We start from the raw sequence: 144,179 nt of genomic DNA, 5'->3' as shown, positions 1-144,179 counted from the left end.
CCCACGAAAGAGCCTCATGGATGGTTAAACGCAGAAGAAGGTCACTCATGGCAGAAGCATACTTGAAGGTCCAGAAGTATGAGAGCTCACAGGATGTGGGCTACCTGCACACAGTTTGACGTGTGGAGATGGCAGGAAATGAAGCTAGGAAGAGGTTGAGATCAGATGATCTGTAGAAACACTAACCCACAAGTGAAGTAAAATATCCAGGCCTATCAAGAGCTACTTGACAAGGATGTTTTTATTGTAGGTTTTAAAAAATATCCTTGAATGTGTGTCATATAGGGTATTACAAGGAAGGAAAAGGAATACATCTCAAGTTAATGATGGGTGCCTATAAGGAGCATTAGTTTTCTTCATTCTCTCTTATTGCAGGGAGTTTGATGAGGAAATGTATCCATTAAGAATCAGAGGACTGAACTGCTGTGTGCACTTCACCACTTACCAACTGTGGCTCAATGTCCCCATCTGTAAACGCACATTACAGTAGTACAAGCTTCATAGAATTAATGTGAGGATCATTTGAGATATTTCATGCAAAGAAGTTAGTATATTGCCTGGCACTTTAGCAGGCACTCAATAATTGTTACCTATTATTGTTATCAATAAGCGTTAATAAATAACAATTTCAACATGATCACAACTTTATTGAAATTGCAAGGAACTGAAAACAGTGAAAGGAAAGCACTTCTCTAGAAAACTGCTGGTCTGCAGTTTTAGTCCAGAAGAATATCCCCATGCTCAAAATGAACTCATTTGCCTTTTCTGCTGCCAAACCCTAAATGACACTTGTGTTCTACATAAAGCCACATTGCTGGTTGACAGGGTCACAGCTGTGGGATCTGTCAGCTCATCCCCAATACATGTCCTCCTGTCTAACCAGTTATACCCAGGAGGCTGAATGATGGCAGGAAGTGTTTTACTGACTTTAAACAAATACCTTAAAAACTCAGAACGTTTGTTTTGTCCAGGGAAAAACAATGATCTAAAAACCAGGAGACCTAATTTTTTGTTTAAAAAAATACTTCAACTTTCCCTTCTGCTGAGAATGCCCACAAAGGGGTGACATTTACAAAATAGAAGAAACAAATCAAACAAGCACTGGTTTTAAAAAATGTCATGAACAGTGTACTGGCAGTAGGATCCTAATTCGCTATCACAAAAGCCATGAAAACAAGGATGTCAAAGGTGTAAAATTTATCATTCTAGATTGAAACTCAAATGTACTTAACCTGAACAAAATATCAGACTGGTAGAACTATAGAGAGACAATCAAACAAGCTAGATTAGAGACACTTGTATCTAACTTTTCCTAACTCACTATACTCCCTTTTTAACATCTGTTTTCTGGCATTTATGCTCAGTCATATTCATCTATAAATTTCCTTCCCCATAATTACAGTGATGATTCTTGTTTTCCAAACCAAAAATTAGAGCACATGTTTTGATAACATCAAATACTCTCACAGGACCAAGGGAGAGGGTTATCTTCAAAGAATGTTTTTTCCCTAAATTCTGGAAATCTGGTAGTACCCATGTGACACTTATAGATACATCTTTCTTCTCTTCATTCTAATCTTCTTTCCCTTAAAATGGTTAGTATTAAGCTTTGAATTCAAAATACTTTGAAAGTGTGAGTTCTATGAAAGGAGAAGAAAAAATAAACTGGGGGAAGACAAAAAATGTAGAACGGCAAAAACAGACCACACTGTAAATAGGAGGGAAAAGAGGGAGATAGAATCCCGTATCATGGAGTTTTTAAGACCATTTTATCCAAAGTTTAAAATGAGGTTAGATTAAATAAAACTCTCTGAAATTCAGAGGGTAAATAGTATTATTACTTAAGTGGAAATAAAAATTTGTTTGTTTTTGATTCCACAATGAATAAAAGGGCCCCAGATGAATAATGTTTATAGTTATTATTACTCTCTTTCAGCATATCGCCTTCATCTTCTATTAATGAATCTTCAGGAAGAAAAAGAGACCCCCTGCTTTTTGTAGCAGAGCTATAACATTTCTTAGTACTTTCATAATCCTAAATATTCACAATCATGTTGGGAAAAAATCATTTCTCAGAAAATAGATGATAATAACATCAAACATTTCTCTAATGTTTCATTGAGATCTAAACACATTATGCAGACTCAAAGAAATATTGGTGGACCTGGCTGGCCATAGATCAAAGAATTCAAAGTTTTAATGACTTTGGGTGTTTTTGAGAAGATAACATAATTACAAGATGCTGCAAAATCATAGGCAATTGTCACATCTTCTCAACATCCAACACAGCTTTGAACTCTGATTATAGAATCCAGGAGACCATTCTTTTCTTCCTCAATGTAGTACCTAGCTCTTTCCACCTTAGAAAAAAGAAAAAGAGAATATTTCTGATCTGTGAACTTTAAAAACTGTAACATAATCAATAGCCTATTTATTGCTTTGGTTCAAGTGAAATTTCATATGTTTATATTTGCAGGGGTGGGTGGGTAGAGATTTCTAACTCTTACCTCTTAGTAATGGTAACTGAGTTTTAGCTAGGTACATGATAGCTCAGTTTAAAAACTAGATCTCCTGGCCTCCCTTGGTAAGTTGTGGTCATGTAGCACAGTTCAATGGGATGTTAGCATAAGTGATGTGTTCAAAGTCCAGTTTATGCCCTTAAAAGAAAGGATTTGTCTTCCACTACTTTCCACTCTTTTCCACTGGCTATCATATGAATATAATGGAATGAGCTGGAACAGCTTTTTTTTTTTTTTTTTGCGGTACGTGGGCCTCTCACTGTTGTGGCCTCTTCCGTTTTGGAGCGCAGGCTCAGCGGCCATGGCTCACGGGCCTAGCCGCTCCGCGGCACGTGGGATCTTCCCAGACCGGTGTATGGACCTGTGTGCACTGCATTGGCAGGCAGACTCTCAACCACTGTGCCACCAGGGAAGCTCTGGAACAGCTATTTTAAACCACAAGATGAAAGTTGCATGTAGAAAATTTCAGAGCACAAAGACGGTAGGAGGCTGAGTACCAGATACCACAGAACTACCATATCAGCCGTGTCATAGTTACACTCACTCTGAAACATGAGAGAGAAGAAGCCTTCTATTTTATCTTCTTTTTATGTTTATAGTTACATTGAGGTATAATCAACATAAAACAAATTGCACATATTTGTGTATACAATTTGATAACTAGGGGCATATGTATACACACATGAAACCATACAATCAGGAAACAGAACACATACTTCCGTCACAAAAGTTTCTTTGTGCCCCTTTGTAACATATCCCTCCATGACTACCACCAACCCCAATCAACCAGCAATCTTCTTTTTGTCACTGTAGATTGTATTTTCTAGAATTTTGTACAAATATTATTATGAAGTATGCATTTTTTGCCTGGCTGTTTCATTTGTAATTATTTTGAGACTTATCCATGCTTTTCCATATATCAATAGTTTGTTTCTTTTTATTAGTAGTATTCTATTGTATGTATATGCCACAGTTTGCTTTGCTTATCCATTATGGACTTGTGAATTGTTTCCAGTTTAGCTTTGGGCTATTACAAACAAAGCTGCTATGAAGATTTGTGTACAAGTCTTGGGTCGAGACATGCTTTTATTTATCTTGGGTAAATAACTAGAAGTAGAATAGCTGGTCATATGGTGTGTGTTATGTTTAACATTTTAAGACACTGCCAAACTGTTTTCCAAAGTGGTTGTCCTAATTTCCATTTCCATCAATAGTGAAAGAGAGAGTTCTAGTTGCTTCACATCCTCAGCAACATACAGTATGATCAGTCTTCATTTCAGCTGTTCTAGTGGGTGTGTAGTTAATTTTCATTTCCCTAATGACTAATAAGGTTGTACATCTTTTCAGGTGCTTATTTTCCATTCATAGAACTTCTTAGGTGAAGTTTTTTTTCAAAATTTTTGCCATTGTTTATTAGAATGTTAGTCTTCTTACTGAGTTGTAAGAGTTTTTTGTATATTATAGACCCAAACACTTTGTCAGTTATATGTTCACATATCTTTTCTCACATGCTGTGACTTACCTTTTTATTTATCAGAGTCTTTGGAAAAGTGAAAGATATTAATTTTGGTAAGGTGCAATTTTTAAAATTTAATAGCATGAACTTTTTGGGTGCTATTTTTAAAAAACCTTTGCCAAACCCAGAGTGACCAAGATGTTATGCTATGTTTTCTCCTAGAGTTTTATAGTTTTAACTCTTAAATACTTAAGTCTATGACCCATTTTGAGCTAATTTTTATAAATGGTATGAGGTAAGAGTGGAGAGTTTTCATTTATTTTTGTTTTATTTTGTTTTGCATATGGGTATTTAATTGTTCCAGCATCATTGTTGAAAAGATTATTTTCACCATTGAACTGCTTTGGCACCTTTGTAAAAATCAATCAACTGATTATATATGTGTAGGACCATTTCTGAATTCCTATTCTGTTCCATTGATCTATGTTTTTCCTTATGTCAATATCATACTCTGATTACTTTAGCTTTATAATAAGTTTTGAAATTAGGTAGTATAAATTCTCCAATTTTGCTTCTTTTTCAAAGTTTTTCTGGCTATTCTTGGCATTTTCTTACAAATTTTATGATCAGTTTAACATTTTATAGAAACTACCTGCTGAAATTTTGATTGGAATTGCCTTGAAAATATACGTAAATTTGGAAAGGATTGCCATCTTAACAATATTGAGTCTTCTGTTAACACAATATATCTCTCCATTTGTTTAGGTCTTTTAAAATTTCTCTCAACAATGTTTTAGAGTTTTCAGCGTACAAATTTGTGCATATTTTATCAACTTTATCCCTATTTCATATTTTTGGTGATATTGTAAGTTGTATTGTCTTTTAATTTCCTTTTTTTTTTTTTTTTTGCGGTACGCGGGACTCTCACTGTTGCGGCCTCTCCTGTTGCGGAGCACAGGCTCCGGACGCGCAGGCTCAGCGGCCATGGCTCACGGGCCTAGCCACTCCGCAGCATGTGGGATCCTCCCGGACCGAGGCACGAATCCGTGTCCCCTGCATCGGCAGGCGGACTCTCAACCACTGCGCTACCAGGGAAGCCCTAATTTCCATTTTTGATTGTTCATCGCTAGTGTACAGAAATGTTATTTATTTTCAAAATTTAACATTGTATCCCATAATCTTGCTAAACTCACTGGTTAGTTTCAATAGCTTATTAAAAATTCTTTAGGATTTTCTACATAGACAATGAAGTCATCTATGAATAAAGAAAGTTTTATTTCTTTTTTTTAATTTTTAAAAAAAATTAAAAAAAATTTTTTTTGGCGGGAAGAGAATTTGATTTATTCAACTCGAAAGTTTTATTTCTTTATTTCTGATCCATATTTCTTTTATTTCTTGTTCTTGCCTTATTTCCCTGGCTGGGTCTCCAGTACAATGTGAAATACAGAGCAGACGTCTTTGTCTCATTCTCTATCTTGGGAGGAAAGCGTTCAGTATTTAAATACTAAGTATGATATTAAGCTACAGAATTTCATTGATGCCATTTATCAGATTAAGGAAGTTACATTTAACCTCAGGTTTGCTGAGAAATTTAATCAGGATTGAATGTTAGTTTTTTTTCAAATGCTTTTTCTGCATGAATTGAGATAATCATATGGTTATTCTTCTTTAGTCCTTTGATATGAACTATATTGATCTTTGAATGTTAAGCCACCTGTTTTTTCTAGGACAACTGTACTTAGTCATGATGTGTTATGATTTTTTATGTCATTGGATTTGATTGACTAACACTTGTAAAATAATTTTTGTGTCTGTGTTCCTTAGAACATTCTTGTAATGTCTTTTTCTGGTTTTGGTGTCAGAATAATGCCAGCTTCATAGAATGAATGGGGAAGTATTCCATGGTGTTCAATATTTTGTTTAAGCAGCTGCTGGTTTGCCCTTTGTTACAGGTGATACACTTGTACTTTATCTAATATTATGTGTGTGTGGAAAGAGAAATAGATGAATGTGGCTGTAAGTAAGAGAGAGAAAAACACAATCTTTTAAGAATAACTTGTACTTATTGAATATTTGGATTTAATTAAAGACAATGTACCTCCATTACCTGCAAACTGGAATTGATATTATCAATGTCATGGAATTGTTAGGATTTGTTTAAGATAACATGTACAAATCATTTGGCACATTGCTGGAACGTAGTTGGGTCTAAATAAGTGGTACCCATTTTTCTTTTTATTATTCACTTCATTATTGTCATAATTGACATCATCATAGCCCTAGTTTTATAATGTCCATCATTTAATGATGAAAAATATGGGCATTTCAGAAACAAATATAGTCATTTGTCATTAGAAAATGTCACATCTCTGGCTCTGCACTATTCTCATAAACTTGCCACAGAATTCCCAAGGCTGGCATTCTGCAAGGGAGCAGTTTGATCACCTCTCTGATGTGATCTGATGGACCCTCTGATAAAAATTAGCTACTCAACTGAGGTGCAATACCTAGAGAAACAGTCATCTTCTGCCTCATCTGATACCATTGTTAAGTTTGTTAATATATGGGCAGCAGCTTCAGAAGCATTAATTAATTGGAATGCTTTATCTCAAGTAGATGGGACTCAAGGTAGATGAGAACCATTGTTCTGAAGAGCAAAGAGAGGGAATGGTCACAGCTGACACTGAATATGGATCCAACAGAATAAATGCTGGTCTCAAGATTTGGACACTTGAGTTTAAAGCTCAGTTTCATATTAACTGGCTATGTTCAGTCTTTCAGTCAAAAAGTATTTATTGAGCTCCCTGTGTATGCCAGGAACTTGTGCACAAGTCACAGGGGGAACAGGACAGATATGGACTCAGATTTACTGATAACATTTTAACATCTTTGGGACCTCTGTTTATTCTGCCTACCTCACAAGCTTAGTGTAAGAAGCATTTACATAAAAGCACATTGTAATCTACCTTACTAGAGAAAATCACAGAACTGTGCAGGTGATTTTCATGTGTATATCAACTTCAATCTCAGATCTTTGAATAGTCATTTTCTGTTACAATCTATGTTCCCCTTCCCGGGCTACGAACTCTGAGAAGAGAAACTGTCTTATACATCTTTGTGTCCTGGCATGTGATAATGTCTATGTGCATGTTGAATAAATGATTTAATGAGCAAATGGATGAATGGAGAGTTTGGAAAGGAAGTATACTGGTTAAGAATTACAAAAACCTTAAAAGAGATGATTATTCCTATAAAATAACCAAGAAGGAAGTGATGAGGATACAAATCTAGTATACTGGTTAAAAACAGAGAATATGGGGTCAAATTGTATCCATTTAAATAGTTTGGAGAGCCTAATTATCTTCTGCCAACTTGTTAACAATCTCTGAAAGTCAGAACAAACTTAACAGTTATTGAGTCCCCAAATGTGTTAGCAATTATTAAGAACCTCTAATATAATTGTTCATCTCACCAATTTCTGTCAGAATTCAAATTTGGAAGCTGTTCACTTTGTTCCCAAACAAAAATTTACCTTTTCTCTAGAGCATCTCGAGTACTTTGATTAAGCAATGATCACTCTGTATCTGAGCCATAGGAACTAGGCATCAGAAGTCTCAACCCCAGAGCTGGTCATACTTAAAGTCTAGATATAGTTTTGGGCAAGTCCCTTCAAAACTCTGGGCCTCTCTCTTCTCATCAAGAACAGGAAACCATTAGAATAAACTATTCCATGGCTTCTGACAGCACTAGCATGCTGATTCTATGGTTGGGTTTTGAACATGAACAAATAGGCTTCCAATTTGTGTTATACTTCATATTGAAGTTCCCACAGCAAATGATGATAGCTAATATGTAGGTAGAACTCCCTACATACCACATGCATGGGATACAAATGCCCAAGCAAAATGAAGCAAAGAATTAAAACAATTTGCAATTACATTTAAGCCTAAAATATCCATATTGGTGAAATAGGCATAGTTTCTTAGACACTTATTCAGAGGTACAAACTGAAGCTCTGGTTTTCAGTAAGAAGTAGAATCACAAACAGCACAGAGCCAGGGACAGTGCCCTGAGCTCATGTGGAATGACACTGCATTCTGTTCAAGCAGGCCATCTGTAAAGCCTGGGTTCTACATCCTTCTTCCCGTTCCCGGACTCCTGCTAGAGCCATAGAAATTTATTTCTCTGATGGTCTGACCCAGAGATTCAACTCTGCCCTGCAATTTGTCTGCAGGGAACTAATCCAAACCAAAGAGGTCCTGAATTCTGAAATGGCGACAAAGAAGTAATTTTGCCAGATGATTCTTCCCTTTACTAAAAGGAAATTTTACTAGTCAGTACATTTAGGTGATGGTCTTTTGGCTCGTGTGATCAAGAGTCCATTCCTTGATTTTTTTTCTAATTCTCAGAACCCATCACGAAATATCTTCCGCTTCCAGTAACCTGAGAGGAGCTGAGAAATCTGGGAACACAGCTGGTCAGTAAACAAAGAGAGTGGAAAACATATCTTCCAGAGCATATTTACCCAGGTAGAATGCATTTAGATTTCAAACACCTCTCTGGTATGTCTGATTGTACGTATTTAAATGGCTAGATATCATTTTAATTAAGGCAGCAAACCATTCAGCCAGCATATCATTCACGGGGACTAAAATTCAGGCTGTTAAATAGGCATTTTAAATTTCTGCTTCTATTGAAAAATGCCTTTATTTATTTATTTATTTTTCATTTCGAGTTTTACTATATCTGGGGTACAAAAGAAAATGAACATAGGCTATGGCTATTGCCTACTGAACCTGCGTTTATTGGAAATACTATTTTATACTCTGTACAGTAGAGAGGAAAATAATTAGAAGCCAGGGAAATTTCCATCTATAGTGTCCAAGAAAAAGAGTCATAGAGGATTAGGGTGAACTCCCATTGATCACAGGCACAGAGTCATCATTAAACATCTTACCAAGTTTTATGTCCCACCAGCCTAAGGTGATAAGTGTCTTCACAAAAGAGGAAGGAGCCATAGGTCTTACTGGGGCAGGGCTGGCTCACAGTGACTTCCTTGCCCTCTACAGAGGCTCTATCGATTGCGGCAAATTCTGGGGCTAAGAGTTGGGAGCCTGATTAATCTTGACAACTGTTTCGATTTCTCTATTGTCTGTAGAAACTACTGTGAGTTTTTCAAAAGAATATGAGTGACAATGCAAAGTGAATGTTCAGGAAACAGATTAAGAGTCTCTGGAGAAATTTTAGAGGTTGAGGATCCATTTTTCTACTCCACACCAAGCTCGTCATCCATGCCTTTCCAGCCTTTTGGTTAATTTCATGTTTTGAGTGACAGTCTTCTCAGTGGGCTTAAGAAAATGGGGGACTGGCAGATTCCTACCCTTTCTGTAATTTAGCTGCTCAGACTGCATTTCAAAGTCTCACTGTGACTGGGCATGGCTTCAAAATAATTTTGACCAGGCTTTCGCTTTCTTAGGGTCTACATGCTAAAAGAAATCTCATAGAAACAAAATTGAACCAAGGTGTTAATGATTAATTATGGTTTACTTTGTTTCTCCCCCAGATTATGTTTGCACATGGACATATAATAGCGATGTCCATAGCCCAAAATATAAGTAATATGGGAATTTTAGATATAGATACAAAACCAAGGATTGTTCTTGGTTAAGAAAGCATTTTTCAACAACCCTAGTCAAGAGGGGAAGACACATATATGACAAAATAATTATATAGGAAAAGAAAAAAAATGCTGCTTCTGTGTCTAAATAGAAGCATGAATTTAGTTTCTTCATAGATATAAAATAGGGATAATAGCACCATTTCAGATAGTTATTTTAAGAATTAAATGAAATAGGGCTTCCCTGGTGGCGCAGTGGTTGAGAGTCTACCTGTCGTTGCAGGGGACACTGGTTCGTGCCCCGGTCTGAGAAGATCCCACATGCCGTGGAGAGGCTGGGCCCGTGAGCCATGGCCGCTGAGCCTGCGCGTCCAGAGCCTGTGCTCCGCAACGGGAGAGGCCACAACAGTGAGAGGCCCGCATACGGCAAAAAAAAAAAAAAAAAAAAAAAAAAAAAAATTAAATGAAATAACTTGTGAAAGAATGTAGCACATCCTAGTAACAAAGTAAATGTTAGCTTCTGTTCTCCCTTTTGAAGCAGGAATACTGACTTTGGCAGCTGTTGGTCGTATTTTATTACTGACCGTCAAATGGGCCAGATGTTGAAGGACAAGAGGCACTAAAGGAAAAATCAAGAATCCTGACAACTTGTGTATATTGTTGATGCTACACATATTCTGTATAACCTGACTCTTATGAATAAACTGGCTATAGATAAGACTCTTCACGAACCTGGTAAAGTTTAGTTACATACATTGCTATGATTATTAAAGTCCTCCATTTATTTTTTTATTCATACACTCATTCACTTTTTCATTTAAATTGTAAATAAACATGATAAATGCTCAATATTTCTTTGAATAATGAGCAAAAGAGATTTACTAGGAACATATTATGTCCTAAGTACTATTCTAAGTACCAGCAATTAACAAAATAGAAAGTCTTTGCCCTCAGGGAGCTTACGGTCTTGTAGCAGATAGGAATATACCCAGAAAAACATGGAAGCATCTCCGAATGTACAAAGGAGGAGGTGTCATGAGTATGTGTCTACACAGGCACTCAGTGTGCTGCCCACCCACAGAGCATTATTTCCTTGCTAACAAATCTGGGTCATCATTTATTCCAACTAGTATCTTACTAACAACCAGTATCTGTGCAGACCAAGCAATAGAATCAGCCTAGTTTTTAAGTTCAAGTTATTGTCCAAATGTCTAGATTCTTCCCCAGCCAAGTAAATCTTTGGACATAGAAGGGTTTTCCTTGAGGTAGTTTCTGGGTCTCTGATGAACAACCCATGACTTTCTAAAAGCACATTCATTAACTAGAGGGCCCAGTACAGCTTGTACCCCAATGTGAAGAAAGAAGGGGGGCTGTAAAGCTAGAAATTCCAACGGAACAAACTCACACCCAGTATCCCTGTAGTGCATATGTAATGCATAGTTTCTCATTGGCAGAATATTTTTCTACCTAAAACAAGGGCTGATTTGCCCATAACGTGTAGTTTGCTTTGGCATAGCAGTAAAATGTCAGGAGTTAAAACTACCTGCTGACTCCTTGTGCATGTGAGAAAGGCATGACTAATTTCATCCTGTTTCTGTTCTCCTGCAAAGCTGTAGTCAGCAGTGATTTCACGACATGGGGGCACACATATAAATAAGCTTGTCCATGCTTGAAAGCTTGCTGTGTTAGGGCCAACCATGTTATTATGACTACTTCATTGCCTTTGGTGTCCTCCATCAGCTTTGTTGAGCTGCTGCAGGTACTAACAATTGGTAACGATGCCCTGTAAATCTACCCTCTTCTTCCAAATTGCTCTCCAGTGCTGACACCTTGAGAAAGCTTTGGAAAGGAAGGCTGTAACCTCCTTATCTCTACCAGAGTCCTCTCAAGCCATCCCAAATAAATTAAGAAGTAATAATGTGTTTGCTATGTAAATACAAATTCAGAAAACAAAACACAGCAAAAAAAAAAAAAAAAAAAACCCAGCTGATCTCCTAGCCTCTCATCCCTATGGGTAGGATTGTCTCACCTCATTTCTTACTGTGCTGGCATTCTGGAGTAACCGCTATTGTGGCAGTATGGGAATGAGGCTAAGAGCATAGTGTATGGAGTGAAAAACAATGCCTATCTCATGGGATAACTGTGAAGATTAAGTTAATCAGCCATGCATTAATGTAGTTATTGGCACATATTAAGTGTTCAGTAAATATTATCTATTATTATTGTTATAAAAGTTATTATTGATATTCTTATTGTCAACATCATAGTACTTGCCTAGTTAAATGTTTCTGTGATACCCATTAGCTCAATACAATAAGTCAAATCCCAAGTCCTTTATATTCCGGTTCTAACTTACCCTTCTTTCTGGCTTTATCTCCTGCTACGTGCTGCCCCACATCCTGTATTTCTTCCACGATGACTAACTTATTATTTCCCAGATAGCATGTGTTTTACCTCCTTTGTCTTTGGTCTTGCTCTTTCCTTCTTTGTATGTCCTTCAACACAGCATCTACCTAGAAATCTCAATCATCTTTTAACATATTAGACTTCAATGGTATCTCTTTTGTGAGGTTTTCTCTGATCTTCTTCCCAGGGAAAAAGTAGTCACTACTGTGTTACTGTCATTTATAGATTTTTGTATCTCCTGTACAAGATTTCAAGACCCTCCAACTGCTGACTATATAATTCATATTCTTTGTGTGTGTGTGTGTGTGTGTGTGTGTGTGTGTGTGTGTGTGTGTACAGAACAATGTATGTGCTAAGTAGTAAATAAATATATGTTGAATGGAAAAGTGTTAAAAACTATAAAATGTTCTCACATAGATTACCTCATTTGATTCTTTTAAAACCCTGGTAAAGAAACTAGATAAGTGACTTGTAACTTGTGTCTTAGGACCTGGAGGAAGTTGTATAATCTCTCTGATCCTCATTTACTCCTTCTGTAAAATGGGGTAACATTTATGCTTATTATTAAGTGAGATGATTCATGGAAAGTGCATATAACTCTGCCTGACACATGCTAATAAGCAATAGCTCTTTTAAATTATTATACGGATTGTCAAAGAAATTGAGCGATGTGTGTAAAATCACAAATAACAGAACCGAGACAAATATTGGTCTGTCTGATTCCTAGCCCAGTTATCTTTCTGTTCTAACATAACCTTCTTCTTCTAGGAATATTGATAAAGAGAACATAAGTTAGAGGCTGAAGAGAATTTTCCACTACTCTGCTACGGTGCTAGCACATCTAAGGTGAAGATAAAGAGCAAATAGAGTGTTGGCTTTCTTGATTAATTCTAAACTAAAACACACATTTTGATATTCAGGCTACAGAACACCATAGATCAAATTCTATCATAAAGCACTAGTGCTTAAATTTATATAATGCTTTTTTCCCAGAGTATACAGGATTTTCCTGTGATACTTCATTTCTCAGCTATATAAAATAGCATTCCTACCATTTACCTTAGTTCATTCATTCAATAAATATTTAAATTTGTGCTTACCATATGCTACCACTGCCAGGTACCAGAGATACAAAAATGAGTGAGACTAGAATTCTGACTAGAAGTCTGCCCTTGACCATTAAGTCTAGGTGAGGAGATGGACAAGAAATAAACAACAGCTACTCAACCTGATAAATACTATTATGGTGATACATGCAATGGAAGCTTGTAGCAGCAAGAGCCTAACAGACTTATTTTGGAAAAATGGAAATGAAAGAGGGAATTTGGAGCTAGGTGTGAGAGTTTTTATTCTATAAACCAGTGCATTTTTGATCACATACTCTTATTCAGAATAAAAAATGTTTTGGGCACTCACTCTTAATATATCTTTAATACATTTAAAAATAAAGTATATGCCTGTATAACTGCTAATATATTATGTTTTAGACATTTGCCTATTCTATAATACAACAATTCCACTGCCAAGTATATCCCTGAAAGTTTTACATGTGCACCCAGAGAATATACAATATTATGGACTTGTCCATATTAGCTAAACTTGGAAAGAATCCAAATATCCATCAATATATATATGAATAAATGAATATAAAGAGAAGTCCCAATATTTTCTTCCTGAACCTAACTGTAGCCCCTGGGGTTACACAGAGACTACAAAATTAGGCAATGGAAGTCACTGATATTTTTCAAGTAGAGGAATTAAATGTTCATATTCCTGACTTTTTTTAAAGCTTTTTTTTTAATGGGTGGATTGTATTTATTTATTTATTTTTAATGTGTATTTATTTAATAATTTTTTGGCCATGCCATGCAGCATGTGGGATCTTCGTTCTCCCCACAGGGATCAAACCCTCACTCGCTGCATTGGAAGCACAGAGTCTCAACCACTGAACCTCCAGGGAAGTCCTCTGATTGTTTTAAAAAAAGATATTTTATCAGCATTGCAGAGGATGGACAATTCATGTGAGAGATCTTGAGGTTCTGGCTCAACACAGTGGCTTTGGAAACAAATTTTATGAGGTTGGTTTGAGAGCTATTTAACAGGTAGAACTAACAAGAATTGGTGATACGTAAAGGATATGACAATCATTTAAAATGAGTCAGTTTCCTAGATTCAACAACCAATGTCATAAACAAAGATAGAGAAAAGAGAAAAAAAAACCCCACATAATTATGGAGAATTATGACAGAAAATATAGCATTATATACCTGAGAGTTTGAAACATCTAAATAACATAAAAATGGGGTTCTCTGGCAACAGTTAGAAATCCTTTCTGGAACTCAGGAGGATGGTGAGATTTGGAAATAAGGATCCAGAAGCTACCAACACACCAGTAACTAAGACCACAAAAGTAGGTAAGATCATGTAAAAAAGAGCATGTCAAATAAAAAGGTGAAGAGAGCTATCCTGGATTCCTAGAGATCATCCCCCACAAAGGACACTGAGGAGAAATTTTCTGGGGTGTAGAGGAGAACCAGGAAAGAATGGGAAAGCCAAGTGGCCGATGATGTCAAGTGCCTCCAGATAAGTCAAGTGAAATAGAAATTGCTACTGAAACACAGAGAGGCTATGCAAAACTCAAACCTGTAAAGCAGATATCTTACTACTTTGTGGGAGCCCTATCCACTAAGCTAATGATTTTCAAATTGTGCACCAGAGAATGCTATAGCCACTTGAAATGTTTAGAGAAATATTATTCTTCATTCCACAAATACCGGGCAACTTTATATCTCCCAGGCACTATATAAGGTTCTGCTGTTACAGTGCTTAAGAATATTTTCTGTTGATAGTAAAGAAACTCATTCATCTATATTTGTACCTTTATCTGTATATATATTACATAATACGGACTACAAATAGTTCCTATTATGTCACAAGACTGATAATAATAGAATGATAGTTAACTCACTCTGCCTCAAGGAACCTACAGCATTAAACCCCCCAAAAAATCCCTCAAGAATTTGTTATGAATCTAGTTTATGGGATAAAAATGACTTCCCAGGGGAAGTGACATTTAAGCTGAGATCAACCTTTAAGCATGCAAGTACCCTAATTTTCACGAAAGATTTAATTTGGAAAAAAAGAACTGTTTGCTGTAAAAATGATTGAAAACCACTGCATTATATAGAAATTCCAAGTTGTAGATCATGTTGGCCATGTTAAAAATATCTAACTTTGATTCCTAATGTATAAGATGTGTCTTAAAAGATATGGAGGAACATATACAAGACACTTGTGGTTTTAAGGAAGGAAGGAAGGGAAGCAGGAGAAACTATAATATTTATCCTCATATGCTTCTGTATTGCTTGGCTTGCTAATATTAGAACGAACTTGTATTAATTATCATGAAAAAACAGCTACTCAGTAGAAAAGTTTAGAAATTCATATTACTTCATTGGCCTGTTGTTTTATCTTAGGAATTTATAGATACTGTATTTTTTTTAACACACACAGTGACAACCTAGAAACTAGGGAGTTCAATTCTAAGATTTGATTTAAGCAAAATTCCTGCTAGTTGCTTTGAACTGAGAAAGTCCCCAGAACACAGATTTTTCAGAACTCCGTTCCTCAGTAAAGCTACAGACTGGAGCTTTGTAAATTGGCCTTGTGTATAATGTTCTGTTCTGTTGTAGAAAACATATGACTCCTTTGACATTTTTAATGACTAACCCGAATTTATGAAATAAAGTGAAATAAAGTAGCAGTAAAGGCTAACAGACACAGTAGTGCTTTGATCCCATACTTTTCATGAAATCCACTCTCAGAGGCATTTTTCCCATTTATCTCCAAACTGTAAAAGCTGTGTAGTTCTTGTCTATCATCCTGCTGTCACATCCTGATGTGGGTTTTTAAAAAAAGCATGATGCTTTTTCTGAAGATTTTCTTTCTTTCGGCAAACAACATGATTTTATAAAATGAGGTCAGCTGTAGGTTTCTGATAAAATATGATTTTATGTGTAGATATGTAGATGTTTTACATAACATCAGATGGAGAATAGCGGGAAAAGTAATTAAAAGTAAAGTGGGTAATAACTGAAAAACCTAGTAAAATATTGACCAAATAATTAACTTTGTCTTTGGCTACCCTAGTTAATCAAATACTTTGTGACACACATCACTCTGTACAAAATGACATTGCTTTCACCCTAAACCAAGTTTCTCTGAGTGGTGTTTATATCAGAGTGGTGAACTGGGAAATAGGTGGAAAGATAATCCTTTACTAAATTCCCAGAAGTTCACAAGGAAAGGCTCTTATCTCTGTTGCTCAAGTTACTGGTAACTCTATGGAGAAATAAATAATACTTTCAACTTGCAGTTGCCTCCAAGGCTTTATTTGATGTTCAAAAACTCCAGTAGAAAAAGAAGAATTAAAAGTGCTTGCAATAGGGCTTCCCTGGTGGCTCAGTGGTTGAGAGTCCGCCTGCCGATGCAGGGCACACGGGTTCGTGCCCCGGTCCGGGAAGATACCATATGCCGCGGAGCGGCTGGGCCCGTGAGCCATGGCCGCTGAGCCTGCGCGTCCGGAGCCTGTGCTCCGCAACGGGAGAGGCCACAACAGTGAGAGGCCTGCATACGGCAAAAAAAAAGGGCTTGCAATAATACTTCTACCAGTAGGGGAGATTAGTGAACTGAATGAATAAATGAAATATGGAGATGTTAATGTTCCAAGAACAAAGGAAGTAAAGATTCTAAGCGATTCAAGGTGGAAGAAACCACTCCTGAACTATTACTCGAAGAATAAAAAATCTCTTATCAGTTTAAAAAAATGTATGCACCTATACAAGACTGTTTTATGTCTCTTGATTTTCAGACCTAAATTACAACATCTGTATCCAAAGATGAAGCTAAGAATTCCAAACTAAGTAAAGTGTTATTTCATGTTCCCAAAGATTTTCAAATAATACTAATAGGTTCTGATTTCATGGCTCCTGAATTTGAGGGTATATATTTCAACGTAGCTGGCTGGGAGTGGGTGAGGGGTGGCAGAGGTGAACTAGATGCATCGGGTTGACCCAGACCCCTCCATGGCAGGCTCAGACTCCCAGCAGCCATCTCAGTGACTCCTTGTGCTTAGAACAAAGCTTTCTATGATCTGGCCCTTACCCGAGCTTTAGCTTCTTCTCCGTCATGTCTACATCATAATTCACACGCTCATTCCCACTCCCAGATCTCATTCCCCATCTCCTTACACTATACTCCTGACACTCCTTTATTTGCAGTTTCCTAAGAATATTCAGTTTCCTTCCTTCTTCACTTGGAATGCTCCTGTGTCTCCAACCCACTGGGCAGCTTTCTGAAGTTCTCTTCTTCAAGACTTAGCTCAAATGTCTTCTCTAGGAAGATTTTCCTGATTTCCCTTCCATACACAAATACACACATACACACACACACAGACACACACAGACACATGATTGAAGACCCAAGATAGAATCAGGAATTCCTTCAGAAATTACATTACATTATGTTATATTATATTATATCAGTATGACATAATATATTAATTGTATTTTAATATTATAAATCTGTTATAGTCTAATCACGTTTTACATGTCTGTCTCTTCCATGACTAGACTGTTAGCTCCTGAAGGGCAAAGCTATAGCTTCTCTGTATCTCAGATACTTGCCATAGTGTCTGATGCTTAGAAATGGTTTGATAAATAAACTGAATGGTTTGACAAATGCTTGATAGATGAGTGAATAAATTTATTCTCATCTCTCAAGACCCACATCAGTTTCAAAGGAACTGTGAAGCCTTGCAGATTCATCTAAGATAGGAATAAATTCTGTCTTCTCTGAGTTCACATCACACTTTATTAATTCTTTGCTTGTGGCTGTTATCACTAACTTTCCTGGATTTTAACTGCATCTACCCTGTCATCTAGCCTGTCAGAAAAAAATCATGCCTTCTTCAATTATCTTTTTCCCCACATAGTACTGTGTTTTGGAAAACAGTTTCTCCTTGATGTTTGCCAATATAAATTTACATATTTGCAGTTTTTCCCCAAATATACATTATCAAACAATGCAATATATTTTGGGTTTTTTGCAGGGCAAAGATGATCTCAGACTCATTTTTATTTGCCAGGACCCAGCACATAGCAGGTGCCAAATAAACAGGTGCTGGGAACATGAAAGAAGAGAATGATAACTGGAGAAGCAAAGACCCTTTACTTGGTTCATCTGTGGGCAATGATCTGGTCCTTGAGCAAACAATGGGAGTGAGAACAGTTACAATCATACAGTTTTAATAGCTAAATTCACTGTACTCTTTTACTTCCAGTGCTTAGGTATCGCTGGAAATAATGACTTTGGAAGGGGTAATGGTAGTTTTTTAACTCAGAAGTTAGGGAAGCATTAACTTTTTGATTTACTGCCATATCCCCACAGATGGTGACCACACTGCAAGCAGTCTTGAGATAGTCTCTTTCATGGTAGTTGACTGAGAAGTTAAAGGATGCTCTAAGCACTGAAATCAATAACCACATGGAAGAAGAGAATGGATCTAGTTACTGAGAATAAAATCTTCAAAGATCTCATCATTCTTACAATGATAATAATAGCTCAATTTATTGAAAACTTTGGCATGCCATCCTGGTGTTAATCTCTTCACCTATATTCTCACGTAATTCTCTTGACATCCTACAGACCAAGTAGCATTACCACCTTACTACCGAGGAGAAAACTGAGGCTCAGAAATATTTATAAATTTACTCAACATTATGTAGCTATACTACTTTATCACAGGATATAATTCACTTCAGACTGAAAATTAGGGTGGAAAAAAATCTTTATTGGCTCTCTTTCAGGGTCTTATTATGTTTAGTAAGTGCCCCATACTTGTCTCTGTGACTTAAGAACAGAATTTTATTACCCTAGTTCATCAGAAGGACAGATAAAAATTAGAAACTTTAATTCTTAATTATCTGGAAAGGGGGACACATTAAACCACACACAAACCTATCCACAAGACAAAATCATCTCAACCAACAACTTCAGCTGAGACTTTTACCGAAGTTAACCAATAAATTGACCTATTAAATTCTATTCCTTTTATTTCACAGTCGTGTGTCTCTGAGCATACACAAGAGTAATATACATCACTGTGAAGATGTTGTACCATAAATATAACACTTATCTCAAAGTGAATGGTTCCACTTCAGGAATTCAGCTACTTCTGCTGAGTAAATTTAGTTTGCCAAAGCTGAACTTCTTTTAACCTTCTACATCCTTTAACTCTGTAGCTTCACATTAACTGCATTTATGTTTGGGAAAGTCAGTCTCTCCCTGTTTGGTTTTCATATCAGCAAAAGTGGCCTGCCCACACAAGCATAGCTTTAGGAATACTGAACTTCAAAAAAGCTCATGAATCAATGGTAAGGAAAATTAGAGGTCTCCACTGATATGTTAGTAAAGGCAATATACGCAATATTACAAAGTCCAGAGAATTTGCCTACATCAATGTGAAGATATAAATGTCATAGTTATATAAGATACTTTATCATTTGAGTTATCACAAGCATGCTTTCTAAAACACTCTCCAGATCTCTTTTCGTGACAGAAGCAGCTATAACAGCAGAAACAAAACTTCCACAAGAAACAGTTGGTCAATTTTATTAGAAGCCGTAATGTCAGCTGTCAAAATGATTCCTTCCTCAAATGGACCTCCTCTAACCTAGCAGCTCTAAACTTTCTCTTCTTGACTCTTTAAGGTACATTTTGATCACCAGATCTAAACGTAACCATCCTGTACAAAATATCATTGAGGTTACAGGTGGTTTATATTTTAAACCAAAAATAAAGGGAGAAGTTCATGTCCAAAGTGAGCCCACCAAAATGGCTTGATCCTGAAGTCACGTGTAATAAAGCATCCAAGAGATTTGAGGAAAAGAATCAAATCTTTGGGAGGAAGCACATTAAAGGCGGAAATGGTTAATAAGAGGTCATGGGAACTAATTTCAGAAATTTCTCACTTTAGATGATGTTAGAGATGCTTTATTTTTTGGCACACAGTTATAATATACCAGCAAATCTAAATATTTCCTCACTTCCTCCTCTAATTTTCATCTAGGTAGTTTATTTTAGACTAAGTGGAGATATTTCTCATTTCTTCTTACCTAGTCTTTCTGCTCAGTACTTAGAAACAAAAATAAATATATCATTCTGTTATTTGGCATGCTTTTAGTCTAAATTGTTTTCTTTTTACTGACATATAGTTGATTTACAATATTGTGTTAGTTTCAGGTGTACAGCAAAGTGATCCAGTTTTATATATATATACATTTTTTTCAGATTATTTTCCATTATAGGCTATTACAAGATATTGAATATAGCTTCCTGTGTTATATAGTAAGTCCTTGTTGCTTTTCTATTTTATGTATAGTAGTTTGTATCTGTTAATCCCATGCTCCTAATTTATCCCTCTCTCCCTCCCTTTCTCCACTGGTAACCATAAGGTTGTGTTCTGTCTGTGAGTCTGTTTCTGTTTTGTATATAAATTCATTTGTTTTATTTTTTTAGATTCCACATACAAGTGATATCATATAACATTTGCTTTCTCTGACTTACTTCACTTAGTATGATAATCTCTATGTTCATCCATGTTGCTGCAAATGGCAATATTTCATTCATTTTTATGGCTGAGTAACATTCCATTATGTATATATATATATATATATATATATATATATATATACCACATCTTAAACCAATCATCTGTTGATGAGCACTCAGGATGTTCCCATGTCTTCAGCCTACATTATTAATAGAATCTGGAATTTTGCCTTAATAAGAGGGTCCACCTAGATTACTAACTGATTTTTCAATATTGAACATGGCAATTCAGTGGGGAAGTTATATCTATAGCACATTCCTTTTTGCTGTTGTTGTTTGGTTGTTATTTTATTGATTGTGTTTGCTTTTATATCACAATTATTTTACCAAAAATTGGTACTCTTTCAAAAAATGCCTTTAGTGAGGTATTGTGCTTGGTACTAGGGATTACACTATAAATATGATCTGCTTCCAGTCTCTTAGGAGTTCAGAATAAACATATACAGATACTTTCAATGGTATTGATTAAGTTCAGTGATCCATGAGAGCAAAGAATTGGGGTACAAGTGGTAATTACCAAGAAATTCAAAGAAGACTTTACAAAAGAGGAGACACTAGAACTAGGTCTCAGAGTTTACCAAGTTGAAAAGGATTAAAGGTAAGCTAGGGAAAGGAAATAACATGAAGTCACAATGATTCATGGTCTTTTCAAGGAGAAGTGAGAAGTTCAGCATGGTTGGGGTTAGGATGTGAAAGCATCAAGTTATTGGATAACAGACTCATGTGTGATAAGTTTCTAAAAGTATAAAAAACTGAAGAAAAGGACTTATAAGTGGTAGAGAACAATACAGATTCAAATCATAGGAGAGAACATCACCCCCGCCCCCCCAAAAATGTGAGATACAAGGTATGTCTCAGAAGTTACCTGAGCTCTAGGTAAGTGTTCTCAAAGTGTGGTCCCCAGACCAGTGTCATTCATATCTCTGGAGAACTTGTTCGACATGCAGGTTCTTGGGTCCCACCTTGGAACTCTGGAGTGAAGACAAGAAATCTTTGTTTTGACAAGCTCTCAGGTGATTCTAGTGCACACAACAACCACTGATGTAGAAGAAGAAAGTGTGCATGCTAGGTGCAAGATTAGCACAGGCAAAGGTGTAGAGGTTGAAGTAAGAATAGTGGAATCTAGAGAACAGGCACAACAATGTTTCATTCAGTAATGGTTTCATTTATTGATTCATTATTTAATCAGAAAATTTAACAAATATAGCATACCAAAGCTAGATGGTACTCCTACACTAGGAATTTTATTTTGTAATATAATACCAGAATTCAAGACATCTAAAGTCTGGAAGAAAAATTGACTGCGAAGGTAAAATCAGATTGAGGATCTGACAGAGGGATATTTAATTTTAATAGCCTGCTAAATGGAAGAGCATTTGTAGGTTCTTTGGATGGCAGCATAAATAAACCAAGATTTAAGGAACTTGGAGCTCTTTTGTTGAAGTAACGAAAGAGAACAGAGGTTGTTTACATTCTTTTTAAGTGTTCTTTACTGGAAAGGCATGCTTGTTTGTGGCAAGACCTGCATTATTTAAAAGTGTCAGGAAAGACCCCACCTCCCAAGTATATCTACTTTATGCTTGGTTTTCTATCACCAATCCTCTGGGACAATAAATACTTTATCAATTAAAATCTAGGAAAAGAGGAAATGGACAGCTGGCTGAAAGGAATGTTACAGTCAGAGGGGAAGGAGCAGTAGCAACAAAAATACTCAAAAGGGGGAGGAGTTCCTGCCCAAGACACATTTTTCCCCATTTTGCCCATTTAAGAGAGCTCCTTTGGCCCAAAACAAGATGGATGTTATTTAAAAACAAAAGAAAATTAGTATTAGAGACTGCAGCTGGTCTCAGAGTAAGATACGAATGTTATGAACATAAACATGGTGAGTTTGGGGTGAGGAAATACAGCAGATAAAAATCATTTGTGGCCATTGGAAATTCAGAACAGGACTTGATGTAAGCTGATGTAGTTTTTATTTAGTGCCACCAAACATGCCTATAACTCTGTGTTTTTGATCGACCATGTAACATTTCTCAATAAACTATTAAAAGAACATCACTTATTTGGTGTGAAGTATATTGTAAGGTACCTGACTCCAGTAACTTAAGTTAGTGCTTGTAGCGCAACATGTATCTTCTCTCAGCATAATAGATTTTTTAAGCAATAGAGCACAGCTAATAAATGTTCTGTGTGTAATGGCCATACCCTGATTCCTTTACTGCTCATGGGTTTAGGACAGTATGATTTGTGCCATTATATTTCAGACAAGCTCAGACTAGGTCATCAGAGTATAGAAAGCACAGGCCATGCTTTACTTCCAGACACTCCTAAATGCACATTGAAAACCCAAAGAAAAACCAACAACTCGTTCTGATGTGAGAGCTGGCTTCTACGCATCATTGCACATTTCTTCTACTCTGGGTACTCAGGAGAACACTGCTGTTGTTTTTCCAGACACTGGCACTGAAAAGAACCAGACGAAGCCTTTCCTTTTTTCCTCTATTTTCTCAAACTTCCTAGGTGTCAGATTCTCCAGTTGCTTCCTCCCTCCAGCAATTTTCTAATAGTCACACTATTTGCTACAATGTAAAAAACTAAATGTATTGATCCCTATCTTAGTTTGTCCCAGTTATTGTTTCTATTTAAAGTCCACTTATTCCTAATTTATTTAAAGGTGATAATTTGAATTGTAAGAAAGTAGGACTGGAAGAAGCTGAGTTTTTAAGGAATCCAGGTATTTATTCCTTCATATCAATCTTAAACAAAAGGTTTTAAGATTTAAACCAGTTTCCTCACCTCCTTCCAGAGGTATGTATTTCTGCACCTCCTACTAAAAGTGTATATATTTGTTTATTCATTTATCTATACATTTATTTATTTTTACCAAAATGAATGCTCCCCTTATGTCAAAAATTTAGGTACTAATTACAAACGATAAGAGAATCCTTTCTGAGATAAGATGATGTTTGCAGGTAATAATCAAATGTAAACACCTGTCACATCTATGTAAGGAGGATCTAATAGGTATCCATTGATTTAATCAACCAATATTAACTGAGTGCCTACTTTATTTCAGGGTCTGTGCTAGACACTGAGGAGACATGGGTTTAAAAAAAAAGAATAGTCTCTGCCATCAAAGAGGACTTCAAGAAACTTGCAATCTATGAAGAAAGAGAGGAAATTTGATATGATGAGTGGAATGCTGGAGTAAGATCAGGGTGCTGAAGAAATACACAAGAAGAACATAAAATCCAACCTCGACTGGTCAGAAAAAAATTCACCAGGGAAGTAAAATCAAAGCTAAGTCTTGAAAAAGAGTATGAGATAAAGCAACCAGGTTGGGGGCGTTGAGAGGGGGAAGTTAGAATTTGAGGTGAGGAAAAACTTCTTCCAAGTCCAAGATGCTGTAGACGAGCCTGGTACATTTAAGGAACTAAACAAAGAATAGTAGTTTAAAGGGCCCCAATTATTAAGGAACATATATGTGGTGCTAAAAAGTTTGGAATTTATTCTGGGAGAAATGAGAAACTCTTAAAACTTCTGATCAACAAAGTGCCAAGGTTATATTTATGCTTTAGAAATATCTCTCTGGCTGCCGCACAGAGAATTGATGTGGAAGAGAGGTCCTTTGGCTACACAGTGAATAGATTTTGGTGAGGGAAACTGAGGATTGGGTGAGGGCAACAAGAAAGCATTTGTGTAAGCAGTAACACAGGCAACTTGAACTAATTTAGCTGCAGTGGGGAAAGAGACAAATGGACAGATTCAGGTATGAAAGAGACAGAATTGGCACATATATGGATATAACGACAGGAGGGAATAGAGGTCATTCAGGTTGATTCTAGGGATGGTGGCCAGGGCACGGGAGTCCTGGGGAAGGAGCAGGCTTTGGGAAGCAGGTTTTGAGTGGCGTTAAGTTGAATGTGATGTCCAGCCAGCCATTAGTTATACAGGTGGGAGATCCGAATAGGAGAGAGATGGGAGCCATTAGCATGTGGATGTGAATTTAAGCTACACAATCCACGAAGAGTATGCTATCCAAAGAGAATCAGTTAAATCTCTGGGGAGCAGATATTTAGAATATTTAGGTGAATTTAGGAATATTTAGGTGAAGAGCACCCTGCAAATGTAGATATACCTGAGACCGCTTTTTAGGTATCTTCAATCCAATTTGAAGTTGGTCTCTCCCCAAAAAACCTATTTAGATAGCCTCAGACTGTCTATGCCCATTAAAGAAATCCATGATACTTCTTTTATCATTTTACATGGTGAATTAAATATAAAACATGAAAATGAAGGTTACTTTTAAGAACATAAAAATTAATCATATTTTATTATATTTATGCATCATTTAAATCAATTGGTTAGTTTTGCTTTCAAGTATATTTCACTTTTATATTATCCCAGAGAATAGGAAGTTTGTTCTATAATTTCATACTCATCAAATTGGGTAAGAGTTAACTCTTATTCAACCTTTAACTTTGAAATAAAAGATGGCACTTAGGAGGCAAACTCAAATCCTATAGCTAAACCACTGCAGTATGGATTACAGATATCTATTTAAAAATACTATTTATATCCTTTTTTTAAAAAAGAAGGTGAAGATCATACTGCATTTTAGCAGAAGACTTCTTTAAAATACTTTGTGACATAGAAATAAAAATAGAAATTGGAACTCAAAAGAGGATGAAAATGTAAGAAATCAAATATAAATCAGAGCCCAAACATCACACTTAGCCTGAGCACCACGTTAGACAGGCAAAAATCAGATCACTGTAGAGTTTTTCAGTGCAATTAACTCAAATATATTTTGTAAGTGACCTTATTAAAATTATAATGATGATTTATAAAATTTATCATAATTTCCTAATTGAAAGGAAATAGTATTTGGGGAAGTATTCCATGATGGTGTCATATTTCAAAAACATTTTACATTTTTATTTTCTGAATTTAGTAGCATCATCTGAAGAAATTTCAAGCATTTTTCTAACATCTGGATATTATTTAGTTGTTTATTTGGCATTTTTTATCACCGAATAGGAACTTTCACTGGAGTCTTTGATTCATGTTTCTAATTCAGTGATCACATGATCATCTTTAATCTAGTAGTAATTACACTGGGCCTATCCTTAAATGAACAGGTTAATGAAAATATAAATGTAAGTGACTCAGGGTTTTCATAAAGGGGCTGGTTATTTGCCAGGAAGATGGATGGAAAAATAAACTGGCCACCTCTTGCTTTATGAACATACTTGACGGATATTTGCAAGAGAATAGGGTTATGGATTAAATATATATAATGGCAATACTCAGGCGTAAAGACTTGTCAAGTTCAGAAAATCTCTCTTAATTGAAACAATTTTCTGTTTCATGATAATTATCTTCTTTAAGTATTTGAATCTCTGATATTTGGTGAGAATTTTTTGTTTTCGTTTTGCTGTTAAATACTTATGAAACAGCTAATCACTGCTTTCATAATCTGGCATTATTTAAATTTTCCCCTTTTACTTAAATCTTTCTTGGGGGTTTAAAAAGGAAATTGGAAATCAACATTTTTCTGTCATTACATAAATCTATGATCACTGTGGATGACCTCATCCACATGTGATTTCAATTACCTCTTACCATTATTGTAATAATTATAAAATCAATTTTTAAGCTTCATCTTCTCTCTTGAAAATATAATTCACATATACAACAACCCATTGGATACTGCCATTTGGATAGCCCACAAAAGTCTCAAACTCAGTACATTTCAAAATGAGACTTTCTTTCAACCTGTTCCCCCTCATTTAATGTTACCAAAATCTCATCATTCACCCAAGCCAGAAATCACTACACATCTAGAATTCTCCTCTTCCTCTTTCTTCATACGAAATCAGTCAGGAGTCATGATGAGTATATTTCTGAAATATCACTGGAATCTGTTTCATCTTCTCCTCACCTACCAGCACTGCTTTAATTCAGAACCACCTGCCAGAATTTCCAAAACAACCTCAATGTTATATCTTTGCTTCTAGTATTGCCCCACAAATTCTTTCTTTTATTTTAAAATTAAAATTTAATCATGTCATTCTTGCTTTAAAATCCCCAGAGTTATGCTCTCTTTCTCAGTATAAAAGTCTAAATTCTTTTGTATGACTTACAAGACTGATGGAGACAGCTCCTATGTACAAAATGCTTTCCATAATAGAATTACATCCATGAAAGGTTTATTCAGCTAACCCCTCTTATGATATAACATCCATAACCAGGCAATCAGGGGATATCATATGACTAGTTCTCACCAAGGACACATAGCAGGAGTGAGGTGTGCCACTTGCTGGTTCAGACCTTAAAGAGAAAGTGCTGGACATAGCAACCCAAACTTGACCACAGAGATGAGAGCCTTAACATGAAGGAAATCTGGTCCCTGAATCACTGTGTGGAAGAGAGCTCCTGGTGAATCAGTAACACTCACCCTGGACTGTTATTTGAGGGAAGAAAAAAAACTGTTGTGTTTGATCTATTAATTTTTTTTTTTTTTTTTTTTTTTTGCGGTACGCAGGCCTCTCACTGTTGTGCCCTCTCCCGTTGCGGAGCAACAGGCTCCGGATGCGCAGGCTCAGCGGCCAGGGCCCACGGGCCCAGCCTCTCCGCAGCATGTGGGATCCTCCTGGACCAGGGCACAAACCCGTGTCCCCCTGCATCGGCAGGCGGACTCTCAACCACTGCGCCACCAGGGAAGCCCTGATCTATTACATTTTGAAGCATATTTGTTACCATGGTTTAGCCCACCCCAATACCAAACCTTTTATAATTCAATCCCTAGTTACCTCTCCAATTCATCTTTTACCAAATTCCAACCTGTTATAATTCAATCCCTAATTACCTCTCTAACTTTATCTTTTACCAAATTCCAACCTCTCATATGTATCCTATGTTTCAGCCATACCAAACTACTTGAGATTCCATAGATAAGTCATGCTGCTCACTCTTGCTTTTACGTCTTTGTTCCTGCAAGGTTAGACCCTCTCCTGCCTTATCATGTAAGGCTGAGTCAGGTATCACCCTTCTGGAAAATTTCTCTCTCTCTTTGGTAAGGGCTGAACTGTATCCCCTCTCCCCCAAATTAACACATTGAAGCCCTACCCCCCAGTACCTTAGAATGTGACTGTATTTGGAGATACAGACTTTAAAGACGTGATTAAGGATAAATGAGGTCTTTAGGGTGGGCCTTAATCCAATCCAACTAGTGTCATTATAGGAAGAGGAAATTTGGGCACCTAGAGAGGCATCAGGGTTCCCCTCACACAGAGAAAAGACCATGTGAGGACCAAGCAAGAAGACAGCCATCTGCAAGCCAAGGAGAGAGGCCACAGAAGACACCAAACTTGCCAACACCTTGATCTTAGACTTCTGGCCTCAAAAACTGTGAAAAAATAAATTTCTGTTAAGTCACCCAGTCTGTGGTATTTTGTTATGGCAGACCTAGCAAACTGATACACTCCTTGAGACAGGATGTTTGCTCCTCTGAAATCCAGTAGCATTCTGAGCATGTGCTATTTTAGCACATATCATAGCTACTTTCCAATCATCAGTTTAGTTGTCTGTCTCCCTAACTAGTCCATAAACCTTTGAGGCAAATCATTCTGTCTTATTCATCTGTTTCATTAACCTCTGACAATTCGTTTGAAAATTTGTAAGAAATGAATAAATGTTCTTTAGAATGAATTAATTTCTTGTTCACAACTTGCCAATAGGTAAGTAAGCAAGTGGTGTGTTTTCCCTTGTTGTTTAGCCTCCTGACATATCTGACCAGGGTGCTAAACATGCAGTATTGATTTTGATATTGGATTTCATTGTTAAGAGGCTCTGCCTTGAATTTTTTATATTGTTGTATGGGCATTACTTAAAAATGAAGTTTCTGTATCTTTGTACATTTACTAAGGTCCAGAAGATGATGATGGGGTTTCATAGCAAGGACAAGGTCTTCTTTCACAGTTGGTGTGGTTGTCATAAGTGGACTATTTTTGGTATTTTATCCACATTATAATAGCCTCCTTTTTCCAAGAGCTACCCCCTTACGCAGGAGTGGGTTTAACATAGTCTGCATGCCACACTTGGTTGGAACAAAGTGGTCCCTAGATCCATGTTTGACTAATAAGATGCTATCTCCTAAATTTTGAATTGAGAGTGAGAGAAGGTAATCTTGGTCTCTTTCAAGTGGCTGAGATGGGGGAGGTATAAACTCCAGAATTGTGGGACAGTCTTGTGCCTTGAGAAACAGAGACAGGACATATCCAAAATACAGAAGATTTGCAAAGAAAAAGACTTCACATAGCTATAAAGATAAAGAGAGAGAGAGGCAGCGGTAATGCTAATAATTTTCATTTCCTCATTTCAGTTCCTTGTAAGGTCCTCTTGCACTTCCTGTTCTTGGATTCCATGAGATTCTGATAACAAATTCCATTTTGGTTTAAGCTAGTTTGAATTAATTTCTGCTATTTGTAGCAAAAAGTGTCCTTGCTTGAATCAATTTGATAGTATAGTTGACATCTGTAATTTTTGATCACTCAGTACATTCTCCCTTGGAGATCAGCTTGGGGTTTTGTGACCACCTAGAGGGGTGGGATAGGGAGGATGGGAGGGAGACGCAAGAGGGAGGAGATATGGGGATATATGTATATGTAAAGCTGATTCATTTTGTTATAAAGCAGAAACTAACACACCATTGTAAAGCAATTATACTCCAATAAAGATGTTTAAAAAAATACATTCTCCCTTGTTCTTGAAATAACACTTTGATCAACCTTTTTGGAGCCATTTTCCTTTATTCTAGTTCATGAGGTTCATTAGGGCCAACCCCAGGCCATAGTAACTAGTTCAAGAAGGGAAATATGATCCACATTAGGCTAATATCTCCATCAGCAATATTTGCTGGAACTATTAAGTTATGAGAAGTTGGAGCATTTTTTCCTACTGAGGTTGCTTAGCTAGTAGGATGACAGCCTGGAGCTGCTGCTGGTCATCTTGCCATCATGAAAATAGAACCTTTCTGAGAATGAAGCCAATGCAGAGTGATGCTGGACAAAAGACATAAAAATCCAGATTTTTCATACATCATTTGAGTACCAAGATTCATGTTTCTAAAGCCCTATACTCTTCAGTTATTTCATCAATAAAAGTCCTTTTTGAATGCCAATTTGGGGGTGGGTTTTTTGTTGTTATTGTTATTTACAACCAAAAAGCCGAGATAAGCACCAATATCATTTCTCTGTACACCTTTCAGTTGGTAAAGTTTTATTATGTATATCTACCTAATGCCTAGCATTGACTCTGAAATAGTAGATACTTGAGGAATATCTGCTAGTACTGAGTGAAGTCAAATGCTGCCTAGTATGTCATTTTGGGGTATGTCTTTTTACAGCCTTACCTCTTCATTAGAATATTCTGCCAAATCAGTGCTTTATCATGAGTGGTTTTTAGTCAGAGGGATTAGATGAAAAGAGTTATTATTTAAGTCCTTACTATTCCTCGCCACCATAGCCAATCAGTTACAACATCTGTCCTCCAAATGCCAAGTCCTAAGTAGTTTTTCCTTCTCGATCTCACTACTACCGTCTTAAAGAGAACTTCCCATCTGAACGTTTGATAGCCTCTTGATGGATTCCCGTGGCTCTAGACCTTTTCTTCTCCAACCAGTTTAACACAATGTAATGAGAGACTTCTATCTAACCATGGTTTCTGGCTGTGGTTGTCATACAAATTACAGATGATGTATGTAAGGGAACTAACACTATGCACGGCATGTCAATTAATATTAAAATCTCCACAACTATGAAGATAGCACAGGAATGTTAATGGGGACTTTTTAAAAAAGTACTGACTACATATTTGGTGCTTTACTCTAGCTAATTTACCTTTACATTAACTCTTTGAGGAACTATTACAGGTGAAGAACCCAAAGCTCCGAGAGTTTAAATAACTTGACTATAGTCATGTAATTAGCTATTTGCTGAGTTTATATTCAAACCCAGGGTTCCTGACTTCAAAATCTTTGCTTAATTTCCCTGCTATTATCTATTGCATTTGTCTATAATTCTTTTTTTAATTAAAAATACTTTATTGCTGAAAAATGCTAACCGTCATCTGAGGCTTCAGTGCATCATAGTAGTAACACTAAAGATTGCTGATCACAGATCACCATACAAATATAATAATGATGAAAATGTTTGAAATACTGTAAGAATTACCAAAAGATGACACAGAGAAAGGAAATGAGGAAATGCTGTTGGAAAAATAGTGCTGATAGACTTGCTAAAAACAGGGTTGCCACAAAATTTTTATTTGTAAAAAAATATAGTATCCGTGAAGCACTATAAAGCTAATAAGCACAATAAAACTAGAAATGCCTGTATTAAGTTACATGATTAAAAAAACTACTTTAGGGGCTTCCCTGGAGGCGCGGTGGTTGGGAGTCCGCCTGCCGATACAGGGGACGCGGGTTCGTGCCCCGGTCCGGGAGGATCCCACATGCCGCGGAGCAGCTGGGCCTGTGAGCCATGGCCGCTGAGCCTGCGCGTCTGGAGCCTGTGCTCCGCAGCGGAAGAGGCCACAACAGTGAGAGGCCCGCGTATAGAAAAACAAACAAACAAACAAAAAAAAAAACTACTTTAATTTACTTATTAAATAAATCAAATGGAGATGAGCATTCTATTGCTTGACATTGAAAAATTATTAACTAATGGAAGAAGGCTATTATTTGTAATTCCTCACAGTCATTCTTCCAAACTATCCTTTCTGGTGATAGAATACCTCATTTCATTTTGGAAACTCTTCCTTCTCCCTGTGGTCTTGTGAATTTTGCGCCACCTCCTTCACAATCAGAGCACTTTTAGAAGTCCTAGATGAGGACTGAAGGTGAGAGGGTCATCCTGGAACTAACTAGCAGGGAAGACAATGGAAGACTGAAACTTCTCTATGGTCCTCTTCTCACTACAAAAAGAGAATCTAATAATCATTTAGTTGAAAAGATGAAAACAGCATCGAGTGTAGAAGAACAAGGTCTTGATGGCATTACTTAGAAAAAAATACCCAATTATTTCTGAAGCTGGATCCACTCCCTTGCAATTCCCAGCTATGAGAACCAATAAATTTCCTTTATTGGCTCAAACTGGCTTGAATTGGATTCCCAACATTTGTAACTTGAACGGTGCTAATGGGGACATTGAATCTCTCATAGACACTTGAAGCTCTCTTGATGATTCTTGCCTCAGTGCCCTTGCATATGTTATTTCTACCCTCTAGCAGGTGATGTTTTATTATTAAGTTTTTGCTACATAACAACCCCTTCCAAAATTTTTCAGCTTGAAACAGCACTCATTTATTTGCTTCATGATTCTATGTGGTAGAAATTTGGAACGAGCTAACTTGGATGGCTCTCTGGTCTCGGCTGGGATCATTGATGCAGTTCTGCAGCTAGGCTCTCTGCTTCTGGAGGTGGATGGCTATTATCTGGAGCGGTTGAGCTACATGTCTTTTATCATCCAGCAGACAAGCTTACACTTGTTTGTACGGTTGTCTCAGGATTCCAAAGAGAGAGTGGAAGCATGTAAGTCCTCTTGAGGTTGAAACTTAGAACTGATACAACATTACTTCTCCTGTAGTCGCTTGGCCAAAGCAAGATCAGGTGGCCATCCCAGATCCATGGAGGGAAGAACAAGGTAGGAAAAAATGTAGACTTTACTTCTTCATGAGAAGAGATACAGAATTCATTTCAAACAGTCTCAGATACAAAGAAAGGAACAACTGCAGACATCTTCGCCAATTATCTACCACAGAGTCCAACTAGTAAAGTTCTATTCACCCTTTAAAACACTGCTCACTTGCACTTCTGTCTTCAAAATCTTTCCTGATCCCACATCTGGGCAAAACATCATTTTGTTTGACACATAGTTAGCCCTCATGAAATATTAATGAATGAATAAATGAATGAATGAATGAATTTCTCCTCTGTGAATCCTTATTCATACTATTGTTGTACACGTTATCTTCGACTGCAGTCTTCCTTTTAGAATGGAGAGCTTTTTTTTTTCAAATTAATTAATTTATTTTTGGCTGCGTTGCATCTTCATTGATGCATGCGGGCTTTTTCTAGTTGCAGTGAGTGGGAGTTACTCTTCATTGCAGTGCACAGGCTTCTCATGTTGGTGCCTTCTCTTGTTGTGGAGCACAGGCTCTGGGCACGTGAGCTTCAGTAGTTGTGGTGCAGGGGCTCAGTAGTTGTAGCTCACAGGCTCTACAACACAGGCTCAGTAGTTATAGCACATGGGCTTAGTTGCTCCACAGCATGTGGGATCTTCCCGGACCAGGGATCAAACCCATGTCCCCTACACTGGCAGGCGGGTTCTTAACTACTGCACCACCAGGGAAGTCCATAGAATGGGGACCTTTTTAATGGAAAAGGCCATATCTTTCTCATATTTCTATCCCTGGTACTGCTATGTGCAGAGTAGGCCTACAAGTGTGCCTGGAGCACCTTCCTTATCAAAAATGACCTGTTGGGGGCTTCCCTGGTGGCGCAGTGGTTGAGAGTCTGCCTGCCGATGCAGGGGACGTGGGTTTGTGCCCCGGTCTAGGAGGATCCCACATGCCGCGGAGCGGCTGGGCCCGTGGGCCATGGCCGCTGATCCTGTGTGTCCGGAGCCTGTGCTCTGTGATGGGAGAGGCCACAACAGTGAGAGGCCAGCGTACCACAAAAAAAAAAAAAAAAAAAGACCTGTTGATGTGGCTAGAGACTCTGTTCACTGACAAACTGGATTATAGTGGTCCAGAACCACAAAAAGTACAAAACTCAGCTAACCATAAATAAATTAGTGCAGTGAGTCTCCATCTAAATCAAAACAAATATCCGTTTTGTAGGCTTATGAACAGACACAGTCATTCTTGCAACACAAAGAGAGCTAGGGAGAATGCAAGTGCCAGAGTGGATGTGAAAGGGCTGATGTATCACTTTTTTTTTTTAACATCTTTATTGGAGTATAATTGCTTTACAATGGTGTGTTAGTTTCTGCTGTATAACAAAGTGAATCAGCTATACATATACATATATCTCCATATCTCCTCCATCTTGCATCTCCCTCCCATCCTCACTATCTCACCCCTGTAGGTGGTCACAAAGCACCGAACTGATCTCCCTGTGCTATTTGGCTGCCTCCCACTAGCTATTTTACATCTGGAAGTGTATATATGTCCATACCACTCTCTCACTTTGTCCCAGCTTACCCTTCCCCCCCCCCATGTCCTCAAGTCAATTCTCTATGTCTACATCTTTATTCCTTTCCTGACCCTAGGTTCTTCAGAACCATTTTTATTTTAGATTCCATATATATGTGTTAGCATACGGTATTTGTTTTTCTCTTTCTGACATAATTCACTCTGTATGACAGACTCTAGGCCCATCCACTTCACTACAAATAACTCAATTTCATTTCTTTTTAGGGCTCAGTAATATTTCATTGTATATATGTGCCACATCTTCTTTATCCATTCATCTGTTGATGGACAATTGGGTTGCTTCTATGTTCTGGCTATTGTAATTAGAGCTGCAATGAACATTGTGGTACATGACTCTTTTTGAATTATGGTTTTCTCAGGGTATATGCCCAGTAGTGGGATTGCTGGGTCGTATGGTAGTTCTAGTTTTGGTTTTTTAAGGAACCTCCATACTGTTCTCCACAGTGGCTGTATCAATTTACATTCACACCAACAGTGCAAGAGGGTTCCCTTTTCTCTACACCCTCTCCAGCATTTACTGTTTGTAGATTTTTTAATGATGGCCATTCTGACTGGTGTGAGGTGATAACTCATTGTAGATTTGATTTGCGTTTCTCTAATTATTAGTGATGTTGAGCATCCTTTCATGTGTTTGATGGCAATCTGTGCATCTTCTTTGGAGAAAAATCTATTTAGGTCTTCTGCCCATTTTTGAATTGGGTTGTTTGTTTTTCTGATATTGAGCTGCATGAGCTGCTTGTAAATTTTGGAGATTAATCCTTTGTCACTTGCTTCATTTGCAAATATTTTCTCCCATTCTGAGGGTTGTCTTTTCGTCTTGTTTATCGTTTCCTTGGCTGTGTAAAAACTTTTAAGTTTCATTAGGTCCCATTTGTTTATTTATGTTTTTATTTCCATTTATCTAGGAGGTGGGTCAAAAAGGATCTTGCTGTGATTTATGTCATAGAGTGTTATGCCTATGTTTTCCTCTAAGAGTTTGATAGTGTCTGGCCTTACATTTAGATCTTTAATCCATTTTGAGCTTATTTTTGTGTATGGTGTTAGGGAGTGTTCTAATTTCATTCTTTTACATGTAGCTGTCTAGTTTGCCCAGCACTACTTACTGAAGAGGCTGTCTTTTCTCCATTGTATATTCTTACATCCTTTATCAAAGATAAGGTGACTATATTTGCGTGCGTTTATCTCTGGGCTTTCTATCCTGTTCCATTAATCTATATTTCTGTTTTTGTGCCAGTACCATACTGTCTTGATTACTGTAGCTTTGGAGTATAGTCTAAAGTCCAGGAGCCTGATTCCTCCAGCTCTGTTTTTCTTTCCCAAGATTGCTTTGGCTATTTGGGGTCTTTTGTGTTTCCATACAAAATGTGAATTTTCTTGTTCTAGTTCTGTGAAAAATGTCATTGGTAGTTTGATAGGTATTGCATTGAATCTGTAGATTGCTTTGGGTAGTATAGTCATTTTCACAATGTTGATTCTTCCAATCCAAGAACATGGTATATCTCTCCATCTGTTTGTACCATCTTTAATATCTTTCATCAGTGTCTTATAGTTTTCTGCATACAGGTCTTTTGTCTCCTTAGGTGGTTTATTCCTAGGTATTTTATTCTTTTTGTTGCAATGGTAAATGGGAGTGTTTCCTTAATTTCTCTTTCAGATTTTTCATCCTTAATGTGTAAGAATGCCAGAGATTTCTGTGGATTAATTTTGTATCCTGCTACTTTACCAAGTTCACTGATTAGCCCTAGTAGTTTTCTGGTAGCATCTTTAGGATTCTCTATGTATAGTATCATGTCATCTGCAAACAGTGACAGCGTTACTTCTTTTCCGATTTGGATTCCTTTTATTTCTTTTTCTTCTCTGATGGTTGTGGCTTAAACTTCCAAAACTATATTGAATAATAGTGGTGAAAGTGGACAACCTTATCTTCTCATGATCTTAGAGGAAATGGTTTCAGTTTTTAAACATCGAGAACGATGTTGGCTGTGCATTTGTCATATATGGCCTTTATTATGTTGAGGAAAGTTACCTCTATGCCTACTTTCTGGAGGGTTTTTATCATAAATGGGTGTTGAAGTTTGTCAGAAGCTTTTTCTGCATCTATTGAGATGATCATATGGTTTTTCTCCTTCAGTTTGTTAGGATGGTGTATCACATTGATTGATTTGCATATATTGAAGAATCCTTGCATTCCTGAGATAAACCCCACTTGATCATGTTATAATGTCCTTTTAATCTGTTGTTGAATTCTGTTTGCTAGTATTTTGTTGAGGATTTTTGTATCTATGTTCATCAGTGATATTGGCCTGTGGTTTTCTTTCTTTGTGACATCCTTTTCTGGTTTTTGTATCAGGGTAATGGTGGTCTCGTAGAATGAGTTCGGGAGTATTCCTCCCTCTGCTCTATTTTGGAAGAGTTTGAGAAGGATAGATGTTAGGTCTTCTCTAAATGTTTGATAGAATTCGCCATCTGGTCCTGGGCTTTTTTTTCTTTTTGGAAGATTTTTAATCACAGTCTCAATGTCAGTGCTTGTGATTGGTCTGTTTATATTTTCTATTTCTTCCTGGCTCAGTCTCAGAAGGTTGTGCTTTTCTAAGAATTTGTCCATTTCTGGCAGGTTGTCCATTTTACTGGCATAGAGGTGCTTGTAGTAATCTCTCATGATCCTTTGTATTTCTGCAGTGTCAATTGTTACTTCTCCTGTTTCATTTCTAATTCTGTTGATCTGAGTCTTCTCTCTTTTTTTCTTGATGAGTCTGGCTAATGGTTTATCAATTTTGTTTATCTTCTCAAAGAAGCAGCTTTTAGTTTTATTGATCTTTGCTATTGTTTCCTTCATTTCTTTTTCATTTATTTCTGATCTGCTCTTTATGATTTCTTTCCTTCTGCTAACTTTGGTTTTTTTTCTGTTCTTCTTTCTCTAATTGCTTTAGGTGTAAAGTTAGGTTTTTTATTTGAGCTTTTTCTTATTTCTTGAGGTAGGATTGTATTGCTATAAACTTCCTTCTTAGAACTGCTTTTGCTGCATCCCATATGTTTTGAGTCGTCGTGTTTTCATTGTCATTTGTTTCTAGGTATATTTTGATTTCCTCTTGATTTCTTCAGTGATCTCTTTGTTATTTAGTAACGTATTGTTTAGCCTCCATGTGTTTGTAGTTTTTACAGATTTTTTCCTGTAATTGATTTCTAGTCTCATAGTGTTGTGGGCAGAAAAGATAGTTGATATAATTTCAATTTTCTTATATTTACCAAGGCTTGGTTTGCGATCCAAGATATGATCTATCCTGGAAAATATTCCATGAACACTTGAGAAGAAAGTGTATTCTGTTATTTTTGGATGGAATGTCCTATATATATCAATTAAGTCCATCTTGTTTAATGTGTCATTTAAAGCTTGTGTTTCCTTATTTATTTTCATTTTCGATGATCTGTCCATTGGTGAAAGTGGGGTGTTAAAGTCCCCTACTATGATTGTGCTACTGTCTATTTCTCCTTTTATGGCTGTTAGCGTTTGCCTTATGTAAATGTACCTTATGAGGTGCTCCTATGTTGGGTGCATAAATATTTACAATTGTTATACCTTCTTCTTGGATTGATCCCTTGATCATTATGTAGTGTCCTTCTTTGTCTCTTATAATAGTCTTTATTTTAAAGTCTATTTTTTTTGATATGAGAACTGCTACTCTAGCTTTCTTTTCATTTCCATTTGCATGGAATATCTTTTTCCATTCCCTCACTCTCAGTCTGTATGTGTCCCTAGGTCTGAAGTGCGTCTCTTGTAGACAGCCTATATAGGGGTCTTGTTTTTGTATCCATTCAGCCAGTCTATGTATTTTGGTTGTAGCATTTAATCCATTTACATTTAAGGTACTTATCGATATGTATGTTCCTATTCCCATTTTCTTAATTGTTTTGGGTTTGTTATTGTAGGTCTTTTCCTTCTCTTGTGTTTCCTGCCTAGAGAATTTCCTTTAGCATTTGTTACAAAGCTGGTTTGGTGGTGCTGAATTCTCTTAGCTTTTGCTTGTCTGTAAAGGTTTTGATTTCTTCATCAAATCTGAATGAGATCCTTTCTTGCTAAAGTAATCTTGGCTGTACATTTTTCCCTTTCACCACTTTAATTATTTCCTGCCACTCCCTTCTGGATTGCAGAGTTTCTGCTGAAACATCAGCTGGTAACCTTATGGGGATTCCCTTGTGTGTTTATTTTTGTTTTTCCCTTGCTGCTTTTAATATTTTCCCTTTGTATTTAATTTTCTTTAGTTTCATTAATATGTGTCTTGGCGTGTTTCTCCTTGGATTTATCCTCTATGGGACTCTGCACTTCCTGGACTTGATTGACTATTCCCTTTCCCATATTAAAGACATTTTCAACTATAATCTCTTCAAATATTTTCTCAATCCCTTTCTTTTTCTCTTTTTCTTCTGGTACCCCTATAATTCGAATGTTAGTGCATTTAATGTTGTCCCAGATGTCTTTGAGATTATCCTCAATTTTTTTCTTTTTCTTTTTCTTTATTCTGCTCTGTGGTAGTTATTTCCACTATTTTATCTTCCAGGTCACTTATTCATTCTTTTGCCTCAGTTATTCTGCTATTGATTCCTTCTAGAGAATTTTTAATTTCAATTATTTTGCTGTTTATCATTGTTTGTTTGCTCTTTAGTTCTTCTAGGTCTTTGTTAAACATTTCTTGTGTTTTCTCCATTCTATTTCCCAGATTTTGGATCATCTTCATCTTTACTATCATTACTCTGAATTCTTTTTCAGGTAGACTGCCTATTTCCTCTTCATTTGTTTGGTCTGGTGGGTTTTTACGTTGCTCCTTCATCTGCTGTGTGTTTCTCTGACTTCTCATTTTGCTTAACTTAGTGTGTTTGGGGTCTCCTTTTCACAGGCTGCAGGTTCGTAGTTCCTGTTGTTTTTATTGTCTGTCCCCAGTGGCTATGGTTGGTTCCGTGGGTTGGGTAGGCTTCCTGGTGGAGGGGACTGGTGCCTGTGTTTTGGTAGATGAGTCTGGAGCTTGTCTTTCTGGTAGGCAGGACCGTGTCCAGTGGTGTGCTGTGGGGTGTCTGTGACCTTATGATTTTAGGCAGCCTGTCTGCTAATGGGTGGGGTTGTGTTCCTGTCTTGCTAGTTGTTTGGCATAGGGTGTCCAGCACTGTAGCTTGCTCATCGTTGAGTGGAGCTGGGTCTAAGTGTTGAGATGAAGGTCTCTGTGAGAGCTTACACCATTGATATTACGTGGAGCTGGGAGGTGTCTTGTGGACTAATGTCCTGAACTTGGCTCTCCCACCTCAGAGGCACAGGCCTGGCACCTGGCTGGAGCACCAAGACCCTGTCAGTCACATGGCTCAGAAGGAAAGGGAGAAAAGAAGAAAAAAATAAAATAAAATAGTTATTAAAATAAAAAATTATAAAAAATTAAAAAGTAATTAAAAAAAACAGACAGACAGAACCCTAGGACAAATGGTAAAAGCAAAGCTATCAGACAAAATCACACAAAGAAGCATACACATACACACTCACAAAAAGAGAAAAAGAAAAATATATATATATATATATATAAAAGGAAGAGAGCAACCAAATCAATAAATAAATCTACCAATGAAAATAAACTCTAAATAGTAAACTAAGATAAACATAAAACCAGAAACAAGTTAGATGCAGAAAGCAAACCCCAAGTCTATATCTGGTCTCAAAGTCTACTGCCTCAATTTTGGGATGATTCGTTGTCTATTGAGGTATTCCACCTATGCAGGGTACATCAAGCTGATTGAGGAGATTTTATCCACTGCTCCTGAGGCTGCTGGGAGAAATTTCCCTTTCTCTTCTTTGTTCGCACAGATCCCGGGGTTCAGCTTTGGATTTTGGCCTCGCCTCTGCGTGTAGGTCGCCTGAGGGCGTCTGTTCTTCGCTCAGACAGGACAGGGTTAAAGGAGCAGCTGATTCGGGGGCTCTGGCTCCCTCAGGCCGGGGGGAGGGAGGGGCACGGAGTGCGGGGCGAGCCTGCGGCAGCAAAGCCAGCATGATGTTGCGCCAGCCTGAGGTGCGCCGTGTGTTCTCCCGGGGAAGCTGTCCCTGGATCACGGGACCCTGGGAGTGGCGGGCTGCACAGGCTCCCGGAAGGGGGGTGTGGATAGTGACCTGTGCTCGCACACAGGCTTCTTGGTGGTGGCAGCAGCAGCCTTCGCGTCCCATGCCCGTCTCTGGGGTCCGCACTGATAGTTGCGGCTCACGCCCGTCTCTAGAGCTCATTTAGGCGGTGCTCTGAATCCCCTCTCCTCGCGCACCACAAAACAATGGTCTCTTGCCTCTTCGGCAGCTCCAGACCTTTTCCCAGACCCCCTCCCGGCTAGCCGTGGTGCACTAACCCCTTCAGGCTGTGTTCATGCAGCCAACCCCAGTCCTCTCCCTGCGCTCTGACCGAAGCCCGAGTCTCAGCTCCCGGCTCCCGCCCCCGCGGCGGGTGAGCAGACAAACCTCTCGGGCTGGTGAGTGCTGGTAGGCATCGATCCTCTGTGCGGGAATCTCTCCGCTTTGCCCTCCGCACCCCTGTTGCTGTGCTCTCCTCCATGGCTCTGAAGCTTCCCTCTCGCCACCCCTCGTCTCCACCTGCGAAGGGGCTTCCTAATGTGTGGAAACTTTTCCTCCTTCACAGCTCCCTCCCACTGGTGCAGGTCCCGTCCCTATTCTTTTGTCCCTGTTTTTCCTTTTTTCTTTTTCCCTATCCAGGTACGTGGGGAGTTTCTTGCCTTTTGGGAGGTCTGAGGTCTTCTGCCAGCATTCAGTAGGTGTTCTGTAGGAGTTGTTCCACGTGTAGATGTATTTCTGGTGTATCTGTGGGGAGGAAGGTGATCTCCACGTTTTACTCCTCCGCCATCTTGAAAGTCCTCTCTGTAATTCTTATATTTTCTGAGCTGGTAAACAAACTAAACATGGCCCCTTCTAACTTAGAGAAACTGACAACAGGGAGACACAAAATCTGGTCCAAGAAAATGTACCCCAACACCCTACTGCAGACCCTTCACTTAATGTTGTCCTTATAGCTTTGCAGTTTTGTGAAAAGCGACACATGAGAGATTTTGCTATCACTTAGAGCTGTGGGACATGGTCTTTATTACAAAATGCTTGCTCTCAAATTCAGACTGTGTCTCTGCCTACCAGGTGTGTGTCTATGCATATGAAATCCAGAGAAAAGGACTCCAATAGAGTAAATTGGGATGTTGTCCAAGGACTTGGAGTCATAGGACAATAGATCTTATACAACCTAATCTGACTTGATTTGGCATAGGTGCGAATGTTTTTTTACCAAAAGTTTACATTCTCATGTAGTGCTGAGACTGTACAAATGTAGCTATGTATTGCTATTGTTTGCTTCATGTCAAATTAACAAGAAAATATTCACAAAACAGCAATTCCTTCCTCACAGAAAAAGCTATATTTATCTTTAAAATACATGATTCATAGAAGTGCATGAAAAAAAACACCTAACGGCCCTTTGAAAATCTCATTGCATGATGTAAACGTCTGGCATATTTCTTATCGTGGAGAAGGAATTATTGGTGTACACAGACTCAGTAAGATTCTTTATATTTTGCCATGAAACCTCTCTCCAGAGTCCACCATTGTGGACTCAGAAGGTAGAGAGTACTAAATATTGTTGAATTTAGATGAGATGGATTCAGTAAGGCAAAGTTAAATACCTCAAGTGTACATTCAACACCAGAAAGCGTCTTAGGTAAAGGAGATTTTGAAATGACTTTCAGATATGTCATGATTTCCATAGAGATGGTAGCCAATATGGGATGAGAGAGAAATGAGAAGTAATCTTAGGATCGTGCTGGCATCTGCTTTCCCTAGACCCCTCACGGGTGAAGTTGCTGAGGTCCCACATTCGCATGAGCAGACACCGCTGTCTGAGTGTACCCATCAGAACCCATACTTTGATACCATGGACTATGACCTGGGCTCTGGGCTCATGCCATCTGGACTTGAGTCGCTGCTCCACCACAAATTACTTTTATGAATTTATGCAAGTTACTCAGTCCCCTCCTTTATTTACCAAACACTTGTCTAGCAATTACACTGAGCCCGGCACTATTTGAGGCTTTTTAGACTCTTAACCCAAAAAGGTGAGCACCGTTATGAGTCCTAGTTTACAAATGAAGAAACTAGGTAACAGAAAAAGTAAGTTTCCCCAGCTAGAGAGTACAGGCCAGTTAAGAGCCAGAAATCAGACCCAGGCAGTTTGGTTCCAGAGTCCATGCTCTTTACCTCTACTCAACTGGCCAGGGTAAACTGTGGCAAATAATTTTTCTTCTTCATGGTTGTGGTGAGGTTTAATTAAGATAATCCACACAAAACATCATACAATAGCAGGCATAGATCCACAGTCAGTCTGTGGGTTCTGAAACTAGCCTGTTGCTATAAAGCTGGTATGTCTGGAAGGCCCTGACTGTTCATGAGCTCTCCCCAACAGCCCACCCTGCTTGCACAGTCTGCATACCTGGACTTCTGCTGTAGTTTTCCTGTTTGACATTCCTGTTTGCAATGTGACTGTGGCCCAAATCTGACCCCCAGATCGTTTGGCTGGGGTCCTGACTAGTTTTGCTCCAGGAATCATGTGTGCCTGGTCACAGCTCTTATGTTTCACGTACTGCTACACTTTACTTTCCCTTGTTTATTTGGTCCTGTATGTCCTTGGGCAGGTTTATATCATTCCAGGTATAACTATGTAAGAAGGTTTTTGGTGACGTGAAGTAGCATGATAAATTAGAACAGGAATAAACTCGAGGGGCTCAGACCTGGGTTTAAATCTTAGCCTCAGTGGCATGTTCTTGAGAAGTCAGTTATCTGCTGAGTGACTTAGTTCTCACTGGTAAAATAGGGATACGAATTTGTACAGTTAGGGTGATTGTTAGAATTAAGCATGGTATCATATGTGAATATATCTAGCACCATGTTTAGGCTAAAGCAGGTGCTCAACAAACTTACTTTCTCTCAGCTTCCAAAAGTAAAGGGGAGCTCCATATGTCTAGAAAATTAACACAAGTTAACTTTTGCATCAGACCACACACAAACTCAGGTTCTCACACTGCTGTAGACTGGGATTATCAAGCTTCAGTTTGCATTGCTGGGACTTACCAAAGCTGACGGGATCACACATGGCTTCATTAGTGTTGAGTACTTGCACCTCAAATTAGCAGCATAATATCATTTAGAAACAGTCACACTCCATACACTTTTGTTTAATTATCTGTGTATAAGGGTTCTAAAAATTTATACTTTTACATGCTGTGGTTTGTCTTGTTTTGATAGGATGCATGATTGTTTGTGCTTGGGAATCCTAAGAGAACCAAATTATATATTTTTTAATGTCCATAGTAATCAAAACATAATCTAAGTACCAGAGAACACAATCATGGGTTTCATTGGGACTAAAGATGTAGTGAGTGTAATGGAACAGTAGAGTTTTCCTGTAATGCCTGAGAAAGAGCCTGATGACCCCTCACTGCTGGGGGGAACAAGTAAATGCTATCATACAAAACCAACACTCCCTGCAAAACAGAACATGAACCTTTGAGCTTTACATGTTGCCATTAATCTGAAAATAGCTGCATACTAATTTACACTCGTTTTTGTAACATTTAAAGAAAGTGGAGGGACACGATCTAATCACAGAGACTGGAGACCGGCACAGTTCCACATGCAATTAGTTTAGCAAGTGTGTCTGATTATTCTTTTATATACTTCATTTCTTGAACAAGATATTTTTTAATTATATAGAAACAGATAAGCATGCTTTTCTGAAATGGGCCTTGCATGAACCGAGAAAAAAAAATGATCAGCTGCATTTAACTTGAATTGTAAAGAATTTCTCAAGTCGATCCACCTGCTTGGCTTAATCAAGATTATGAGTTCCTGGTCCAAGTGCCTGAAAATTGAGGTGAATATTCTGATCTTGGTCAAATTGGGATCCTTTGAATGGGATTTGTAAAATCTTTGTTATAGTCACTGCATTTTCAGGATGATATTGCAACTACAGATGTGTTATAAAATCTAAGTTTTCTCTCCATTTTCTTACCAACCTGAGACATGCACATCAGGTTCAGTTCTCAATTCTTGAGTAAAAATGTCTTGTATGTTTGTCACAAAGTAAACACATTTCCTGCAGAGACCTTTCCTGCAGAGACCTTTGTCCTCAGTCTCTGTACCTCAAAGATGGAGACAGGGTGACCAGGGAAAGCCAATGAAGAAGCAGTTTGGGTGAGGTGCCAGCTCATGTTTAATATCCACACAAATATATTAGTACTAATCTATTTTATTATTTTTTTAAGTGTAAGGATGGACTTTATTTTTTTATAAAAGTATTTTAAGGACTACAAATTACAAAGTAAAAGCAGATCACTATGTAGAAACCTAGTGAATACATTTTGTCTGTGCATGAAAGTTTTATCAAAGTCATTCATTTAACAATTTCACCCCCTTCACAACGGTATCAGTTATAATGCTCTTCCTCATAAGGTTATTATACCTTTATTTCAAACTATATTACATGTTATTCCCTCAAGATAAACTTTTAAATGCCTAATTTTTAGCTCCTAAGAATGGCACCTCTGAAAGGGGCAATTCCCACTCGGTCTCTGGCAGCAGCATTATTCCAAGCTCATTTCTTTCACCAATCAAAAAAGCTTTCAAAATGTTCACTTTTAACATGAAATCTTTCCACCAAAAAGTGTGGCCACATTTTGTTTTCTAATGACTACATATAAAGCTGGGTAGCAGCAAGAAAATTAAGATGGAAATTAAAAGGCAGCCATTAAAATAAATGGATCAACTGTACAGAAGAGAGATTTGGCTCATGGCAATTTAAAATATTGGCAACTGGGGTAAATTAACAGGCAGATGCTTGAGTCATGTATGAATCTGTGAAGAGGATGAAGCTGGCCCAGTATGACCAAGTAGGATAATCATTATCACTGCACTTCATTCTTTGCAACAAATACTCTAAGCCAACAGGAAATCTGAGTTATATTTAGAATCCCAATTAGAACATGCTAACCACTTTTCTTTCAACAATTTTCTGGGTTTAGTACAGTCATTTGCTTTACTTATACTGTTTTATGAGTCCTTTCTTACCAATCTAAGTGTATGACAACTGTAAAATACTTTAAATGACAAGGTTTTTCCAAAGTATGTTTGAAAATGGCGGTATGAAAAGAATATTCATTTGTTTTGTCTAGAAAGAAACAAACTGAATGCAGAGGTTTCTCATTGGGTAAAAGCTCAACTTTTTTCTTCCCATCACCGCCACATACAATTTCCCAAACACCTCACTTTCAAGTTTGTTCTCCATGGCTTCATTTTAAGGAATGAAAATCAGAGAGCCAACAATTGAGCTCAAGTACATCTGAGGTTAAAAAGGCAAGAAAATATCGACATGCAAGCAGTGGTCCAAATACTCGAGATTCATGTTAATGAATCTAATTATTGTATATGAGATTTTCTTTGATGAGCAGGGCTTTGGGCATACCAAATCATCACACAAATCACTGCCTTCTGAGACTCTGGATACTTTTACAGTTTAATTTGCAAACAGAATTTTTATAACAAATTATTTTTAACCAAATCATATCTTGAAAACTCTTTATATAGAAAACCCAGGGAAAAAGTGAACTGTTCATTGTGGAAGGCCTTAAATTACATTATTACAGTAGAAAATACAGGAGGTAGAAGATAACTGAAAAGACTAATGCAACATTAGATTCAAATCTATAGCTCCTGTAGCTACTTAAAACATGGTTTTAGAAACTAAATCCAACATTTCCAGTAACCATAGATACAGTTAAAATAAAATTTGCCATGAAAGCCCTTATATCATGCTTGATATAGGGAGGTAGGAAGATGTAAGATCCAGGACACATGAGACATGACATTTTATCTACAATTCCTGTTTGCTTTACTGAGGGTGTAGTTTCAAATTCAGTCACCTTCTTCAGCTTCAGACTCAGATTCTTCTTCAGCATTTTTGAGCCACTCTACAAAATTTTTCATTTGCTCAAGGAAGACACTTTTCCCCTTGGCAACATGTGTATCTTTATACCACTTCAGAATGGGTTCTTCACTCAGAACTTCAGCTTTATAAAAAAGCACCACTATTTTCTGGAAGGCTTTCATGAAATGAATGTTGTCATAGCAATACTCCTGAATCTTCAGTAACAGAGTCATCTCAGACTGACCTTGAGTTGTAAAGGCAGCAAGTAGAGGGCTGTATTGCTTCAAGTGCTCGATGGCTTGCTCTGCTACAAGCTCCTCTTTTTTGTTCCATTCCACAGTGCTCATTGCACTGGACCATACTATTCCGATGACAACTGGTTCTGGGATGTTTTTTTTTATCTCCTCCTTGACATACAAAATTATATCCTTAAATGGATCACCACGGGACATCTGTTCTTGAAGTTCTTTCTGGAGTTCCTTACGAGTTCCTATGGTTTGCTGATTCCGAACATACTGTGAAAACTCTTTCAAGCCTGCCTCAGTAAAATACTTTGTGAAGCGTTCAACACTTTGTTTATTGGCAGGAAACAGTTCCATCAGTCTGTTATCCATGCTCACTTTCCAAAGACTTGAAGCTACTGCATTGATATCTTTTTCTTTTACCCATGATTTAAAGAGCTTTACAGCAAAAGCTGCTGAAACCCCTTCTTTAACCAAATTCTCATTATAAAGGCTATTAAGAATGGATGCGTTAAGTGTTCCATTAGCCAGAAGAACACCAGTCAACATAGCCAGCTTGTTCCTCTCCGACTCTGAAAAACCCTTTAAGAACAGCAGCAGCTTTTTAACTTCATCTTCAAAACCCTTCTCCAGGTATTTGTAGTGCCTGATTAACTTGTTAAAAACCTGAGCAAATGATTGCATGGTCTCTAGGTCTTCTTGTGCTGCGAACACACAGACATCTGTACGCATCATGTCATCTGCCAGTGTACCACCTGGGGCCAGCATTCCACCGGCCACCAGAATGTCAAAGAGTGTTTCTGCATATCAGCGGTAATCAAGTTTTGCTCCAGAAGCATCAGGAAACTTTGCTACTGCTTCCAAATCAGTACCAGTTTCAGTTAAGCCTTGAATAATGCAGTCTTGAAACTGAGTAGGGTCAAACCTTTCTTTTTCATCTCTTTTTCTGGTTTTAAAATGCTGGCCTGATAGCGTTGGCCTTTGCTGCTTTTGATTATTCATAAAAGACACACGAATTTAAGGCGAAGAGAAAAGAGCCAGAAATCCCGGAGGTGGCGGCAACTGCAGCGGTGTCTCCTCTGCCAGTACTAATCTATTTAAGATTACTAATCAGAAAGTATCTTCGGTGGGGGTATTACAACTCTCTGCATCCTTTGCTACAATTTAACCTCATCTTTAAATGTTGCTAACTAGAAAGAGGTCAGGTGTGAATTAAAGGAAGAACCAGAGCCCAGATGGGAGCTGAGCTACTCCTGAGAATTCTGCTCTTGTTGTGGATGGTTCTCCTGCTGAAACGTTTTCTCTATCTGTAGCTATCGTAAAGAAAAAAAAAAAAAGATGAATTACAGCGTGTTTCTCAAAGGCTCTGCCAGTATTAGAATACGCTCTTAGAGTTAAATAAATATTGGAATAGATTCAGACATAATTTATACCTTATCCATAGAACTCCACATGTCTCTTCATGTGTGGAGTAAAGGGTTTGAGAGAAAAGTTTTTAGTGATGGGGAGGGAGTCACACACACGCACACATACACATAAACACATGTACACGCATGGACATGCCTACAGATATAAAGACACAAAATGTTTGTTTCTGTGCAAAACGCTTAGAACAGTTTAAGTCCCTAGAGTTAAGATATTTTCCCTTAAGAAGTTTAGTATTTCATCATTTTCTATGTGTGAAATACAGTTCCATTTTCTCCCTAAGCCCTAAATCGCTTTCTGATGTTTAATGAAATGAATAGTCAAGCAACATCAAATTAACCCCACATCTCTAAACTGTCCAGAGAGATGGAGGACCTCCTCTTCAGGTGTCCCACAACACCAGAGTATACTTGAGATACTGAGTGGGAACGGAAGAACAGTCCGAACAAAAGGAATGACATGTTTAAAATTGGAGTCAAGGATTGAAAAGTAGTTCAGAAGAGTACACTTTAAGGGAAGGAGGGATGGTAAAGTTAGACAAATGGTAAAGGTCAGGATGGATTTTGTAAGCTTTGTGAAAGAGTTTGGAAAGCAGTGATATGCATCATTAACTGAAAAGAGAAAAATGTCAAGGACATTTGTACTGAGATTTAGCTTGCTAAGAGTTGTGTGGTCACTGATGCATTCCAGTCGGGGCTGCTCACATTTTGGTCAGGTTGTCATATGTTAAGAGACACACATGGCACAGATAAGTGAAGCTCTGTGTACTCCAGAGCAGCTCTGTTCAGTATAGATTTCTGTACCTTTTAGACACAATACCTGATAATAAATTCTAGCAGTTCACAAATCCATTGAGAACTTGAAATGAGGCTACTGCAATGAGGATGGTAATTTCAGTGAAGGAAAAATGGGCTTTTTGGGGATCAAATGCTAGGAAATATGGGCATAATTCCAAAACCCATTCTGCATATCCAGAGTAATATTAAGAACATGGCCAATTTTGGTGACTGCAGGACAAGCCAAATCTAGAGAGTGAATGAATCACAGTCAAGAGGCAGATTCCCACAGAATCTGGCAAAAGTTAGGGAGCACAGCAGGTTTGTAGGAAAGTCACAAACATTCTTCTAGACCTGATTCATTGAAGAAGAATTGTTTTAGAAACACAAGGTGTGGTCCCCACAGGTTGACCTTCATCAATCTTAAAGGAGAACAGATGGAAGTAAACATCCTATTGCCTATGAAGCGATCAACCAAGAAGAAAACAAGTGAAGAAGATACCTTGATGGTCTTTCGTTTTGTGCATCTAGAAGAGTTGGTTGTACACTGGTAAATATTTCCCACTCCAAAATGGGCACCATTTTTTTTTTACATCTTTATTGGAGTATAATTGCTTTACAATGGTGTGTTAGTTTCTGCTTTATAACAAAGTGAATCAGTTAAACATATACATATATTCCCATATCTCTTTCCTCTTGTGTCTCCCTCCCTCCCACCCTCCCTATCCCACCCCTCTAGGTGGTCACGAAGCACCGAGCTGATCTCCCTGTGCTATGCAGCTTCTTCCCACTAGCTAGCTATTTTACGTTTGGTAGTGTATACATGTCCATGCCACTCTCTCACTTTGTCCCAGATTACCCTTCCCCCTCCCCATATCTTCAAGTCCATTCTCTAGTAGATCTGTGTCTTTATTCCCATCTTACCCCTAGGTTCTTCATGACATTTTTGTTTTTTTCTCTTAGATTCCATATATATGTGTTAGCATATGGTATTTGTCTTTCTCTTTCTGACTTACTTCACTCTGTATGACAGACTCTAGGTCCAACCACCTCACTACAAATAACTCAATTTCGTTTATTTTTATGGCTGAGTAATATTCCACTGTATATATGTGCCACATCTTCTTTATCCATTCATCCAATGATGGACACTTAGGTTGCTTCCATCTCCTGGCTATTGTAAATAGAGTTGCAATGAACATTTTGGTACATGACTCTTTTCGAATTATGGTTTTCTCAGGGTATATGCCCAGTAGTGTGATTGCTGGGTCATATGGTAGTTCTATTTATAGTTTTTAAGGAACCTCCATACTGTTCTCAATAGTGGCTGTACCAATTCACATTCCCACCAGCAGTGCAAGAGGGTTCCCTTTTCTCCACACCCTCTCCAACATTTATTGTTTCTAGATTTTTTGATGATGGCCATTCTGACCGGTGTGAGATGATATCTCATTGTAGTTTTGATTTGCATTTCTCTAATGATTAGTGATGTTGAGTATTCTTTCATGTGTTTGTTGGCCATCTGTATATCTTCTTTGGAGAAATGTCTATTTAGATCTTCTGCCCATTTTTGGATTGGGCTGTTTGTTTTTTTGTTATTGAGCTGCATGAGCTGCTTGTAAATTTTGGAGATTAATCTTTTGTCAGTTGCTTCATTTGCAAATATTTTCTCCCATTCTGAGGGTTGTCTTTTGGTCTTGTTTATGGTTTCCTTTGCTGTACATGGACACCATTTATAAATGAATATTAGTCCAGAACTATGAGGAGTTTCTTTTAAATAAATACTGGTCTCTCTACCTGCAGAACTCGACTCTAAAGTAATTCAGGCAACTGATCAAGAAGAATTAAGACAGGCCTGTAGGACTAATTCCTTCACCTTACTGAGTCATAAATTCCTCATAAGTAAACTGAGGGAGTGGGTTCGTCCATCTTTCAGGGAGAAAAAGGAGCACACTCCATTAGCAAACTACTACTTTCAGACAAAACCAGACTAAAAACATAAACTACAGCCAAACAGGCAAGAAGTGTATTTTAGAGTGAGATTCTGTTCCACACAGAGCTAAACTGATGTAAATTTCATAATTATGCCTCACCTTTCAGACATAATATCTGAAAATAAATTCTAGCATTTCATGTTGTTCTTTAAATTTATTCTTTTCCTTTTAAAATGCAGTATTAATCATTTTAATTTCAATGTGTCCAATAAAATCTAAATGTTAACCATTATGTTTAATTATTTTCACCTTTGTCCTTTTTTCACCTTTGTCTTAATTGTATTCTTACCCTGACTTTTTAATCAGTAGTTTATGCATGTTTATATTTTCATTTCCACTTTTAAATAAGAGAAAATGGCAACAAAAGATTCAAATAATTTTGCCTTACCATTGATCAAGACAAATTTAGGGATACTGTAGCACCTATAGGAAGACATAGTAAGAAATAAATGTTTGCTAGCTGATTACTAATCTCCAAATTTGGTATAGAAAAGGTCATGTAAGGATGTAAGTGCATAATTCACAAAAACACAGATGTATTTAAAGACAAATGTATCAAAGCCAAGAGTAACCTTTTCTGTTCTCTGTACTTCAGTATCATTTGCATTCAGTTAGAGTTCTAGGACATTCATAGGTGATGGGGAGACATGCTAGTGTAACTTCAGCAGGGAAATGTATAGGTTAGAAAAGGTGGAGATTGATCGGACAGCACTAGTAAAGAAAAGGGAGGGAATACCAATATTTACTGAGCGCCACCTAGGTACTTAATTATGCACTTAATTATCTCACTTACTCTTCACAACAGCCCCTTATATCATTGCACGTATATTTCTTGAACACCTGCAATGTGGCAGGCACTGTGCTTGGTAGAGACAAGGCTGAACAAGAATAAGCTAGTCTCTGCCCTTGTGAAACTCACATTCTAGTACAGAAAACAAGGAAGTAAACAGACAAACAAAAACAAATGACAAATTAGGATGGGCACACCATGAAGGAAGCAAATGAGCAGAAGTAACAAGTAATAAGAGGAAACAACAACAGATAGGAAAATCAAGAAAGACTGCTTTAAGAAAGGATTTAATTGTTAATCAAAGGAAGAAATAGAGCTGTCCAGATAGGAAATAGCAAAAAGAGTGGGGTAGCATGTGCAAAGGCCCTGGGATAAGAAAGATTCTTATGTCTACTGAGTTGGAGGCAAAAGCAGAAACGGAAAGATCATTAGGAGGCTATTGGTGGTGATTTAGCTGAGAGATGAGTTTCTCCTGAATTAGGAGTATTAAAGATGAAAAGAAGTGGACAGTATCAAGATGTATTTTGGAGGTAGAGATATATTTTGTGGTAGTACTTGCCACGTTTATTTATTAATATCCTCCACATAACAGATGATAAATAGCCTAAAAGAATAGGAGATTAACTAAACTCTTATAGTAACTTCAGGATGGGGTTATGAACCCTACTTTCTTTAAAGCCCTTTCCACTACATCACACTTCTTTGCTTTATTAATTCAAGGTCAATGTAGGTTTTATAGAGTCCTAAAAGTAGAAGCATTTGCCAGTCAAATGATTTTGAATTAGAATATTCTTTAATTACCTGGACAGTTTACAGATTTTCAGTTTGCAAATCCAAAACTTCATTTCATCTGAAAGGGGCACCACATTCTATGAGCACTCCAATATATATTTTCTGTACAAAATGTGAAAATACTCTTGCATTTCTTCCAAGGATGTGCTGAGTTATCCCCATACATGTGGAAAATTTTCTATTGACTAAAGCAGCAATCTGTAGCAATTCTGAACCATATGGTGTTCTTACCATAAGTCTTAATTGGGTAATTTGAGTGACCAAACTGTTTTTTCAGCTTTGCTAAAAATAGGCCTGTCTCTGCCCATATTTAAAATGACTGGTTGCTGATAATCTCTCACGTCGCCAAGTAAATCAACACGTGAATAAGGTTTGAAATAAGCAGGTTTGGTTTCAAAAGCTAAGCTGGAAAGGACCTTGCTCTCATAAGCTCAGTACTTCTGCAGTTTTGTTTTTTATTATTATTCTATCTTCACTGTTGAGATTCTGCTCACCAGTACTTCCATTTCTTCTTTTTCTCTGTGCATGATAGGCTTGTACTTCCTCATCCTCTTGGGTTGGCATGACGTAGTCCTTGCTCTGGAAGTAGTTAGGAGCTGCTATACAGTTCTCCCCTCCCTCACTGCAGGGTCTAGTGATGTTCAGAGCCTTTGTTAGCCCGAGTCCCTGATGAGGATGACCTGCAGAGAGTCTCCCCAACTAACCCTCAACAGACATATTGTATGAGGGCAAAAGAACTTTGCTGTTTTAAGACACTAAGATTTAGAGGTGTACTGTTGTTGTTGCTGCTGCTACATAATCTCATCTCTTTGACTGCTATAGGTTTCCTCACATTCTTGACATGAAGGAAAATACAAATTTCCAAATTAGAGAAGCATGACAGACAGTTCAGTTGGCAGAAAATGAGGAGGTTTGGATTGAAATGGACCTGGTTTTAATCCAGTTTCTGTACCTTACTTGCTCTTTGAGACTTCTTTTTCTCAGCTGTAAAAAAGAGATAATAGCATAGTTGTGCTATGACAACTTAGTATGTCAAGTGCCTAGCAGGTTGCCAAACCATAGATGATGTTCAATGAAAATAGCTATTTTTGGGAGGAGTAATGGTAAATAGACTAACGGTCTAGAAGGATATATCCATGTAGGCAGGACTGAATCTGAAGAGACTGCAGAAATGGGGGGAAAATTGCCATTTATCCCCTCGCTTCCCCTTTCTTCTCCCCCTGCAAGTTTCTTCCTAGTCATGAGCATGCCTTTCTCTCCCTCTGTGTACCCTGATGCTTTCTTTGCCCTCTTCCAACTCTGCTGTTACACACTGCTCCCAGGAAGGCATGTATCACTCATTAAATCATTCATTAAAATAGCTGCATTTTAACAGGAAATAACTTGAGTTAATAAACTAAAGCTCCAACACGGTATTCTTCTCATGGTATTCAGGTGAAAAGCAGTGGAGTACTACCTTTCACCCAAACCCAGGATGGCAAAGAGGATTCCCCAAACTGTTAGATCCACTAAGCCAGGTAGGTCTCCTGGGTAGTCTTTAGAGAAGACTTTGATAAGGCTTCCATTTATAAGTCTGTCTAGAACCTGCTGGAAAAAGTACCATGATAGTTTGGCAGTGTCTTCCATGGTCTCAGGAGTGAGACTGGCAGGACTAGTACTGTGTATTTGCATGACTTGAAAATTCACAGTGACTTTACACACTATCTCCACATTAAGCCTCATTGCAGATGATAGAACTAAAGCTTAAAGCTTTTCAATCATTTACCAAATTCACATAGATGGGAAGCAGAGGAGTATATATCCAAAACCAGTACCTCTGATTTCAATTCTAACACACTTTCTTCTTTTTACTATCACAGTTTTTTTTTCTGTCCCTGGAGGAGCAAATTTGATAATGTCTCTTGACTTTAAGAGCACATGCTATTATAAAATGAAGATCTTTCTTTTTAGTCATATATTTGGGAATGTGAAATTATGCTTTCTACATTTAGAAAGTAACTGAAAGAAGATACATCAGGGTTAAAAAAAACTATAAACATGCTCTTGAAAATAAAATTAAAGTGAGGTATCCTGTATAGCAATTTGTTCTGGCTGAGAATAATACCCATAGTTTCAGAGAATTTTCATCTCTTCCTACATTAATGAAAAGAGAAGGAAATGAGGAAAGATGCAAAATTTTTAAGTCCTGTCATTTCTTTAAGAAACTATAGGGACTTCCCTGCTGGTGCAGGGGTTAAAAATCATCTGCCAATGCAAGGGATATGGGTTCAGCCCCTGGTCAGGGAAGATCCCACATGCAGTGGAGCAACTAAGCCTGTGTGCCACAACTACTGAGCCTGCACTCTAGAGCCCGTGCTCTGCAACAAGGAAGCCAATGCAGTGAGAAGCCCGCACACCACAATGAAGAGTAGCCCCCGCTCACCCCAACTAGAGAAAGCCTGTGTACAGCAACAAAGACCCAATGCAGCCAAAAATAAATAAATAAAATCAATAAATTTATATTAATAAAAGAAACTATAATTATTTTCTTGTGGCTGATATAATTTCTAATATTCTATCTCTTCCCAATCAATTTTAAACACTGGAAACATCTTGAAAGATACAATGAAAATACAAGATTTGTAGCCAGGCAAGCCTGGGTTTGAACACTGGTTTGATCATCTAATATGTTGGGAAAGCAAGGTAATTAAATCCTAATTTAGAGATGGGCCTCAAGTTTTTCATCTTTAAAATGGAAGTTTACATTAACATTCTCATAGGACGGTAGTGAGTATTGTATGAAATAGTGAAGAGAAAGCATTTTGTATATTTTAGAAAATGTTACTTCTCTTTTCCCTTTGCATCATATAGATTCACATTGTTCTCTGATTCCTATTCCGAAGTAACACACAGTCAAGATTTTATTAACTTAATAAATATAGGAAGGAAAGAGGAAGGGAGGGAGAGAGGGAGGGAATGAAAGAAAAATCCCTATTAAGAAAAACAATTCAAAAATAGGGTAGAGATACTTTTCCTTCTCTGAATGACCTGATATTTTTCTATCAGCAGAGATTGGAAGACCCTGGAGTTATTCTGCCCTTGGCCTCTTTCCCCAGGAGAGACATAAGAGATATATAACCTCTTTATAACATTTCTGACAATATCACTAGAAACTGGTCATTTGTTCCAAAAGCAGAACCTCCTTCTTGAAAGACTTTTAGCCCTGTTTGATTTTGTCATTTATTAATGGATTAAATTTTCTCAGAAATATATTTTAGGGCTGCTAATCTCATCACTATACACAATTATACATTTGTCTTTCAGACAACTGACCAGATACCTAACGTAAACCTATGAGACAGAGGAATTTCCCAGTACCCAGTCTAGGACTGGTCTTAGCTGAAATTTTGCTGTTTATGCCACCTCAGGTAGCTATTTCCATCTTCACCTAATAGGAGAACTTCTATGGGTTTGGGCAGTTATTGCCACCATAAAGAAGGCTTAGTTTCTCATACAGTTTCAGAGTCTGAAATGTGAAATGTGAAATAGTTAAGTACGTGGTGAGTGTTGTCAAATGGATCATATCAATGTGTTCCCTCTATTTCCAACAATCATTGGTATATAGACAGATACCCTAGGTAATTACAGGCATTTACAATTAGGTTTTACTGGGGAACCATTTCAAGAAAATGATTTGTTCAGCTGTGTACTAGATTAGTAACACAGTTGGGTGTTGGCAGAATCTTCCACTGTGACTGTGAAAACACAGCAAGAAGTGTTGATACAAAAAAGAACTTTAGAAATATGCTGAAAGTTTCATTATTTTTCCAAAAACTATTGCATCACTTCCCAGAAACATAAGTCTACATCTTTTCAATCACTATTTTTCTTTTTTTAGACTATTTGGGGCGTACATAAATACAGCGATGAAATGAAAAAGTACAGCCAATGGAATTTTACTGGAACAACCTGTAAATCAGGATTAGATTAACACTGAACAATGTTCTGTGTGATCATGAATAGCTTTTAGACACCTCCAGAGCACCCACATGACCTGGTGTCAACAGTCAGACCTACACATCAAAAAGACTAGGACAGGCACTTGACCGTCTACCCAAGATGAGACTTCAATTAGCAGATAAAACAGAGGTACCACTGCTTGTGATGCTCTTTTGAAGGTTTATCTCTGCACAGGCATGAAATCATAAATAAAAATCTCCAATAAGCAAGCTGACTCAAGAAGGCAGTAGCTGGACCACCATTACCCTCTGGGCTCAGTAATAATATCATATACCTGTTTGAATGCCCACTTGTTCAAATGACTTTGTAAATCCTTAATTATCCTCTTTTAAATGAGTAGCATTTGGTTTCCCTTCAAACTTCAACCTCTAGATAAGTATATTGCTCTGATTTGGAACTTACCAGAGTAAAAATGTGACTATTCTAAGCAGTGGAATCAATCTGAGTTGATAACATAAGTGCAGGAATTCTTACAAGCTCCCACTCTTCCCAAAATAAATAGAGCAATTTGACTTTCATCTAATTTGTTCATTTAAAACCTGGTACAAACACAAATATCTTTCCCACCACTTGTTTTATGAGCTTTTTACTGGTTTTTTAAATTTATATCTGGAAAAACTTCCAGATATTTCAGTGTCAGAAATATGATCACGTTTGAATTGTCTTTCCTAATTGGATCCAGGGCTGGCATGTGTCATTGAGATATTTATTCCTAACCCATTAAATCCCCAAAGCATCATGATTTAGGTCTTGTGATCTTGGAGTTTAGATTTGGCTTCCTCCCTGAATCAACCAACCATTCTGTTATGGTTGAATTGTTCCCCTGCCCCAATCAAATCCATATGTTGAAGTCCTAACCCCCAGCACCTCACAATGTGACCTTATTTGAAAATGGGGTCATTGCAGATGCAATTAGTTAAGATGAGGTCCTGCTAGAGTAGAACGGGCCCCTAATCCAATATGACTGGTGTTCTTATAAAAAAGGGAAATTTGGACATGAGACACACACACAAGGAGAATGCTATGTGGGGCGATATGTCTACAAGCCAAGAGATTCAAAGATTGCCAGCAAACCACCAGAAACTAGGAGAGTAACATGGAACAGAATCTCCCTCACAGTCCATGGAGGGAACCAACACTGCCAACTCCTTGATCTTGGGCTATGAGCCTCCAGAACTGTGAGAAATAAATCCTGTTGTTTAAGCCTTCCAGTCTGTGGTACTTTGTTATGGCAACCCTAGCAAACTAATACACATTTTTCACTGCTGCGGCAGCAAATAGTCTCCTTGACTGATTAGTGATTCTCTTTTTATCTCTGTTCCTACACATTAAATGAGAATATTTTGCACATTAGTGGTGTTCTCAGTTAGCCTTCAAAATGATGGACATGTTTGAAAAAAGGACATTGTCTTTCAGCATTGCCTTGGCCTTCCATAAGGTGAAAAAAGATGAGACTTAGAAGAGAGAAGGAGACAGTTTTTTATCTGCTTACACCCTCCTCCAAAAAAATATCGTAGCCCCTGGCTGGGTACATACTAACACTGAAAAGCATTTTGATAGAAGTGTGAGCCTCAGTCATAAATAGTTAGAGCCAACTGGGCATTCAGCCAGTGTCTTTAAGGGGGGAGCTAAGCAACAGGAGGATTTCAAGTAGGAAAATAAATAACAAAGTATATTTGTAATCAGGAAAGAGAGAGGAGCACTACCCTGATCATTTGGAAAACCAAGGAGTCCACAAAATCAAGCTACTCTTTAGAAAATAGAAAAGGAGGACTGATGTCAAGGGAAAAGCAGCAGTCAGCACCTGGATTGAAGTCATAACTTTCCTAGTCCTAGGAGAATCTGGATCAAGTTAGTTTCCTAAACTGCAGCTACACTCCCAACTTCCAGCTCTCTGGACCACATTTGACATATGGAGTTCTCAAATTTTAGTGTGTGTGAGAATCACTCGGAGGGCTTCTAAAACACAGATTGCTGGGTTCCAGCCCTGGGGTTTCTGATTCAGTAGGTCAGATGCAGCCAAATAATTTGCATTTCTCATAAATTCCCAGGTGATGCTAATGCACTGGTCTAGCAATGTACTTTGAGAACCACTGGACTACATCAATGTTGTCGCATCTGCTTGTTGAGAAGAATCACCTAGGAGAAGCTTGTTTTAAAAATACAAAATCCTAGGTCCCATGCCAAACTTTCTGACTCATAACCTCCAGGGAAGGGACCAATATTTTCTATTTTAATAAACTTTGAGTGATTAGTATGATTAGGCAAGTTTGAGAAACACTGCACCAAGTCTTCATGAATTCCCTTTTCGCATCTGTCATTTTCCCACATGGTACCAACGGGTGGGTTTTGCAATATGGCAATAGTTGTACGAGAAGTTAAGAATAGCACAATCACTGAGTTCTGTTAAGCCTAATCTGTTGATACTGCCTATAGGCCAACCATAGAACTGCACTTCTCTTCACGGACAGATGCCCTGGGAGAAGTCTTTCTTAATACCAACTGGCCCTGGTACTGTGATGTAGTCCAGAGCCCACACTGAAATAGGCCCAGGTGATGTAGCTTTTGCTGGCGACTCTAATACTTCTCTTTTGCTCCTTATTATCCCATAACCATGCCTTGCTTCCAATATTAATGGGGTCTCTAGCCTCAGGTTGTTTCCTCTTTAACTTCACAAGTACTTAGTGTGAGTTATACTCTAGGAGTTTTATTTCAAAACCACTTTCTCTTTTTTTTGGCAGGAATATCCTTGCTGTCACCTGCAGAGGAAATCTCACTGGCTCGGCAGCTGGTTGATGGTAATTCAAGTTAACTGATTAAAGGGTGGTTGGGGATTTGCAAAGAGCTTGTAGTAAAATTGATTGGGGCCCAACTATGCCTATGTGCTGCTTTGGTACACATATAATTCCTCAAATCCAAATTGCAGCCACTTACTCAAAAGTGAGGCATCCTGTAAATGGCTTTCTTTGGACCATCTTTTACCTCTGGGGATTTAAAGTGATCTTAAGAATAGTGGCCTCAAACATATCATATCTAATCTTTTCAGCAACCCTAAAATGTGTTTGCTACTCTTTTACAAACAAAGAAACTGGGGCTAAATGAGATTAAATATAGAATCTTCAAGGTCACATGACTAGCTAGTGTCAGTCAGGATTCAAGGCCAACTATACAACTTCAAAGCCTGAGCTGTCTCTGCAAGACTACAGTATTCTGCCTTTGAAGAAATTCAGGATCAAGTTGGAGAGCAATATTTCAATTTGTTATTTTTTTCTTGAGTTTCTGAGATTGCATCTAAACTGCAGTCGAGTGAGATAAGGTTGTGGCACTCTCTCAGTTTTGTCAGTTACTTCCACAGAATCTCTGCCAACTTCAAGTGTAAATACAAACCTAGTTCTGTGACTGGAAAGTCAACAATTGGATGGTTATTCAGAAAGTGTGGCTAATTACCTGCTTTAAGTAACATAAAGACAGTTTGGACTTTGATTTATCTTGAACTTTTGCTCTTGCTCAAAGTCTCATTGCTGATTGTTTCACATCTTCTTTCTGTTCTTTTTTTTCACCAGCAAGGACTTATTGAATACCAGTTCTATGCCATACACCAGACTCAGGGATGAAAAACATATCCCTGCCTTGGCTAGCAGAGAAGATGGGCAAATACACCAACAAATTACAACACAGATGGACGTTTTATCAAGAAGAAGGTTTCCTGATAGAAGTGGTACTTGAGTTGAAACTCATGGAAGATGAGTTAGGATTAATCATGTACAGAAGAGGAGAAGGGAGTATCCAGCCGAGAAGGTACATTATGAGGAAAGTACAAAAGGATTGGACAGCAGTTTGGCATTGCTGGAAAACAAGGTGGATGTGGAAGAGGAGACCAGAGGCTCAGCAGAGACTAGATTGTAGAAAGCCCCATAGACTAAGTTAGGTTGTTTTAACTTTATCCCTAAGGTTATAGGAAAAGATTAAAGATGTTGTGAAGGAAAATAGCATAAACAGATTTTCATTTTATTAACAAAATATTACTCTGACAGCAGATATGGAGGATGATTAAAGGGCCCAAGACCAGAATCAGGACACGGGTTACTGGGATAATTCAGATGGGAAATGATGGAGGCATAGATTTAAAACATGGCAGTGATAATGTAGAGAATTGAGAAATACTGGTAGGATTAATAGAACTTAAAGGAAGGTTAGATATATAGAAAGAAGATTAACTCAATCTTTAATTTTTTTCCAAAGTCATATTTAGAAATATTACTGTTTTCCCTATTCCCTCCAAATTCTCTTAGTATGACATTTACTTAATTTTGCTTGAACATCTATTTCTTTTTTTATCTCCAAAAAAGTTTATTAGCATGATTAAAAACATTTTCTTGAATAATGATAGAAATTCTAAACATGAAAGAGTATCAGTGGCTATATCCTATAACCAATATTTGCAACTGGATGGACAGCTTTATTGCCAGTCTTCATTTTATTAAAAACAATCCATATTTATTGGTTTCATGTGAAGTCATGACTATTGCTTTGCCTGGGAATGAGTCCCTACTGCAATTAAGTATAAAAAATATCTTCCATAATCGGAGTGTGACCTGCATTACTGAGTAAAGAGTTTATAAAAATCCTCAAAGAGTTGGGTTTTTGATTTTTAAAAACATTCCTTTTACACACTACAAAGAAATAATTAGTATTTTGGCTTTTAAAATTCCTACATGATATTTAGAATGGCAGCCCCCAAAGGTCCTCCCTTCACATAATTGAGAACACAGACCCTCTTCTGGAGCATACATTCTTGGGGTGGACTCTGAAGACTTCAACCTCCACATGTTTATACTGGTTTGAGAACAAAGACAGCATCATCCAGAACGTAGTAGTCATTATACATGTCACCTTCACACAGGTATGGCAGTCTAGTGAAAGCTTTGATAACAAAACCAGCTTTTCTGAAAACTTCAGGCAGACTATTCACTTGTTCTTCCCAGTTCTGTCCCTTGATTTCCAAAATTTCTGATGGTTTATCTCACTTGCCACCGTTTTCCACATAGGGATGAAAAGGTAAGACCAGAGCAAGGATGACCCTGCCTCTAGTTGGCTCCAAGACACTTCTGATACCTTTTAGCAAAGTCAGGGGCTGATCACAGCGGTCCAGCAAATTCAAGCAGCTGATGACATTATACTGGAACCCTGTATTCTGCCATTCATTTATACCAAGTACTCTGTATTTCTTCTTCTGAAGCTGCCATATCATAGTTTCAGACAGCTCAGTGGCGTAGATTTCTTCAAAATGAGGGCTCATTATTTTTGTGACTTCTCCATCTCCAGCACCTCAATCAAGAAGTCTATGCGTTTTCCAGTCTGGATTAATTTTAAGCAGTCTCTGAAACTGATCTGGTGAAAAGACAAACATTGAGCCTCTTCCTAGCAACCCATTATGTTCTAGACATAAACAGGCTAAAAACAGATGACACAAAAGAGTGATATAATTGGATAAATGGCCAGCCCGGTTTCTCAGTGCTGTTGTTTAAGAAGATCTGTGTTGCTTGATCAAGGTAACTCTGAACAAAGACAACCTGGAGTGATTCACATAATTTCTCTCTGTTGCACGCATACTACTGGTGGTTCTCCTTCCTGCCGCTCGCGGCGGCCGCCGCCGGCCCGCCGGGGCCGCTCGTCATGTTCACGTACAGGGAGCGGGTGAGCGGGCTCCGCAGGGTCCACATCCTCTGCGCCAGCCACACGGACGCCAGGCTCAGACACAGCCAGCCCGCGAGCAGTCTCATGGGGGCCGCGGCCACTCGCTCGGATCACCGCCGGCGCCGGGGCAAGGAGGAGGACGCGCCACCGCCTCCAGCCGCCGCCGCCGCCACCCAGGATAGAGTCATCGCGCCCAACTCGCCCATCCAGTCCCTTCAGGGACGAGGCCCGAACATCTATTTCTATTCTTTACCAGAAGAAGCAGGAGCCTCTCCCACCACCACCACAACAATCAGCAAGTAGTTATGGAGCACTTATTACTAAATCATACTTTGTCTAGTCTTATAACAAATTTACATCCCTTTGTTTTAATCCTGAATTTCTATTGGTAGTCTCTGTTTGGTTTAACCCTGTATTTTACATGGCATTGTGGTTTTTTAGTGTATAATCTCTTCTTCCCTTCCTGTGCCGTAGTATTTTAGTGCTTATTACTTAAGTTCTCATGTTTTCTATGTATACCTGCAATTTTATTCTTTATTATTTTCTCTAAGTAATTCTGAATAAGTACTTCTTGTCTATTTCCAAAGCATTTAAAAAGATTTAATATTTCAATTATAAGTTAAATACACTGATAAAAAAACATGATCAGCAACCACTAACTTTCTTTAAGAAATCAGCTAATGACTCTTATTCATTTACTATGGCTCTGGTATACTTATTTCGAAAAGGAAAACACTATACTTTGCTCAAAAAAGTAATAAAATGAAAATTTTCTACTGCCCTCATATGTGCAAATTATGTTCATTTTATTCCACAGCCTATATATCTTCAGCAATACCTTCATTTACTTCTAAGTGTAGTAAAATTCAGCTCATATACCAATGTAAGAAATAACTTAGCTAACCAAAAGACAAGTTAGTTTTATATGTAGTTTCTATCTCACTTATTTTTTTTTCTAACAGCAATCACCCCATATTCAACAAATATTTGCAGTTGTTTTCTTCAAGAAGTCTAAAGAAGACTCTCTGCACCATTCAGATTGACCAAAACAGCACATCAAAGAGGAAAAGTAAATAAAGAATCAACTGTCAACTAAATGCTACCTTTCCCCATATTGTGCATACCTAGTGTCTTAGGTATCACTCATGTAGATTGCAGTCTGGCCACTTAGACTTGCCATCAAGTTTTTATTGAGCAATTTCTATGTGCTTACCACAGTGCTAGGCTCTGTAGGTACAAAAGCAGAGGTCCTGCTCACAAGGGGCTTACAATATGGTTGAGTGTTAAAAAAAAAAAAAAAAAACTACAAAAGCTCTTAAAAATGCATATTGTACAAATTATTTTTATATAAAAAAGCATTTCAGATAATGACAATAAAATAAAGTCTTAGAACATGAATAAAGAGAGAAACATTTTAATCCATGGGGTAAGCCTAGGCATATTTTGAATTAAAATATTTAGTAAAAGCCTGGATTAATGAAACATATAAGTACAAATATTTTTTAAGACAGCTGTTAAACATTTAAGTATTCATAGTAATTAATTAAAAGCATATCAAGCAAAGTATATTTTATTCAGATCCTTAAGATGTCTGAATAATTACAATTATCTTAACAATAGACTTCTTTTAAATGTGCTTCCAACTACTGAAGATGTTGAAAAAAAATTTTGTTCTCTTAAGTAGCTTATATGGTTTCCTTATAACCTAGTTTTCATTATTTATTTAACTTTTAAAAGTCGTTCTTGTAGACACTAAAAATGTAGACCAATTCAACACTGTCTGAATTTTCATATATTTCGTGGACCAAGGTCCCCTTATAAGATACGTATACACATTTACATACAAAAGATAATGACTTTAACTCCTCCTTCCTTGGGAGAATTTGGATAAATATAACTTCTGATGGAAGCTCAGTCTTCTAACTCTAATATTCCCTGTTTCCTTTCCTTGCCCTGGCTCTGAGATCTCAGCATGGCTTGGCATGCCTCTTCACATTACCCTGTCCCAACCTCGTTTGGGAACAGCATAGCTGGATTTTTTTTTGCTTTTTTTTATTTTGTTTCACACTGGGTTGCAGTGGTGCTGAATGAAATTACTGGCTCTGCAATAGAACGTTGTTAGAAGTAGGCAGGAGTTTATTTCTTCCAATGCAAAAGTCATAGGTCTATATGTAGTCAGGAACCAGGTCTATACAGCCCATTTTTTGTGGTGTCAAATACTGTTGTACTAGAGCTATGAGACCCATGAAGAAAATATAAGAAATGTGTCTGTCAACCATGAAATAGAATTTTGTCAAGGGAAAAAAGACAGGCATAATGAAAATATTTAAGGAATAATACAGTAATTATCGAAATGAGCACTATATAACTTCAGAGCTGGGGAGAGAAGTAAGCAGATAACAAAAACATAGTAGTCCTCCCTTATTTTCAGGGAATACATTCCAAGACCCTAGTGGATGACTGAAACCACAGATAGTACTGCATCCTATATATAGTATGTTTTTTCCTATACCTAAGTACCTCTTTTAAAGTTTAATTTATAAATTAGGTACAGTAAGAGATTAACGATAATAACCAATCGTTATTGTACTAGCTTTTTTTCCTTCTTCACAATTTCAAGAATAGAAGAGTTCTTCTTATGTAGATTTTAGCAACCTCAGCATATTTTTTTTTCTTTCCTTATTAAATTGAGAACTTTCACTTAAAGGAAACATCTTACACTTAAAGAAGCACTTTACAATTTCTCTTTGGCATATCCGAATGACTAAGCATCACTACTCTTGGGCTTTGGGGCTATTATTATTATTGTTATTATTATTTTTGGCCACACCTCACAGCTTGGGGGATCTTAGATACCTGACCAGGGATTGAACCCCAGGCTGGTGGCAGAAAGCGCGGAGTCCTAACCACTGGAGCACCAGGGAATTCCCTGGGGCCATTATTAAGTAAAAAGCATATTAAATGCTTGAACCCAGGCACTGCAAAACCTCAACAGTGGATCTGATAACTGAGTGGGCTACCATGTGACTAATGAGTGGGATACAGGGGGCAAAGTAATGATTCACATCCCAGGTAAGACAGAGTGGAACCCTAGGAGATTTCATCACGCCTACTCAGAATGGCATGCAATTTAACACTTATGAATTGTTTTTTTCTGGAAATTTCCACTTAATATTTTCAGGTTGCGCTTGACCACTGGTAACTGAAATCACAGATAAGGAGGGGCTTCTGTACTTAAATTGTCCAAGGCCTAAGGACAAGGTGAGATTTGAACATATGGGAGATGAGTAGGTTTTGTGTGGGCAAAAGTAACCATGAGGTTTTAGAATCAAGAAGAATAGCATCCAGGGATCTGTTGTTACATAACGTTGATTCTGTCCATGACATTTCAACCTACAGTCAGGAAGCCAGTTTATAGTTGAAAGTGAGAACTCATATTATACAGTTGGAGGTAAGTCTAGATAAAGAATTAATCACAATTAATTACTGAGTTACTTATTGAGTACCTATTGTGTTACACTCACTTTACGTACCTTTTCACAATAACCCCACAGTTAAGTATTATTGTCTTTAGTTTACAGTTTAATTCATTGAGACTCAATGAAATTAATTAATTTTCTCAAGTTCACAGAGCTAATGAGTGGCACAGCCAGATTTAAATCCAAGTTTGATTCCAAAACCCTTGCTTTTATTACTAGATCACATTGTCTTATAAATGGAATATCATTGTAATAAGTCTCACATCCCACTGTGCTGTAGGGAGAACAGTAAACCTGGAATCAAAAAACTTAAACTTGGATCTGAATTCCTACTTATGTTAGCTAAGTGACATTGGGCAAGCCCTCTGTAAACCTTACCCTCTTTTGTAAAAATAAAATAGTAAATAGATGACAGCTAGACAACCACATAGCTAGATGATGGACAGATAGGTAACAGGAGTATGGGTATTCCTATTGATGGTCTGTAAATTCTACTTGCTCAATAAAATATGTTGAATTTAAACCTGAATAAAGGGATTGTGTACAGCATCAGTTTCGTGCCAGTTACATGGTGCTTGAATTTCAATACATATTTAATGAAAATAATTGTAGTTTGAAGCTAATTCACACTGGTTCAACTAGCCAGAAGGAATGATTCAACTATTTTGGTTTCATCTCATTGACAGAAATGACAATAGAGTCACAGTATAGGCTCCTATTGCAAAACTACTGATACCATATTATCATCTCTTTCTAAGATATCCTCGTAGGTGACAGCATGACCCTTAAGTGCCTAAAGAAGGGACACTCAATAAATATGTGTTGAATTAAGTGAATGGGGTGAGGGAAAAGAAGGAGGAAAGGAGTGGGAAAGAAAGACAAGAGAAAGAAATGTTGGTTGAATTTATGAGCAGGTAAGTGTACATTAGCTGAGAGATAGTAGATGACTCAAAGTATTTTTTTAAAGTTCACAGAATTTCTTATTTCAGACAAACTAGACCCTTTTATTTCATAAAAAAGTAACACAACTTGGGCTTCCCTGGTGGCTCAGTGGTTGAGAGTCCGCCTGCCGATGCAGGGAACACGGGTTCGTGCACCGGTCTGGGAAGATCCCACATGCCGCGGAGCGGCTGGGCCCGTGAGCCATGGCTGCTGAGCCTGCGCGTCCGGAGCCTGTGCTCCGCAGCGGGAGAGGCCTGCGTACCGAGAAAAAAAAAAAAAAAGTAACAAAACTTGATAGTTGATAACTATGTCATTTATTAATTTTGTCTTTTGTATGCCACCCAAGAAGAAATTGTAAGAAATGCTGAATTGATAGTGGTGGATCAGAGGCTGCACCTGGATTTTTTAATGCTCCAACTCAACAGTTCACCCCTTAGTTTCATTATTATTTTCTATGACATTTCAAGACAGCTCTTCGTTGCATCACACCTTTCAGTCTTCAAAGACAGAGAAATAACAATTATGCTGATTCCTGAATTACTAAATGACATATAACCAGAATACAGACTTAAGGACTTTTAGTTCCCAGCTTAGCCCAGAAGAACACATCTCCAAAACATTAATCACACATTTTGCATAAATATCTTTGGTCATGGTACCCTCCTGCCTTCATTTGGCATCTTTTTCTATCTCGTGAAGTTTATGTCTTATTAATTGAATTCTTGCTCTCAGTAAGTTGACTTTTCACTGACAAAATCTTTTACTGATTTTACAAACTCATATTGTAAAATCAAAACTACCATAAAATGTAAAGATATCCACATCAGTTGAGATTCACATAAGGGTTTGAAGTTGGGGTAAAACTCATGAAGGATGGAGTTTTCTTTTTCTCATTTTTTCATCAGTCACCACCTGTGCAATTGTGCCCAGCTTCTTAAATATATACCCAAAATCCAGTCCCAGAAACCAATTTTTAATACTCAAAGACACATATTACAGTAATAAACTTGGTCTCAGTGGATATTACTGACAAGAAAAAACATTAAAATTTTTTAAAAGATGAAAAAGAAGAAAAAATCCAAATCAAAATATAAAATTCTCCTTCTCAAGTAGGAAGAAATACACAAACTCAGGGAAGCAGGAATTGCAATAAAAAGTCCAACTCCGTTCTTTCATTATCTGTTAGAATAAAGAGAAAAAGATATAGTAAGCATGGATAGGAATACTTTTGTTTTTGTATGGTGTGAGGACTAAAATGTAAGTGTGAAATATAATGTCCTAGACATCAAAACATTCTTGTTTGAAGTAATTACATCTGTGTTTTGTAAATAAAAGCAATTTAAATAATTCTGGATTTGGGATCATGTAAGCCTCCGGCTCATTTAATTACACTAAGTGTATGCTTTCATTCTGAGCAATTTTTCTGGTTTCCAAGATTGTAATCCAGAAGAATAATCAAATTATAAAACTATATCAATTGTATAAACATTGAATGGTCAAATAATCTTGCCTTAAAAACAAGCCCTAATCAGTATATAACCACACTCTAAAAACATCAAGAAGAGTACTGATTAAAAGAGCCATGAAATACAATTTTTCTCCTATCAAACCAACAAAGTATTGTTTGTGTGTTTTAAGATAACATACAGTGCTGGTTAGAATAAAAGCAAAGTAGAAACTCTCACACATTGCTGAAGAAATTTTAAATCTCTAGTAATTCTTTTTGAAAGCAGACAGACTATAGGCATCTTTCAAGAATATTAAATATTTATATATTATTTATTCCTTAAAGTATACTTTTGGTAAAAACAATCACAAATTTTTTTTTAATTCTGCATTTCATTCTTTGGGTAATAGATACAACTCTATTTGTCATGGTGCCAAATTTGAACATACATAATGATTAAGTAAACTATAGTATATTCTTTTAATAGGCTATTACATAAATATTAAAGTTAGTTTAAAAATAATTTGTAAATAATCTGAGGAATGCTTATTTTATGTTAAATGAAGTAAAAAAACAAGACACAATAATGAGTATATATTATCATAAGTATGTAAAACTAAACCAAGGAAAGTGTAGGGGAAAATGAAGAGAGAAATACACTAAAATGATGGTGGGTTTTTCTTGAGTAGTGGAAGTAAAGTTTAGTAAGTTGCCTTTCTTTCTAATTTTCTTTATTTTCCAAAGTTCCTATAGAGAGCCTGGCTTATTTATATAATGAGAGGAAGTACGATAAGATTTACTTTAAAAAATTAAAGGTGGAATTAGCATGAACCTACCAATAATGAGATGGGAGCTGGGTATCTCCCTTCTTTTCCCTTCTTTTGTTTTCCAAGGGATCTGTGTTCATAGCAAAACAGTGCCTGTAATATGTATATTACAGGCAGATATCCAGGGGAAGGATATAAGATCGTAAAAGTGAGTTGAGTAAAAACTTTATTGGCCTTGTGATTTTTGAGGTATGTTCCAGAAGCAACCAGCTTATACTTATCCTTTGGGCATTGTTGCACAGTATTTATTGAAAAACACATTTAGATCTTGCCCTGAAGAACAGAAGTGATTATCTCTCAGTTACTGCCACTATGGGAGAACAAATGGTCAAAGAAATTGAGCTGCTTGAATGTCCACATCCGTTATAACAACTTATATTGAGTAGAGGAGCTATTGTACCCAGCTGCACCCAGGGAATGAAATAAAACGAACATGCTGACTTTCCATTAAAAATGAAGGGTTCAACTTATTTGAAAAGACATGTGCTATCTTTGAAAATAAATTAAAACTTTTTACATGCTCTCATTAAAACAAAAAAGATCACACAATGCAATGATACACAGAAGACTATTCATTCAGTTAACCCTACAGTCAGTAACAAAAATATTGAAAGGAAATGTTTGAGGGAGGAAATTAATGCTCGAAATTTAGTCTGACCAAACGTGCATCACATTTGGCATTATGTTCTACTTTCTGCAATGTGCATTCATTGAAATATACGTTTTATACAAAACAGATATAATCGAAAGAGCAAGTAAGAGTGTGCTAAACACATGGTGAACATGCTGAGTTCTGGTGCCTAAGCAAAACAGGGGTCACTTAGCTTTAAAATACTCCTGGAAGGATGGGATTAACATGTACACAATACTACGTACAAAATAGGTAACAAATAAGGACCTACTGTATAGCACAGGGAACTATACTCAGTATTTTGTAATAACCTATAAGAGAAAAGAATTTGAAAAATAATATATATATATTATATATATATATATTTTATATATATATATATATATTATATATGTATGTATAACTGAATTTCTGTGCTGTAGACCTGAAAATAACATGACATTGTAAATCACCTATACTTCAATTTTTAAAAAATTTAAGAAATACTCCTGGAGACTGTTCTTACTATGAAAAGTGATGTGCAGGCTCTTTCACTACATGAGAGTTGGTCAGTTCCAAGAGCAGCCTGGAGCCAGTCTCAGAAAGCTTAATTGGAGGAAATGTAAGTGAAGTTGTAAAAAACAACAGTAGCTCCTCTGGGGAATCTAGTCCTCCTTAATCAGATGTGTGTGCTTAGCTTGCATTTTAATTCTTAGAGGTATTCTGCCTTTGTAACATGAACTCGGATCAGAACAGAGAGATGGGGGAGGGCTAAGCTGTAGATCCAGACCGCTTCTACATCTCACCTTTCCAAGTTGTCACTCCACATCAAGGTTGAGGAGCACTGGTGGGGTAAAGAGGTGGAGCTGGATGCATAGTTGTTTGTGTGGTGCCTGATCTGTGAACAGACAGAGGGTTTCAGTGGACGAATTATTGATTATGACTCCTTTCATCAGATGACACTTCCCTGAACATTTTAAAAAAAACAGCAGAGCCCCAATCCATACATCAATGCCCATCGGTTATGACCGAGTAAAACAAAGATGTTTTAGATATCATCTCCCCGAGACTGTCTCATTCCTGCCTCTGTGCTTTGACCCACACTCTATTTCTTCCCACACTGACACACCAGAGAGCACACCAGAGAGCACACCAGAGAGCACACCACACTTGAGAGCAGAAATTGGGTCTAATATGACTTCAGGAGCCCTAGAACATTTATCACAGCATTTGTTAAATGCTGAATGAAAGCTCACTGACTTCAAATGATCTTTATACGTAAATCTAATTCTACCATTCTCCAGCTTTCAGTGGCTTCCTGTTGCTCTTAGGGTACAGATCAAAATTCTTAACATTATCTGCTTGATCTAGCCTCCAGCTGCAACTCCAGCTTTGTTTTGAACCTTTTGCTACCGTGTGCTCAGGCCACTCTAGCCGTCCAGGAACATCACAAACAGGGTCATCCTCCTGCCTACCTCAGGGCCTTTGCACTTGAAGCTTCCCCTACCCAGAGTGCTCTTCCATTCCCTCATCACCTGGCTGACTACTACTTGTCCTTCAGGTCTTAACTTGGAAAATCACTTCCTCAGAGAATACCCCGTTGACCAGGACTGGTCTCCCACTGTGTGACCCACTATTTTCTTTTCAAGAATTCATTGTAGTTTGTAACGACTAGTTACTTGTGTGATTATTTGTTTAACACGAGTTATTATCTCTAGGTTACAAGCTTCCTGAGAGCAGAAACCATGCCTGGTTTAGCTTATCACTGCATCTCCAACAGCTACCACAGTGCCTAGCACATAGGTGACCGTCTGTAAGTATTTGTGGTCTGAATGAACAATGCTGCATAATTTGTCCTGAGGCCCATCCCTCAACAGCATTCTACAAATAATCGCTTAAATTCATTCGATGCAATAAAATATTGAAATATACACATTTCGACAAAGTTGAAATACATAAAAAGAAAATATACCTGAAAAATTTTCCTTTTTATACATTTCTTAGTAATTCTCTTACAACAACTAGCAAAATGAAATGAAATCCTTATAAGAAATTGTTACAAGAAAGAACAAAAAGAAATTGAATTCAATGTATCCTTAGTCAGTCTTTTTTATAAGATTGCTAGAGTCCTTTTGTTCTCAAGAGTATAGTTAAGATCATCTTAAATAGCATGTCCAACCCAAGTGGCGTGACATTATATAAAATGTCCAGACAGACATGTGGTTCTCCAGTTCTTGACTGTGTTAAACAAATAAACATTTTTTTTATTTTAGGAAGGCAGTGTTACTTGAAGGACAATAAAATGACATGTCTTCATTGCAACAAAAAAATATAATTTGGCCAATATCTATTTCAGAGCAAACACAAGATGTTCAGGGACACTTTTTATAGAAACATTGTGGATCTGGAAGAATGGTCAGAGTAGAGGTCAAAATAGAAAAGAAAAACAAAACAGATTTTCCTCTTCATTCTCTGAGATTTTCAGAATCGCCTGTGTGCCTATGTATGAGAAGACCCTTCATATGTTAAAGAGCAATCTGGTTAGGTTGGGTCCCTTCACTAGAGGACCGCTAAGTTTCTCTTCCTGCTGTCATGCTGCTTAGGTTCTCATTTAGAGGACTGCTTTAACTAAGTAAATACACTTGGGATTGCATTATTTGTTGGCCCAACTTTAAGAGCAAATATAACAGTAGGCATTTGGGTATCATATGCCTGTCTAATGTCAAGTAGCAGGAAAAGAAGGAACTAAAGAGAAATGAGGCGCTGCAAGGTAATAGGTGAAGAGCCGTGAGTTCTGAAGCATGGTATTATGCCCTGTTCCACTCCCTAATCCACTCCCCTGGTGGAACCCATCTCCCTTATGGACATTCTCCGTGATTCACTCTGTCATTCACATTACAAAATTTTGCTTCACGGTCACACCTAATTCTGCAGATTACTCTGCCCCTGCATTTCATGCCAATTTTCTCTCCTGTGTGTCTGTTTTATTTCACTCCTTCTCTCCAGTCTTCACGTCATTGTTCAGATTCTCACCCTCATTCTTCTTGTCCAGTGTATCAATCTGAACTATATGAAATTCACATTTTTGTTGGATCAACAATGGTTGTATATTGGAAATTATACCTGATTTAACCTAATAACAGCCTTCTAACTAACTAGTGTTTCTGACTGGAGTCTTTCTTTTCTCTAACACATCCTTGTATTGTTTCCAAGGCAAATCTTGGCAAATCCTAAACATCTTTGAAGGTTTCCCACTGCTACAGGATAAAGTTCTGAAGTACCTAAGGTGTACCACTGAGTGGTTCCAATCTCCACTTCTGGGTTTATCTCCTGCTTCTCCTCTTCGTGTGACCCTTGATTCAATCCTGTAAACTACTCACACTTCCAGAAACCTGCCAATGCTCTTTTACACCTAATTACTCTGGAGTTTGCTATTCCCTTTCTAAAATGCCTCTCTCTACTTCTGTCCAGAATCAATTGTACTTTTCCTCCAAGATCCAGTCTTTTGTTTTCTCGGAAAAGTATCTTTCCTTCTATCATATTACCATGGCATTGTATACATTATTCAAGATGTAATTATCTCATTATATTGTACTGAATTGGCCAAAACGTTCGTTTGGGTTTTTCCTTAACATCTCACAGAAAAACCCGAACAAACTTTTTGGCAAACCCAATACTTATGAGTGTGTCGATTTCTCACTTTCTGATTCATAGCAGGAGCCCAATAAATGTTTGTGAGTAATACAGCATTCTAAGAAATGATTGGCTCTCCTCAGTGGTCAACATTATGAGGCCAAGGGCTAAGCAAATCTTTTGGCATACATAAGAACCTACTAGGTAGAAATCACCTTATCAGGCATGATGATATGTTCATATTTTAAGTTTCTTTTGACTCTAGAAATGTGTAGTCTCTGTATGTCCCATATAATACTTGAGAATATCCATGGTTACATTTCACCTAACTATATATCTCTCTAATTCACTGGACTGGGATGAAAGCACTTAGACACTCAGTGCACTTTTTTGAATGAATCAATGAATAATAAGTAAGGACTGTCTTGTGCTGAGCATTCCCAGAAGCAGAGCCTGAGCCAAGGGCTTGTAGGCAAGTGACTTATTAAGGATGTACTCCCAGGAGAAACAGTAAGGGAGTGGGAAAGTAGGACAGAGAAGGAGAAGAAGCCATGATGTGGTGAGATTTTAGGTAATTCCAGTCTCAGTCTGAAGCTTTGGGAAACTCTGGAGTGTAAACTACACTTCAGCGTTTATCCCATCTCTAGACAAAGGGTCTGGGCTTTCCTACTCCCATACCTATAAGTCATTGCTGCTTTGGGGAGGAGTAAAACTCATAGGTTATGCTGGTTCTGCCTGTGGGTGAGCCTCTGAAGGTACTGGTGTGAACAGTTAACAGCAAAACAAGCAGAAGCTGGGGTTGGGTATAGAACTGGTGTACGGGGTCCGACAGGTTCTGCGTAGGGATCCAGTCATGTGGGATACACTCCAAGCAAATATTTGGCAAGTTAAGTTTAGCTGCCCATGTGTGTAGACTGGGGAGCTCTGTTCAGCGGGGTGTCCTGTTGAAAATAATTTTCTTCACTCCTGCTACTGATGCCTGGACTCCCTTTAGCTAACGATAAAACTTCTTAATCTATATTGAGAAGCAATACTTAAAAGGGAATTACCTTGGGTGGAAGGAAGGGTAGAAATATTCATGTCAGGCAATGCCAAACTCTTTTACGTTTAATCCATTTAATGCTTTACCCTTTTAAGACACTGAATTTCATCCACATCAAAGTATGAGTCTTTCCTGAGAGTGTAGGATTTACAGGCGCTAATGGGCCTCTTTTAGACATCTTAGTTCTTACCACCATGAAGATACTGTCCAGCTCAAAATAAGTCCTCTTCCTCTTGGTTTAGCTAAGCTTATAGCTTTGTGTCTTCTTCCCAAATTACCAAATATGTATAATACCCAAGCTGCTAGCATAGCTGCTCCTCTCTCTGGATATGAGAACCCAAAAATTTTCAGTTAAAGCAGCTTTATTTACTCAGCCTTATTACAGGATATTTTTAAAGATTCCTGTTAAGATAGAAAAGACTATCTCTGTGTGTGTGTGTGTGTGTGTGTGTGTGTGTGTGTGTGTGTGTGTGTGATCTTCACTTTGAATTTGACTCTTGGACCAAATTATTTTCCCTTGGCAATTGCGATAAAAAGATTGATGTATGAGTGGCCACTCCAGTCACCTGAGCACAACCCAGTTGTTGGGTCTGCTGCCATGGCTTGTGGGTGGACCCTGGCTGTTAGTGGTTTGGCTGAGGGTGCCGTATGCTTGTGTTCCTGGAGCCACCCTGCCTCTGTCTAGTGAACCCTGCATTAGTCTGTCTGTGAGGTTCCTTTCAGAATGACCCAGCTGCACCACAGAGTTCAGACTACTCTTCAGCCTGTTGCTAAAGTTCTCTCTGTTTACTTCCCATCATCTCACTAATTTCTCCCCATCCACTGTTGACCCTGAACAGCTGAGGTGTATGGTCTGATCTATTGTCTTCAGAATTTCAATGCCAGATGTGTAATATATTATAAAGGCTAGCTGAATTCCTGAGGAAGACAGAGAAACCTATTTGATGATTACTTACCTTCCATCATCTCTAACTACCTGTGTCCTTGTTATAGATCACCCTGCACCTATAGCTAACCCTCCCTCTTCCAACTTTCTGTTCACTGGCTCTATTCCACTGCCTTCAAAAGTCATAGGCTTCCCTTATCTTGGGAAATAAAATACACACAAACACCTGTTCTTGAATGCTTGTCCCTTCCCCTTTCTGTAAGTGTGGTCCAATCTCTTGCTCCCTTTACCACCAGCTTCTCTACATGATATATCCGCTACTCTTATTTCCTCTCCCTTCAACTCCCTCCTAAAAGACAGCCCCAAATTATAAAGTTCTTTCCCTTTGTCGGACACTGTTCTAAACATTTGACAAGTGTTTATTCTTTGAAGTTTGCACTACTATCTTCTCTCCACTTGACAGATGAGGAAACTGAGGAAAAGAAAGGTAAAATAACTTGTCTAGGGTCACCCACAGGTAAGTGGCAGAGCTTGGATTCAAATGCAGACAGTCTGGTTCCAGAATACATGCTAACTACATTCTACATGTCCTCTATAATTGGATTTCATCCCAGTGACAGTAAAACTAGTCTCTTGGAAACTTTAGAATTTACTATCATCTCTGGTATTGTAGTACTTGAGCTAGATACACCTATGCTGCATACTAAGATCTAATATTTACAAGATTGTCCTCTTTTTATACAAGTATAATGAAACTTCATTAATTTGGAATGAACAAATTATTCTGATGAGGGCTGAACTAAATGTTGTATTTTCATGATGTATAAAAAGGGGTTAATTGGGGACTTTCCTGGTGGTGCAGTGGTTAAGAATCTGTCTGCCAATGCAGGGGACACGGGTTCGAGTCCTGGTCCGGGAAGATCTCACATGCTGCAGAGCAACTAAGCCCGTGAGCCGCAACTGCTGAGCCCATATGCCACCACTACCGAAGCCCGTGTGCCTAGATCCCGTGCTCCGCAACAAGAGAAGGCCACACACTGCAACAAAGAGTAGCCCCCGCTCACCGCAACTAGAGAAAGCTTGCACTCAGCGATGAAGACCCAACACAGCCAAAAATAAATAAATAAATAATTTTTTTTTAAAAGGGGTTAATCGATCAAAGAAATAAGTAAAGCATGTAAGTCAGTAGGGGCAGAATTTGACCTACTCCAGGAGAAAAAATATAGATAATTTTAGAATATTGAAGTGCAAATATGTGACAAAGTTATTTTTTATAACTAAAAAATAGAGCTAGCTAGCTTGCAGCAAAGTCTTGCCTGGAATTCAGTCTCCTTATTTCTGTTCCATCATAAGGCCCCATAATCAATCTATAGATTTGATTCACATGTAAACACCCCCAGAGGATAACAGTTATTCAGCAAACACTTGTTTCATAAAAAAAGGAAGAGGTGGATAACTGAGCAGTGTGAAAAACTAAAATGTGACCTGGCCAATTATACTAGTCAGTGAACCCCACAAGGACAGAGATTTTTATCTGTTTTTGTTCACTGATGCACCCCCAGTGACTAGACCAGAGCCTGCCACAATGCAGCTTAATTACTGTTTAATGTTTAAATGGTTTCTATGTGTTTTTACATAGAGTGCCTGCAAGTGGGTGGATATTGTTTCCATTTTATAGATGAAAAAAAATAAATAAAAGCTCAACAAAGTTAAGTAACTTGCTCAAGTCTAGACCTAGATCCAGGACTAGAAACTAGGCCTTTTGCTCCTAGTTCATTACCTAACAGTAAAAATATTGCTTTCTGATTTTTAAAAAATCAGTTAATTATTCTGTATAAAGGATAAAGATAGATATGGAAGCTTCAGCAACATTCTAAGGAAATGCGTACCGCTTTATCTACCGTCATTATGCACTTGCTGGTCTCGGAGTGAGGCATCGCTTCTACTCTGGGTCCTCCTATTCCACACTAGCAAGAAGAAGAAACAGGGCTTCCCTGGTGGCGCAGTGGTTGAGGGTCCGCCTGCCGATGTAGGGGACATGGGTTCGTTCCCCGGACCGGGAAGATCCCACATGCCGCGGAGCGGCTGGGCCCGTGAGCCATGGCTGCTGAGCCTGCGCGTCCGGAGCCTGTGCTCCACAACGGGAGAGGCCACAACATGAGAGGCCCGCGTACCGCAAAAAAAAAAAAAAAAAAAGAAACAGTTTTGCTTCTTACTCTTCAAAGCTTTCCTTCCCTTCATCTTTCTCTTCTCAGAGAGATGAAAGAGGTAGGTGCAGCGCCTTTTTTCTAACGATGGTCCTCATGCTCTCCCTGAGACTGAGCATACATCTGCACATACATAAAGGCTACATAAAGGCTCTAATGTCTGACAATCTCCTCCTCAGTAGAACTTCATCTTCAGGTTTTTACAGCCTTACAGTCCAAAAATATTACACTGAAACTCGGCTATGTGACTTCCAATGCTTCTGTTTTAACCTAGTCTTTTAAAGACGTTCTGCCTTTTTCTCCTTCTAAAACATTAAAATGTGTTCTAAAGAGAATAGACCTTAAATGTAATTCACACTGCTTTCCTCACAATAGTACAGATTGTAGAAACCCTAAGAATTCAGAGAAAGGGAAATAAAAGTGGCTTTTATTTTGGGGGTTGAGGTTTCATCAAGAGGTATAAGGTGTGAAAAGAATTGGTAGGGAGGAGGGGGAAAGCTTGAACAAAGACACATGCTTGAATGTACAAGAGTCAGAAAAGCACAAGTGGGCTTCCCTGGTGGCGCAGTGGTTAAGAATCGGCCTGCCAATGCTGGGGACACGGGCTCGAGCCCTGGTCAGGGAAGATCCCACATGCCGCGGAGCAACTAAGCCCGTGCGCCACAACTACTGCGCCTGCGCTCTAGAGCCCGTGTGCCACAACTACTGAGGCCCGCGCGCCTAGAGCCCGTGCTCCGCAACAAGAGAAGCCACCGCAGTGAGAAGCCTGCGCACCGCAACGAAGAGTAGCCCCCGCTCGCCGCAACTAGAGAAAGCCTGCGTGCAGCAACGAAGACCCAATACAGACAAAGTTAAATAAATAAGTAAATTTAAAAAAAAGAAAAAAGAAAAGAAAGAAAGAAAAGCACAAGTGCAGCTGGCAGTAATGGGCACTTCACTTTGGGACTAAGACTGGGTGAAGCTGGGCAGCAGCTGAGGAGGCAGAACGGCTTCCCACCTCAGAGAAGTCTAAGACTTTGACACAATTTGAGGGATTACAGACTGATAACTGGTAGCCAGAAGCAGGAAGGAAGGCTAAATGTTAAAAATCCCATTCTGTATTACTCAGCCATAAAAAGGAACGAAATTGGCTCATTTGTAGAGACGTGAGTGGATCTAGAGACTGTCATACAGAGTGAAGTAAGTCAAAAAGAGAAAAACAAATATCGTATATTAACGCATATATGTGGAACCTAGAAAAATGGTGCAGATGAACTGGTTTACAGGGCAGAAATTGAGACACAGATGTAGAGAACAAACATATGGACTCCAAGGAGGGAAAGTGGCTGGGGGGAAAGTGGCCAAGGGGGATGGTAGTGGTGTGATGAACTGGGAGATTGGGATTGACATGTATACACTAATATGTATGAAATGGATAACTAATAAGAACCTGCTGTATAAAAAAATAAAGTGAAATTCAAAAATTCAAAAAAAAAAAAATCCCATTCTGGGAGGAGCATCCCAGACTCTACAGGGAGCAATGGTTGCTCTAGCCTCTGGCTCCCAGGGAATACTATCCACCCCTCTGCCATACCTGTTACAGTGCCTGCAACATCTGCTCTCACATCTGGCTTCTCAAGAGACTCGGAGAAGCTGGATCAACACTGAGGTTGTACCTCACCCCCGAAATTTTCTTTATTTCATGCTACAAAGTAAGTGGGGGGGGGGGAAGTTTTCCCTTCAGAAATCTGACTTACATTATATAAATGAAATACGAGAGTTTCTCAATACCCTGAAATCTAGCCAGCCTTTTGTGGGTAATATCCAGAGGTGGGGAAATTTTGACTGAATACTACTTCTCTGTAAGAAGAATATAATAGTTTCTTCCACAGCATTCAATAAAATCTTTGGATACTATACTTCCCAAGAGCCAATTTAGTCATTTTTCCACTGCTAAGAAAATTTAAATCTCTTTTCCAACTAGATTTTTTTTCATTAAGAGGGCACTTATAATGCATTTTACTTGAATATTTATTTCAAAATTCCAATTCCAACTTATCACCAAATCCAAGTGATTCTTGGGTTTTTTTTTTTTAATGTATCCGGGAAATCCTTTCTTCCCTAACCATTCTGCATCTTTCTTAGTTCCTCCTTTATTACCCACCCACAGTGTCACTGCAACCTTCTTTAGTCCCCTAAGTGATTTCTCTGCCTCTAGCGTCTGCTATAACCCAGCCCTCATAAAATCCCACATTCAGCCTATGGCATCGAAAAAAAATGGATTCTAAAATATACCTGGTTAGAATCCTGGTTCCAATAGTTATCAGCTGTGTGACCTTGAGGAAGTTAGTTGAATTTGCATGGCATCAGTTTCCTCCTCAGTTAAATGGGAACAGCAGTAGTTCTACCCCATAATATTATCAGTAGGATTAAAAGGGAGAATGTATAGGAAGTGCTTAAAACAGAAATTGACACGGAGTAAGCTCTCAGGAAGTATTAGCTATTTCAGCTACATTGGACATGTCATTCGTTATACCACCTGCACCTACAGACCCTTATAAGGAAGATCCTCTGCTCACAGCCCCACTGAAGGGGTATCCACATCCACAGGCTACCATATTTTGTACAAGGATTCTGCATATCCCAGGAATTTTGTACAAGGATTCTGCATATACCAGTTGGACAAGGTATACAAACCTAAGACATAGCCTTGCCAGTCAAGGAACAATGAGCTGACAAGGCAGATATTTCCTCTCTTGAGAATCTGAATTTGAAAATGTTGAAAAGATAAGGCAGTTAGCAGCAGGACCAGTGCCATGAGGAAGCAGATATTGTAAGTAAAGAAAAATTATAAAGTTAAGAAATTATGTTGACAGTGGAGAGAAAGACTTGGCAGTTGGTAATGAAACACGATCAAACAGGTAGAAAATAGCTAGGTCCAATGATGCTGGAGGATTAGCAAGGAACTCATTTATTCCAACAGTTGATTCCCTGGATCCTCCAACTCCAGGCCATGATATTCCATTATAATAAACCTCCCTTGCTTGAGCTAACCTGAGTGGTGCTCCATTTCTTACATCGCAAAGAGACTAAATAACAACATTGGCCATTGCAGACACCTTAGTTGATGAGTTGGTAATTGGATCCCTACTTTAGCAATTCTTACTGCCCATCAATCAACTCACTGCCCTCCAATTCACCCTGTACACTGTCCCTACAATTCTCCTCATCCTGAATGGGCTCCCATTCTTTTTTTTTTTTTTTAATTTCTATTTATTATTTTTGGCTGCGTTTGGTCTTTTTTTTTTTTTTTTTTTGGCGGTACGCGGGCCTCTCACTCTTGTGGCCTCTCCCGTTGCGGAGCACAGGCTCTTGACGTGCAGGCTCAGTGGCCATGGCTCACGGGCCTAGCCGCTCCGCAGCATGTGGGATCTTCCCGGACCGGGGCACGAACCCGTGTCCCCTGCATCGGCAGGCAGACTCTCAACCACTGCGCCACCAGGGAAGCCCTCTTTTTTTTTTTTAACATCTTTATTGGATATAATTGCTTTACAGTGATGTTAGTTTCTGCTTTATAACAAAGTGAATCAGCTATACGTATACATATATCCCCATATCTCCTCCCTCTTGCATCTCCCTCCCACCCTCCCTCCCTATTCCACCTCCCCTCCCTATCCCACCTCTCTAGGTGGTCACAGAGCACCGAGCTGATCTCCCTGTGCTATGCAGCTGCTTCCCACTAGCTATCCCATGCCACTCTCTCACTTTGTCCCAGCTTACCCTTCTCCCTCCCTGTGTCCTCAAGTCCATTCTCTAGGTCTGCATCTTTATTCCTGTCCTGCCCTTAGGTCCTTCAGAACCATTGTTTTTTTTTTTTAGATTCCATATATATGTGTTAGCACATGGTATTTGTTTTTCTCTTTCTGACTTACCTCACTCTGTATGACAGTATCTAGGTCCATACACCTCACTGCAAATAACTCAATTTCGTTTCTTTTTATGGCTGAGTAATATTCCATTGTATATATGTTGGGCTCTCATTCTTTGGGGGAATATGCACAGCCTACTTTTCTTCCAAGAGCTAGGTCAAATCCCACTTTCTCCGTGCATACCTGGGTACCATACCAGACAGAACTGGATCAGGCTTGCAGAACCTGAAGAATATACAACTTTCTTCAATGAAATGAATATAAAACCAGACCTCGGAAAAGGCCTGTGAAATGAGGGGCTTTGAGGCCTGAGCTTCATTAGCTTAACCATATATCTGCCTCTGGTTCCAACTCAGGAGGAACTTTTCCTCAGTGAGATTATTCTACCAGGTACATTTACAGCAATTTGTATAATCACACAGAGCTGTTAGATAAATTATTACAGTCTTACACCTGGCCTCCCACTTTGGGAACATCATTTGTGAGTGGGCTGCAAAATTCTTCCTTCCATTTGGCTAGAATTGGGGTTATTCGGACATAGCCAAAGTCACTTAGAAGTATCAGTATCTCCTGATTGTAAGTTCCATGGAAGCAGGGTTCACATCTATTTTGTTTCTGCATCATGCCCACATATCACAGCGCCTGGAACAAAGGATGAACTCAATAAATATTTGCTGAGTGAATGAATGAATGCATGATCTTTTCATTAAGATTCTAGTTCTTTAAAAGCAGGGCCTGTACTATAAAATACTCTCTAACTAACTCCAAAGAGCCCAGCATGATGTATGACACAGAGTGGCACTAGTTAGTATTTGCTGGCTGACTTATGATGCACTATGTATGTATAAGGGAGATTTTTTTTCTTTAATCTTGGTGATAACCATGCACACCTGGTCAAATTCACAACCTGCCTTATCTTGTATGCACTCCCCAGGTCTATAAAGGTAAACCATGCAAAAGGAAGAACAATTGATTGGCATCAACAAGATAGTAGACTAGAGACTAACCCTTTCCTACACCATCCTTGCTGCTCTCTGATTCATTGAATTTGGTTGGTTTGTTCCACATCTGAAGTTTTCTGGTTCTCAGAACCAGGAGGATATAGCCCTATACCCAGACATAGACTTTAATCTGAGCCTGGTTCCTGAAAAATCCTGGCCTGCAGGGATTTATTGTCATGGAGAACTTGAGCTGGCCAGAGGCCTATTGATGTCCATAATTGTCGGTTTGAATAATGAAAACTTGTTGTTACTGGGTATACAGTACTGTATGGCCTAGCTATTGTAGTTATCTGTTATGTTGCTAATTCATTTAAATAATAACATTATTTAGATTGATCAAAATAACAAAATTATTTTAACTATTCAAAATTACTGAGAAAATAAAGGTAACCTAGGAACTCACAACCTACTCACCAATTGAAAGGGAAAATATTTTTTAAACTTATTTTTTCAAAGATGGGAAAAAATGAAGTTGTGCAGTTCAGAAAAATAGGGGAAGTATTTTGAGGAAACAACAACAATATTCTTTGAAGCTTTAAATACCTCTTAATTATTTTTTGGATCAGTAAAAGTATTGTTTCCCATTTCCTCCCCACAGCCAGGGGAACCGTTCCATCATCATAGCCCCAGGCAAATGAGACCAATTGAAGAAGGAGGAAATGGCATGGAGGCAGTCAAAAGCCTTTCTAGTGCTAGGAGGTGGGGATGATATAGGAAGAGAAGCAGGAGAGATGTCTTTACTTCTCCACCACAACTGTCTCAGCATCAAACCCCACAAGTGGGAGGGTGACAAAAGAATAGAAACCTCAAGTAGAAAGAAGGGATGGTTACAAGTCTTTGAGGACACAGTCTCAGAGTGTGCCCTGGCACATATGTATGGATACTTCTGGGGAAGGGGAATAGCAGAGAGAGGCCATGATGATTGTCTGGGTGCCCCCAGCCCTCACGTGGTAGAGAAGGTCCCCCAGAGTCTCCCTGGGGTTCATGGAAAAGAGAAGAAAGCTAAGCGCCAGAGGAGCTGCCATGGAGCTGCTATGTTCAGGACCAGAGTGACACCCTGGCAGAGATAGCAGTTCCTATGGGTTGGACAGCCCAAAGCAGTTTCCAGAGGAAGGAAGTGGCAGAGGCTTGTGGGTCTGCTGTGCCAGTGAGACAGCAATAGGGCCGAGTCAGCAAAGTAGGACCACAGGGCTCAAGTGTGCTGAGGAAATAGTTCACAGGCTTCAGCAGCCCTGAATCAACGGGGGATGCCAGCAGCTACCCAGCAACCAGGAAGACCAAAATCAACTCTAGAGAGGGTAAGGAGGACCCAGCAGACAGAACCAGGTCCTCTGTGTGGACAAGCTGCCTCTCTATCTGCCCCCATTGCCATGAGGGAATATAAGTTTATTCCTTCACGCAGATGCCATCTTGGCTAAGGAAAGAAGGAGCTGGGAGAAACCATGAAGAAAGAACACATCGCTCAAAGAGACTGAGTTAATGCAAACTGAGAAAACAGATGGACAACATACCTTCAACTGTAAGTTTAAGAACCTACCCTCTACTGTTCCACCTCCCAGCCCCTGACCCAGCCAGCAGAGAACATAGACTTGTAAGGAAGTTTTGTTCTGTATAGAAGATTTTTAAAGACATTTAAAAAATAACTAAGTTTAGACTGTACAATTATCACCTTAGCCTTTAGCAAAAGTAGAGACTCCAAGAGCTAAAAAAATGCAAATAGCACCAAATAAATATAGTGACCACCTTTTAAATCTGTGACTATGGGCCTTTGTTTTCCAGTTTAAGGCATTATAAGGGAGATCAAGAAGGAAGCTGAAACAGTGCTGAGATGACTAATAAAAAATAATAAAATAATAAAAAATAAAAAATATATATTTTAATAAAGGTTTACGTGTAATTGGGTTAAGCCCGTTCTGAATAGATGCTAATCGACCCCTGAGATGCCTGAGAATTGCTGACTATTGTTGCAATTGAAATAATAGAGATAATGTGCAAAATTAGACCAAAGATAAATTCCAAGATGCACTGATTTTTTTCGATTTTTCAAGTTAAACTGCTATAGGTGGGTTGCCATTTGCATTCATCTGAAAACATAGAATTCAAGTTTTGGAGATGCTGAGATTTTATTCCCTTGAGCAAAATGTTCTGCACTGTTCTAATCAGCCTGACCAGTTCTGAAGAAAACAGAGCAGCCAGTTGAAGAGAAAACTGGTAAAGGGATAAAATGTCAAATATACCAAATAGATTTTGCTTGCTAGCAACAAGGGAAGAAAGACTCAAAAACTGGGGACAGCTTTTCTCTTTCTCAAAGATAAAATATGCTCCGCTCTGAAACTGCATTGTATTTTGCAGGAAGAAGCTAGAGCAAATTTCAAAATAAAACAGGAGGAGGTGATAAACAGAATGGTTTCACTGCAGACAAATGACCGGCTCTCCCTCTGGCCGGTCCTGAATTTTACAAATTCTCCCAGGAGTCCCTGTGTCATTAGGAAGCAAAAACACCTTCTCATTAAGCCCGATCCTAAGTTACCTTACAAGCAGGAGAGAAAGTATGAAAGGAAAAACAAAAAAAGAAACAAAAAAAAGGACTGAAAAAGATGCATACTTAGTAACCCAGATCATGATAAGCTCTTAGTTTTTAGCAAAACTCACAGGCCTGGGCAGCAAGTGGAAGTGCCCTCTTTTTGTGCAGCCATCTGCTGCCAGCGGTGATATTCTCTCCACTGCAGAAGCGGCTCTGCATCCAACAGGGAAGGTCTGAATGTTCTCAGTAGTGTGCACACGCCTAGATTGGACATAAGGACTACATTTTTGCTGAAAATCTTGTTTGTTGAATCTAATCAGTACTGTTGGAAAAACCACCTTCCCACTGCTGCCCAAGATTATTTCTGGCTGCGGAAAAAATGCCCAGGCATCAGAACAGAGTCAAAGCCTTTCTTTCATGGGGACTTAGAGGATTTCTCCAAGATAAACTTGATGCTTCAGAAAATAATCATAGTAGTAGTTCTTCACTAAGTGAATTCACAGCAATTACATTCTAACCTGAAATCAGGTGAGAATTGCAGCTAACACTTCTCACTAACTCTGTGGACTTGGCCACGTGATTTACCCTCCCCAAGCCTCAGACTTCTCATCTGGAAAGTAGTGGTAATAACATCTACCTTGTGGCATTGACACGAGAATTTGATAACATATGTAAAATATAGGTGCTCATAAAATGATATCTGCCACTATTGTTATTATCACTATTGTTGTTAGTGTTCATGTATATTTAAAATCATTTTCTTTTCTAGGAGTTTGGTTCCTTACATTTTTTTTTTCTATTAAAAAGCCCATTTTAAAGCCAGTGTGATCAAAAGAGTGAATTATTCAAGAAATACATCAAAACGTGGAATCTAGGAAACAGGGTATCTAATAAAAAAGAGGCAATAGACTGAATAGAAGAGGAACTTTAAAAAAAATCTTAGGCTCTAAAGGAGGTACAGATTATCTGATAGGTTTGAGCACTTGGAAAACTGTTAAGATTTGGTCATTAGCACAAAGAAAGTTAAGCAAATTTAACTTGATAATTTTTTAACTCTAGAAAATAAAAAAATGTGTCCAAGAAAAGAAACATGATGACAGTTCTACTGATTCTGCAGTTAAGAATATTTACATTGTCATAAAAACGCAAACACTGAATTCTGATTTAATAAAATTGTGTTAGAACCATAATGGGACAATGCATGAGGAGAGAGTTAAATCCAGCAAAATAGAAAATTAGCCTACAAGGTCCAAAGTTGATTATGCAGGATACAAAAACATAAATATGTTATTTAGAAATATGATGGTATATTTCAGAAGAAATGTTGAAAAAAAGCTGGAGAGCAGGCTGGTGGGGGGAGGGTTAGAATGAGGAGTGTGGGTATCATTAGCTTTTTATAACTGAATGAAAGATTCTTTAAATTCTATAGTGCTTTACAATTTTCAAAAGTTTCACATACATGATTTCATGTAATCCCATAACCCTTTTTTTATCCCCTAACCCTATATTGCCCCCATCCCCCCACTAGTAACCACTAGTTTGTTCTCTATATCTGTGAGTCTGCTTCCCTTTTGTTTTATTCACTAGTTTGTTGTATTTTTCAGATTCCACATATAAGTGATATCAGACAGTATTTGTCTTTCTCTGTCCAACTTATTTCACTCAGAATAATGCCTTCCAAGTCTATCCATGTTGCTGCAAATGGCAAAATTTCATTCTTTTTTATGGCTGAGTAGTATTCCAGTGTGTGTGTGTGTGCGTGTGTGTGTGTGTGTGCGTGTGTATCACATCTTCTTTATCCATTCAGCTGTCATAATAAACATTTAGTGCCACTTGACTTTTTAAAGGCATGAACATAAAATATTGTGATTAAAAATGAAACACTGAAGAAAAGAAATACACATTTGAGATATAATGGACATCCCATACACACACACATTGATAAGCCCAAGTGTATGAAAATCTACACAATCTAATCTTTGTAATATTTCCTGAGCCAAAAATAAAGAAGTAAATGAGATCTGTCATCTAACAATCAATATTATAGGATTTGGTAGTTTGGATGAGGAGGAAAAGGAAAGGAGGCAGAAAAACTTAAGAAATGGAAGGCATGGCCCCTGAATTCAATGATCCTCCAGTCTGGTAAGAGGACAATCTCATAGGAGAAGGAGGCTGGAAAACTAAAAGTTCTTTTTAGGGAGAAAAGGAACAGAAACCTTTTATGGGCATTTCTGTCTATGTCGCCTAGAGATTTCCTATGAGCTGTTTTTCAAAATTCAAAAGAGAAAAACTTGTCTGTGTTTAGCTGACAAGATGAGCTTCATGACATTCCAGAGAGAAAGGAAAATCATGTTTTTTCAGCTACAGGATAACACATAGATCAACCAACCTCTGATTGTACAGATGAAGCAAATAAACTTAAAAAAAGCTATGTATCTTTCCCTATGTGGGACCAGAACTAGACTTCTAATATCACTTGTGTGTTCTGGTGAATGCCCAATACTAAGTTAGCCAGACTGTACTATAGTGGTTTGAGATGAGAAAAGTCATAATTAAATTTAATGTTCCATTGATGAAATCCAGATAATAAAATAATATTAACCATTACCTACTTGTATAGTGCTTTCAAAAGTGTCCTTATCTTCATTCTTATTTAATCCTAATAATCCTGTGCTGATAAGAAAATTCAAGTTCAGAGAGGTTTAGTAAATTGTCAAGGGCAAACAACCACTGAATAGCAAATTAGATAAACAGACTTAAGTGTTCTGACTCCTTGTCCAACACTGGGAGTTTTTCTTTTTCATTATGACCCACTAAAATTTAGAGAACATTTTAGAGAAATGATGTTGCTTTAAAAATGCTTTAAAATACTTTAAACATGCAATCTCTCAGTAGTGGTCAAATATTAATTAATTAAATTAATAAATGAATTATTTTAGGTTTCAATGACAATTCTGTTGAAGGGATAGTAGCAGAAATATGCAAAATGGCTATGGTGGGAGAAAATCTGTCATAAGGAGAGGAGCCATGCATGTCTAACTAGGGCTGCAAAACATTTAAGGTAGCAGTTCCCCTTCAGAGCTTGGCAATAAATGAATATTATTTCTCCAAAATTTTTCAAGTAAATATTAATTCTGTCATTGCAATTCTTAAAATAAAGAGGCCAGGCAAACCAAAAAAAAAATTTAATGGTCAAGGAATGTTGAAAATAAGTAACAAAGAGCAATTGTTCTTCCTCTAAAAATGGCTTTTCATGGATCTTCTAAGGAGAAGACTCCAAACCACTGACTTATGAAAATCAACTTGCAATTTCATGCATACTATGTACAGCTGTCCAATTCACATACACACATCCAGAATGTAGGATGCTCTGGTATCAAAGTGTAGGGTTTCCAAAATATAAATATTTCAGTGCTCTAAGATGGCACTTTTTTCCTCAATAAGGCAAGAAAAATGCAAAGATAAATGTCATTAATTGCTCCAGATGTTTCCCTCTAGAGAAGTGCAAACTATAAACATCAATACTGCATTCCACTAATAGCTTCAAGCATTGGCTTAAAGCATCATTAATTTTACATTTGTAAGGTCTGCAAGTGTATGCCTTGCATTTTACTGAAAGTTTCAATCAATAGGTCCTCCTTGTTGCTTTCATTCTAAATAGCAACACAAAACTATAGTACAGGCAGAAGTGTAAAAATATATTTATCCATATACATAACATAACATAAAGTCACGTAACAGAAAATAACTGGAAGTTAGATTCTAACCATTTTAGAGATTGCATTTTTCAGGTGAGGTGATATTTATTTTAACTGATTTTTTTTTTAATAGTTGGTTTTAAATCTCTCTTGCTGGATCAACACAAGGCAAAACTAAAACTCTGTGTAAGGCAAATGTGTCATTGGATAACTTGTAATTCTTTTCCAAAAAATGGTCCTTTCATTTTTCAACCTGTTTTTGGCAAGTAACCTATATTGCTCCTCTTCTGTTTGGGATGGTGTTGTTTCTTTTCCCCACATGATGGCAATTTTAAAAAATGATTGCAGTTTTGGGCTTCCCTGGTGGTGCAGTGGTTGAGAGTCCGCCTGCCGATGCAGGGGACACGGGTTCGTGCCCCAGTCCGGGAAGATCCCACATGCCGTGGAGCGGCTGGGCCCGTGAGCCATGGCCGCTGAGCCTGCGCGTCCGGAGCCTGTGCTCCGCAACGGGAGAGGCCACAACAGTGAGAGGCCCGCGTACCGCAAAAAAAAAAAAAAAAAAAAAAAATGATTGTAGTTGCTTTTAATAATTCTACCCCCATTATGTTGATTTACTATTATGGGCATTATGCTGATTGACTATTATGGGCATGTCATTCCTTGACATGAGATGTCAAGGAATTTTGGCATTCACAGGGAAGTAATTATGTTGATTTAGCTGCAGTTTTCGATTTTAATTTTCAAACCAAACATGGACACTTGTGAGGTTCCTTGAATCACAAAGATTTTCTCACATTGAGAATTCTTAACCTGTGTGTATAAATTTCCAAGACATCTATAGACAGACTTTAGGAGGATTGCACAATCTCTGACACTGTAAAAAAAATTCTCTGTGCTTTTTGTGAGAAGGGGATCCAAAACTTTCACCAGATTATCAGAGGGGTCTCTGACCGCACAGTGTTTAAGAACCAGTGTTCCACTGGGTACTTCTAGTTAAATTTAATTTTAAAAGGCCTCAATGGGTTGTAATGGTTTCAGAATTATTTTCTTCCAATGTTCTTTTCAAAATTGAATTCAAACAACCTTGCATGTTATATTCAAAGACTTCTTTTTAAAGGATTGCATAATAATATTAGGCATAAGCACTGATTATCCATAGACCTTCCCTACTTTGTCTCAGAAATTTACAGTAAACTAATGAGTACCTTTGTTTTCATTTTAATTTTGGGTCAGATTTGTGGTTTAAGTTTTTCAAATTCCCATTTCATGCAAACTAGAGTTTAAATGTCAGTTATAGAGATCATGACTTGAACTCTGTCAGCAAAATGTATGGTAATAGCTCTATACCTGAGGTACTGCAGACTGGCACAAACTCAGAAAGGCACAGGCTGATAAAGAGACATTTGCCCCAGATTTGACTGCTCTTTGATAAAGATTATGTCTCAGATTAAATAAAGCTCTTACAACTCTGTAACACAGATCAGACATGCAAAAATTCCATTAAAGACAGAATTTGGTAAATTAGTTCTCTCTTACTAACGCACCTTGCCAGGAAATGTGAACTTAATTAAGAGGAATTATAACAGATTTTCGAGGTCCTGAGAGAAATGGACCATCTTTAGATATCACTTTGAGAGACATATAACCCTAGGGCCTCTTATCAAGAACAAAATAGGGATTGGAGGCATCAATAGAAAGAGGATACTTTCTAAGAAATTGTACCTCTTTGTCTGTGAATAGGTTTATGTGATTACGGAAGTGGATCAGGGCCCACGGTGATCAGGGCACTGCTGTAGTGGTAGTGCCACATTTTTGTGCAGTCAGACACAAACTGGCATTTTAATGCCTGCTTCCTTGAGAAATGCCAGAATGGTGCCTGTCAGGACCAAGATCCCACAGATGGCCTTGTCCTGAAAACCCTCACACATAGCTTCCTCTTAGAGGCCATGGCCCTTGCCCTAAGGCAGAGGGTCCCAACTAGGGGCCAATATGTCCTCCATGCTGCGTTTGGCAATGTCTGGGGACATTTTTGATTGTCACAACTAGGGCGATATTACTGGCATCCAGTGAGTAGAGGCCAGGGTAGCTGCTAAACAGCTTACAATGTACAGGACAACACCCCACAACAAAGAATTATCTGCCCCAATGTGTCAAGAGTTCCATGGTTCAGGGCTTCCCTGGTGGCGCAGTGGTTGAGAGTCCGGCTGCCGATGCGGGGGACGCAGGTTCGTGCCCCGGTCCGGGAGGATCCCACATGCCGCGGAGCGGCTGGGCCCGTGAGCCATGGCCGCTGAACCTGCGCATCTGGAGCCTGTTGCTCCGCAACGGGAGAGGCCACAGCAGTGAGAGGCCCGCGTACCGCAAAAAACCCCAAAAAAACAAAAAACGAAAAGAGTTCCATGTTTCAGAAATCCTGCCCTAAGGCCAAGTCACTTTTCCCCACTCTGTGAGATTACAGAGGTATGCACGATTCAGACCCACACTTTTTACAGGGCCACTAGAATTTAGTCAGTTTGAATGCCTTGGAAATTGTACTGCTTTGGGCAGAGTGGAGTGAAAAAATATCTTAAAATGTGCCTCCACCTTCCTGGTTAATAGCAACTCCTTTCTCCAAAATGCGGATTAAATGTCAACTCCTACAGGAAACTATTTCTTATTTCAGCATCACCTCCCCCATATGCTTTCATTACCATAGGCTTACCCCAATAGCAGCTCTGTTCAAATGATTTGCTATTCCCCTACTAGATTATAAATTCATTGAAAGCTGGGTATTTTTGTTTGTTTTTTAAATCCCTGTGTCTTAGTGCCTACCAGAATGCTTAGGCCATAATTGGTACACAACAAATATATGTTGAAGAAAAGAACAAGTCTGGAGGACTGGCTTGGATTCTGAGCACCTTCCTCCAAAATAGGTTTACTCAAGACTTTTAGGTGAGCACAACAACCTCCAAGATATCTAAAGATGCCTGACTCCTTGTCCTCTGAGAACATGAAACTGGGCAATGTCATTCCATGGCATGTAGGTTCATCAGCGTTGTAGTGGAAATTCTTGGTGTACCGGAAGATAGCCATAATGATGTTTACCTCAAATGCTACAAGACTGTAGAGATCATAAGATCTGGTCGGGGGCTTCCCTGGTGGTCCAGTGGTTAAGAATCCACCTTCCAATGCAGGGGATGTGGGTCTGATCCTTGGTTGGGGAACTAAGATCCCACATGCCATGGGGCAACTAAGCCAGTGTGCCGCAACTATTCAGACTACTGAGGCCGTGCGCACTGCAGCCTGTGCGCCACAACTAGAGAAGTCCACATACCACAACAACAAAGAGCCCGTGCGCAGCAATAAAGACCCAGTGGAGCCAAAAAAAAAAAAAAAGATTTGGTCAGCGGTTTACAGCAGAACTCTCCCTAAATGCCTTTTCTTAGGAGGAAGGAGGGCGAGCTCGGCGTGTTACTTATAATGAGCTTGGCTTTGCAGTCTATGTTCTACAGAACTTCTCCCATCACTGAGGGAGGAAGAAGTAGAGTTGAGCTAAATAAGCACATGGAATAGGGTAGTTGGGTAGCCCAACACATCTCTACCAGTAATCAGCTCACACCAATACACAGGTACAAGTCTGCTGAAGGAGCTGACTATAAACAAGGGCAATTCTCATGTTGGCTGCCTGTAGATTATACTCAAAGCCACAAGAAAGTAGGAGAACTAAGTTTAGAATAATTTATAAATGTGCTTTTGTATTAAAAACAAAAATTCTGAGATTATAACATGACTAGGTATCATATTGAAAAGCACCTCTCAAGTTTATAGCACATCAGTGATAATTTGTACTATATGTTATTATGGAATATAAAACAAAATGATTTAAATGTTACAGATAGGATGATGCTATTGCATTACATTGTGCTGTTATCTTGGCAAAGCACATCAAATAGGATTTTAGCAAAATGCTTAATGTGATTATAAGTAAAACATTCCTGACATGAGTTGGCATCAGGAAAGAAAGACAGGGACATTTCAGAATATTCGACTTTATTTTCCATTGACAAGCACAACATAAATAACGTACATTTGTTAAGTACACAGACTGGCTCTGACTAGAATGCCGTCAAAATTCTGATGTACTTTTCATAGTCTCTTTTATTTTTCGTCTCCACCATATTGAAGACTACCCTTTAAAACATACTGGAAGATATGTTTAAATACACTTAAGATAACTAACTACATAAAGGTGACAACAGTATACCTTCCCATTTAACCAAGTGTGTAGGGATGGGGTGCTGAGTAGGAGAGGTGGAGAAATGTACACTTTCTATACTGAGTTTTACATGATTGATTGAAGTGCCAATGATTTCAATTCTTACTTAGATACATTTTGAAAATAATATATTCATTTGTTGTAAACAGATCAAAATAATCAGTGCCTATTTTTAATTTGTTTCCTTAAAGAAATGTTCAACTTTATGCTATTTGTACAAAATTGTTTGGTTAAAGAAGAGGGAGAAGGTAAGATATTTCATATATATGCAGGAAGATTGGGAAGAAAAAGAGTTTAGCAGTCAGTGATGAGTTGAGTGAATTTAACATTCACTCTTACAGAAAAGAACACTGGCCACTCCTCGCTTTGTCCTACTGATGCTCAATTATGAAAAGATAAATGTGGCCTCTTCCTCTCCTTGCTTCTGTGAAATGGCCTAAAAGGATGAAGAATCTTGACAAGTTAGAAATACACAGGTTTTCCTTCACCTCTTTCTCTTTGTTCTCTGTCCCACCCTCCATGCCTGTTCCATATGAGTGTCGTTTCAAAAGCTGAAAGAACATTGAAGTCCATCAGTAAGTCATACACATTTTCTCCTGCTGAACATTACAGCTTTGATTTCTACAGAAACTGAAAACCATAGAAAGAAACTATTTTCAAATAACTATTAAAGTCTGGTGATTAGCTAGCTTTTGGCTAGATATCTGATTCACTTTAATTAAAAAGTCAAAATATTCTAATTCTAAAACAATTAACAAAAGGATTTAAGATCTGCTCTAAAAAAATTTAGAAGTGCTATCATCTCTAAAATGCTCAGAAAGCCTGAAAAGGCTAATTTGTATCTGATGGTAATCTCTTTCCTTCTTATCTTTACTCCCATAATAAAATTATTTCATCAAAGCAGATATTAAAAAGCAGACTCAGATGTTTCATATATTAGGACATTAGCATATTAGAAATGTGAAACCATTCTCTCTCTTAAAAACAATCCCAGCTTCACCATAGTAAATATTTCTGTTACTTTTTCTCCGTGAGAAAATGGAAAAACAGGCTGGAGGCAAGGGCACTGGGGAAACAGTCTCGTTCCTAATGAGGAAATAAGCATTCCAGTGGATATTTGAGTTATGCTTTGAAATAGATTGATGTAAAACTTCTGAAAATAAAATAATTTTCATTCTCAATAGATAGTGTGATTTATATGTGAATAAATATGGTATATGTCTGATTGAACTGCATTTCTAGAGAATCAAAATGTACTTGTCTTGTGGTATCATAATGTAATGGTTTACAACTCAACTTGTATAAATTATAAGCCTTTAAATAGAATCCTCACTTTAGGAATTATAAAATAGAGACTATATGGGGGCTTCCCTGGTGGCGCAGTGGTTGGGAGTTCGCCTGCCGATGCAGGGGTCACGGGCTCGTGCCCCGGTCCGGGAGGATCCCACATGCCGTGGAGCGGCTGGGCCCGTGAGCCATGGCCGCTGAGCCTGCGCGTCTGGAGCCTGTGCTCCGCAGAGGGAGAGGCCACAGCGGTGAGAGGCCCGCGTACAAAAAAATAATTGTTGACCTCTTTTAGAAAAAAAAAATGCCTCACTTCTAGACTTGTTGAAGTCTTTCATAAATATGTATAGTTTCAGTTTTCCCTTTGTCACTTTGAGAACAAAGTCACCTTGTACTATTCTTTTTACTTTCTTCAGTTTTATAGGTGGACTCAATCCAAAAAAGGCATTCAGGGAAGGCATGTGAAAAATTTTACTTAATAACTACAACATGAATCATTATAAAATTGAAACCTTTTGCATGAGAGAAATCTAGGGGAAATGAACTTTTACATGTAATTAGTAACTATATTAATGATACCAGTATAATGGAGTTTAATTTTTGAATTTTCCCTAATTCTCTGTTTCATGCTTCATACGTAATCACCACCTGTCAGTAGTCTTAGAATTCTGAACAGATAGCAGCTTCTTAACAAATCTGCATGTGAGTTTTAGACTGATTTCCAAATTTTGTAAATAGACTCTATCATAACCTATGTTAGGAAACATCACAGATAATGTCACCTCTTATTAGCATTGTATTGCAACTCAGAAAACAGTTCTGTCGATTTAGCCACAATATTACTCTTCATTTAAAAAATGTTATAATCTCATTCATTGAACAATTCTTTCCATTTATTTAGACCTCAATTTTTGCAGATTTGAGACATAACACAATCACAAAGCTAGCAATAAACAAGCAGTTATGAAGATTGGGCATGGTTGGCGACCTAAATTTTTACAGAGGTAAATCATGGAAATTTTAATTATTCCATACTAAGCTTTTTATATGTTTGTAGTAATAAATACTCTCTGTAGTAATAAAGTCTCTCTGTGTCACTCATCTTCTAGTAATCTGTATATTTCAAGAGAAGCTTTGGGGTTAAAATATGAGAATAAATGGGTAATATATGTGCCTAAAATTTCATAAAACAAAATTTTTCTATTTTCTGTAGCTGACTTAATCCCAATACAAAGAACTATGATAACTGACATGGGGAAGACTGAAAGCAGATCACTAATCTGGGGTCAAAACCAACAAAAACATATAAAGTATTAAATAAATAAAATTCCTAATTCTTGAAAATTTAATATTAGAATATTGTCCACCTTATTAAAATACCGTTTTGTCAAAGTTTTTAGTTTGTCTATTACTCAATGCCAGTGTGGTCACAGGGTCTTTTATAGTTAACTTTTACATGAGCTTCCACAATTTTATTCCATAACATGGTCAAAAGGTCTTTTATATAATAAAGAAGTGTTCAGTATATATGTGCACTTTAAAATTGACAATCATTTAAATCTGGCATGATTTAAAATAACTTCATATATAGCATTAGGTAAATTTGATAAATCTTGGGATAACACATTTTGTTTCTTCAATTTAAAATATTTTAAAGCTATCCACCATACTTATTTTATTTGAAAAGTAAACTGTTCTAATTGGTTGACATGTCATCATTCTCTTCTGTGACACAACATAGCGGTATAAATTCACTGTTTGAAAAATCAAAACTGTTTCGTAAAATCTACGACAGCTGACATTACATATATTTCTACATTGCATTCACTCACTACTTTCTATTTAGTTTCCTAGGTCTCTATTTTTTTTTTTAACCAATACCGAGAAGTTTTGTAATTCTCATAATTTATGCATGCATTTTTTTCCTGCTCAGATATATGCATGGATAAACTAAGTATATGCGAGTGAATTTAAAGGCCAATGAACTTAAACGTGGAAACTGACATACTCTTCTGCAGTGACTTTAGATGTTTACTTCCTAACCACATCTAGGGCCTCTGAACAACATCTCTGAAATCTAACTTCAGCTATCATCCAAAGACTGATATCATTTAGGACTTATATTTCTTATCAGGTTTTCCATGTACTAACAAATGGCTGCCTACATAACAAAACTCACATGCTGTTTACATAATTCTTCCTTTTCCATCTCCTTTTTTTTTTTGACAATAATATTATATTTTAAAGTCTCTACTAAAAAGATAGCCTCTTATGTCCAGATCCTTCTTCCAGAATTACTTGTTTCAATTATTTACCTATTCATTAATTCTTCTTTTTTTAAACATCTTTATTAGAGTATAATTGCTTTACAATGTTGTGTTACTTTCTGTTGTACAACAGAGTGAATCAGCCATATGCATACATATGTCCCCATATCCCTTCCCTCTTGCGTCTCCCTCCCATCCTCCCTATCCTACCCCTCTAGGTGTTCACAAAGCACTGAGCTGATCTCCCTGTGCTATGCAGCTGCTTCCCACTAGCTATCTATTTTACATTTGGTAGTGTATGTATGTCCATGCCACTCTCTCACTTCGTCCCAGCTTACCCTTCCCCCTCCCCATGTCCTTAAGTCCATTCTCTACGTCTGCGTCTTTATTCCTGTCCTGACCCTAGGTTCTTCAGAACCTCTTTTTTTTTTTTTTTTTTAGATTCCTTTTCAAGCTTGCTCAAAAACTGCCATCATCCACAACTACCATGTATCCCTGGGCAGGAATTTGTTTTGTAGTTAAGCATGAGTTTTAGGCTGTTTTGTCTTTATGCATTTCTGTGGTTTGATGAAAAGTGCTATTTCTTTGACAATAATCTCAATTACCACTTGGGAGTAGCAGTCTCTTAAATTATTAATACAAATAACGCTCTTCGTTATGCAACAATATGACACTGCACATCTGAAGATAAATTTGTGTTTCTGTAATTAAACAAGCAGAGATCATTCACTGTATCAGCTTGATGGTCTGTAATGGCATGAAGCGCTTCAACCATATTGTGGGGCCCCACCAATGTGCACTTTGTTTTGGCAGATAATGATTCATTCATTCCCTGAGCAAACAGTCATTGAACACTTTCTATATTCCAAGTGCTGTACTAGGTGCTGGAAGAAATAACCCAATCAAGCTCATACCACTTGGGTCTATACTATGTGTATATCTAAACCTAGGGTCTGAGGACCACTCAAGAGGTAAAACCTCTTCACTATAAGATCATTTAAGTGCACTTTTTTCCTGAAAAAAAAAGTATGTAGTTTTGTTTCATCCTCCATGAGGTGACCTGTAGGATAATCCAATTCTATGGCATAGAGAGCTTTTATAATGGGGTTTTAGTATAGGTTATTTATCATCATTTTTTCCAAAACCTAGACTAGTGGAACGATCATGAGTTACAAAAGTGCTCCCAGCAGATTTTTTTCTTTTATTTGAATTTTTGAATTATATTTATTCATTTATTTTTTTATACAGCAGGTTCTTATTAGTTATCTATTTTATACATATTGGTGTATATATGTCAATCCCAATCTCCCAGTTCATCCCACCACCAACCCCGCATCTCCGCCACTTTCCCCCCTTGGTGTCCATACATTTGTTCTCTACATCTGTGTCTCTATTTCTGCTCCCAGCAGATCTTGCTGTCTCACTCAATTTGACATGGTCATTTAAATTGATTCCTCCTGATTGACTTAGAGTGGTGTACTTATTAATCTAATAGATATTTTGTACCTCTTAAAATTAATTCTTCCCCAAATGCTTATTGAACACAAACACAAATGTAGTTACTATAAAGGAGTATAAATAAATCTCAAGTTTCTTAAAACTAGGAAGGCAATAAAGGAAAAAACAAATTAAAATCTTCATAAGAAAATGTTAGTAAGTCTGCAAAATGAATGCTCTAAAGAGTATGAAGAACATATTATGTAGGTCTGATTTGAAAGATTGTTGTGTTTGTTGGGGAAATCTTCTGTTTAAGTGTAATTCTCAAAACTTAACGTAGTGACCTACTTGTGCCAAAAAGATATCAAGCTTAGCTATCAAGGTTTGTACACATGTAGACCCTGAGAGAAACATTTTAAGAATAAATATTTAGATAGAGCTACTTTGAGAAGAGGGCAGAGAAAGTGCTGTGAGGGATCAATATTATTTATTTCCTAATCCTATAAATAGGCCAAACTATGGAAAGTCTTTATGGAAGCTTCAAAATATTTATTGGTATTAGAATCAGAGTTAGTATTTAAATACCCAAAATACTGAAGAGAATACTTTTGGTGGAAAATCAGGGAAGATAATTAGCCAGAGTACGTATATTTAGTGCTCAAATCAGTCCTTAAATAGCATTTTGAAAAATCACTTCACTGACTCCCAAGCACAGTTTTACGAATCTTCTGCAGGCTTGTAGGAATTAAAAATGTAATCAAAAGGAAGAACATTTAGCAATTTGGATGGTCACAAACTCTGTCATTTTTGAAATAAATGGAACTGACTCTTATTCAGATAATGAATAAACCTAATTACCAACCCAACCAAAACTTAAACTTTGTAAGGTTAGCAGCTAATTTACAAATTGAGCAGTATTTAAATAACATCAGTACCAATGAACACTTGTGGATACATTACAGATGTTTTTTTACTCCTAAGTCAACTTTTTAAAAAAATGTAAGGGGAATAAGAGTGACACAGAGAGAAAGAGAGAGTAAAAGAGAAAGCAGAAGGCCAAGGTTTTGAGCAAAAACAAACCTTGTCTTCAACGATCTGTGCGTTAAATTCCCCATGTATTCAGAATACTAGAATATTAACTATTCCCATCCCACCCCCATCACAGACCAAGATCATTTATATAGAAGAAAAAGTCTTCACCTAATAAATAATCACATATTCAGCTACAAATGACAGAGTCCCCCAAACACTAGACTATTATTAATCTATTTTCCTTTGTTTGTGTTTGAATACTTCTGGCACATAGGGGATTATCTATGCTTCTGAGACCATTTAGCCTTATATCAAAAATTCTACTTCAACGCATAAACAGTGGCATGCCAGATATGCCTAAATTCACAGTAAGGTTTAGGGCTATTTGTTGCCAAAAGCTGTGAACATGCAAGTTGATTAAGAGTTCTCTTTCATGCCTCTGTCTGTGTTATTTCATTGGATAGTGAGATCATCTGTACTTTCTTTCCATTATTACAGCAGCTGGAGACAGCATTTGCTACCTGGCAAAACTTTTGAAGAAGGATCTTTCTTAGCAGCAGATAAACCCAGGGATCCAAGATCTGGTTCAGTGAAGCCAGGCGAACAGCTATTAAGAAGAAGCTGCACTCTTTCTGCTTTTCTGTGTACGACTTGCAGTGCTCAACTGATGTATGATTGAAGATCATTTTCAACATCATTATCTAAGAAAAAGGGACAAATTATTATTCCAAAGATTAATAAAGTCATATGCATCTCCCTACACGGTACTTTGCACATAAATTAACAATCAATTGGTTATTGGATTGAAATGATCAATTCAAGCAACACTTATACTCACAGAACACAGACCTGAATTATATAAGATATTCCTCTGGATTTTCCCACATTTTTGTCTATTCAACGTGATGTAGATTTTTTAAAAGTACATGTACTCAGGCTCTTTGTTCTTGGGATTTAAGAAGTTGGAAAACAACACATCTCAAAATTAGCCAAAGTCGTCTGTCTTGCTGCAGAAAATACCAGGAGGTTGACACCTAAATGAGAGCCAATGCTTCAAAAAAAAACAAAACATATGTAATCTGAAACTTCAGTAGTTGTAACTGGAAAAAAAGAAAAAAAAAACCTAGCAGAAAAAATAGAAGCAAGAAAGGGGAAAATAGTAGTTATATTTTCTTTTTCTTCTTCTTCTTCCTCTTCTTCTTCTTGTCATTAGCATTTGCCGAATCCTTACAATTTGCCTGACACTGTGTCAAGTTCTTCATATGTATTTAATAAACAACAGAAGATAAATATTATTGCCATCTCCTTTTTACAATTGCAGAAACCAAGGTTTAATGACGTAAAATGGCTGAGCCAGACTTAAACCCAGGTTCACTGACATACGTCAAACAGCATTTTACCTCTTTTTGGTCTCTCCCTGGTCACTGCACACACACTAGAATGTAAACTCCATGAAGGCAGAATTTGGGACTATATCATTTTTTCCTCACTAGTTCATTCCCAGTACCTAGACCAGTATTTAGCAGAGGGTGTTCAACAACCATTTGTAAATGAATATATGATCCATATACAAATATAATATATGACATCTATAACATACATAATATAAATATACTTATATTTGAATGAATAAATATTTGTGATTACCACAGAAGAGAACAAAATGAAGATTCAAATGGATCTGGAAAGGTATTCAAGCTCATTAATCATCAGAGAAATGAATATTATGACAGAGTAAGAAACCATTTTACACCCACTAGCTTGACAAAAATGAAACGTGACTTTGGGGTGTGGAGCCATGTGGGTGCTTTTGCATCCTACTAGCAGGGGCGTGAGCTGCAGCAGCCACCTGGGAAGACAGTGAGGCCTGTCTCTGCTGCTGCTGTGCACAAGTCCCACTCCCAAGAGTACACTGCCCCTAACTGCTGCACCAGAAGTTGTGTGTATGACTGTTCATTACAGCATTGTTCGTAACAGCAGAAAAAAAGCAGGAACAACCCGAACATGGGTTCACACCTGCAAACAAAGAAAGGTGCTGACTTTATTACCAGCTCCTAAACTGGTCTTTCTAGACGTACATGACTATTAAGCACTTGAAACGTGGCTGGAGAAAATTGAGATGCTGGGATATGTAATGACTAATGAAATGATACTATCTTTGATGTAGTGTGTTAAATAAAGTACACTATTAAAATTAGCCTCACTTGTTACTTTTTAAAAAACGACATTACTAGAAAATTTAAAATTATATATGTGATTTGTATGTGTTGCTCACGGTACATTTCTACTGAACCCAAAATGTCTCTCTCTTAAGGCTCACATTTATTTGGATGTTCTGTCCTCAGGTCACACATCCCAAATTGAAGGGGTCCCAACATCCCTGGGCATCCCAAACACCCACAAACCTACCATCCCAACAATGGCACTTTCTTTCTTACACAGTCACCCTGGCTCAACACGTCAGAGTCACCTTCGAATCCTTCTTTTGCCTTGTCCTCTGCACTGCCATTTGCTCTTGTTCCAGTCTCATCCCCATTCAGCTCCTCCTCTCATCTGAATTATAGTGATAACAAACACCCCGATGGTGCAAATAGATGTCAGCACTACACAGATTCGGTGTTCTAAATCTCGGCTCTGATCAAATCCTCACCAGCTATGAAAATGTCAGCTTGGTCTTACTGGACAGAATTAAGTCACAGGTAATTCTTAAACCAATCACTGGCACAGGAGATGGAAATTTCCAGGTTTGGCTTATAAGACAAATACATTCTCTGGGGCTTACACTCTGGTCCTTGACCAATTTACCACCTAATACCTGAACAAAATTATGGCTCTATAGACAAATAAGAAGAGAAAAATGGGTAGGCATACATTCTGACTCTGTAATTCCTTTCAAAGAATTTTTTTCCAAGGGATTTATTCAATAAAAGGAAAAAGCTGGACAAATAAATGAATGTTCAGTGAAGAATTATCTAATCTAGTAAGAAACTGCAAACAAATAAATCTCTAGTATCAGGAGTAAAGTTTAATAAAATACAGCCTGTTTGCTTAATAATATATATATGAAGTAAGTGAAAAGAACAGAATGTAAGATACTATCATGTATATATAATTGTATTGTTATTACAATTAAATTATGTAAAATATGTAGACTTGCAGAAGGCAATGGAATTATTATTAAACAATTATTAAATTATTTTAAATTTTTTATGTACATAAAAACATTTCAAGCAATTTAGGAAAGTCTTTTGTTTAAAGGGAGTTGATTATTCCCTTCATTAATAAATATGAATACACCAAATACACCAAAATTATTTAAAATAAATATATCTACATTAGTATCTTCTGATGCTGGCTCAGAGCCCTGTGAACTGAACACTGCCTCCCACATGTGATGAATGTTAAGGGCCTCAAGATGGGGCGATTATCCTGAATTATCTGGGTAGGCTTAATGTAATCACACGGGTTCTTAAAATCTGAGAACCTTTCCAGCTGTGGTCAGAGGGAGATGGGTCCACAGAAGAACGGTCAGAGAGATGCAGTGTTGCTGGTTTTGAAGATGAAGGAAGGGAGCCATGAGTTAAGGAATTATAGATGACCTCTAGAAATTGAAAGGAAAAGAAAAAAAAAAAGCAAGGAAACAAGTCTGATTCTTCTTCAGAGCTTCCAGAAAGTAATGCAGCCCTGTGCATACCTTGATATTAGCCCAGTGAGACCCATGTCAGGCTTCCAACCTACGGAACTGTAAGATACATTTGTATTGTTTTAAGCCACCAAGTTTGTAATTTGTTAAAGAGCTACAGTAGAAAACTAATACTCCCACAGAGTGAGTTCTCAACAAATGCTGAAAGGGGATGGGGAGGTATGAGCTTGAAAACAATTTATTCTCTCTCACAGATAAAACATCCTAGCAATTTTCCTTACTTTGTACACTTTGTTAGGAAACTTTTTTTTAACATAAAGTAAAAGTAAACTTCATCCTAACTCTTATATAAATTATCTCAATTTCTATATTTGCAACATGTAAAAATGCATTCCTGTTATTCAAGTTACATCAGTTAGATCTCAGTCTTTGACTAAAAGGTATAAAACTGTATTTTCAGTTCAGTTGCCTTTAAGAAAAACACGTGGTTATTAATTCTTTTGTCTTCTTATTATAAGCTATTGGTGCTAACTCTTTCAGTCCCTCACTTCATCCAATAATTAAATATATTTGACCACTTACCATCTTTCAGGAAGTGTTCTGAGCCTCATCTAGAATGATTTAAAAACTCACTTAAGTTACATTTTCATTTTCTTTTACAAAATAAAGTGTTGGATTTCTCCAACTTTTTATAATCAGGAAAATTCATAAAATTACTTATTAAAATGGAATTTCAGTCATTTTACACAGTCCTCCTTGATTATTTAAAAATTAATTTTTATGAGGCTAATAATTTAAAATTATTTTTATTAGGCTAATACAGGTTTCATATGCCTTACATTGGCTAGTCCACTGTAATTTCCCATAATTTTCTAATGACAATGCACTGATTATGAAATTATGAAACCAAGCTCTGTAAGCAATAGCTGGCACATGGGAAGAGACACTCGAGCTTTCCCAGAACTCATGAGATGTGCAGCATGAAGATAATTGGAATTAGAGGCAGTGAGCATGATATCGCCATTTCCAAATGGCAGCAGGGATGGAAGTAGAACTCTTAATTCCCTGTTTAATTTTAAACATAAATGCAAGTTAACATCCATGAAAAAAGCAAGGAAAGGAGTCTCCGATGCTCCTGCAGAGCTTCCAGCAGTGAATAGAGCCCTGTGGACACCTTGATATTAGGTGTCCTATATTAGACACCCCTCTATTTAAGGAGCTGAACAGTGATGAGAATTTTTGCAAATATATTTTAGACGATGAGACTTTGGGAGAAAAACTTTGGCATCAATATATAGACTTCTGGTAGATTATTCCTATTAGTCCCATTCTACAAGGGAGAAGGGACAAACAAAAACCAGGATGCTTGGCCACCACTGAAGCCATTTTTTCAGCAAACACGCTGCACAATTGCTCCTTCTAAACAGCCTCATATAACAATCTGGTCAAGGGAGCCGTGAGACCAGCTGCGGTTAAACAGAGCTGCCGCTCTTCTGTCAGCATCTTCTCCAGGCTCCATGTGACTCTCCCAGGCCTCTTGCCTCTCCTCCGGTTATCAGCAGGAAGAGAGAGTTCTTTTTGTACCGTGATAGCGAGGAACACAACTACATCAGTAACCCCTAAATTCTCCATCCCTGCCTAGTGTCAAGGGCAATTACTTTTCTCCATCCTAAAGGAAGATTTGTCCGATTTGTCCCTTCCACAGTGATAATGATCTTTTAAATGTACAAAACACTAACCAGGGAGACCTTTTTTTGGTTTTTTTTTTTGGTCACACTGCACAGCTTGTGGGATCTTAGTTCCCCGACCAGGGACTGAACCCGGGCCCTGGAAGTGAAAGCGTGGAGTCCTAACCACTGAACCACCAGGGAATCCCCGGAAGATTGTTTTTAATATTCTGCATTTGGACTTTATTTTACTACAGTAGGATTTAAAAGTACACATTTAAAAACCTTCAGTACTTTATTTCTTGGTTCAAATATGCCTTGGGCTATAGGCTACATATATCTATTGAAGATGATAAATGAGAAAACCCAGAAAAATTAATTTGTGGGGAGGGAATAAAATTTTTATTTTCCCTTAGGCTCCATTACGTGGTTTTTATGCATTTCTAGATTATTCCTAATATAATGTGTAAGAGAACTTTCCTCACAGCCAATTTTTATTTATGATGTTTTGTTTTCCGTAATCTCCGGTTGTCAGGTTACGGGAGAATAACCTGCTCCACTGGAAACTCCCTGTATAGTTTGATAAATGTGCTACATTATAATACATTGAAACCAGTCTGGGAGCTTTGAACCACTTAATTACATAATTTGAAGGACTTTCATGAGAAGAAGTTTCACTGCAGATTTAAGAAATAATTGTAGTCTTTTCAATCTGGTTACAACTCTGTTCTCAGATTGCCAAATCATCTCAGCATTCTAGACTTTGTTTCAGAAGCTTCTCCTCTTTATCTAATCTGGAAAAGTTGGAAATAAACAGTTCATACACATTAAGAAAAGTTACTAGAAGTTGCATTACTTCATCTTTACTATTACGCAATTTTATTAAATGTTTCAAAACAACAATGGACTAAGAATCAGAAGAAGCAAATCCTACCCTGGCTCTGCCACCAATTTTGAATTTAAGCAAGTCATTTACTCTCTGTGCTCTATTAAATTTATTAGCAAAACATGGGGTTGGACTGGATGGTCTCTTACATATACTTCTATGGCTAAATTTTTTCTGATGAATTCTGGGGCAAAACTGGAAAATGGATAAGGATTTAATTTGAAAAAGAAAAGAAACTGAAAAGTAAAAAATGTGGAACAAAAGACAAAACTCTTCTGCAGGAAAACCCCAAATGTGTCTTTTGGGAAATGGAAGAGAGAGGAAAACTACAAAGTTAGAAAGTGGACAGTGTAAGAAGACAAGGGACAAGAATTCATGAAACTTTAGGAGGAGATATTTTAGAAGTTCAGGCTTAGGCAAACACACTGATCAAGAGTTAAAGACCTGCCATAAATCTGACTCAGCTCTGCTTCTAGTTTGGGGACAAGTTACCTAACTTTGAATCTTGATTTCTCTTCTTCTCTAAAACATGATTAATACATGCTTACTAAGCATCTTCTCCATCTAGTAGTGCAGTTGTGAAAATTAAAATGAGGTAAGGATAATTAACACCTTCAATCTACACAGCATACCTCTCCCCAAGCCCCAAGCTACTGCACTATTGTATAGGTTTCTAGAAACAGAATGCTTTGAGGTTCAAAGAAAGAATAGGGGACACTTAGGGGAATAGTGCAAGGAAATGAATGTATGATCTATAAGTCTGCTTTCCTTAAATTTCTACCTAGTAGAGTTATTTCAAAAAAACCTTCAAATTTGCACTTTAAAAATGTTTGGTAATGCAGAATTATCCAATCACTACACAGGGGAACTCAAAATTGTAAAGAAGGCTGCAGCCTGCCACCACATTATTTGGTACCTAGGAATTACTTTCTTCTCTCAATTAGTATGAACTGTGAAATCTGTGTGGCTCAGTATAGCTCAGTACATATGTCTAGATAGATATTTATCTTTCTATTAGAACAGTCAAAAAATGTCAGTAACAAGTATTCAAATTCTGGCTGAAAGGGGGAAGGCAAAATCTACTCTATAAAAACATTCATTCCTTGGATTATGGATGATAGATTAGCTTTGCAATACTCATGTCAGAAGAGGTATCTTTATTATATTTCAAACTTTTGTATCTCAGGTATCAAGAGAGTCTAGACAATATGTCTTTGTCAAGGTTTAAGGAACATTAATGTTTACAAATGTTTAGAATTAAGATAGTTTTGTTTTCTTCCAAAATATAGTTTCATTTAAACCCCAAATGCTCTTATCCTACTATCTTACACTCAGAGAGAACCACAGTATTAGTGACAAGTAAGAGTAGCTAAATGGTTAAGGAAGGAATCAGAGATGTGGGCTAAGTTTTGTGTGCAGGGATATTCTCCTCAATATAAAAGAAAATTAAAAACTTAAATGGCCAACAAAAGGACAATGTTCAAATTACGGAACATCTCTCAATGTGCATAATATGTAGTATGCTTTCCAATGTTAACATTTAAAATCATGTTTTTGAAGAATATTTAATAACGTGAAGAAATGTTCAGGATGTGAAAGGCAAAAACAAATGTTTATTACATAATATAATCCAATTAAAAAAAAATTCTGTGTGTATATATAGAAAAATACTAGAAGCAGTTAACTCTGAGTAGGAAATTAGGGTGATTTCTATTTTCTTATCTATATTTTTCTTTGTTTTCCAAATTCTCCACAACAAATGTGTTACTTTCACACTTCGAAAAGAAGCATTAATATTAGAGTACTTGAAAGCTTAGGTATAAAAAATAACCTCCTATATAATTTATTGGCAAAATTTTAGCGTCACAATCCATCCTAGAACCATCACGTGGTCATTTTAAGTTGAATTCTTAGGTAGTCAATGTGTGACTAATTTAACAACTAATAGGTAAACAGTCTGACACTCTTACAATGGGTCAAAACATTTAACTTAATAGACAAATTCAGTTTGATTTATTAAAGGGAATGTGATGTTTATTGGTAAAGTACTGGCATCTGAGATTCACGGACAGTACAGCCATGATATGCAAAAGAATCCCCTCTTGTGCCAGAGTAAGTATACAACACAGGCTAATACTGTGATTCTAACCTGATATAACTTCTTATTTAACTTTGTTTCGTGTCAAAATGACACTCAGTTTTAGATCTGTGCTGTGGGAGAACTTTACCTCATAGGGGGATCCAAATAGACACATGATGTACTTGGGATGGGCACTGGGTAAATATGGGCACACTGGGATCTCTTTTTGAATCCATGATCCCCAGCCTCCTTATCTCATTCCCTAGTTAGCTCATCTCTCTCTCTCTCTCTCTCTCTCTCTCTCTCTCTCTCTCTCTCTCTCTCGCTTTCATTCACCACAGTGGCTATTTTACACATTTTCTACTGTCCTAATTCACATCACAGAAAAAAAAAAGCTGTTTAGGGTCTTTTCACCTTCTTAGGACCAAATTCAGCATCGTAGCTCTCCATTCCTCCTTTCCTTTTTTTCAAACAGAAGACGTGTCCTGTCTCCTAGCTAAGACCAGCCTCTGTCTGTGCCCTGGATCCTATCCTTCATGAATGTTAGAAGCCTTATTTTCTCAATTATCTCCTTCCTCTTTTATCTTTAACTTTTGGCTTTTTCCCATTATCATTTTAACATATCTAAATTTATCCTACCTTGAGAAAATAAAACGTCCTGTGGAATTCTTACCTCCCTACACATTCTGCTCCAGAAGCTACAGCTGAACTTCTCCAAAGAGTCGTCTATCCTCTTTATCTTCAAATTTATTTCTAAACCTACTATAGCCTGACCTCAGTGCCCATAAATCCTCAAGAAGGGCTTTTTGAAATCCACCAGACACTTACCAGCCTTTCTTGAAACATTCTCTTCCCTAAGATTCAGGTTGCCAAATAAGTTCAGGTTGCCATTACCCAAATATTCTCAAATATTCAGATTACCATTTGTTCTGATTTTCTTACTAATTTTCCTGGTACCTCTCTGAGTGCCCCTTTGCAGTCTCCTTTATGGCTCCTATTTCTCCATCCATCCTGAAAGTGTTAGCATTTTTCAGTCCTATATCATATAATGGGAGGGAGCTACTACGCATAAACTCATTGTGCGATTTCTTCTAGCCCAATGACTTCAAAACCCATCTATGTGCTCTAGGCTGTACCTCTTCTCTGAGCTCCAGATTGATTGATTTAGCTGCCTAAAGCCCAGATCTTCCTAGATGTCTGACATCAAATTCAGCAGAGGTTCAAACTGAAATCATTATCTTCTTCAAAGCTGCTCCTCCACTAATCTTCTCTGTCTCAGTAAACCCAGTCCCCTGAAACAGAAACTGAAGAGTTATCCTTGCTTCATCTTGATTTATTTATCTCCATACGTTCCTCTCTGTCTAGCTTTTTCTCTCTCATTCCACCTCATTAGTCGTATTCCTCACATCCAATCAATCACAAATTCTCCAATGAACTTCCTAATACTTTTAAAATCTATCACTTCTTTCATTTTCACTCCCGTTGACCCTAAATTCAGACCATCATCATCTCTTATATAAACTACCACAGTAGTCTATTACATGATTCGTTAGCCTCCATTCTGGGCCCCTCCGTGCTGTTTACAAGATGTTCCTGAAATGAAAATGTGACTGTGTTATTCCACTTTGAAAAGTTTTTTCAATGGCTTTTAATTGCCCTGAGTATAAAGTCTAAACCCTTTAAAATGGACATTGAAGGCTCATTATCATTTGGCCCCTGTAGAGCTTTCTAGCCTAAATTCTCACCATTTGTTACTCCCACACCTATATTCCAATTACTTTGAACTTCTTTGAGTTCTTTAAAAGTGCCAGTTCTTCCTTCTTCTAGACTTTTATAAATGTGGATCCCTAGGTCCTATAACTCTCACTCTCCTCTTCTTTACTTGACTAATTCCAACTTATTTTTTGTGTATATTTGAAAAATCAATTTATCTGCTGTTTCCTCTGCCAAAAGCCTAGCAGATAATTCGTAATATGTACTCCCAAAATTCTTGACTACTTTTATCACTCTTACACACTTTATATTGTTGCTTAATTGCCAGCCTCTTCTAGTAGATGAAAATTGTTACAAGAGTAGGGCTTACTTCTATCCTTTTAGGTATATCTCAGGACAGACCTAGCCCAGAATATATTACACTGTAGATTTATAAATAGTTTTGAGGGACTTCCCTGGTGGTCCAGGAGTAAAGAATCTGCCTTGCAATGCAGGGGATGCGGGTTCGATCCCTGGGTAGGGAACTAAGATCCCACATGCCGCAGGGCAACTAAGCCTACATGCCACAACTACTGAGCTCGCATACCTCAACTAGAGTCCACATGTCACAAACTACAGAGCCCATGCACTCTGGAACCTGCACACCACAACTACAGAGCCCACGTGCCCTGGAGCCTGTGTGCCACAGCTAGGGAAGAGAAAACCCACACACCACAACTATAAAGGAGCCCGTGTACCACAACAAAGAGCCTGCGTGCCACAATGAGAGATCCTGCATGCCTCAACAAAGATCCTGCATGCCGCAACTAAGACCCGACACAGCCAAAAATAAATAAATAAATAATAAGTAAATAAATCTTTAAAAAATAAATCAATAGTTTTGAATTAACAAATGAATGAATAATAATAGTAGAGTGTATCCTACTATTATTAGTACCCATTTGTGGGTAACAGATTTTAGTTTCACTTAATGAACAAATTCATTAATATTTATCCTTATTCAAGACTCTGGTCTCTTTTTTTTTCCTTTCTGTTATTATAATTAGCCAAGATGACAGCTTCAATTTAGGTATTAATAGAACTAAGCACATCTTATTACTCATAATTTTAACTAGAATGTTCATAGCTACAGCAGTAACCTGGAAGAGGCTGGAGGGTTGGGCTATAAAATCAACAGGAGAAGCAAATATTTAAAATAAAACAGAGGTGTGGGTAAGATGATGGAGTAGGAAGACCCTGAGCTCACCTCCTCTGATAGGCACACCAAAATTACAACTTTTTACAGAATGCTATCTATGAGAACTGCCTGAAGACTAGAGAAAAGATTTTCCACAACTAAAGAGATAAAGAAGGAACCACAACAAGACAAGTAGGAGGGATGGAGATGCAGTATAGTCAAGACTCATACCCCTGAGTAGGTGATCCATAAACAGGAGGATAATTACAACTGCAGAAGTTCTCCCCAAGGACTGAGGGGTCCAAGCCCCACATAGGGCTCCTCAGCCCAGGGGTCCTGCACTGGGAGGATGAGCACCCAGATGTTTGGCTTTGAAGGCCAGCAGGGCTTGTGTATGGGAGAGCTACAGGGCTGTAGGAAACAGGGACTTCACTCTAAAAGAGTGCATGCAAAATCTCACACTCTCCAAATCCCAGCTCAGAGGCAGGCATTTGAAAGGAGCCTGGGTCATACCCATTTGCTGATCTTGGAGAGCCTCCCAGAGAGGGAGGAGGCAACTGGGACACGCTCTGGGGACAGCAGCAGATTCTGGCAGCAGCCATTTTGGGGAGCTTGTTCTACCACAAGGAAACTGGTGCTGAAAAGTGCCATTTTGGAATCCTCTCTGGCCTATTAATGCCAGGGGTTTATCTGCCCACCAGTGTGTTGCACCAGCCCAGAACCACCCCCCAACCCCCGTTCCCCACAGCCAGCAGCCCCAGGACCTGGTCCTGCCACCAGCAGGCTAGCAGCCACCTGGGTCAGAGACAGCCTTGCCTACCAGTGTACCCATGGTAGTGGGCCCTGCCACAACGGAAGAGCCTACACAGCCCACAGAGAGGGTACCCCTAGAGCATATAGCTCTGGTGAGCAGATGGGAGTGTGCTGCTGGGCCCCATAGGACATCTCCTCCATAAGGCCACTTCTCCAAGATCAGGGAATGTAACCGACCAACTTAATACTTAGAAATAAACACAGAGAGTTAGGCAAAATGAGAAGATAGAAGAATATATTCCAAACAAAGGAACAAGACAAAACTTCAAAAAAAAAAAAAAAAAACTGAAAGAAGTGGACACAAGCAAGGTACCCAATAAAGAGTTCAAGATAATGATCATAAAGATGCTCAACAAACTCAGAAGGATGGATGAACACAGTGAGAATTTTAACAAAGAGTTAGAAAATACAGAGAAGAACCAAACAGTGGTGAAGAATACAATGACTGAAATAAAAAATACACTAGAAAGCATCAAGAGTAGAGTAGATGATACAGAGGAAAGGATCAGTGGACTGGAAGACAGAGTAGTGGAAATCACTCAAGCTGAACATAAAAAAGAAAAAAGAAATTTAAAAAATGAAGATAGTTTAAGAGACCTTTGGGACAACATCAAGCATCCCAACATTCACATTATAAAGGTCCAAGAAGGAGAGAGAGAGAAAAAGACAGAAAACTTATTTAAAGAAATAATAGCTGAAAACATTCCTAAACTGGGAAAAGAAACAGACATTCAGGTCCAAAAAGCACAGAGAGTCCCAAACAAGATGAATCCAAAGAGGTCCACATGAGGACACATTATAATTAAAATGGCAAAAATTAAATATAAAGAGAGAATCTTAAAAGTAACAAGAGAAAAGCAACCAGGTATGTACAAGGAAACTCCCATCAGACTATCAGCTGTCTTTTCGGTAGAAAATTTTCAGGCCAGAAGGGAGTGGCATGATATATTCAAAATGATGACAGGAAAAAACTTACACCCTGAAAGGCTATCATTCAGATTTGAAGGAGAGAGAAAGAGTTTATTGGTGCTAAAAGAGTTCAGCACCACTAAACTGGTTTTACAAGAAATGTTAAAGAGACTTCTCTAAGAAGAAAAGAAAAAATCACAATTAGAAACATGAAAATTACAAAAGGAAAAATCTCATTGGTAAAGGCAAATATACAGCAAAGGTAGTAGATCAACTACTTATAAAGCTAGTAGGAAGGTTAAAAGACAAAAGTAGTAAAATCATCTATATCCACAATAAGTAGTTAAGGTATATACAAAACAAAAAGATGTAAAATATGATGTCAAAAACATTAAAAGTGGTAGAGGGTAGTAAAAGTACAGGGCTGTTAAAATATGTTTGAACTTAAGAGATCATCAACTTAAAATAATCATGTATAACATAATAAACATGAACCTTGTGGCTATCACAAACCAAAAACCTATAATGGATACACTCACAAAAAAGAGAAAGCGATTTAAACATAACACTAAAGATAGTTATCAAATAAAAACAGAAGAGAGCAAAAGAAGAAGAAAGAAAGAAAAAACTATAAAAATGACCAGAACACAATTAACAAGTATATCTATCAATAATTAATTTAAATGTATATGGACTAAATGCTCCAATCAAAAGACATATAGTGACTGAATGAATTAAAAAAAGAAAAAAAGACCCATACATATGCTGCCTGTAAAAGAGTCACTTCAGATCTAAAGACACACAGACTGTAAGTGAGGGGATGGGAAAAGGCATCCCATGCAAATGGAAACAAAAAGAAATGTGGGGTAGCAATACTTATAAAAGGGACAAAATAGACTTAAAAACAAAGACTGTAGCAGAGACATAGAAGGACATTACATAATGATAAAGAGATTGATATAACAATTGAAAATGTATATGCACCCAACATAGGAGCACCTAACTACATAAAGCATATATTAACAAAAATAAAGGGAAAAATTGACAGTAACACAATAATAGTAGGGAACTTTAACACCCCACTTATATCAATGTATAGAACAGCCAGACAGAATACTGATAAGAAAGCACTGGCCTTAAATGACACATTATACCAGGTGGTCTTAATAAATATATATAGATCATTCCATCTAAAAAACACAGAATACACATTCTTTTCAAGTGCACCTGGAAAATTTTCCAGGATAGATCTCATGCTAGCCAAAAAACAAGTCTCTATAAATTTAGGAAAACAAATTATATCAAGAATTTTTTCTGACCACAACACAATGACACTAGAAATCAACTAAGAGAAAAAAGCTGCAAAAAACACAAACACATGGAGGCTAAACAAATGCTACTAAACAATCAATGGGGGATTGAAGCATTAAAGAGGAAATTAAATTCCTGGAGACAAATAAAAATGGAAATACAACAATTCAAAATCTGTGGGACATAGTAAAAGTAACTCTAAGAAGGAAGTTTATAGCAATGCAATTCTATCTCAGGAAACAAACAAACGGAAATCTAAAATAAACAATCTAACCTTACACCTAAAGGAAGTAGAAAGTAAAGAACAAACAAAACCCAAAGTTATTAGGAGAAAAGAAATAATAAAGATTAGAGAAGAAATAAATGAAATGGAGACTAAAAAAACAATAGAAAACAGACTCATCGATACAGAGAAAAATTGGTTGCCAGAAGGGAGGGAGGTGGGAGCACAAAATAGTTGAAGAGGATTAAGAGGTACAAACCTTCAGTTATATAATAAATAGTAACAGGGATGTAATATACAGCATAAGGAATATGGTCAATAATATTGTAATAACTTTGTATGTGACAGGTGGTTACTAATGTATGCAAATGTCAAATCATTATATAGTGCACCTAAAACTAACATAATATTGTATGTCAACTACATTTCAATAAAAAATAAAAATCAAAGAAGTCTACAAGTATTAAATTCTGGAGAGGGTGTGGAGAAAATCCTCTTACACTGTTGGTGGGAATGTAAATTGGTATAGCCACTATGGAGCACAGTATGGAGGTTCCTTAAAAAACTAAAAACAGAGTTACCGTATGATCCTGCAGCCCCAATATTGGGCATATATCTGGAGAAAACTATAATTTGAAAAGATACATGTGCCCCAATGTTCATTGCAGCACTATTTACAATAGCCAAGACCTGGAAGCAACCTAAATGTCCAAAGACAGATGAATGGATAAAGAAGATGTGGTATATATGTACATACAAAGGAGTATTACTCAGCCATAAAAAAGAATGAAATAATTCCATTTGTAGCAACATTGATGGACCTAGAGATTATCATACTAAGTGAAGTAAGCCAAAGACAAATATCATGTGATATCACTGATATGTGGAATCTGAAAAAAAAAAAAGATACAAATGAACTTATTTATAAAACAGAAACAGACTCACAGATTTAGAGAATGAACTTACGGTTACTAGGGGGGGAAGATGGGGGGAAGGGATAGTGAGGGAGTTTGGGATCAACATGTACACACTGCTATACTTAAAATGGATAAACAACAAGGACCTACTGTATAGCACAGGGAACTCTGCTCAATGTTGTGGGCCAGCCTGGATGGAAGGGGAGTTTGGGGGAGAATGGATACATGTAACATATGGCTAAGTCCCTTTGCTGTGCACCTGAAACTATCACAACATTGTTAACTGGCTATACTCCAATATAAAATAAAAAGATTAAAAAAAGCAAAACAGAAATAGATCCACAGACATAGAAAAAAAATTTATGGTTACCAAAGGGGTAGGGGCAGGATAAATTAGGTTGGGATTAGCATATACACACTACTATATATAAAATGGATAACCATCAAGTACTTACTGTATAGCACAGGGAACTATACTCAAAATTTTGTAATAACCTATAACAGAAAAGAATCTGAAAAAGAATATATATATTCTTTTAGTATTAGCATGGGAACTTCCTGACATTATTTTCTTTTTCCCAACACAAAACACTCCTTCATAAAATTTACCAGCTTTCTTTATAGTTAATTCTCATTCTGTTGTTGACTATAAATAGGAGCTAGGTAATTGTGCAATGCCAGATCCACAACTTGAGGGGAGTAAAGTGTCACACAGTGGCATCCTTTTTTCTTTGACATTAAGAAGAACTTTCTATGATTTCCTGACTGACAGGAAGCTCAGCCTCCAATGCCTCAACCTTTTTAAAGAGAACTGTGTTAACTGGGTTTAACTTCCACTTTTATTGCTTGGCCTTTGTGAGGGGGAAAGTGACAACCAAAATTTTTGATGACTATCCTTTTGGGTTTCCAAGTAGCAGCACTGAAGACATTGATTCCTGCAACCCATTCACCTTCCAGGTTTGCTGTGTTAACAGATATGGACGTATATTGTAACCTGACTTATAGTAAGTACTGTGTAAGTATTAGTTGTTATTGTTGTGGTATTATTAACATTCAGATGTTAAATATAATAAAAGGAAGCATAAAAGGTCCCTTCACTGTCACCTCTTAGCTAGTACATGAATTCCAATGAAGAAGAATGTGGCTATGACACACGACAGAATGGTAACTTGCCATGTCCAGTAGAGGTACAAGTTCCTTTTTGACTCCATCATCCATTAAGGTTTATGTAGCAGCCTTTTAATACATCTTCACAATCACTCTTTCCTTTCAGGCACTATGTAGATGGCAGATGAACACCATCAAGTACCATGTGATATTTGCATTACAAATGATAAACTTTATTTTTCAAAATACTCTTCTGAAAAGATTCTCCTTTCCATTTTCAGGAAATCAGACTTTACAAAATCACATAAATTATAGTTAACACTTACAATTTTTTACCAGATTTGAGCAAAGTTTGAGGAAGATTAAATTCATATTATATGTAATGCAGGAACATGGAACTTGTAACCTGTTCATTTTCTATGTTTTCCCCCATTCAGCTGCTTTTTTCTCATCTGTTGATTTAATTGGATTCATACCATTTGGTCCAACAGCAAAGTAAATAATAGGAACCAGAATTAAGCAAACATGAGGAAGAAATCTATTTTTCCCATGACTCAAATGCCAAACTCTTATGAGAATTATACGCTTCTATGGAAGATAAACAGATCCTCCATTAGCTCCCTCTCTCTTTAACCTGTGAGTTCCGAGAGGAATTTTATTGCAGTACTAATTTCCCAGGGGAGATCTTAAAAAATTAATAGGAGTAATTGTAAAATTATTCCTGTTATTATCTTAGGGACTTTTGTTGATTTCATTTAAAAACCTATATTTGATGTAAATATTTTCAAGAATAATTTTGCAGGAATTAGTGAACAGGTATTATTGGAACTTGGAAATATCCAGCTCCCCACCCCATTGAACCAGAACAGCTTTGTTTGTATGTGTTACTCTAAAGATACTTATTGAAGTAGTTTTCCCAGATAAATCAATTGGAAGATCATTGGTCTAATGCAGCTCTGTCCAAAAGAAAATAATTCAAGCCACAAATGTGAGCCACATGTATACTTTTAAGTTTTATAGTAACCACATTTTAAAAAGTAAAAAGAAACATGTAGAATTGATTTTAATAATATTTTTAATTTATCAAATATATCTGAAATATTATTTCAACATGTAATCAATATAAAAATTATGAGATATTTTACTTTCTTTTTGTACTTAATCTTCAAAATCTGATAGGTATTTTACACTTATATCTCAATTTGGAGTATTCATGTTCAAGTGTCCAATAACCAAGTGCTCTGGGCTACCATATGGGACAGTGCATGTCTAGTGCTTTATACTTTTTGACGGCCTTCCACCTGTATTCTCTCAATTAAACTGCATAGATGTCATCACTATAGTGTCCATTATTGGTTGCCTGTTCAACATCCAGTCTCCCATCTCTGCTTCTCCCATCACATCTATTTTCATTGAAGATTAAGTGCTTCAGGGCTGACCCCATCCCTAGCTACTGGAAGTGTCTGCATCAGGGACGATGATATGACCCCATACTAGGAAATGAATCCCATGAGGAGGTTCCCTAAGGACATGTGGGGAAAAGTTTCTTCATTTTTAGGGGAGAGCCATAGAAAAAAACACAGCTTCTCTCTCCTGCTAGAGGTGAACTAGGAAGCATGTACTAGCAACCATCCTACTACCTGAGGGGAACAAGCCATAGGATGAGGCCAGACTGCAAAAGAAGGGGCAAGCTGGATGACAATGCTGAGCTTCTGGATTAATCAACTCTGAAGGCTGCCCCAACTCTGGGTTTGCAGTTATGTTTTTTATTCTGAAGATACCATATTATACCATCTCTAATAACAACTGAGGGCAACATAAATATACTGAAACTTTTGAGCATATTTTGAAGCATGTTTTTCCCCTCCTTTGTTAGTTTTATTGTTTCCCTATTGTTGCTAAAATTCCTCGTTGTTTAAATGTTATCCCCAGGACACCTTTCCAAATATCCTTTTTGTTTTTTTCTTCTTTGGATACCAGGCATTGGAACAGCTGTTTTCTACCCACTGCTTCTAAATAACTTCTCTCTTGTTTTACAAAAACAATGCCATTTCTCCCATCCTTGTATTTTTCAGTCTTTCCAAGAATTTTTATTACTAAGAACAATGTGGAAACAATAAAAGTTAACAAATAAAAGGAAAGGTGTAAAGTTTTTTAAAATATGCTCACAGTTTTACTGCATAAATTAGTACCATTTTTCACTAGGTACAAGCTGTACTGGTGGCTTTGGAATAAAAAAGAGTTGGGTTTGATTTGCTCAATACCATTTACCAACTGTGGGACTTAAAGCAAGTTTCTTACCCAGCAAATGAAAAAGTAATATAATAAAATAAAATAGATAAATATCTTCTACCTTGAAAAATTTATGTGAAGATTAAAAACCATGTAACATATGTAAAACTCTTAAGGCCAAATTTAAACCTCAATTTTCTGATTCCAAATCTAGCGTCCTCTTCAGTTTATTGCAACTTCATTTCTTCATTCATTCCACAATCATTTATTGAGTGCCTGCTATGGGCTACGAAGATTTATAGACAAATATGGCAAGGTCTCTGCTCTTTAGCAGTTTACAGTTTATAGTACATCAGACGAATAAATGGATATTAACAAGAGGGAGGCCATTTCATTTAGCGGTTCATTACATAGGCTATAAAGTCAGACAAATCTAGATTTGAAGGTCAGGTCTGCTTTTTGTTAACTTTGTGACCTTGGGAAAGTTACTTAACATCTCAAAACCAATTTCCTCATCTGAAAAAGGAGATAAGAGTATCCTCTTGTAGTGCTGTTGACAGAAGAAAATGAGATTATGTCTGTGAAATGCTAAGCTCAGTGCCTGTTGTAAAGCAAGCACTTGTCTACTGTGGGCAATCATCCTCACTGTCATAATAAACACTATGACAATTGTAAATATAACTGTGCATAATTAAGTAAAAAGGGTATGTGCATGCACTATGGAGTATAGAAGCAGAGCATTTGAATCAGTCTCCAGGATTAGGGAAGCTCTGTCCCCTAAAACAGTAGAAGCTTCTGGAGAGTTTTGAAATACCGAGTTCACACTTCTAAGTGTGAAATTGTGAGAGTCATTCTAGGAACTTCAGATTGATTTCTATGACTGAAGATAGGGATGCTGGAGGAGGAATGGAAAATGAGAGGTAAATGTGGCCAAATCCAAGATCTTAAGGATTAAACTAAGGAATCTGAAGCCTTTTAATCTGGGTAAGAGGGTGCTGGATGGAAACATGCCTGAATTCCATGTTAGAGAGTCACTGTGAACACACTAAGGTTCAGTAAGGTTCAGGCTCTTTTTCTTCTCTATAATTATAAGAAAAAAAAAGACGAAAGCAAGTTTGCAAGAATCCCAATTGTACTGTATCATGTTAGAAGTTTTAAGACTGTCAAAACAAATTTTCTAATTTTGACTTTAGTCAAACACTTCCCCACTAAGCAATGAGAACTCAATAAACAGTTTTATTTGTTTTATAAATAGTTTAGTAAAAAGAGTAATATTTGCGAATTGTACTAGCTGAAAAATATTTGCCTAGTAAAACTTTACCACTGTATGTGAGTGTTCTAAACCTGAAGAGACAGACAGGATGAAATTGATGCTGCCCCTTAACAGAAAAAAACTCCTAAATTGTAGGTATCATGTTGAATGGAATCCTTTAACTGTCTGTTGTAGGACAAGCAAAATTTCTTGTCATTTCTACAGGGATTTTGACAGTATGTTCTCTAGAAACCCAAGCTCCTAAGAAGGGCAATCAATTAATGAATGAACGAAGATACTGCAGGAAACCTTTAATCACTGTAATTATATGACCCATCCAGTTTCTGTGATTATTGACTATTCTCAATCAATCTGTTCTTTTTTGTGTGACATTTTCAATGAAGTAACTTGAAAACGTTTTAGTAAACTAATAAAGAAAAGACAACCAACGTGAAAGAGATTTTTACAGCATAAAAAATCTAGCTGCTACCAATTTCTAGGGGTAGGATTGGGGAGAATTTTTTAATTGTTTAAATTTTAGTATGTGCAACTAAAAGATGAGGATAAAAATACCAAACTGATAAACTTGTGAAGATTAAATGAGGTAATAAACTAATTCTCAAGTACTTGCATATAGTAGGCATTCAATAAATATGTCCTTTTGTTTTGTGGGTTTCTTCAGCTTCCTCTCCACCAGTCTCACTACACTCCAACTCCCCAATAAATGACATGAACACACACATACACACAACACACACAGGTGTTGAAAGATACAACATTACTGTCATAATGTTTCTAAGGATGAATTAGATGATAACAGTGAACTCCCATCTTTTATTATTAATGCCCCTATTTTGACGAACTTTTCCTATATATTCTGGGTGGGAGAGAAATCTCAGCATATACCTCTCACTATCAGTTCCTACTTCAAAAACAAGTTGCTGCACGTGCCTAATCCTTCTTCTAGTAACCCCTTCATATAGCCGGGGGGGGAAAAAAGCAGTCAGGTTTGCCCCCAGGACACAGAGACACAAAGAGCAATGGAGTTTGTAGTTCATCCTAGCAGCACGCAGCAAACTGTTTTGCAGCAAGATCTTGGCAGTGTGGCCTCATGCTCAGTATCTAGAATAGTCTGTGTCCTGCCTCTTCTAAACCTGGCCTGCCAGCTTTCCCTCCGATATCCTTTTCACATAGGCTCTTTGTGCTTGGAGTCAGATTCTGCTGTTTGCAACCAAGAATCAAGTTGAGGGAGAAGACAAGAGATCTGATGTCAGAGGATATTTCCACACTTCCTGAAATTGATCTACAGCAGAATTTAATTACAAATAGATGCTAAAGAAAAAAAAATCAAGATGTCCCTAATATCTTTTATAGAACAAAAGAGAAGAAATTAAGAAATTTACTTCTGGATCCAGGCAAATCCTTAATCTATTCTGGAGGAAATTATTACCATTAAGTAAATTCAAAAATATGCCACCCAGCCTGTGGGCTGTTAGCACATCCACTGATTTATAAAGAGGAAGTCACAGATTAACATCAAACCCAGACTGCAATTCACCCTTCATGGAAAAATCAAGAAAGAGCTTCCTTTTTCTTCTCCTGTTGCCTCACTGTGGTGTTGATGGCATATTTGTGAGCTTTCAGAGCCTTATACAGCTACCTCTGTTCCATTGGAAACTTCACATTACACTATTAGCTCACTTCTGGACAATTCTCTGAGCCTAAGTCTTTTATCATAGCTTAACAAAACTCACAATAGTCTTTGAAGATGAAGTGCGGTCCTGAAACTTTATGTCATGTATAACTGTTTCTTGTACTTACAAAAAATAATAATAATAAAGAAGAAAGAAGGAGTGAGGGAGGGAGGGCCAAAGGGAGGAAGAGAGGAAGAGAGGCAGGAAGGGAGGGAGGGAGGGAGGAAAGAAGGAAGGAAGGAAGGAAGGAAGGAAGGAAGGAAGGAAGGAAGGAAGGAAGGAAGGAAGGAAAAGAAATTTGTTGAAACAGTCCTTCAAGAAGACATTGTCACTGAAATACTGTATTGCTACAAAGGCAAAATTAAACCCCTACATGCAGGCTGTAAATATAAACTTATTAACCTAAAGCTCTGAAAAAAAGTATATGGGACTTGGCCAATGAGCTGCAAAGCTGTATTTTAGGTTGGTTCCTTAGAAGCAGAGCCTGAATTGGAGATTCTGACACAGGCAAGAAGTCAAAGTGAGAGATACAGAAAGAGAGAGTCCTGGCTTCTGTCTTCCACAAGGCCACCTCCACTCTGGGCACCCCCAGCAATTTATGTAAATCAAGAAATCCTCCCCCCACCCTTTTTTTTTTTCTTAAACTAGCTTGCTTTAGCTTGGTCTGGATCTTCTTTGGGGATGATGATTCTTATAACATCCTACTATTGTATAAGCAAACTTTGCTTATTTCCCTTTCTCTCTGACTATTCCAATTCACATCTCAGAAAAAAAAAAAATAGCGCCCATTAGATAGAACTTAATCCTAAATCTGCCCATTGCTAGCTGTGTAAGCCTAGCGCGGTCACTTCCATTTTAAGGAGTCACAAGGAAAGTCATTTGTGGACAGATAGCCACCTCCCTACCAGAGGATCAGAGAGGAAGACAGGACCCTATTTCTTGTCATAGTTACAGGACAAGGGTTAGAGAAATCACAGAATGTCTTATAAACTCTTATCTCCAAAATGCTCTATGTGAATATATCCACTTCTCCACTCCAGCCTCAGCTGTCATCGACCCTCACTTGGAGAACTTCAACACCTTCTATCTGGTCTCCCTGCTCCCACTCTGGCCTTTCTGCAATCCAGTCTTCACACAGCTTTGAGAAGGGTCTTTTAAAAATGTAAATCCAATAATGTCACTCCCTTGCTTCAAGTCTTCCAGTGTTCTCTTAAAATCATATCAAAACTCCTCTGCATGGCCTCACACAATCTGGATCCCAACACGGTCTCTGACCTCAATTCATGGTACTCTACTCTCTCCATGTTCATCTCACTTCAGCCACACTGGACTTCTTTCTATCCCTTGAGCCCACCTTGAGGTGAGGGCCTTTGCTGTTCCTTCTGCTTAGAATGTTCTTCCTGGAGATCATTCATACCTGGTTCTTTCCTTTCACTCAGATCTCAGCTTAAATGTTACCTCTCATTTAAGAGGCACCTTTCTCTCAAGACCCCATCTACAAAAGTTTCCCAGGCTCCCTCTATCACATCACATTGCTTTATTTTCTCAACAGTATTTATCACAATCTGGCTTTCATCTAATTTAGTGATTGACTTTCTCCTTCCACTAGAATGCATGTTCCCCGAGAGCAGGAAACTAGTGTGCCTATTTAACTACTATATTTCCAGCACCTAGAACTGTGACTAACACATAGTAGTTACTCAATAAACAATCACTGAATGCATGAATGGATAAATTCTGAATGGTCTCCAGCTTTTTTCCTATATTCAAAATTGACATGGAAAATAATGTTGTTTTTTTGAGTCACAACCTCAAGTTTCTCCAGGGAATCATTCAATAAACAACACATTCCTTGAGGACAAGGACCATGCCATTGTTCTGTCAGGTTGTAGCACAGTGCCTCGCACACAACTGATATTCAATAAAGTGTCACTTAAATGAATTAACACATCATGGCTCCTGCCCCTGACATTGTCAAGATAATTTCATGTTATTTTACTGTTTATTTACACTGATTTAGTAGAACTCCTTGATACCTAACTTAGAAGTATAGTGTCATATAACTTTAAAAATAAAAGATATCTCTAATTAAATTTAGTATTGTTCCACATAAACCAAGGACAAGAATTAGCAATACTCCAATTCAACCAATATAAGGGAAATTAAATTTTTCTAATAGAAAGAACAGCTCAAGATGAATTGGGCTACATTGAGTCACCATGGCTTGGAGAAAAGAGCTTGGCCATTGATTCCCAGTTTGACTACTTACGTTGAGTGTTACCTTGAATGAATCACTCAACCTCTTTTAGCTTTGGTTTCTTCGTTATCTGTATATTGGAACCTCATAGGGTTGTTGTAAGAAATAAAGAAAATTATTTGTGAGAAAGAGCCCAGAACATGAATGTAAGGCCTGAAACCATAAAGCTCCTAGAGGAAAACATAGGTGGTAAGTTCTTTGACATAGGCCTTCGTGATGATTTTTTGAATCTGACACCCAAAGCAAAAATGAACAAGTGGGACTACATCAAATTAAAAACGTTCTTCACAGCAAAGGAAACCATCAACACAATGAAAAGGCAACCAACTGAATGGAAAAAAAAAATTGTAATTCATATATCTGATAAAGGACTAATATCCAAAATACATAAAGAACTCATACAACTAAATAGCAAATAAACAATCATTTAAAAATGGGCAGAGGATCTGAATAGACATTTTTCCAAAGAAGACATACAGATGGCCAAAAAGCACATGAAAAGATGCTCGACATAACTAATCATCAGGAAAATGCAAACCAAAGTTACAATGAGATATTACCTCACACCTCTTAGAATGGCTATTATCAAAAAGATAAGAATTAACAAGAGCTAGTGAGGATGTGAAGAAAAGGAGACCCTTGTGCACTGTTGGTGGGAATGTAAATTGGTGCAACCACTGTGGAAAATGGTATGGAGATTCTTCAAAAAATTAAAAATAGAGCTACCATACAATCCAGCAATTCCACTTCTGGGTAGTTATCGAAGAAAACAAAAACAATAACTTGGAAAGATATATGCATGCTCATGTTCACTGCAGTGTTATTTACAATAGCCAAGATACGGAAACAAAGTGCCCACTGATGGATGAATGAATAAAGAAGATACACCCACACACACAATGGAGTATTACTCAGTTACTCAGTCATGAAAAAAGAATAAAACTTGCCAATTGTGACAAAATGCATGGGCTTCCAAGGCATTATGCCATGTGAAATAAGTCGGAGAAAGACAAATATCGTATGTTCTCACTTACATGTAAAATCTAAAAAAATAACAACAACCAAGCTCAGAGACAGACAGAACAGATGGGTGGTTAATAGAGGTAAGGGTGAGGGTGAGAGAAATGGGTCAAAAGGTAAAAAGAAAAAAATTAATAATAATAATAAAAGAATATATTAGAGGGTGAGAATTTACTGTGTACCTAATGTTGTTTCCAGATCCTCAAAAATAAATAAATAGATAGATAAATAAATAAATACATTTTAAAAATAGAAGAAAAAAAGATACACAGTAGTATTTTATATTGTATATATTGTATTATACAATAAATATATAGTATTTATATTTTATATAATATATTAAAAACACTTAAAATGAATATACTAGATTCATTTGTGTCAACATGGATAAATCACAAAACATCACTGTTAATTGAAAAAAGGCAAACTGCAGAATAATATGTATAATATGACACCATTTTGTAATATACACACAAACAATACTAAAACAGTGTTCTGGAAAATCATAATAGTGATGACTTTTGGAAATTGAGGAGAAGAAGTATCTGTCACAAGTCGGAAGTGGGATAATGAAGCTAACATTTATCAAGTGCTTATTAGTGTGATATGATGTTTAAGTGTTTTACATATATTATTACATTTGATCATAAAAGAAAGAGAGAGAGAGAGAGAGAGAAAGGAAAAGAAAGAAAGAAGGAAAGAAAGAACCTAGCACAATGCTTGCCTCTAAGAAAATTTTTTGTGCCCCTTAAAAAGCAATACATTTCCTACAAGTAAAGTATTCAAACAAAGCTTGGACAATTTCACCAAGAATATTCTAGAAAGAGATCAAACAAAACATTTGTTTTACTAAATGACCTTTTATAAACCAAGAGATTTTATAAGGTCAACCTTCTTATTTTACAAACATACAACAGAAGTATAGACAAGAAATACAGCTTGTGCAAGATTAAATACAAATTCCTATTGCTAATTTTCAAGGCAATCTACCAACACACTCCTCCCTCCCTTATCCCTCAGTCCCTATTTGACTCATAATATTTCTTGACTTTCTCAAGCATACTTCAACAAAAACAGATTTGCTTACTATTTCCAGCACACCTGGCTCAATTTTTCCCTCTGTGCTTCTGCACTGACTCTCACTCCCACTGCCAATTGTATACCAAGCTATGTCTCTCCTTCTTTCAAAGCAACACTTAAGGAAAAAAAGTTTATCCTTATTAATGTCTCTACATCTCCAACTGACCTCAGTACTCAAGGGCTCTGATGCCTCACTTTTCTAATTCATAAGGCAACCTGAGTGATCTTCTTAATACACAAAACAGAACAAATCACTCCCTTACTCAAAGCTAGTTGTTTTCCATCATACTTGAGATAAAAATCTATAAACTCCCAAACAAAAATGACAGGGTTCTACATGGTTTGGCCCTGTCTACCTCCCTGGCTTCACCTTAAAGTCACCGCCCGTTTTACTCACTCTAATGTATCCATCTGGCCCTCTTTAAGTTACTCTAATGCTTCCAGCTCTTTCCTACACTGATGGCTTTGCAAGCTGCTCTTTCTTCCTCAAGTAACATCTTTCAAGATTCACCATAAATGACATTTTCTTAGGGAAGCTCTCCTTAACCACCACTGCATCCACCAATACATAAAGAGAAGGTCCTCTTTGACACTTTCCCAAAGCACCTTTTTCTTGCCTTCATAACACACCCATTGTTTTAATGATGTATGTAAGGGAATGTCAGAAGCTGCCCCCTCTTCTCTGTTCAAGTGGGCAGAGCAAGTCACATTGGAGCAGATGTTACAGAAGTAAGAAACATTTACTTTGGTAAATGTAGAATGAGTAGATTTACACAGTGGAAACTTGTGTGGTACAACAAAGGAAAATCCATGCAACACACCTGGTATAAACTGCTGATCACTTGGGAAGAGGTAGACCATCATATTTTCTGGAAAAAAGAGGCTGAGAAATCTAACCTCCTCTCCCAATATCTGAAGCCAAGAAACTTAAAGCACAGTAACTTTGGCTACATTCAGTAGAGGGAAAAGACATGGAAAGCCTTAAAAGAAAATTTACTGGAAGAGAAAGACAAACTTGTGTGGGGATGATCTGAGTACAACCCAGAGCCTAAGGACCCAAGAGGGAAGGTTGGTTCCAGGCAGTATGTGGCCTGAGGTCAGCTACTCTCTGGGTCCTTACCCTGTAGCACAGTGGTTGTGCTCCAGGGAATTGCTGGTGAGCTTTGGGGCTGAAGTTATGGGTGTGAATTAATGTGCTCTCTAATGATTGCGCCCAAGCACGGACCCACTACAGCCTGGACAGGCACGTGATCCATCAGGGCCTCACAGCAGCAGTGGACCAGCACTGCCCTTCAGCCCAGACAAGGCCAACCTGCAAAAGCTGTACCACGTGGCAGTGACAGCAACCAGGGTAATGACCCATCAGACTGGTTACATTTGTTTATTGGAAGGATTGTTTATTCACTGTCGGTCTACCTTAGTGGATTGAAAGCTTCATGGAAGAAGCTAACATGTCTGTTTGGCTCACTCTCAGGGCTACCAAGTACAGCACAGATGGCACCCTGCTCCACAAGGACTGTCATGCACATAGAACATGATGTGAAGAGTGCCCCCTAGAGCCATGTAACCGTTCAGCACCTACAACCGTAGGCGTCAGCCCTGGTCACCACCGTATCACCAGACTGGCAGGCACGTAGCAAGCAGTAAATATTCACAGAATAATTGTATAACAGAATGCATGATCTACTCTGTCCATTTGCATACATTTCTATGATTTTTCTTAAGAAGTCTTTGGGTATGTTCCCCCACATATTTAATATAGTATGTCCAAAAGGAACGATTTTATTTATTTCGAGCCACAGGAAGTCAGAACCGGAAGGAAGGTTAGAGTGGTAACTGTTTTATCTTACTGATGAGGAAAGGGAAAACCAGAAAGATACAGTGACTTTTATCCTGTGGTAAAGAAGCCAAGACGAGAACCCTGGGCTCTTGCCTTCCAGTGCCTTATTCTATGGCCCTCACCTGCTTCTTCCGTCACTTTCTCTTCTTTTTTTTAAACATCTTTATTGGAGTATAATTGCTTTACAATAGTGTGTTAGTTTCTGCTGTATGACAAAGTGAATCAGTTATACATATACATATATCTCCATATCTCCTCCCTCTTGCATCTCCTTCCCTCCCACCCTCCCTATCCCACCCGTCTAGGTGGTCACAAAGCACCGAGGTGATCCCTGTGCTATGTGGCTGCTTCCCACTAGCTATCTATTTTACATTTGGTAGTGTGTATATGTCCATGCCACTCTCTCACTTCGTCCCAGCTTACCCTTCCCCCTCCCCGTGTCCTCAAGTCCATTCTCTACATCTGTGTCTTTATTCCTGTCCTGCCCATAGGTTCTTCAGAACTTTTTTTTTTTTTTTTTGGATTCCATACGTATGTGTTAGCATACAGTATTTGTTTTTCTCTTTCTGAATTACTTCATTCTGTATGACAGACTCTAGGTCCATGCAGATCTATTTACAATAGCCAGGACATGGAAGCAACCACTTTCTCTTGTTCTTCTTACGAAACACAGGCAGAGGTCACTAACTGCTGTTTGTGCCTTTGACTGCTGAGGCAATAGTCTGTTTGGGGAAATACGGATGTGTGTGCTCTACTTGACCCAAACAAGGTGGTTGGTAGCAGGATGTTATCAGGGAAATTTCATACATCAAGACCACAATGAAAGCTCCACTCTACTGTCTGGTGAATTTTTCAAGACGTGCCGTATCTTTCAGAATCTCTCTTTCAGCATTAACAACATACTCCTTTTTCCAAATTTTCATGAATTTCACCAAGAGCAGCATATTCTCAACCACAGAAAATGACACACTGAGTATTCAGAAAGAGGGACAGAAAAATCAAATTTACTTTTAGGAAATAAAAGATTAGTAAAAAGTATATTTTTAAAATTATACTTTATTTTTATTAGATCAATAATTGCTTAAAATAAATAGGCTTCCAGTTCCAATTTGGCCTTCTGTCTTTGTATTATCAAGATTTTTAAAAATAGTAATGCTATTTGGTGTAGAATTTATCCTATACTTATATTACATGACTCTTACCTTAATTAGTATCTAATTTCCTTCTTTCTAACAGAATTAAAGTGTGAAAAATCAAACCTCCTCTTCTGTCTCTGCCAGCGTCTTTCATTTTTAGATTTACAGTCCTCAAACACCTATCATAAAAATCAGTATGGTAAAATAATATATAGATTTTGAATAAGTGACAAGATCAGCCACTGAAATGTCCTCCTTATAAATGTTGCCCAAGAGTCTGGGAGGGCCATTGGATGGGAAAATTACACTTTGTGCTACTTGCAGATTGCAAATAATATTAATGTCTTGTCAGGACCTGGTCTAACTGTGAGGCAGTTTACAACTCTGTGTTTCTCATGCTGTGGTCCGATTTAAGGCTTGTGTGAACACAGTTCTGGGCTGTGAGTCAGTGGTGGAGATTCTGTGCAGTCGCAACATTCCTGATCACCTGTGAAGAGATGAGGACAACCAAGGCACAGGTTCTATCCTTAAGAGGTCTGCAGAGTAATCTGACCTAGGACAGCAACTAGATGCACAATTAATTTGACTCATTTACATGAGGACAGGTCTGAGCACACCACGTCTCTGACTGGAAAGACAAGAGACACATTCTAGACAGAGGCTTTCAGAGCACGAGGTAGTGGGCACTCCTCCACGTTCAAGGGAAGGGTGAGATGGGATCCAGCATGTTTTAGATTTAGAGGGTTACCTGGCAGCTGTGTGGGCGAAAGCATTCCAGAGCTGAGAGAATGCAGAAGATTGATGGCAACAGGTGGAGAAGAGGAGGAATGAATTACAGTACCTTGTAAAAATTTATGCACCATTTTTCTTATTTTATTTTTTTCTTTTTTTTTTTCTTTATTGGAGTATAATTGCTTTACAATGGTGTGTTAGTTTCTGCTTTACAACAAAATGAATCAGTTATATATATACATATGTTCCCATATCTCTTCCTTCTTGCGTCTCCCTCCCTCCCACGCTCCCTATCCCACCCCTCTAGGTGGTCACAAAGCACCGAGCTGATCTCCCTGTGCTGTGCGGCTGCTTCCACTAGCTATCTACCTTACGTTTGGTAGTGTATATATGTCCATGCCTCTCTCTCACTTTGTCACAGCTTACCCTTCCCCCTCCCCATATCCTCAAGTCCATTCTCTAGTAGGTCTGAGTCTTCATTCCTGTCTTACCCCTAGGTTCTTCATGACATTTTTTTTCTCTTAAATTCCATATATATGTGTTAGCATACGGTATTTGTCTCTCTCTTTCTGACTTACTTCACTCTGACTTACTTCACTTACTTCACAGACTCTAGGTCTATCCACCTCATTACAAATAGCTTAATTTCGTTTCTTTTTATGGCTGAGTAATATTCCATTGTATATATGTGCCACATCTTCTTTATCCATTCATCCGATGATGGACACTTAGGTTGTTTCCATCTCCTGGCTATTGTAAATAGAGCTGCAATGAACATTTTGGTACATGACTCTTTTTGAATTATGGTTTTCTCAGAGTATATGCCCAGTAGTGTGATTGCTGGGTCATATGGTAGTTCTATTTCTAGTTTTTTAAGGAACCTCCATACTGTTCTCCACAGTGGCTGTATCAATTTACATTCCCACCAACAGTGCAAGAGGGTTCCCTTTCCTCCACACCCTCTCCAGCATTTATTGTTTCTAGATTTTTTGATGATGGCCATTCTGACTGGTGTGAGATAATATCTCATTGTAGTTTTGATTTGCATTTCTCTATTTTTTTCTCAAAAGTCACATTCTCCACCACATTTCCCCACCAGTTAACTATAACTAATCAAGCTATGAAACATCACTTGTCTCTTTTCTCCAGTTTCCTGGGGGGGAGGTCTATCTGAAGACAAAAAGTCAACATTATCATCCAGTAAAACATCATAGTAGTATTCCTAATATGGAAGAAATATTCCCTATTATTTTCACATACATTTATTTTGGTTTTCATTACAATCTTGTAAAATAGGCTGAGTAGGTGTTTTTACTCTTATTTTACAAAAAAAAAAAAGGAAAATAGTTCCCAAAGATATCAAGTAAACTGTCTAAGGTCACACAATGAATTACGTATGTCACTGGGACCAGACGCTGTCTTTTGATTTACATGCTCAGATAGTCAGTTAATAAGATCCTCTAGAGAGGATCAATCAAGGCTCCTCTAACAAAGTGACTGCTAACTTGGGAACTTAACCAGTCCAAGATGGGTGACTGCTCAGCAGCAATAGCTGAATGATTGAGGGGTGAAGTGTAAAGTGGGAAAATGGAGACAAAAGTGTTCTGAGTAAAGGGAACAGATTCACCATTCCATAGTGCTACTTCTGTGCGCATGTGTCCCTCTCATGAAAAAAGTCACACATTGTTCAACTGTCATTTCTATGTAAGAATGAATTACTATGTTTACTATAAAAAGTTGACATATACTCAAGAGACAAGATATAAGAGGAATCCCCAAAATTAGGTTCCTTCTTTGGTTACTTTCATTAATCTATGAAAATTGGCATTTTCTAGGGAAAATGGGGACTTGAGAGGCCATCTAATAATCCTCAAGAAGCATGGTAGGAGTTGAAATACAAACTTCTTACTTACCTCTATGATAAGGAATTAAGGGGAAAAGGGGGATTCAGAATGTGACATGCTACAGTTGTAGATCTTAAGAGTTGCAAGGCAAGAATGAGATGCATGTCGAATCCTGGTGGATTATAAAAATGCTACCCGTATGTGAGGAGTTTGAGGGAGGACTTCCCTCCCTGCTTTCCCACACTGTAAGGCAAGGACTAAAAACTGAAACATGACACCCAGTACCCCTCACTACTACCTCTCGGCTCCCCCAGACGAATCATCAATCATCCTCTGTTACAAATGCCTGTAGTGCATATTCCTGAGTGTTATTCCCAGAAAACTGATCCTATGGAAACTTTCATAATTGAGTTATTGACCTTTACAGCTTTTTCAAAAGAGAAAGGGCAGGGAGTCACAATTATGCTACAACTCTAGACCATCTGAATTTCTTCAAATATGATGGCTTACGAATTTGTTTAATTCTTGGCTCTCTCTGACAAACTCAAAATTTAAAAAATCTACATTTTTAAGCCCTGATTTATGCCATTAATTTTCAAGTTATACTTGCTTCTGGATATATCATTTAGATAATCTGCCATCTCCATATGCATGGTGTCCCAAAACCCTAGAAGCCCCCATTCTTATAAAAAAACAATTGACCAAGCAGTCTCCTTCCCAAACTTCTCATTCTGGATCATTAAACTATGATTCTCCCAAATCTCTCATAATTCTCCTGAGCATAACAAATGGAAAAAGACCTTAGATATTAGCTCTACTTTTGCACTTTACAGATAAGAGGATACATAACTTGCCCAGTACTACTATTAGGATCAGAATTCTTGGCCTTTATCTAAGCTAAACAAACAGATCAACGACAACAATAAAAAATTAAAAATAAACTCAGAGTCAGATATCTTGAATTAGAAATCTGGTTCTAATATTCTTTATACTTGAGTTCTTCATCTGAATGATGTAGAAAATAGTGGCAATCTCACAGCATGCAGTTAAATGAGGTAATATATGTGAAAATATTCACCTCAAAGAATAGGACACAGTAGATGTGTAAGAAATGTTTGGTGAATCAATCACTCCTTAAATTGACCATTTCTAACAGCATTAGTTCTCTCTTACCTTTCTTTCTCTGACTTATCTCTTCCCACAGTATCTACTCTTAGAGCCTAACCCACCTGCAGAAGCAAGTTGTAACTGATCTCACTTTCCCATTTTCCAGTCCAAATCTATCCACACACTACAGCCCTGCCAATGTTTTCAAAACTCATCCCCCTATTCAAAAACCCAAAATAAATGTTCTATGGCCTACTGGCAAGAGAACACAGTCCTCATCCTGTGTTCATCCTAACTACCTCAATCCGGCCACAGGAACCTTTTCAAACCATTCCTCCCGTGGTTCCAGTGTGCACCCTCTGTATTCATGGGCTGGGTCCACAGACACACACATTCTCAGCCATGAGGTCAAGCTATGCCATCCCAGTTCTTCCTGGAAGCCTACTCTGGCAAATTCAGAGAGACTTTCTTCCCAGAGCCAAAGGCACTATTAATTACATCCAATCTTGTATTGTTCTCTAAGTTTTTCACTCATAAATGTAGGAATTCTACTTCTCTGAACAGATTATAACGCTTTGACCAGTTGTTAATAAGTCTACTTAATATCCCTTCCATAGTGCTTAAAATGTATTGTAGTAAACTCAAAAAAAAAAAAAAAAGTCTGAGTAATCTCAATTCTTATAAAAACAAATTATAGAAGTTTTTTCCTATAATGTCAATTCACATGTTTAATCATTTTCCCTGAAGTAACATCCTGAACATGGCAGAAATTAATAGGCAGAGAAAATTAGCAATTTGATAATATTTTTAATACTATAAAATAGCATTACTTCTGTAAAATAATGTATTGCATCTATTTATCACATGAAGTATATTTAAGAAAAATTTCCTTTGTCAAAATATAACCTTAAATTAAAAGAAAACTTACATCTATATTGCAAAACATCTCCTTGAATCAAAGCATCCCTGTCGGCATCTGTGGATGTTGAGCAGGGAATTTGCTAGTTCAAGATTAAAGGCAAAAGTTTCTAAGACTGCTTTTATCCAGTTCCAAAGTTGTAGACAAGAAACTCTTCCTCATACCTCTCTTTTCACAATGTTGATAGTTAGCTTTACATCTACTATTTTTAAGACAGCTACAGCCCACGTTCTACCTGTTTGAGGAGTACCAGGTGTACAAAAGTATAAAATGTAGTCATGGCTTCCTCTAAACAACAGCCTCAGGTTATTCCTGCTTCTGGAAACTTGGCTTCAAGTCAAACAGCTGGACTATTTGGTGAGTTCATCAAAAAATGTAACGAAAATAATAAGTCAAACAGATTGCATTGCTGAGTCAACTGTCTGATTCCAACAGAATTTGATGCCTCATATAAATATCGACTAAGAACTGTAGTCCATCTACCAACGGTGACATCATTTCCCACTGTAGTCTCACTTAATTTCACATTTTCTATTGTACTTTGTAAAGTTTCTGGAAAAAAAAAAAAGGTAAAAAAGCTTTTGTTTGCACCGTAGATAAACCCTCAATTTAAGTATTTGCATAGCAGGAACTTGTAGCAGTTGGGATGTTTTCTTATTATGGTATCTCTACTCTGCTAAGTTTTTCAGCAATGACAACTGAATATTATTATAGTCATGATAGTTTTCCAAGATAAGATATACTCAGGGTCTTTTTAAGTAAGGAGTTTGGATAATTAGATTAGTATCCTATGCCCAATTCAGGGAAAGCTAATAGGGAATCTATGTTTTATGGTTAGAAAAAAGTATAAAAGACAATCTCTCACTTCAACATTAATACACTGAAAATTCAATTCACTAAATTCTAGTGTTTTCATTCTTATAATTCCCTAACCTATTAAGAAAGCAGTTTTGCCAGCTTCTTTCCTTTGAAATAATTCCAACTTTGTACTGTATATCTTTCTGAAGATAGTTGGAGATTTAATTTCAATGGTGCACAAAACAGAAGATAGAATAATTTCCTTTAGTTTAAAAAATACCTATTTTGGAAACCACGAATTTCTTCTCTTTGATACGATGACATGTTGAATTTAAGTTTAATGTTTTTATGAGAACTGAATGAATAAAGTATCTGATAAAATGCAGCAAACCAACAAATATTTTAATTGCAGCTATTAATTGAAATTAAATAAGATGAATTCCAAATACAGTCTTTCTTAAGAGAGTGAGTTTGGCCATCCTAGATTGCAATTTTCAGAACTTATCTAAAGTCTTCCTAAGGTTGCTATGCTTATCATATTAGGATCAAAAGTTTTGAAATAAAAACCACACTACATAGTTTCTCTTCTACTTAAAAAAAAAATCAACTATAAGTCTGGTTAACTGTATGAGTAAGCATTTTATTTGTATCATTTACCTTTTTGCTTGGATATATAGAGTACAGATATAAAGAGTGTGATAGAACAAACTCAGATATGTCGGCCTCAAATGACTGTTGTGAAAAATTCAAATACTCTGTTTGCCTTTAAAGTTATGTTAATTATCAACTTTAGCAAAGTGCTTATTATTTAGAACTTTTTTTCCTTCTATTTGGCCACCTACACACTACAGAAGTAAATATGTCTAAAATTGGTGCTGGCTTTGATAAGCCATGGTGATGACATCAGCCTAGGTTCTAGCTCCCGGAATGCAGAACTGAGACCTTACAGCGATTTGTGGGCTATGAGGTTCCAACATAACTCTCCTTGTCACCATCTATTACTGATTGGGAGCCAAGACTCCTGCTCTAAATATATTACACCAGTTAAATACAGGTATTTTATAATATCTTTGTTGTCAAATGCAGGGGAGGGTGAGAGGGAAAAGGAACTACAGTTCTCTTATAAAATAGCAGGGATTTAAAACTATACATGGTGCACAACAATGTTAATATACTTAATACCATTTAACTGTACACTTAAAAGTGATTAAAATGGCAAATTTCATGTTATGTGTATTTTATCACAATTAAAAAAAGAAAACTATGGGATTTCCCTGGCAGTCCAGTGGTTAAGACTCCATGGTGCCAATGAAGGGGGCACGGGTTCCATCCCTGGTGGGGGGAAGTAAGATCTTGGGTGCCGCTGTGCCTGTCCAAAAAATTTAAAACACAGAAGAAAAGAAAAGAAAACAAAAAGAAAAAATATACGTGGGTGGGTTCTGAAAACCATGCCATGGGATTCAGGAGTTTTTCACAACTGTCTAATAAATTTCCAGGTCCAATATATCACCTGTTATAACCCTGTCACAGTGACCAGATCGCTCTTTCAGGAACATCTACTAAACCAGGCTGCTTGGGGCCTAAAAAAGCAACCATTCATCAGGAATTAGTAAACAGCACTTACACAAAATGTCTAGCTAAAAGTATCCCAGAGGAAAACATGGAAAGTACGAATGTAAGAGAGAGCGTTAGACTAGGAGCATGTGGAAACTCACTTGCTCCCGAGCTGTGGCCCTCGTGGGGAGCCAAGAAGTGCAGGAACCTCTACTTCCTATCCCAGGATTGGCCTTGCCATCAGCCCTGCGCGGTAGCCACAGGGACAAGCAAAGGCTGGTCAGGGGGAGTTACCAAGTCTCAGGGCCCACTGGCTGACTGTCGGTTCAAGCATTTCCTAGAGGGAGAGGATGCAGCACAATTCGAAGGGGCTGAGGCTGCCTGAACGGCAGGATGCTTCTTCACTGTCCTGCCTCCCTTCAGGAGTGAGCCTGTAAGCAACGTGAGCGCTGGCTGCTCCGGGAGGGCAAGCAGTGGCTCAGAGACTGCAAGACGGCTGTGCCTGTCTGCAGTGGGTCGCAGGTAAAGTACTTCTGCAGACTGAAAATCGACTCAACCTGCGAGAGGTATTTGAAATAGGAGAACACCCAGAGCACCGAGCTACCGTTGTCATCGCCATCCTGCTCCCAATGCACCCGGGAGAAACCTCTATTTCTGCACAAGCACTGAAATGATACCTGGGTATCCTCTTACTCTCTCCGGTTAGAACGTGAGCAGCCCTGTGGTCCCCATGCGTGTACAATCAGAGCCTAATGCGATGCCTGGCACTTGGAAGGGGCTCAGCAAGTAAGTGAGGAGCTCAGCTCTGAACCCGCGACCAAGATGGCACAGGCAGAGCCCTCTCCAAACTTCTGTGCTTGCAAACACATCCCTGCAGGTGCTGCCATTTCCAAAAGTCTCCATTGCCCGCCGGCGCGCACGCTCCCACCCCGAACTCCCCACGCCCTGCAACTACCTACCAGCAACGGCGACCAGCAGACCGACAGCACGCACATGATCCCCATGAGCTGGATAGCCGTCTCGGTCGTGATCCGGCCCCACTGGGCGCTGGACTGCGATGCCGTGGCCTTGGCCCGGCAGCGGGACACTAGGGCCTTAATGGTGGCCAAGTTGCAGGCGAAGGTGACTGCCAGCGCTGACAGCCCCAGGAAAGCAAAGGAAGAAGCGAAGAAAATGTTGCCCCGGTTGTGCGAAGGGCTAGTCCCATTGCCCCCTGCCCCGGTGTTAATGAAGCACCACGTCCCGGGCCACTGGATGGTGTACTGACCCACGCCCAGCACCGGCAATAGGGCGAAGGCGAGCACCGCCAGCCACACGCCGAGTAGCACGGCGCGGGTGGAGCTCGTCTTCATGTGGCTCGAGTACCAGTGCGGCGCCCGGGTGGCCAACGCCCGCTCGACGGCCATGGCGCTGGCGATGAAGAGCGAAGAGAGCCCAAAGACGGTCATGATGAGTCCGAAGAAGGTGCACAGCCTCCCAGACGGGTCGAGCTGCTCCCAGCGCTGGTGGGACAGGTACAGGACGATGACCACCGGGCTGGTGAGCAGCTGCCCGACCAGGTCGGTGAGCGCCAGCCAGCCGATGCATAGCAGGAACGACTTCTTGCGCTTGCTCTCCCGGCGCCGGTAGCTCTGAGACACGAGCAGCATGGCCAACGCGTTGCCCACGAAGCCAGTGATCAGCATGGTCATCGGGAAGGCTACAGACACCGAGCCGAAATCCTCGCCGGGCCCCACGAGACGCGTTAGGTTGCTCCGCGTCTCAGCGGAGCGCTGCGGCGCCCAGATGCCGGGGTAGGAGTGGTTGAGGCGCGTGCAGGAAGGGGAACTCTCATGGCCCCGCGTCTCCTTCATACTGTCTTCGAGGTGAGGAAGGAACGGAGCCCTGAGAGCAGCGACGAGAGCCGGCAGACCGGACGCGGGAGGCGGCGGTTGTCGGTGGAGACTGGGGCTGGGGCTGGGGCCGCGGCGGAGCTGCCCTCCATGATGCGGGGCTCAGCCGCCGCCTCACTTCGCCACTTCGGCAGCGGCGGCGGGTCTTTCCGGAGACACAGGCAGCCGCGCAGTCGGCTCCGGGATGCGTCCGGCTCCCAGGCGTGTGGAGGTGCCCGGCCGGTCCTATAAGCCCGAGGGGGGTGGGGCGCCCGTGGGTGTCGGCCAAAGTGCTGTGGGAGGGGATGCGGCAGAAACTGAGCGCCTCTCTCGGCTGCTGCGCGACCAATGCCTTGGCCGCCTGCGCTCGGCAAATCCCCCGAAGGACTCCTCTCGAAATGTTCCAACTCCTGGCCAGAGCGGACGCTCAGCCAGGCCGCCGTGCCCGGCTCCGCGCCTCCTCCGGTTCTCTGCCAGAGGAGCGTCCGTGGGCGGCGAGGGCTACAGTGTCTCCCTGGTCTACCTCACCTCAGCCAAGTTGCCAAGGCGGACCTGAGCGCCGGCCCTCCCCCTTCTCCATCCACAGAAGCTTGTGCAAGGACCAGGTCTTCCTCCTGAAGCTCTTTTGTAACCCTGGCGAGTGTCATTCACCTGACGCTGAGCAATCTAAGCAGAACACTCTCCCGTTGCATAGATGAGCCTGAACATTTTTCCCTTTCTGCTTCGGGACTCTAGCATGATCATGAGCGGACCAAGCTGCTCTGTCCCCAGGGGCACACTGAAACTATAAAACTAATAGTGCCTCGAGATTTAAGGGGATAGGTACAGGAAAACAAAATAAAATCAGATGGTCGAATTCAAAAATAAAGAAATCCCAACTACAAACCTACCCCCATCCCCCGCCTAAATTCTTCCCCTTCATTAAAAAAAAAAAAAGTTAGCTAGGGCAAAAGTGACTAGAGGCAGGTGGCAGCCACTCACTACCTCACTCTTCCACTATCTCAGTGCATCTGAGATATTGAAATCAAAGGTTGCTTGCCCTTGGGAGTGAAGGCAGGGTGGGGCGGAGGGAAAAGGCGAGTTCTTACAAAGTCTCCAACTATCTTTCTCCACCCCTGGCCCATTCCTATGCAATTAGGACTGGAAACTGCATTTAGATGTTATGTAGGCCTTCACATTTAGTGAAAATGGGCATAATCGCCTAGTAACATCTTTTACTAAGCCAATATTTTATGTTTCACAACCATTTTCCCATTCTTCTTCAGACATCCTCCAAGGTCCTGTTGCTATTATTATTATTCCCCTTTTAAGGTGAGGTAACTGAGGCTCCATGAAGTTAAAGGATGTGCCCAAGTCTTTCAGCAATTCTCCATTCTCCATCTTCTTATTTGAAGCACAGTTTTCTTTACATAGGTACCATAACCACTCTCAACAGGTGAAAATCAGTGGTAAGACCAGCTGTTCGCAAATCTAGGGAAAGCCTGGTTTTTCTGCCTCTTGACCGGGAAATGAAAAGATCTTAAAATTTACAAACTTCATTTTTCCTCATATTTAAGAAATTAGACCTAATCATATAGCACTATGAAGACCATTACTCAGACTTCAGCTTGACTTTCAGAGCAAGCCCCGGTCAGTTCAGTTCTTCATGTTGATATTCTTATTGGGTGTAAATCAGTGGTAGGAAATGAGAATGGAATATGTTCCCCTGCATTCTTTCCTTCTATGCTGTTGTTTTGATTCTTTATGAGAGTTTGAAAAAAGAAAAAATTATAGGGCTATATAGTTTTAAAAGGAGAAAAAAGCAAAAATGTAAACTCTATTTTAACAACATACATTAATCATATCACTAATTTCACTTTGCGTTTTACTGTTAAAATTTTTTTACACTTTTGAAATTTATTTCTCTTTTAAAATGTCATGTTTCTAATGAAAACAATAGCTAGGAAGGAATGAAGTGGTTTGCCTTTTAAATCTTTCCCCAAACTTTTGTCTTATTAATTTCAATTACTCTCAAACCCATACTTGGGAAAATGTTTTTCTAAAATGTCCTTTGAAAAGTAAAATAATTTTGATGGTATTTTTAGGTACAAGCTTTATCCAAAACAATGGGATGAAAGTACATGTCAAAATTTAATGTTACAGCAATAAAATTCTAGTGTGACTATGTATTTTATTTTAAAATTTAAGACCTTTTTATAATTCATACATCAAAGAAAGCAAAGCCAGTTACATCAAAAATTATTCTCATTTTTATGAATATTTGACTTCTTTGAAACTTGTTTCCCCCATTGCAGTATACACAAATTAGATTTCATAAGAGATACAAGCATAAGAACATACAGTTATCGAAGAATTAATGTTAGCCTCTCTTAACTCACCTCTACACCAATGCTTTAAATGTGTTGCATTTAAGATCTTTTGTGTAACACTTTCCTCCTTTTTGCTTCATCCCATCCTAAGTTGTAGCTATTCACTTTGCAAACAAGTAATGGGGGATCTGAAGAGTCACACAATAGAATGCTGGCAGTTGGATTCTGATTGGCATTTTTTTGGTGTCAGAGTAGAAAAAGTCTGAATTGTTGGTCTGAAACACCAGTACCCTCTAGTGACCAAAAGGTTAATAACATGCTATGCAATCTGTAAATAACAAATATATGCTTTGCTTAGCAACCTCTGATATCTTTCGCAGGGGCCTAAATCATTAATACGTAACTGTGGTCATTGTTTTCCTTTGAGTGTCTGCTTAATCAATAGACTATAACTATAGTATCAATAGACTATAACTATAAAGTTATAGAGTCAGATAATTGAAAGACCACATATTCAAAAACTTTAAAAAATATTTTAAAGCCATGTAGTCACCCATTATATATTTTTAACTGATATTATGCCCTAGAAGTAATTTTAATCCATAAATTTAAATCCCCTCTTGTATCTTACATTTAAAAATTCACGACAGGGCTTCCCTGGTGCCGCAGTGGTTGAGAATCTGCCTGCCAATGAAGGGAACATGGGTTCGAGCCCTGGTCTGGGAAGATCCCACATGCCCTGGAGCAACTGGACCTGTGAGCCACAATTACTGAGCCTGCGCGTCTGGAGCCTGTGCTCCGCAACAAGAGAGGCCGCGATAGTGAGAGGCCCGTGCATCGCGATGAAGAGTGGCCCCCGCTTGCCGCAACTAAAGAAAGCCCTCACACAGAAACGAAGACCCAACACAGCCATAAATAAATAAATTTAAAAATTCACGACATATGTCAATATTTAGCTAGTGTTGATGAATTTATTCTATTTACTTCTACTGAACTTCTATTAAGAAATCTTAAAATATAGATAAAAAAATTAATAACTAGTTTCATACAATCAGGCCCTTTTCTGCAATTCTTACTCCACAGAGCCAACTACTAATTTCAGCATGTTTTTAAGTCATTTATTCAATAAATATTGAGCACCTACTCTTATGTCAGACACTATACTAGTCATTAGGGATACAAAACACAAAAGTCTCTACATTTATGGAGCTGATATTTTAGTGCAAAACTCTTGATTTTTTTTTTTTTTTTTTTTTACCCAAAATAACAGAAGAAAGAATGCTAATCTCAGTGGCTTTTGTGATTTGCCATGGAGGTAGGATCTTATATGAAACACAATTTTAAAAACAATGTACAGTTTTCATGAAAAAGTGGAAAAAATACGTAGTTTTCATGATCAAATAAGATTTATCTCAGGAACCCAAGGTAGATGTAGCACTCAAACATTAATCAATATAATTAGCACTTCAACAAAATAAAGGAGATGCTTTAAGTCTTTTCTAAATCAAACATCTGGGTACCCTGAGTCCTTTTCTATTGACTGCCTTTTCTCCAAACTTTTCTTCCTATTTCTTTACATGCCTAGTAATTTTTAATTGAAAACTGGACATTGAAGTTCGTATACTGTAGTGACCGTGGATTCCACTTTTTTTCTTCTGAGGATTATTGATTTGGGGGGCTTCTTCTGGCAGTGCCTGGATTCAAAATGCCAACATTTTCTCTCCTGTGATAGACAGCTGCTGCTGTTTCTTAGTATATGTTTTTATAGATACATAAATATATACAGATATTGATACAAAGATATGTATACACACATATGTAAATACAAATTCAATTAATTTTCAGCAAAGTATTAAGGTAATTCAACACAGAAAAATGTTTTCAACAAATGGTGCTGGAAAAACTGGATACAGTACCTATATGCAAGTAAAAATGAATACAATCCTTATTTTACACCACACACAAAATGGGTTATACATTAAGTGTAATTACATTTAATTTTAAAATTATAAATCTTCTAGATTAAAACAGGAGAAAAATCCTTGTGATTTCTTTACCTACCCATTGTTACTGGAAGTACTCTGCAACTTACTTTTTGTCCTTTGCTTTTAAAAATTTAACAAAATGTGATTATCTCTTTGGTCAGTTTGTATAGAAATTCTTCATAATCTTTTTAAATACCAAGAATAGTCTAACAAATTTTTTCTGAATGTTTGGGTTATTTATAATTTTTGCTATAAGCAGCAATGGTACAATAACATTTTTGTATATATTGGTGTATATATCTGTGGGGCTTATTTTTACATGATAAATCCTTAGAAGAGGACTGATGTGTCCCAAGTTTATATCTGCAGCCTATACTTCTCCTTTGAATTCCAGCCTCATATATCCAACTGACTATTTGTCATCCCATTTGGATAGCCCATTGACACCTCAATATGTTCAAACGGAACTTCAAATTTTCTTCCCCACTCCTGGTTCTACCTGAGGATTCCCCACTGCAGTATATAATAATACCATCCACTTACTCAAGCCAGAAATCCAATGGCCATCCTTGAGTCTGTTTTCCATTATCACTGTCTTCCAATCCATCATCCAGTAATATTAATTCTAATTCCAAAATATATCTCAGGTACATTCACTTGTCTCCATCTCCACAGCTACTATCCTGGTTCAGGTCACTACCATCGTTTACCTAATCTACTGCAATCTTTTTTTTTTTTTTTAATTACCTTGATTTTATCATTTTAAATTTTAACAAAATAAGCTAACCAAAAAAAGTTTAAACAGCATGTAGATTACATTTTTAAAAGTTAATGATATCTTCTACTTCGTCCTCATTTTCACTCCCAAATTAACCAATATAAACAGGTTGGGGTATATTCCTTCAGATTTTTCTTCATGCTCATACAAAGATATATCCACTCAAAATACATGGGTTTCTGCTTCTCTGTTTGCCAGCTCTGTATATTATTGCTGTCTGAAATACTTACAATCTGAATGAAATATATTTTACGGTTAATTTGGATCTCCCTAACTAGTGAAGTTAAATCCATTTTCACATGTCTATTAACTTCCTCTTCGACTAATTGATCTTTGTGCATTTCCTATTGGATTATCATTATGCTATTAATTTGCAGGAGCTCCTTGGATAGTTAGACACCGCCTGTTTCTCATTTTCCTACCTTATCATTTCCTTTTTTACTTTTTGTCTATTACCATATTTAAAAAATTTATTCAGAAAAATGTTCATCTTTTCCTTTATGATTTTTAGGATTACTGCTTAAGAAAGAAAGTTTCTCCTTCTTAATTTCTACACTCAAGTTACATTTTGTAAAATATTGCTTTAATAGTCATACCTTTTAATCAGATAGATTTAAATTCTTACATTTTAGCAAATGGTAATAAGACAGAAGCTTAATTTTTTTGATGGGTTATATGAATAGCTAGCACCATTTATTAGCTAAATCATAATTCTTCTCTTAATTGAAATACCATTTTATCAAATAATACATTTCCATGTAGCCTAGAATCTAGATCTTGCTTTCTAAATATCATTCTCCAGTAAGAACAACCAGGGCTCCTTGGAGAAATGGCTGACTTATGGCTGTGGCAGGGAAAATATAACATGAGCCTAGAGCATCTTGTATTACCAAAAATTAAAGAAGTGCTCAAAAGACAAAAGGATGGGGACATGTGCAAGGGACACAGAAGCCAACCTGAAAGAATTCCCAAAGGCCAACTGGAACAATTTGAGCAACAAAATATATAATGTAATATTGAATGTAATCCAGATATAAAATAAATATACATTAAGTCCATACTGATTTATTAAATAAATGGGAAAGAGGAGGCAAACCTCCTTAATATATGTAGATATTCCCCCTTCCAGAACTGAGGTATAATTCCCCTTGTGCCTTGAGGGTATGCTTGACTTCATGACTTTCAGGAATTTATTGTACTTTGTTTTATTCAGCTTTGCAGATACTGCATTTTTTACAGATTGAAGGTTGGTGGCAATCCTGCACTGTCAGAGAATGGTTAGTATTTTTTAGCAATATAGTATTTTAAAATTAAGGTATGTACATTTTATTTTAGATATAATGATATCACACACTTAATAGACTATAGTATAGCATAAACATAACTTTTATATGTACTGGCAAACCAAAAAATTTGTGTGACTGACTTTACTGTGATATTCGCTTTATTGTGGTGGTCTGCAATCGAACCTGCAGCATCTCCAAGGTATGCCTGTACTTCTAAATGATATAGTATGAAAAGAAAAAAATAGTATCTTTACAATGGAGAAATCTGGCAAACACTATCTTAACCAAGTGATGGTTAACATCACCAGTAATGTCATGTGGATATTATGCACCTCCTGATATGTGATGAGGAGAGGGCACTTCACTCCTGTAGTAATCTTTCCAGTCTAATCACGAAAAGAAAGTAACAGATTAATTCCAAATGAGGGTCATTCTACAGGATACCTGGCCAGTACTCCTTAAGATTGTTAACGTCATGAAAAACAAGAATGAGAAAATGTCACCAACCAGAAGAAAATGGGGGACATAACTATATGCAGTGTACCACCCTCTATTGGATCCTGGAATAGAAAGAGGACATTAGTGTAAAAACTGGTGGAATTCAAAAAAAATCTGGAGTTAACAGTAATGTTTGAATATTGATTTCTTGGTTTTTGCAAATGTATTATGGTAATGTAAAATATTAACACTGTAAGGGTATGTACGTTTTCTATATATCTAAAATTATTCCCCAAATAAAGTTATTTAAAATTCCTATATACGTGTGTATTCTTCTCTGTAATTCCTTATTCTATTCTGCTATTTGTATTTCTAGGTGAATACTATTTTGAGGTATAACATTCATACACGAAGTGCAAAAATCTTAACTCTATAGATCAGTGATTGTTAAAAACATATATACACAGTTGTAACCACCATCCAGATTTATACACAATTCCAGCAACCTAGGTTTCTTGTGCCCCTACCCAATCAATAACCAGCACAATGCCCCACAAGGTAATCACTATTTTGACTTCCATCACAACAGTTAAATGTCTGTTCTTGGGCTTCATAGAAATGGAATCATACAGTATGTATATACTTGTTTGTGCTCTAGATAGTTTATCTCCATAAATGTCCCACGTGTATTTGAAAAGAATGATTTCTGTTATTGGGTAGTGTGTTCTATAAATATCAACTAGGTCAAGTTGATTGATAGTTTGTCATCTTCTATATCCTGACTTTCCTGCTTGTTTTATCAATTACTGAGAAGTGTAGAAATCTGTAATTGTGGATTTCCCTATTTTTGCCATTCAGTTCTATCAATTTTTGCTTCATATATTTTTTTAAGACTACAACATTCATAAACGTTTAAGATTGCTATGCTTTTGTGATTGACTTTAATATGATGTGACATTCTTTACCTCTATTCTTTGCTCTCAGTTTTTAGTAGAATTATAGTATTTTCCACCCTTCCACTTTTAACCTATTTGTCTTTGTTTACAGTGGGTTTCTTGTAAGATCATGTAGGTCTTGCTTCATTTATCCAGTTTGACAATCAGTACTTTATAATTGAGGGTGTTTGATCATTTATATTTAATGCAATCATTGATGTGGTTGGGTTTAAACCTACAAGCCTATTTGTTTTCTACCTCCTTTTGCATTGAGTATTTGTGATTCCACTTTTTCCTTCCTTTATAAGTGTATTATGTATAACTCTTCGTTATGTTCAGTGGTTGCTTTTATAGCATCTCTCTTAACCAGACTACCTTCAAGATGTCTGCAACTTTGTATATAACCTTACAATAGCTCACTTCCATTTCTCCCCTCTGGACCTGTGAGCAGTTTTTGCTGTATATTTTACTCGTACATAGAAGTCTCACAGTGTATTTGCTTTAAACAATTACCTTTTAAAGAGACTTAAATA

The 144,179-nt window shown here is 37.9% G+C and overlaps 2 protein-coding genes and 1 pseudogene across 4 annotated transcripts; all 3 read right to left on the bottom strand.

The window, feature by feature from the left end:
* Window positions 1-45,609: 45,609 nt before the first annotated feature.
* On the bottom strand, window positions 45,610-47,070 carry LOC309836930 (eIF5-mimic protein 2-like; the record flags this gene model as incomplete). Of its 2 annotated transcripts, XM_082677158.1 has the most annotated exons (2): window positions 45,610-46,847; window positions 46,937-47,020. In XM_082677158.1, the coding sequence occupies 2 exons, from the start codon at window positions 47,018-47,020 to the stop codon at window positions 45,927-45,929; spliced, it is 1,005 nt and encodes a 334-aa protein (XP_082533284.1). In that variant the 3' UTR covers window positions 45,610-45,926. The 2 variants fall into 2 exon arrangements, with proteins under 2 accessions (XP_082533284.1, XP_082533283.1); XM_082677157.1 differs by having other exon boundaries at window positions 45,610-47,070.
* Window positions 47,071-60,788: 13,718 nt separating this feature from the next.
* On the bottom strand, window positions 60,789-61,740 carry LOC309838338 (protein-L-histidine N-pros-methyltransferase-like; annotated as a pseudogene). The gene has a single exon. The product of its transcript is annotated as a protein-L-histidine N-pros-methyltransferase-like (transcript).
* A 5,394-nt stretch (window positions 61,741-67,134) lies between these two features.
* PTGER3 (prostaglandin E receptor 3) lies at window positions 67,135-135,897 on the bottom strand (the record flags this gene model as incomplete). The annotated part of the gene is given in 6 exon segments (XM_082679407.1): window positions 67,135-67,254; window positions 69,766-69,857; window positions 84,289-84,416; window positions 84,419-84,421; window positions 98,655-98,834; window positions 135,004-135,897. Coding segments are annotated over 5 exon segments (1,275 nt in total). The 3' UTR covers window positions 67,135-67,254; window positions 69,766-69,787.
* Window positions 135,898-144,179: the final 8,282 nt, after the last annotated feature.

This window comes from Grampus griseus, assembly GCF_964374135.1.
Source record: "Grampus griseus genome assembly, chromosome: 1".
NCBI lineage: Eukaryota > Metazoa > Chordata > Mammalia > Artiodactyla > Delphinidae > Grampus > Grampus griseus.
This window is presented reverse-complemented; position numbering and strand designations above follow the sequence as displayed.